Consider the following 142,462-nt stretch of genomic DNA (forward strand, 5'->3'; position numbering starts at 1 on the left):
TACACCTGTGTCTCTTTTGCTGTCTCGCATACAGGGTTATCATTACCATTTTCCAAATTCCATATATATAAGTTAGTATACTGTATTGCTGCAGAAGGCAATGGCACCCCACTCCAGTACTCTTGCCTGGAAAATCCCATGGACGGAGGAGCCTGGTAGGCTGCAATCCATGGGGTCATTAGGAGTCGGACACAACTGAGTGACTTCCCTTTCGCTTTTCACTTTCATGCATTGGAGAAGGAAATGGCAACCCACTCCAGCGTTCTTGCCTGGAGAATCCCAGGGACGGGGGAGCCTGGTGGGCTGCCGTCTCTGGGGTCGCACAGAATTGACACGACTGAAGCGACTTAGCAGCAGCAGCAGCAGCAGACTGTATTGCTGTTTTTCTTTCTGGCTTACTTCACTCTGTATAATAGGGGAAAGTGTATGGTAGAACGTACCTATAGGAAAGTGCATGTAATTCAAAGCCCAGTTTAAGGAATAATTATAAAGCAAAGTCCTGTGTGGCCACCAGCCAGCTCAAGAGGCAGAACCATGCCGGAGCCCGAAGCCAGTGTGGACCATGGCCTCCCAGCAGGAGACCACGCATGTCCATGGTACTTTCTTAGTGTCCCTGTTTTAGGCAGGAGGTTCAGGTAGGTTAACTACCTCCCCCAGGGTCACACAGATCGTAAGCAGGAGAGCCAGAATTCAAACCCATGCGTATCTGACTGCAGAATGGGACTAAGGAGCAGGGCGCCTGCATGGGAATGGGGCAGGCTGAGGCCCAGGCCAAGGTGAGGTGGGCAGGGTGAGGCATGGACCCAGAGCCAGAACTCCCTGAGCAGGGGAGCATGGAGGAGAGGTGAAGGGGGAGCCTGGCCCACAGGCATCTGTCCTCAGGTCCCCCGACTGTGCCTAGCATTCTTGAGTCTTCCTGAAACACAGAGAGCTTGGCAAGCAGGCCTGGCCCTTCCAGATCACCAATGAGAGAGCATCCATGGGAGTGACAGAAAGCCCAGGGGAAGGATGGACCTTCCCCTCAGCGGGAAGGGTCCCAGGGGCTTCAGGGCCCCTTGCTCTCAAGAGATCTGGGCTGCTTCCAGAGGAAAATGCTCTGCTGGTTGGTCTGAGGTTCATGCTGGGTTTCAGGTGAGATAAGACAGATAACAAGGCACTGATCAATGGCAGGTCAAGGTAAACCCCACTAGAAAGAGTTAGCAATCATAGGCAGCCGCATGGCCATTATGCAACCTTCAAATCTGATTCCTGCTTTTCCATAAGCACCTGGGAATTTCCGAGACTTGTTTATATAGAATTAGAACCTCTTACCTGACAGAGGTCACACCCACCTTGCCTTCCATCTGCCTAGTTCCCACCCAAGCCCTGCAAAGTGAAGTTTATTTTTAGTTTCTTAAGCATCTTTTCAGAGCTTTGAAAATGCATATCCATGCAAATAAAATACTGGAGTCTTGTCCCCTCCTCCCTCCATTTAATATGAGTAACCAATTATATGCTTACTGGTTTGCACCTTGCTTTTTTCCCCTAATTAAGAAAAGGTTTTGGCAAAATGCGCATAACATGAAATTTGCCATCCTGGCCATTTTTGTGTGTACAGTTCACTGGCGTTAGGTACACTCACAATGTTGTGCAGCTGTCAGCATCATTCACTGCCCAGCTCTTTTCATCTTGCAAAACTGGAACTAAACTATAACCCTGTTCCCCGCTCCTCCCACCCCTTGCGACCTCCGTTCTACTTTCTGTCTGTATGTATGCATTCAACTCCTCCAGGTACCTCACAGAAGTGGAATCACACAGTATTCGCCCCTTTGTGACTGGCTTATTCTGCTTAGTACAGTGTCTTCAGGGTTCATCCACACTGCAGCCTGTGCTAGAATCTCCATCCTTTTAAAAGGCTGGATAGTATTCCGTTGTGTGAGAGACCACATTTTGATTATCTGTTCCTGCATCAGTGGACACCTGGCTTACTTCACGTGGTAGCTCTTATAAATAATGCTGAGCATACAAACATCTGTTTGAGTCCGTGTTTTAAATTCTTTTAGTTAAACACCCAGAAGTGCAATTGCTGGGCCATCTGGCAGTTCTATTTTCAAATTTTTGAGGAACCTCCATACTGTCTTTCACAGCAGTTGTAACTGCTGTTACATAGAAGGTAACATACTATGTTACATCCCCACTAGTAATGCATGCAGAGAACGCAATGGCACCCCACTCCAGTACTCTCGCCTGGAAAATCCCATGGACGGAGGAGTCTGGTGGGCTGCAGTCCATGCAGTCACTAAGAGTGGGACATGACTGAGCGACTTCACTCTCACTTTTCACTTTCATGCGTTAGAGAAGGAAATGGCAACCTACTCCAGTGTTCTTGCCTAGAGAATCCCAGGGACAGCAGAGCCTGGTGGGCTGCCATCTCTGTGGTTGCACAGAGTCGGACATGACTGAAGCGACTTAGCAGCAGCAGCAGCAGCAGCAGCAGCAGCAGCAGCAGCAGCAGCAGCAGCAGCAGCAGCAGCAGCATCACAGGTATGAGTTTGTGGTTCAATGCAGTTTTGATTTACATTTTTCTAATATTTAGTGATGTTGAGCATCTTTCCATGTGCTTATTGACCACTTGTGTATCTTCTTGCAGAGAAGTTTAAGCCCTATGCGCATATGGTTGTTTCGGGTTTTGTTATTGAGTTTTAGGAGCTCTTTAAATATTCTGGATATTAATCTCTTATCAGATATGTAAGTTGCAAATAGTTTCTCCCATTCTCCTAGTTTCTTTCATCTGTTGATCATGTCCTTTACTTCTGATAAACTTTATCTTTTTTTGTTTGGTCATCTGTGCTTTTGGTGTTGTAGCCAAGAAATCATTGCCAAGTGGAAAGTCATGAATTTTAAAAAAAATCAAAATTAATACAAAAGAGTCCATGTGAAAAAATGATCAAAACCTGACCAAGATGGATATCTCATGACTTAACCTTCACCTCAGTGTGATCTCAATCACTGTGTGTTCAATCCTGTCTTCCCTGAAAATGTTGTTATTTTCTTCATATAGAGCTTGGGGGCATTGATTTTGACCTTTAAAAATATTGCGTTAAAAATACCAGTTGTCTTGATTACTGAGGTTCCTGATGCCCCTAACATTTTGTGCCTGAGCTGAGTTCCTCCCTCCCCTCACCCTAACACAGCCCTGCTCTGGACACAGAAGCTAGCCAGGCTCTCTAGTCATCTTCACGTGGGGCCAGCTCTCCTCTAAGGCTGGACACCCACCTCCGCAGAGAAGCCCTCTGCCCTGTCAGCAGTCAGTAGACAAGCGTTCACTGCACTGGCTCAATCCTGATCTCCACCAGGGGCGTGTTGGCCTGTGTTTAACAGCTGGCTCTCGGCAGAGCAGGGATGGGCAGTGTGAGCAGTTTTCCATGACGTAGTTTCTTCCTCCATATGAAAGTTCAAGCCACAAACAAAAAGATGTTGCTGAAATCAGAGCTGAGAAGAGCTGGCAACGGGCAGATCCAAGCCACGGGAGGTATTGAAGGGAAAGCCTGTGGCCAGCGGGAGAGGGGACAGCGCCTCCCCACAGGATGTTGTCACTGGGCTTTGAAATTGCAACACATCAGCCAAAGGTTAACTGGGACAGCAAAGGAGATTTCATGCAGGAACTCGGTTCCCCAGGGGATGGAGAGGTTCTGAATCACCAGGGACCGTGTAAGTCCAGGAGCAGGCCCTCCATCCTTGGGCTGAGAGAGAGGAGGAGGCGATGGTAGGTACCAGAGCCAGGGGCTTGCGTGGCAGTGCTGGAACTCCAGACGAGATGGAGATGCTGTTGGACATGCTGCCAGAGGGAGGGATGAAACACCCTGGTTTCTCTTCTTCTCCTGAATTTCCATCCCCACCAGCACCTCCCATCGGGCTGAACACAGCTGACAGCCGAGAAGGGGGTTTGCAGGCTGCAGGCTGCCCCTTCGATACACAGCAGAGCAGGGAAAGCATGAGGAACAGGTCTGAGGGCATCCGGGCCCAGAAGAGGCACATCCAGGTGCCGGGTATCTAAGGCTGGTCCTTTCCCATAGTGCCCATTGCAAGAGTCAAGGGTACAGATGGTCTGGCTCTGTGATTCTGAGTATTGAGTGGTAATGAGATTACCTACCGAGGGAAAGGAGTGTGGGGCTTAAACAGCTGAGGACTTTATATTTAAACGTGAAACTTAGATAATTCCTATAGAGCAGGAAACTGAAATGGGAGTGGTTAAATATTTGGGAAAAAAATTTTAATTAGAAACTTGGCTTAAGTATCAATAAATAATATTCTAGCAGACAAATTAAAGACTTGATTCAAGTAAATAATATTCTAACATACCTCAAAACTTTGTCTTGTTTTATAAGAAAGAAATATTTCAGTTCTTAAAGCTGAAAAATTATTTTGATGAATGATAGAGCTGTCACACTTATAAACCTAAATATAGAAAGTAAGAAAGAGAAGCAGAAGATAATGAGAAAAGATGAGATAATGCAAAATATAAAAGTGAGAGTCACTCAGTCTGACTCCTTGCAACCCCATGACTGAATTCTCCAGGCCAGAATCCTGGAGTGGGTAGCTGTTCCCTTCTCCAGGGGATCTTCCCAACCCAGGGATCAAACCCAGATCTCCCTCATTGCAGGTGGATTCTTTACCAGCTGAGCCACCAGGAAAGCCCAAGAATATTGGCATGGGTAGCCTATCTCTTCTCCAGCAGATCTTCCTGACCCAGGAGTTGAAACTGGGTCTTCTACCTTGTAGGAGGGTGCTTTACCAGCTGAGCTACTAGGGAAGTCCAATGAAGATATAGGTCATATATAAATACGTATAAAGAAAAAATAAAGAATATTTAAAGTAATGAAACATCAATTGTAAAAGAAAATTATTCACTTTTAAATAAATTATATATAAATGCACATTTGATGACAAAAGTAAAAACCATCTTGGAAGGTCCATCCACATGGCTGATTGATATCCAAGAAACTTCATGGGTTGCAGGTGAACATAAGTTGATAAAATAATAGGACATTTCAATAAACATTTTTATTACTTAGTTGGTAACAGAAATATTGAATAAATAGAAGTATCAAGCAGTACTATAACGGCTAAGAAATTCTTTAGTGAAATTACTTAGTTCAGTAGAAGATTCAGCATGCAAAATGAAACCATTTATACTGAGATGTTTACTTAGGATGAAAGTCACCTACCAAATATCATGGTTGAGAGTTTGATATGATTCTGTAAGTCAAATTATGGTTTGGGGACCATGGTTGAGAGTTTGATATGATTCTGTAAGTCAAATTATGGTTCAGACAATTACAGTTTCATCTAGCAGGTGACAGCTTGTCAGTCAAAAAAAAAAATGGTGAAAACTTTAAAAGATCAATACTTGGAACTGCTAAAATGATGAAACTGCTAAAATGATTTATTGATTTATTTTCTCAGTCATTTTATATTCTTGATATGTCATTATAGCAGCTCTATTAGTTTATTTTGATATAGATAGAATACATTTTGCTGATTTGATTTGCGTTTGATTTACACGACCATCTGCTGCTAAATAATATTTTCAGAGCACATGGGGAACTCATTTATAGAGGAGAGGCTGCAGCTGAATTTCAATTTGTAAGTTGGGAGGGGGCTTCAGCCCATAAATATGAGCATAAACCATGCCCGTAAATATGAACAGGGACACGTGAAGGAGCCTGTGTGACGTGTGTGCTCAGTCCGTCCGACTCTGCGACCCTATGGACTGTAGCCCACCAGGCTCCTCTGTCCATGGGATTCTCCAGGGAGGAATACTGGAGTGAGTGCCATTTCTTCCTCCAGGGAATCATCCCAACCTAGGGGTCAAACCCACATCTCCTGCATTGGCAGGCAGATTCTTTACCACTAAGCCATCTGGGAAGCTAAAAGAGTTGATACAGGGGCTCATTTGGACAACCAAATGTGGGCAGGGAAAGCTTACTCACTGTCATTCATTCCAGAAATGAACATGCCAAAACTTTAAAAAAGATTGAGATGTGCAAAACCGAGGTGTCCTTCATGAGAATGCTTCTCAGCACGGAAAAGAAGAATAACTATCTTTGCTTTTTTTCCCCTGCCCTCAAAAAGCAGGCCATGTGTGAATGAAAGGTATGTATCACAGAAGTGCCCCAACCTACACCACCTCCTTTCCAGAGAAATGTTTATAATTGGAGGTATATGCGATGATTTATAGGTTATGGTTTTTCCCGTGGTCATGTATGGATGTGAGAGTTGGACTGTGAAGAAAGCTAAGTGTCGAAAAATTGATGCTTTCCAACTGCGGTGTTGGAGAAGACTCTTGAGAGTCCCTTGGACTGCAAGGAGATCCAACCAGTCCATTCTGAAGGAGATCAGCCCTGGGATTTCTTTGGAGGGAATGATGCTGAAGCTGAAACTCCAGTACTTTGGCCACCTGGGAGGGATTGGGGGCAGGAGGAGAAGGGGACGACCGAGGATGAGATGGCTGGATGGCATCACTGACTCGATGGACGTGAGTCTGAGTGAACTTTGGGAGGTCGTGATGGACAGGGAGGCCTGGCGTGCTGCAATTCATGGGGTCGCAAAGAGTCGGACACGACTGAGCGACTGAACTGAACTGATAAAAGAGTTGTTTTAAAACTTGTGAAAAAAGGCAAAAAAGACCTGTGTTTGCTTGACTTATCAGATTTTATAATTATGTTAAAGAGCATGTCAAAACTCTAACATTACCAGTTCTCAAGCAGGCTAGGGCTGTCAGGCTGGAGGCTGACAGCCCTATTAAAAACGGTGCTGTGTGTTCTGGATCCTGCAAGCCAGCTCTGATTTAAATTGCTCTTTCCTACTCTGAGCATCAGCGCCCTTTGGAAAATGCCGTTATACTTCTTGGAAAACAAGACAGTCCAGACATGGTGCCCTAGCTTGTGCCCATCCGGTGAGTCACTAGGAGCTGGTGGGATTTCGGTAGGAAGCAACAGGTGGTGTGAGGACCACACACAGGAGAAAACAGTCCTGAGCTGAACAGGGTTTAACACTGGCTTTTAAGTTCCTGGAAGGCCAGGACTGTGTCTTAGTCCTTTCTGAATGCCGCGTTCCTAACAATGCCTCCCCACCACAGATTATTTGTTGAAATACTCATAAATAAAGCATTGTTAAACACAACAGTCGGTGTTACAGTCATTCTATCCTTCGAAAAACACGTGTGGACTGCTCTGAGCAAGAACATGAATGTCACAGCCTAGTTCTGCTTCTTGGATCTGTTACTGTTATTGATATGCTATTACTCACCGTGATTTCAATTAATTAACATAGTAACTGAGTTACATTTTCTGGGGCACAAGAGGCGACTGAACTCAGAAAACAAAGTTCCTTGGCACTTGAACTTGAATCCCAGGTCTATCATCTTCTACGTGGTCCTAAAAAAAATAAATCACTGATTTCTGAGCCTCAGTCTCCTTTTCTGTAGTGATGAAGGCAACAATAATAACTAAGCCAAGAGTGAATGGGAGTACTGTGAAGACGTCTGGTCACAGACCACACAGTCCCGTGTGGATACGAAAGGCTCTCTGCAAAGATTGTAACCGTGTGTAGGCACGGCCGGCACTCGATTCAGAGAAATAACCAGCTGAACCTCCTGGGGGCAACATATGAGTTTGCTCCACATCATCAACAGTTGGTGTTACTAGTCTTTTTTAGTGTTTCTCACGGGCGTGAAGCGGTACGCATGCGTGCTACGTCGTTTCAGTCGTGTCCGACTCTTTGCGACCCCATGGGCTGTAGCCTGCCAGGCTCCTCCGTCCACGGGGATTCTCCAGGCAGGAATACTGGAGTGGGTTGCCATGCCCTCCTCCAGGGGATCTTCCCAAGCCCGGGACTGAGCCCGCATCTCTTAGGTCTCTTGCATCGGCAGGCAAGTTCTTTACCACTAGCGCCCCCTGGGAAGCCTGGGAGGTGGTGCACCATTGTGGGTTTAGTTTTCATTTCCCTGATGACAGGCGGTGTTGAGCATCTTTTCACGTGCTTGCTGGCCACTTGTTTTCCTGTGAAGGGTGTGTTTGAATTTTTTTGCACATTAAAAAATTAAGTTGTCTTTTTATTACTGAGTTCTAAGAAGCTTTTTTAAAATTTTCTGGCTACGAGTTCTTTGTCAGACATATATATTGAGAATACTTTCTCCCAGTTTGTGGTTCATTTTTCCATAAGCAATCTCTTATCAAAGATCAGAAGGTTTACATTTTGATAAAGTCCAATTTGTTAAAATTTTTTGGTTTGGGTTTTTTTTTTTTTTTTGCGTTTTTATATTAAAAGATCTTTGCTTATCCCGAGGTCATACAGATTTCTAAAATTGACACAAAACATGAATCTCTGTTGAGATGACATGGATAAAACCAGAGAGCCATATAAACCTTCAGCTTCCAGTCACCTTGCTTTCCTAGAATTGGCATATTGCCTGGCACAAATACTAAAAAGTATTGGTAGAATTTAATTTGTGACAGTGTATTCCAACTAGAGATTTCCATTTTTGAGTGATGGAAATAGCATTTGAACTTTGAATTTTCCACCAAATATGTACAGTGATGACGATCATAAATGGAAATATCAAGGTGTAAATTCTTGATGCTACAGTCTTTGGACAACAAACCACGTATTAGTAGATTCCTCTGTCTCTCCAGCAGGGGGCATTTTAGGATTTCCTTAACTCAATAAGTGTTAGTCGCTCAGTCCTGTTTGATTCTTTGCGATTCCATGGACTGTAGCCCACCAGGCTCCTCTGTCCATGGGATTGTCCAGGCAAGAATACTGGAGTGGGTTGCCATTCCCTTCTCCAGGGGATCTTTCCAACCCAGGGATCAAACCTGGGTCTCCCACATTGCAGGTGGATTCTTCACCATCTGAACCACCAAACTCCATATTAAAAATCTGAAAAAAAAAAATTATTTACAGTACCAGGGGAAGAACTTCCCAGATTTGTTTTCTCAGATCTCCTTCTCTGTGTGAGTCCAGAGGCAAGGTTCTTCGGGTAAGAGAGGGTGCTGGGAAGAGCCAAGATGAGTTAGGAGGCCTTGGTGCATTCCCAGTTCTGCATCACCCAGACGGTGACAGGGGTCAGCCACTCCGGCTCTTGGACCTGCTTCTTTGTTCGCAGGACAGGAGAAGAAAAAACTCGTGCTCGGATTGCTAATGCCACCTGACTCTGACAGCATATGGTGTGCCCCACCTGCAGCTTGGGGTTGATATAAAGCCATGCTCTTCTGACGGTATATGACTGACTTCTAGCCCCATTCCACCAGGGCAAGTCTCTCTCCTGTCCCTTCTTCCCTAAGACTCATCACTCCCCAAGGCTGCTTCTTGCTCCCTGCTTTGTCCCTTGAAGCTGTGCGGTCACCTCCTCCTGGGTCCCAGCCCCTGGGGTGCATGCCTCACTGCACATCTGTGTTCCTATGAAGGAGCCAGGCATTCAGCCTTAGAGGTCCTTTTGAAGCTGTAGAGGCGTCAAGGTCATTTTCTTCAGGAGGTTTCTTGTGTGGGTGCAGTTTGCCCACCGCTCCCAGGCAGCCAACAGCACAGGGACTCCTGGCTCTCCTCCCCCAGGGGGATGGTCAGTGAGTCCCTCAGATACACTTTTCTGAAAGGGACCACTCAGGAAGACTCTGTGTCTCCTCTGCTAGAAACAGAAGCGGCTGAAAACATTTAACAGAAACCTGCTTTCAGAGCATCCCTTTTCACTTCCTGGGCACCATACCACGTCTTTAGGATGGTACATTCAGTCTTTCCTTAGAGAGAGGTGTAGACAGCTGAGCTGAGGCTACAATGGTTGGGAGTGGGGGATATAGGGAACAACATTTTGTGTGTGGACAGTGTCAAAATTAAGATGTAGAACACCCAGTTGGTATCTGAAGAATTGATAGGGGTGGGAAACTCACACATCTTCTGTTGGGGGGGGGGGTGGTTTGTGTGAGTAAAAACCCAGTGGTGTCGGCAGGCAGAGAGGCAGACAGAAGACCTCTTGAGAATCACCCACTCCAGTACTGCCGGAGCCCAAAAGTTTGCCTGCTGGAATGCAGAGCAGCTCTGGGAATCACGTCTTAAAACAGCCTGACTCTTCCAAAGGTTCTGTAAGCCCGGACGCCCTGGGTCAAGTCCTCCCCAGCTTGGGATGCTGGGACAATTCCACTTCCCACCCACCCTGACTGGTGCAACAGGATAGGAGAGGAAGAGCCCTTGTTCTGCCTCAGTCTCATTCCACCAGATGGGGCACCCTGACCAGGTGAGGCTCGAGGGCAGTGGGTGGGTGCCTGGGTCCCCCTCGGGAGGGAGTTTCCTTGAGGGAGGCAGAGTCCCTTGGGTCCTTTTTCAGGCTTCAGTTGTCCCCATGTTGGGAGGAAGGGGCTGGAAGAAGCATGACTGAGGGGCTCCCTGTCTGATAAGATGGTCTAGGAAATAAACACACTCCAGTCCTGCAGAGCTGGACCATGCCTTGCCGGATCACTTCCCAGGGAATTTCCATCCACTATAGGCGCCTGTCCCTGCCGGTTGGGAAACATCCCCAAAGGACTTATCTCTTTGCCATGAGTGTGGGTGACTACTGTCCAGAGCACTCCAGTGTTTGAGGTTTCTCTTCCTGAATCAACTTCCCTCGGAGACCGCCTAGCTGTCTCAACCAGTGTTTGCTTTGAGCCTGTGAACGGGGTATTTAAAAATAGCCTCGTCTGAAACCTTCCATGTGTCTGAGTGGTTCCAATCAGATTCCCATCAGATAGGTCCCTGGTTGTACTTGGCCTGTGTGTCCTGCTGGGGCCGCCACTGTGCGCTCCCCCAGCCCCTCTTCCCCAGCCATCACAGTCTCAGACTCGGGACTTTGACAGGGAGTTACAGTGAGCGATGCTCTCCTATTGCAGAGAAGCCAAGGGGAACGCTGTCGACTGAGCACAAAGGCCCCTTTCTAAATAAGCCGGGTGAGGTCTGCACGGGGCTCTGGGTCTTGACCAACATCGCCTATGCATGTAGCACGCACTTAGCCAGAGCCACCAGGCAGCTAACATAGCGTCAGGCTGGGCCTCTGGAAGACGAACCTGCACTGTCCCCACACTCTGATCACTACCTGTCCAGGCTTTCTCCACCAGCCCTGTCACGCAGAGTCCCAGATGGCGCCTGGACCTCCAGCTGTGGTCCCAGCACTCCACTGCTGCATCTCCGTGTTCCCTCTTCCCTCCTTACTCAGTTGGGACTCCTTGATTCAACACTGGTTGCTCTTTTGCAAAACACTTTAACTTGTGCTTCCCCATCCTCCCGTGTACCTGCCTGGCACACCCCCTCGCCACTGTGCCTGCTCTTTGTGTACGCTGCAGCATCTAACCATTGCTGGAGGGAACACACACACACACACAACCTCATTCACAGGATCTGCATCACCCTGAAAGGCCACAAGTTTCAAATGGGGAGCCAACACTGCCGGATGGTTCCACTACTCTTCCTAGTAAATGAACAGGCCCACCTGATGAGATAATTATTTCAAAACTTTCTTCCCAGACTTTCAACATTCCACCAACTCCAACTCACTCTCCTGTTTTACAAGGACAATAGGAAGGATCCAATAGGCCTCTCCTCCTCTTCCAACCAGAGATTCCTTAAGCCACTCATCTTCAATCTTCCCTCTCACGACAGTGAAAGGAGGGTCTTTGCTTCCCTCCCAGCCCGGCTCCCCCACTTACACACTGACATTCCCCTCCTCTCCTCCTTAAGAACTTCACTGTTACAATTACTTTCTTCTCTCTCTTGCACCATCCATTTCTTCTTTCCTAACAGATTGTCAGCACCTTTATTCTATTATATATTATGCCAGCACCTTTATTATACATTTTATTGTGATACAGTTACTGTACAATTAATACTCTATCATGCATTTATTTTGTTATCATGCATTTATTTTGTTATACACTGTTTCAAGGAAACCAAAAATTGTTTCCCTGACTTCATGACTTTGAAGTCATGACGCTCCTATTTCTCAGCTCCCTTTACAGCAAACCAACTTGAAACAATCCATTTCTTCACTTTCCATTTTGTCCTCAACCCACACAACTGGACTTCTGTGTTACCGCTGATCTGAAAGGGCTATTGTTGCTGTAATAAAGGACAAATGGGCTCTGTCTTGCTTGAAAACACTGTTTCTCTCTCTGTGTACCTTTTCTTTAATTTCTCCACAGCAGTCGATATTGACAACACTCTCCTTGACACATTTGCCTCTTTCATCTGTTTTCCCCTGTACTTTACCAGCTGGTCTTTCTAAGTCTCCTTGGACTGTTCCTTCTCTATCAGAACCCTAGATGCTGGAGTCCCTAGGGTGTTGTAATTTAGTCAACACTTTCTTCCTAAACGAGTTTATCTGGGTATGGTGCTTTTCAATATCACCCAAACACCCAAATCCAGGTTCCCCAATTTATGCATCCAACATTGGTCTTTTTCTGAAGTCCAAGTTCTTGCAGCCTGGCACCTACTCACTTCCTGCTTGGACGTTTGATAGACATTTAAATATAACAGAACTGAGATGGAACTGTTAATGTTGCCCGTCTCCTGACTTGGGCGCCCCTCAAATTTTCTCATCTCAGTAAACAGCAACCCCCATCCAGCTGCTGACCAGGGAGCCAGCCTTAGTCTCCAGCCACCGGTGGGCCCTGCTGGTTTCACCTCCGAAGTATCTAAAGGGTGTCCCGCAGCAGGTCCCAAAGTAAATCAAGCATGCCTTCCCTGCCTGCTTTGTTCCTTTGCAGGCTTCTCTAAGTGTCTGTGGACCACCTATGCTGGTCTCACGGGGGTGTTTGTTAGAACAGATTCCTAGGCCCTAAGTCAGAGCTGCACACCAGGACCCTTGAGCAGAGCCCAGGAATTTCCTGGGAATACGCATTTGCATCGGCTGCTCCAGGTGGTGCTTTATGCGGCCTTCATTTTGAGGACCACCGCTTGAGATGTTGAATGAGTTTGACACAAATTCTCCACACGGGACAGTAATGCGAGGCAACGTACTTGGATGATGGAGTTGTGATTTGAAATATACGTCCTGTGGGTCCACTATCCAGCTGTGCTCTGAGTTTGACCCAAGTATTCTGAATCCAGTCACGTTTGAAGTGTTTAATGCAGGAGAGGGAGGGGCTTCCCAGGTGGCGCTAGTGGTAAAGTACCCGCCTGCCTATGCCAGAGATGCAAGAGACTTGGGTTCAAGCCCTGGGTCGGGAAGACCCTCTGGAGGAGGAAATGGCCCTCCACTCCAGTATTCTTACCTGGAGAATCTCAAAGGAGCCTAGAGGGCTACATGTGGTCGCAAAGAGTCAGACAGGACTGAAGCGACTTAGCACACAGCGCAGGACACAGTGGGTTTGCTTCGGCTCCGGCTTTGGTCACAGACAGGAATAATGGCTGGGTATCTTAATTTCACCTCCTGAGCTGGGAAGCTCCCGATGGCATCACCACCAAACAGCCCAGCGCGAGGGAAGGCACCAGGAAGGCAGGACAGCGAATCCTGTAGCTCCTCCTCCCCCCACCCTCCTCCCCACTCCCTCTTTGTTTCTCTTCCTTTCAATTCAGTGCTTGGCCCAGCGAGTGCTGTAACAGGAACAAGGTAAAAGGAAGGACACGTCTCCTCTTTATAAAGATGTCCTTTTGAAATATTTTAATTTCACTTTTGCTAACAGCAATATAGAAACAATCATAAAAAATAAAATTATAAATTGTCCATCGATTACATAATAGCACTTGGTATTGATACAGGGAGGAGGCCTGGGGCAGGGGCAGGTCATCTCAAGCCCGTCCGGGCTCCCCAGGCCTCTGGGATCACTGCTGAGTCCACGAAGGTGTCAGACATTGCCCTGCTTGGCAGTGTCAACAGAGACTTTGCGTTTTAAACCCAGGGGTTCTTGGGGGTGTCGGAGAGATGGGCAGATGATGAGTAAAACTGCAACAGTACTGCATACACATGGTAGAGCTGGAAGGCTGCTCTGAGGTGAGGAAGGTTAGGCTGTGACTGACTCAGACGTCTCTTGACCACACGAGGCAGGGACTTCACAGGGCTGAACTGACCCGGTTAGTTGTTTGCCTTCACCTTGGAAATAAGGCTGCTAACAGATGCTGCACCGTGACTAAGAAAGCACACCTGTCTTTCCCTGGGCTTCTCTTCCTGATCCCCTCCTCCCTTATCCCAAAGGAAGATTCTCTGGGGATGAACTAAGCACAATAGCTCAGACAACTAACCTATTCCAAAAGGTGTGTGTCTTGATCTCAAAGAAAGGAATCATTAGGTTAACTGAGCAACCGAACTGCCCAGTTGACTCATCCACTGACTTGATGCCATTCAGCTAGATCACTCAGCTTTGGTTGATTCCAGCTTTTTCAGTGACTGTAATGACTGGTTTCTAGAAAGAAAAATAACCAGTCTGGCACTTTTCTTCCAGAATATGGAATGGGCTTGCCCGTGTGGGTTGAGTGTGTATATGTTCACGTCTCTGTAGAGTGGGTGTGAGTGTGTGCAGGCCAGCCTGATACCCCACGACCTCAAGGGCTCTTCTGGAGGAAGGCTGGCAGGTGTGCCTCTGTAGGGCTTGGCAGCATCTGTACAGAACCCCGGAGGAAAGGCATTGCTGGGTTGAGGACAGGAGTGGGGCTGCCTGGCCTTCCACTGAGGCCTTCTCCATGGACCTCAAGGCCTCAGACTTCTGCCACTGCTCAGAGTCAGCTTGAAACAGATCTTGGCTAGGTGGTTGTAGCATCTTTGAAGGAAGCATAAACCCTCTGGCTCTTAGAAATCACAAGGAAACACCAAATTATCCTCTGTCTAACCAGGGACCAATCATTTATAAACTCCTACTCCCAGGCCACAAGAGGAAACCAACCTTTCCCCAGCATGGGTCATGGTGTGTGTGTGTGTGTGTGTGTGTGTGCGCGTGCGTGCGTGCGTGCGTGCGTGCGTGTGTGCAAGTATGCATGGGCCTTGATAAAACTACAGGAGGGCGAAGCAGGGAAGACAGAGCAATAGGGCACCCCACTTCGACGACAGAATGCTGACGGCAAGCAGAATTTCAACTTGGGAGGTGACAGGGTTGAGTGAGGCGGAGAGTAGAGAGCTTGGCAGTGGTTTGGCAAAGCCTTAGTACCATCTTTGGAATTCAAGTTCATTGATACATGATCCGTGTAGGCATTATTAATAATGATTATAATTAACACATCCATATTCTACAGCCACTAAAGAGCTGAGGAGCCTCGGGGTTGGGGGGGCCCTCCCCTCCCCTCCACTAGCCTCTTGTATTCCTCAATGAACCAGAGGGCTTGGCTAGAAGGATCAAAGACTTTGGGTCAAACACCCAAAACCCCCAGGCACAGGGCATTCCACTAGGTTAACTTCCTAAACTGTGGAGGTCTCAGTCCTCACCTTGCTGCCTCTCCCACCTGTCCTTAGGGAGAACCTTTTAAAACCAAACTCTGAACCTCTGTCAAACTTGACTTACCCACTGGTTCACCATTTGGGCAAAAATCAAACAGGTATAAACAAGCTGGCCATAGGTTAGTAACAGTCTGATTCAGTTAAAGTTAGGTGTTTAAATCAGGCACAGAATCTCAGAGGAGGCTCAGGGCGAGCTTCTGCAGAGGGCACAAAGGTGACGGAGGTAACAACGTCAGAATCCACCAGGAGGCCTCTGCTGGCCCCCCGGGGAAGCCCTAGGCCCTCCCTATCCCAGGTTGTGGAGTGACAGCAAAGGGGTTATTTGGAGGCTGGGACGGGTGTATGTGGCCAGAGCGGACCTGTTCCACCCTGGCTACACTGGCGGGACCCCACTTACTGGAAACACTTTACCTGGCACCTGTGGGACCAAGGTCTAAGACCTTGCCCAGGGCGCTGGCGGCAGGTGGGGCCTGCTTCCCCGAGAGCCACCTGTTGGTTCCTTTTGATTTTCCTTTGCTGGTGGGTCCCTGCTGAGGTTGCTGAGTCAGCCACTTAGGGTGAAGCGAGCCTCAGAGCACAGTGACATGTCATGGGCGCTGCTGACGTATCTAATCACCTCCCTTCTGGGGTTCGGTGTCCTTGGGGAAGCCTTCTGCAAGAATCACAGCTTTGGCCATCCCCGCCCCCCCACTTTGGGTTCCCAGGTCATAGCACCAGTGATTCCAGGAAACAGGAATCTGGGTTACTGAGTGGGGAGATGAGACGGGTGCGTGGGGTACCGAGGTCTCACTGAACATCGGATGGAGCGGCCGGTCTGCAGGACTCTGGGTACTAAACCAGGGTCAGGCGTGGGGACACTGGGCTCCACAGCTGGGCTCCAAGAGCACTTGTCCCAGGGACACCCTGCCTCCGGAGAGACCCACTGGGGTAGCTGGGCCTCAGCTCCCTTCCTACACCCCCGGTCCACTTCCCAAGCCCTCGTTCTGGCTCCACCGCCCCGTCTAGGGCTTCTCAGCACAGAGAAAACCTGCGGGAGTTGATGTTCATCTTGGTGACCCCGATGAGCTTGAGTGGCGCAGAAAGACTGAAGGAGGAGGCGAGGGGAGCGTCGCAGAAGAGGTCGGACAGCTCGTCGCGCTCCTCGAGCTCGTAGGTGGCGTCGTTGAGCATCCGCCGGTGGAGGTCGCAGGTCTGCTCGACCTTCAGCTGGTGGATGTCACTGCGCAGGCGCATGAGCTGCCGCGCCAGCTGCTGGTCCTGAAGCCGCATCTCCATCTGCCAGGGAAGAGCGAGGAGGGGAGGCGTCAGCGCCAGGCTGGAGGGGGAGCCGGGGTGCTGCAAGTCCCTTACCAGCACAGACCCCGGCTAACAGACCTAACGACCGGCTAGCATCATCTGGGGTCCCTTCCCTGGTGGCTCAGACGGTAAACAATCTGCCCGCAATGCGGGAGGCCTTGGTTCGATCCGTGCATTGGGAAGATCCTCCTGGAGGAGGAAATGGCAGCCCACTCCAGTACTCTTGCCTGGAGAATCCCCATGGACAGAGGAGCCTGGCAGGCTACAGCCCATGGGGTCGCAAAGAGTCCGACACGACTAAGCGACTAAGCAGAGCACAGAGAGGGCAGCCTGTTCTCAGGTCAGGGAGGTGAAATCATAGAGTGAGGCGACAAACGAGGACACGCTTGCCGCACAGCCCTTTGCGCTAAGCTAGATGCTGTGTCCAAATCCTTCTGGAAGGCGTGTGTGTCAGTCCTGGCTTGGAAGCATCTCCAGCTCATTCTCATTGTTTACAAATGGAGTAAGGGTATAAAGAAATGCATGGGAATGATACATACCAAGTTCAGGAGCATGGTTACTCTGGGCAGGAAGGAGAGACTGCAATTGGGGAAGGTATTCCGGGCTTCAACTCTGTTGATGCTGTTTTATATTACATGCTGGCTGGTGGGTATGCTGTCACCTTATTATTTAAACATTTAAGAGTATTTGCAATACTTCTTATTTCAAAAGAGCCAAACATAAATACATGCTAATATTTATTGGATGTTTTCCTGTGAGCTAGGCGCTGTTCTAAGCTTTCTGAGAAGGTATTAGTCAGCCCAGGCCGCCATGCAAAATACCATAAACTGAGTGGCTTAAACAACAGACATTTATTTCTCATGGTTCTGCAGGCTGGGAAGTCCAAGTTCCAGGACTTGGTGTGCTGATTCAGTTCCCAGTGAGGACGCTCTTCCTGACTGACAGGTTCTTCCACCTTCTGTGTCCTCACGTGATGCAGAGAGAGTGCTCTGGTCTCTTTTCCTCTATAAGGACAATAATCCCACCAAAAGGCTCTACTCCCATGACCGGAACATCTAATCATCTCCAAAGGCCCTGCCTTCCAACACTGTCACACTGGGGCCCAGGGCTTCAACGTATGAATTGGGGAGGAGAGGGCGGACATGAACTGGGTATGTTGATATGCGACACCTAATCTTCACTACAACTCTGGAAGTAATATCACCATCCTACTCACAATTTCTGGGCTTCTCAGATGGTGCTAGTGGTAGAGAACCTGCCTGCCAGTGTAGGAGAAATAAGACACTCAGGTTCGATCCCTGGGTCGAGAAGATGCCCTGGAGGAGGGCGTGGCAACCCACTCCAGTAGTCTTGTTGGAGAATCCCATGGACAGAGCAGCCTAGCGGGCTACAGTCCATAGGGTCGCAAAGAGTGGGACATGCCTGAAGTGACTTAACATGCACGCGTGCACTCACAGTTTCTAAATGAAGAGGCAGAGGCTCAGCAAAGCCAGTCCTCATGACAAGTCACAAAGCTCACTGACGGAGCTGGGAGGAGGTGCTCAGCTCTTTAGGTAGAGCTGGAGTGTGGGGCATGGGACTCGTTTTGTGCCCATGACCTAGGAGAAGCTAAGCTAAGTCACTTCAGTCGTGTCCGACTCTGTGTGACCCCATAGACAGCAGCCCACCAGGCGCCCCTGTCCCTGGGATTCTCCAGGCAAGAACACTGGAGTGGGTTCCATTTCCGTCTCCTAGGAGAAGGTTCATGATATATTTAGTGTTTGTTAATTTTTTCCTACTGAGGAAGAAATGGGATAATAACTCCTCACCTGGCCACACATTTACAGTTTCCAAGATTCACTTACAGGTTACGTTTGTTGGACCCATACAGCCAGCCCCAACGTGTCGGGGGTGGCAGTTTGGTTGAATCCAGAAGAGTTTTAATGAGCTATTCCGTGTCCCAGCTTGGCTCCCAGGGTCTCCTCAGGCTCCTAGTGGAGTGTTTTCCATTAATGACACTTGGTCACTGAGGTCACCAGCTGCCCCTACTTGGCACGAGATCTGATTCCTTCTCACTGTTTGCTCTGCTCTGCTTGCAAGTGGTTAATGTTTACGTCCTTCTGTTTCTTCACGCTCAGCTGTGTTGTTCAGCCAGTGCTTGGAGCCCAAACTGATTTAGAAAGACCAACTGTGAGATTCCAGAGGGACTTTCCTGCTGGTTATGCAAATAAACGTTAACACCCTCACTTTTCCCTCTTCAGGCTTAGAATCGAGTGCATTGCAGAAAAATTAGGGACTCCACCAATAAGCATTTCATTGCTCTACTTTCTCCCTTTCATTGCTTGATGTGCTTCTCCAGATCTCTTTTATCCAGACTTCATAGATGAGTAAAATCAGGATAGGAAGTCTTGCTTGGGGATCAGCAAAGTATTTAATGACCATCACCACCAAAGTATTTAACAGCCAGTTCATAGCATCCAGTTCATCTGTTTACTTCTCAGTGCTTGGGCATCACAACCCAGATGCATTGCCAATCAGACTACTCTAGTAGAGCCAAATTAATGATGGCAGGCTCGCCAGAGGGTGACTGTTCATTCATTCACTTATTTGGAAGCTGGGCTAGGTGCTGCCTAAGCCCTTCTGAAGGAGATGGGGGTCCAATTTGTCTGAAAGATAGTGCCAGCTCACATCACTGCTTTATTTAACATGGTCTTCTGGGAGTTTGGCTTGAAGCACTTCTTTTTGGGGTTTCCTGTAATTTGAAGATAGATCTCTTTGAAAGCTAGGAAGCCTATGGCTCAGATGTGAACCCAGAAACTGGCCTCGTTGGATCTTCAATCTGAAAATATCCTTTAAAGTTGGAGAATTTCAGTTTTGACCAGGTGTCTGCAAGTCTCTGCGAGATGTGGTGGGCAGGGATGCCTGATGGGAGAAAGGGGCTATTTTTCTATGGCAAATAGATTTGGTCAAGAGTCTGAGAACAATTTAGGGTTGGAAAATCAGCTGAAAGAGCGGTGATAGTAAGGCACCTGACTAATTTCCTTGGACAAGGCCACCTTGGTGGAGCCACCTGCCACCCTCTGAGCTTGGAGGTGTTCACCTCTGCCTAGAAGGAAGGAAACCGCTTCCGGTGGGGATGGTGTCCTGGTCACTCCCCTTGTTGGAGAGTGGAACACTGGAAGGGGCTGGGAATTCTGTTTCCTCCACTGCCTTGGTCCTGAGGGCACCTGATCATGTGAGCAGCCCATCCTATGTCTCGCCTGCAAGACATATTTTGTTATGACTCCTGAATAGAAATCCACTATTTCACTTAATAGTCAAAGAAATAGTGTTTGTTCCAGGGCTTCAAGGAAAAGCAGCAGTGCTGGCCCTATTCCCACCTCCTCTGCAGACCACACAGGAGTTTTCCAAGGGGACTCCACACCTTAAATCCTAAACTGAGTCCTCAGTGAAGAGGTAACTTCACTGCAATCAAACCGAATCCATATAGAATCAAGTTTTATGAGCCCCTGAAGAAACCTGAGAAAAATGTGCAGAGCTAAGAGGCTCTTTCCCCCACCGCTAGGATTTCTTCAATTGTGTTAAAATACACAAAGGATAAAACCTGAGCGTCTAAACCATTGTGAAGTGTGCAGTTCAGTGGCATTAAAAACTTTTACATTGCTGTGTGACCATCACCACCAACTCTCTTCAGAATTCTTTCCATCTTGCAAACTTGGAGCTCCATCTCCATTAATTAATAACTGCCCATTTCCCCTCCCTTAGCCCCTGGCAACTACCATTCTGTGGATTTGACTATCTGGTCACCTCGAGTTAAGTGGAATCAGTACATTATTTACTGTTTTCTGACTGTCATATTTCATTCATTCGAGATTCACTCACGTTGTAGCACGAGTCAGATTTCCTTTCTAAAGCTGATGTATATTCCACTGCGTGTATAGCTCACATGTGGCGTATCCGCTCATCCATGGATGAATGGGTGTCTGGGCTGCTTCCAGCTCTTGGCTCTTGTGAATACCGCTGCTATGAACACAGGTGCAGCAGGCTCTGAGTCCCTGCTTTTGCTTCTTTTGGGCGGAAACTAAGAAGTGGAATTGCTGGATCATGTAGTCATCGTATGTTTAAGCTTTTGAGGAATCGCCATACTGTTCTCCTCAACGTTTTACTGCAGTGCTTGTTTTTATTCCTGCCAGTCCAGAGGCAGGAGTAGTCAGTTCCTCTTTTAACTCTCCAGGAAATCACTAATGACCCATGAGACTCGGACAAAGAGACCTCACAGCAAACCACTTACGCACGCAGATTCTTCTGTTTCCTGCGTTTCCTTGGCCGCCACCCTCCTCGATTCTCCCTTTCTATCCCCCGACCCTGGAGCCTTACCACTCATCACACCCCCTCATCTCATCAAAGACAACTGGAGAAATCTCCCTCCTCCTCTTGCAGATGTTGTTGTAAAGTTGCTAAGTGGTATCTGACTCTTTGGTGACCCCCATGGACGGTAGCTCACCAGGCTGCTCTGTCCTTTAGATTGTCCAGGCAAGAATACTGGAGTGGGTTGCCATTTCCTCCTTCAGGGGATCTTCCCAACCCCGGGGTCAAACTTGAGTGTCCTGGGTTGGCAATTGGATTCTTTACACTTGAGCCACCTGGGAAGCTCTTCCTCTTGCAAAGCAACTTAATTACCACTTTAGTTAAATCTTCCCTCCCTTGGAGTTTCACCTTTCACCTTAAGAAACAACCAATCTCTCCAAATAAGATCATCTATACCATTTTTCTAAATTCCACAAAACATCCAGATACCAAGGAGGAAGGGAGGCCAGGATGAACTGGGAGATTGGGATCTATACACTACTGATATATGCATAAAATAGATAATAAGGACCTACTGTATTTCACAGGGAACTCTACTCAACACTCTGTAATGACCTATATAGGGAAAGAATTTCTAAAAGAGTGGGTATATGTAAATATACAGCTCGTTCACTTTGCTGTATGCCTGAAACTAACACAACATTGTAAAGCAACTCTACTCCAATAGAAATTAATTTTAAAAAATCCCCTTTCAATCAGTTTGACTTAAGATAGTCAGTGGTAGCTTCTGTTGCCTGAGACCAAGTTCTGTGACTGGTACAATAAGTTTTTCCTGCCCTCAAAAGAAAGAGAGAAAGAAACAGGCTCTCCTAAGAGCCATTCTTATCTGACTCAGAGACTCTAACGTGTGTTGCCTGCAGCCAAGCACTCAGAGCAGCACAACTATTGCAACAGGGCCTGGGCCAGTGGCCACCCAGCCCCCCCTCCCCGCTTTGGTGGGTGTGCTTTCTCACCCCGTGGGAACACACCCTTTCACTATGCCCTAATTATAGGATTTCTGGAGTTACAGGCTGCGCCTCTGAGAATCCTGTAAATATCGTTATCCCACAGAGGCCACAGGCCACCCTGGGAGGGGGAACTACAAATCACATGTCCTACAGCTGAGCCTTTGCCAGGGCAAGCATTAAGCCCGCATGGATGGTGGAGTCACTGGGACCAGGTTTTAGGGCCAGCGTCTCTGTCTTTTTAATAAAGGCTCAAAACTGGAAGGCCCTGTCCAATCTCCATATTCCAAACCTAGAAGGACCTAGATGGTGGAATTCTTGCCTTTATTTGACTAGCATTGCTGGAGAAGGCAATGGCACCCCACTCCAGCACTCTTGCCTGGAAAATCCCATGGACGGAGGAGCCTGGTGGGCTGCAGTCCATGGGGCTGCAAAGAGTCGGACACGACTGAGCGACTTCTTTCACTTTTCATTTTCATGCATTGGAGAAGGAAATGGCAACCCACTCCAGTGAGTCAGTTGCCATTTCCTCCTCCAGGGGATCTTCCCGACCCAGGGACCGAACCCAAGTCTCCTGCATCTTCTGCAATGGCAGGCGGATTCTTGACCACTGAGCCACCTGGGAAGCCCAGCCTAACAGCTACAATTAATCTTTGCTTGATGCTGAAGAGAGACTGGGTATAAAGCTCAAGCCATTCTCTCAGACACATGCTCCCTTCTCTATGGGACTTAATGCTGGAAACTTGGGAACAGTTTTTGTAACCTGTCTCGTGATTTAACTAAAGGTCCAGTACTGTTTTAATCAGCATTGTTCAGACACACACTTAGAAGCCTGGACAAAACATGACTCTGTATTTGATCTTGGCCTCTCAGAAAGAGCCAGAATCATGCTGTGAGGAAAGAAAGCAAGGCTTGTCACTGAAGTGTGCTGCTGGTCGGCAATCTCAGATGCTGGGAAAAATTAAAAAATTTTTTTCAGACACCCCTAGAAACCAAACTGTGTTTGTGAATTGATTTCCAGGAGATGCTGTCAACTCGGGGAGAGGGTGGAACATGTTTCTCAGCCTCCTCTTACCCTGCAGCCCCCCGCCTTGGGGCTGGGGCGGGTACAGGCTGGATGCCAGGTCCCCTGATGTCGCTGGCAGGGGGTGAGGGTGGGGGCAGGTACCACAGCTCCCATCCTGTGTCTGGGGGGGTTCCTCCAAGGTGCTCTCCTGATCCCCCTGGAGCCATTGTCTGCTGGGAGGGGAAGTCAGAGCAGAGCCTCGCAGCTGGGACAGAGAGCAGGAGCTGCTTCAGGCCCTACCAGGGACTCTCCGTCACCAGTGGTGAGTCATACCCTACACACTCTATGATAAGGTCTTTGATTTTCAAACTTGGAAGGTCCCAGGCCAAATTACCAGTTACACAGGTGAGGCTGACCTTTGAGAAGAATGTGGTGATGCATTCTGCTGGCCTCCTGGTCTGTACCCAGAGCCTCTGGCTTCTAGTCTGCTCTGATCTGAATCTTTGTGTCCACCCCTCCCCATATGTTGAAACCCTAATGCCCAACGTGCTGGTGTTAGGAGGTGGGCCTGTGGGAGGGGGTGAGGTCGTGCGGGGTGTGGACCCCTCATGAAGGCTTTGTTGGTCTTTAGTCGCTCGGTTGTGTCTGACTCTTCACGACCCCATGGGCTGTAGCCTACCAGGCTCTTCTGTCCATGAGATTTTCCAGGCAAGAAAACTGGAGTGGGTTGCCATTTCCTTCTCCAGGGGGTCTTCCCGACCCAGGGATCAAACTCACGTCTTTCATTGGCAGGTGGATTCTTTACCACTGAGCCATCAGGGAAGCCCCATGATGGGGCTGTCCTTATCAAAGAACAAAGATTTACTGTTCTTATCAAAGAGACCCTAGAGAGTCCCCTTGCCCCTTCCATCGTGTGAGGACATAGTGAGAAGTCTTTAACTCAGAAAAGGACCCTCTCCTGACCATGCTGGGACCCTGATCCCAGACTTCTAGCCTCTGGAACCGTGATAACTGACTATCTGTGGCTTAGCAATTCCACCTGCAGCGGCCGGAATGGACACAGACAGTTCCTGTCCAGCCCAAAAGGAGATGAGGGGCTCTGGCAGGTGATGTGACCCCCTCTGCTCGTCCCTTTCCCCTACCTCATAAGAATACATCCTGCGCAAGAGGGAGCCCTGGAAACCGTACGCCCAAGAAAGGAATTCTGTTTTCAAAAGTGAGAGGGGAGAGAGGGGCACTGCTGCCAGGCACAGGTGAGCACGCCCACACTCACCTCTCACCTGCACCAGCCGCCTCTCTGCCTCCCTCCCGCTCTCTGCACTCAGCCCTTCAGTCAAGAGGCCAGCGGGCAGGTTTCTCCCCTTCTGCAAACCCTTCAAAGGTACAACCAGCCCTCTTGGCTCCCTCGCTCTCTCCTTGCTCGGGCCCCCATTCTCAGCCCCTGGCCCTTTGAAGCAGCCATGCTGGGCCTGTGTCCCCTCTTTCAGAACCAACCCTTCCCATGCCAACAGCCTCAGGCCCAGCTCAGCCCTTGTCCCCTAACCGTGAAGGGTGAGAGAGACTCCCACGCTGGACTCCTCCTGCCACAGAACCTCTACACGGCACTGGCTACCTCCCCATGCTCAACCCCTCAGTTGTGTCCCACACTTTGTGATCCCCCGGACTGTAGCCGCCAGGGTCCTCTGTCCACGGAATTCTCCAGGCAAGAATAGTGGAGTAGGTAGTCATGCCCTCCTCCAGGGGATCTTCCCAACCCAGGAATCGAACCCTTGTCTCCAGCACTGTAGGTGGATTCTTTACTGCTGAGCCACCAGGGAAACATCTTTATCAATTCTTTCAGTTCAGTTCAGTTCAATTCAGTCGCTCAGTCGTGTCTGACTCTGCGACCCCATGAATCACAGCATGCCAGGCCTCCCTGTCCATCACCAACTCCCGGAGTTCATTCATATTCATGTGCATCAAGTCGGTGATGGCATCCAGCCATCTCATCTTCTGTTGTCCCCTTCTCCTCCTGCCCCCAATCCCTCCCAGCATCAGAGTCTTTTCCAATGAGTCAACTCTTCGCATGAGGTGGCCAAAGCATTGGAGTTTCAGCCTCAACATCAGTCCTTCCAATGAACACCCAGGACTGGTCTCCTTTAGGATGGACTGGTTGGATCTCCTTGCAGTCCAAGGGACTCTCAAGAGTCTCCTCCAACACCACAGTTCAAAAGCATCAGTTCTTCTGCATTTAGCTTTCTTTAGAGTCCAACTCTCACATCCATACATGACCACTGGAAAAACCATAGCCTTGACTAGATGGACCTTTGTTGGCAAAGTAACATCTCTGCTTTTTAATATGCTATCTAGGTTGGTCATAACTTTCCTTCCAAGGAGTAAGCGTCTTTTAATTTCATGGCTGCAGTCACCATCTGCAGTGATTTTGGAGCCCAAAAAAATAAAGTCTGACACTGTTTCCACTGTTTCCCCATCTAGTTCCCATGAAGTGATGGGACCGAATGCCATGATCTTCGTTTTCTGAATGTTGAGCTTTAAGCCAACTTTTTCACTCTCCTCTTTCACTTTCATCAGGAGGCTTTTTAGTTCCTCACTTTCTGCCATAAGAGTGGTGTCATCTGCATATCTGAGGTTATTGATCAATTCTTTATTTGATCAAATCTGGCAGTGTGTGGCCAGATTAACAGGACAGCCTTCCTCCTGCAGGAACAATACGCAGAAAGCCCAGCTACGTGGAGGAGCCGTGAGTAAACGTACACTAGGGCTAGAAACCCTTGTGCATCATACCTCGTCTCAGCCAGCACCCAGCCTGGACGGCTCTGAGCAACTAATTATTCTCACCATGCTCCAGGCATGGCTCCCCCCATCCCTGCTTTAGGGTTGTTACCAGACATTGCTTATAACAGGGGTCCCATTCTGAGATCAGAAGAATTTTAAATGCAGGCTTTTTGACAACTCCTGGCCCCACTGACTTGAACATCTGATGTGAGCACTGGTACCCAGTACCCAGGGAAGAGATCTGGGTCCAAAGCCTGGAGATGCGGGTCTTGGCTTAGTCACACCCCTGTGTAAGACCTTGGAGAAGTTACTTAAACTCTCTGACCCTCAGGCTCATCATCGTTCTGAGCCTCAGTCTTCTCATAAAATGGGAAGAGCGAATACCTCCAATTCTTCTCACTTAGATACTGCATGTAAAAGTGCTTTGGGGACCATAAGATGCTTCCTAGGTGGGCAGGGTTAATGTGGGTATCATCTTCATGCCTCTCACCTCCATCCGCATCAGAAGATGCTCAGTGAGCCTGAATTGTCTTTCGGCCATTATCATTCAGTGGCAATGGATAACACTGGCCTCAGAGGGCAGTGTGTGGACACCCTTGTCACATGCTTGTCAAGCGGGCAGCACAGGCAAGAGAAGGTTAACCTGGAGAAGCTGGACCTGAGCTGTGGGCACAGAACTCCTGACACAGCAGGCCTTACAGTTATTAAAACCTGGCAGGTTTCTTTTCCTTTTTCTAACAACCATAAACACCTTTTTGGCGGGAGGCTTTGTCTGTGGGGATCAAACACCTGCATGAGGCTTAGAGAAAAATATCTGTTGATGCTCAGGGGTTCTTGCCACAAAGACAAGCACTTAGGAAGCTGGGATTTTTTTATTATTATTTTTATTTTTTGGGTTTTAGTTTTGGCTCTGCACAGGCCAAGGAGACGATTTCTCCCTTTCCTTTATCCTTCAAGCTGGCAAGGGGAATGTTTTAGGATTGAAGACAGAAGGCAGAAGGGACCATCTCTTTTCCTCTTGGGCTGTGGACTCTGGGGTCAGAGGTTCGCGATGCTCTGAATTCCAGGCTTAGCTAGAGGGCTGAGTCCCACAGCTTCAGGGCCATGCCCTTTTTAGCTGACCCCTTCCTGAAGCATTGCCCACCCCCTCCCTGCCCCCATCACCAACTCCAGGCTCCTTGGCCACCTAGTGAGGCTACTCTGGAGGTGGGAACCTGGAGGCTGTGACCTCTAGCAGCGGGAGCAACCCGGATCAAGCCGAGTCACAGAGGGTCATTTCACCCGGCTCCAAGTCTGTCTTCCAAGAGAGCGAACCTGGGGAGTCAGGGGGCCGAAGCTGCCCAGTACAGAGCTGGCAGCACTGTCTGCCATGGCTGGGTGGCAACACCTCTCCTGGACACTCGGGGAACCAAAGGTCAGGTCTTGCTGGCTGGAGAGATAGTGCCAGCAGGGTTTTAAGTATTCCCACCATCCTTCCACCCACAGTGAGTGACTCTGAAGGGAAACCCACTGCTTGTAAGTCCCTGGGGCTGTCAGGAGTGCCTGAACTTGCCCTGCAGTCAAAGCTGAGAGGGAGGGCAGACCCTGCTGGCGCTGCTAGGATCCTCTCTGGCCTTGGAAACAAACCAGCATTCAAGCAGTCACTCTACCTTTGAACGGGCCTCCTAGGAGGCAGGAGTGGACCACCCATCCTTACAGACCCAGCTTCACCTGCCTCTAGGAGGGTCAGCAATTGACAACAAGCACCTCACTCATTCCCTGGGTCAGGAAGATCCCCTGGAGGAGGAAATGGCAACCCACTCCAGTATGATTGCCTGGAAAATCCCATGGACAGAGGAACTTGGCAGGCTATAGTCCACGGGGTCCCAAAGAGTCAGACACGCCTGAGCACGCACACACCTCACTCGCTGCATCAACTGTCCCAGGATAAGACAGAGACCTGTTCAGGGCACAAACCCACAACTGAGCCCAAACTCCTAAGCAACTGAGTTTGGCATCGTGGAGGGCAAACAGCCACACGGCTGACTGAATTGCAGATTTTTAATTGGTTTCCTTGGCCACATCAAGAGAAAAGACCTATTTGCAAGTGAGCCTGACAAATTGCCAGAGAGAGTCCACCCAGGTATAGAGAAAACTTGACTCTGGGCTTAAAATAAAACAAAGGTTATTGAAACCAATTTTGAAATGAGTATTTTTTTTAATGGGTAATTTTTAATGACACCTTCAACAAGTTAATAGATGACAAATTAAGAAAACAATGACATGAAGTCTGGTGTTTGAGACTTAAAACTAGAGAATGGGCATGTTGATCAAACGTTCAACTCTGTTTTCAGGCCAAGCAAAGGATTTTATAGGTGGCCTTTGTTAGTGTTTAATCTTAGAAGCAAGCAGAGTTGCATATTTCAGTTGGCCTGCCTGCCCATCTGCATTAGGGCTGCTCTGGCCTCAGGCTCACGGTCTTCTGAACAAACTCAGCTTGTAGACCACTCAGCATGGGATGCTGTGACTTTAACTCGGGAAGCCCAAGCCTGAAAGGTAGATGCGGCGGGGACAGGGCTTTGGGCACAAGCCTGGGGGTCCTGGGACTTCCCTCTGAGGTCCTGTCTTGGTTCTCTGACCCCAGTCTTGCCTGCTTTTCAGTCCTAGATTCTCAAAGTGTGGTCCGTGGACCAGCAGTACAGCACTGTCTTGGAGCTTGTTGGAAATTCAGAATCATGGATTTCCTTCCTGTAGGATCAGAATCTTCATTTTAACAGGATCAGAATCCTCCCATTAGAGTTGGAGAGTCTCTGCTTTGAGAGTTTCTCTACCTGCCACCTGAAGAGGCCTGCCCGATGACAGGGCCCTGTGGGGGGACCCCCCTCACCCACGGCCTCTCTCCCCAAAGCTCTGCTGTCGCTGGTAAAGGCTGAGTTCACCACTTACTAGTCATATAATTCTGGGCAGGTCGTCTGACTCCTATGAGCCTCAGTTTACTCATCTGTATAATGGAGACAATAATAGCGATTGCACAGATCTGCTCTAGGATTCAAAGGGACCACAGTGTAAGGGCTGGACTCTCGCCGATTTTGTTTCTCCCGCTGCCCCACCCTACACGTTCTGTTGACGGCCTGCCGACATCTCTTGGGAACTGACATTTTTAGGAGCCACAGAACAAAACTGCCTTTGGAAGACATCATATAGTGCAGTGGTTAAGAAGAGCCAAACGACACAGTTCTGCCCGCCTTCTCGTGAGCTGAGCACCACACTGATGGAGTCTGCCATGGGCATGGGCAGAAAAAGAGTTGAGCTGCTGGTCCCAGCTCCCAATGCACGCCCAGTGCTCACACTTACTCCACCTGGGTGCCCTCTCATCCCGTGTGTCAGTTGCTCAGTCGTGTCAGACTCTTTGCAACCCTGTGGACTGTAGCCCACCAGGCTCCTCTGTCCATGGGCTTCTCCAGGCAAGAATACTGGAGTGGGTTGCCGTTCCCTTCTCCGGGGGATCTTTCCGACCCAGAGATCTAATCCAGGTCTCCTGCATTGCATGCAGGCGGATTTTTACATTCTGAGCCACCAGAGAAGCCTTGGTTTCTTGGCCATTTCTAGTCTCCGAGGCTCAGCCCAAAGGCTTCAGCCCCACCAGGCCTGATCAGCCATGTCACCCCAGGCATCTCCCTATTCACCCCTCAATGTGCACTGCTGGGCTGAGCCCAAGCTACACAGCCCCACTGCCCAGCACAGCGCCGTGGGGAGAGTGGCTGCCGAATAAAGGATCACAAGGGCGGATGGCAGGATGACAGGGTTTCAGACAGGAGGAGGCACAGTCACAGTCCAGGAAGGAGTACAAGAGACTCTTCTGCCAGACCCGACTTCACCTGGCTCTAGGAGGATCAGCAACTGACAGCAAGCACCTCACTCGCTCCTTGGACCGCTCAGCTCTTGGACCATTCAGTGTGGAATGCTGTGGCTTCGGGGTGGCATCAGGAAGGCTGGGGACACCTTCAGAACACGGGCTCACGCTCTCTGTAAGTACTGTGGTTGGGGGCTGATGGACACACGGACCACATGGACCTACATAATAATGAGGCCCACCCTTGTCTGAATAGGAAGATGTGAAATTAGCAGGGGAAGACAGAGACAGAGAAAGGCTTGGACAGCCACTTACTTACCAGCTCCTTCCTGAGCCAGGCTATAGCTTCGTCGATGCTCTCAAAGCCCTCCAGCTTGCCAGTGGGCGGTGGCCCGTCCGGGTTCGCCCTCCCATTAGGTGGGGGATGCGGCCTGAGTGCCCTCGTTCTCAGGAGCGAGGGTTCCTCCTCCGCAGAGCCCCGCGGCTCGGCCGCCGGCCTTGGGAAGGACCACGTCTGCTCCTCCAGCCTGGCCTGCCACTCCAGGTAGGAAGGCCTGCGGGTCTCCAGCCTCAGTTTCTCCGTGAGGGCCTTCAGGCTCCGGAGGTGGTCATCTGGAGGTGGGGTTGTTCCTGCCGGCCCTTCTTCCCCACCAGCCACTTCTTCTACTTGGATCTGGGGCACAGACATTCTAGAACCTGCCCGGACAGCCAGACATGAGAGGTGGTGGAAGGTGCCGTGGGATTCTTGGTGGGCAGCAAGATCGGGTCCTGCTCTGGAAGGGTCTCATCCAGCGGGGGCCGAGGCTCCCAAGGGCATCGCTAGGAAGGGCACGGCTCCTGGAGTCTAGAGGGGGCAGAGGGGACCCGCACAGTGTCCACTGGAGCAGCTGCCGACGTTCAGGGCTTAAGAGGCTTCCTGGAGTGCTGTGGGCGCCATGCTTTGCAAGAGGCAGGAACAGACAAGCATTAGCAGGAATCTTTGGGGGTTGCTTTGCCAAGAAGATCTATCAGTGCTGGAGGGGCAGGCAGATCAGACTCCAGTGGGGATGCAGGATGGACCCGGTCCCCTTCGCAGGAAGGGCAGGCGGCGGGAGGCTGCTGACTGGTGTGGGACCTGCAGGAAGGATTGGAATGATGTCAGTGCTGACCCCTCCCTTGGACGCAGTCTCAGGAGGGGACGCGGAGGCTCAGAGAGGCTTAGTACCTGAAGTCGATGCAGTAAAGTTGGACTTTGTACAGTGTCTTACCATTTAGGAAATGGTTCCACCCCTATTATCTCATTTAATCCTCCCTGTAAGTCTATAATTACTTATTTTTGTCTCCATGTTATGCATGAGGAGTCAGAGTCTCCAGAGGTTACATGGCTCACCCAAGAGCTCCCAGTGATTAGTAAGGACGCAGGCTCAGGTCTCTTTGAGCTAAGGCTGCCAGCGGGAGGGAAAGGGTAGTCCCCAGGCAGACTCAGGTGAGCCTTGGGTCCAGAGACCCCTGACTCCGCCCCACCCTGCCCACTACAGCCCCTTCCTAGGCTCCGGTTCCTCAGGGCGAGTCCTACTGCACACCCTCAGCTTCTTTCTCCAAGGACAACACCTTACCTCACCTCAGCAGAGCAGGAAGCAAGAAACCTGCAGAGAAAGAGCAGGCTGCACTCAGGTGGATTGTTAAATGGAGCGAGGCCATGACTCACCTTCTGCAAAGATGGTTCTCACGTTCACCTAATATGCCCACACAGCAGCACCTCCCGGGCTGGGGCTGCAGTTCTCTGATCTGACTCGGCCTTCCCACCCCCGTGGAGGAGGTGAGAGCCAGGCCCTTGTCCCATCACAGGCAGGCAGGGAAGTAACTGAGCCAGAATCAGGCCCTGGGCTCCCAGCCTCCGTGTCCCACAGGGTCTAGGCAGGTGGAGGTGGGCCATCAGAGTGGGAGAGCTTTCATTTGGGCAGAGAAGAAGAGTCCTTGGTTTTCAGGGTGAGTTTTGAAAATTTGTGTGAGGGCATGAGGTTGGGCAAAAGACTGAACGGGGAACAACGTCCAAGATAAAGCTTACATGGGGGACAAAAAAACAACAAGAAGACATCTGCAGCCCGGAGGGGACACTCGGTATTGAAAAGGTGGGGAATGAAGAGATTTGTATTGACCTGGATGCGCCTAAGGAGAAAAACTGGAACCAAGAATTGTGATTGTGTGTCTAGGGTGATGGGAACCAGGCAAGGGGCGATGGAGTGAGGGCTGGGCCACTCGGGAGGCCGTGGGCTCATCTCCTGCCTGGGCTTGGAGTTATTCAAGAGCTGAGCCTGCTGCCTCTCTGGACGGTTCCTGCAACCTCTTCCTGAGATCGCATCTGACCAGAGGGATGTACTGCACCTGGCTCCAGGAATGAAAAGAAATCTTCCCCCCGCTGATGGCAGAGAAACCTAGCTCTCAGCTCCAGTCACACAGATGAGAATCCCCTGAGGAACCTCCACAACATGAGTCCCAGGCCTGGCCCAGGGGTACTGACTCAGTTAGTCTGTAGCCAGACTCAGGCATCAGCATATTTTAAAGTTCCCCACGTGATCTGAGAGGACCGGGGCTGAGAACCATTAGGTGTTGGCACAGAGGCATGAGACTTGGAGTCAGATCGCTTAGCTGTAGGTGCTGCCAGGCTTGCTGAGCCTCAGGTTCCTCATCTGCAAAATGGAGAGTGACAAGACCAGCCCCCTAGGTTTGGGACACTGGCAGAACTAAGGCTTGTGTGGACTTTCTGTAGGTGTAGCACACCCTGCAAATGGGGGGTATTCTCATGGGGGCCTTCTATGCAGCCTCCCTGTCATCTAGGCTTCTCAAGAATCTCTCCAAATCTAAAGACCCATTAGCCTCTGTCTGGGGCCCCTCCCTGGAGAAGGCAATGGCACCCCACTCCACTACTCTTGCCTGGAAAATCCCATGGATGGAGGAGCCTAGTAGGTTGCAGTCCATGGGGTTGCTAAGAGTCGAACACGACTGAGCGACTTCACTTTCACTTTTCACTTTCCTGCATTAGAGAAGGAAATGGCAACCCACTCCAGTGTTCTTGCCTGGAGAATCCCAGGGCCGGGGGAGCCTGGTGGGCTGCCGTCTATGAGGCTGCACAGAGTCAGACATGACTGGAGCGACTTAGCAGCAGCAGCAAGGGCCCCTCCCAGGCACCGTCCACCTCTTTGCTGGGGTGCCAGATTCTGGCTGGAGTGTGCCCAGGGTGGTTTTACCCTGCAGGCATCCTCCACTGACAGAGGAGTGCTGGCGATTTACAGCAAAGCCTTTTAAGGAGATGAGCCCTGAGATCTGTGAGCAGAAGAAGCTACCGGGACGTCTGTCTGCCTCCCTTTCTGCCGGCTGCACCCTCCCTGCAGAGGGAGGACCTGATAGGAGGCGTGCTCCTTCTCGGGGGAAACAGCTCTGACCACTCTCGTGTGTAGCTGCCTCCTGGGGGTGGGGAGCTTATTTTAATCAGCAGTTTCTGCATCAGTTCCAAGACGGTGTCAGGACGACTTGGCGGTATCAGCAGGCGCGCCTGTGGGAGTCAGCCCGTGCTGATCCCTGATCCGCTGAGCGTGAGCGCACGAGGCTCCCCTGCTGTGTCTGTCTGCTCCCCCAAACCTCATGGCTGCCCTGAGGAGCAGGTGAAAGAAGCGAAAGTGAAAGCCACTCAGTCATGTCTGGCTCTGCGATCCCAGGGACTATACAGTCCATGGAATTTTCCAGGGAAAATACTGGAGTGGGTAGCCTTTCCCTTCTCCAGGGGATCTTCCCAACTCAGGGATCGAACCCAGGTCTCCCACACTGCAGGCAGATTCTTTACCAGCTGAGCCACAGGGGGAGTGAGGAGCAGGTGGTATCGCCCTATTTCAAGAATGGGAAGATCGAGCTCAGGAAGGCTGAGGGACTTGGGTCAGCCTCCTCCAGGGGGCATAGGCATTGGCGTCAGTCCCCCACGGGCCCAGTTCTGTGATCTTCGGCATGTGGCTTCAGACCACTCCGTGCTTCTGTCTTCTCCTGACAAATGGGGAGAATCAGGACTCCTTATGTAGTTTGCTGGGCTTGGTGCAAAATGTAAAAGGGCACCTTGTTACCACGTACTAACAAGGTTGGGGACTTCCTTGAAGGTCCAGTGGTTAAGAATCCACCTTGCAATGCAGAGAATACGGGTTCAATCCCTGGTAAGGGAACTAAGATCCCACGTGCCGCAGAGCAACTAAACCAGAGCCACTACTACCGAGCCCGCAAGCCACAACTAGAGAGTCCACACACCGCAGTGAAAGGTCCCACATGCTACAACTAAGACCTGAGGGGCAGCCTAAAAAAAAAGTACTAAGATTTTCAAGACAGGAACAGCAGAGCGTGATCCCAAGGACAGGGCCCTGTGGGGCTGCCCAGGTCCCTTGCTCATGAAGCTGGCCCCGAGGGAAATGCTATCAACTTTGTAGGTCATTGTGAAAACTAGGCAAGGTGACAAATATCAAGCCCTTAACAGTGCCTGGTCTACAGTAAGCCTGAGACGAAGTGGCATTCTTTGGGGACTTGGCAAAGAGAGCCCCAGCAGAGAAGCCAGAGAAGGCTGCCAGATCCAGGACCCGGGACGTCCAGAAAAACAAGGCTGGACGGTAATCCCACCAGGCCTGGGCACGCCCCGCCAGGCAGCCACTGAGCTGCAGGAGAACCTGAAGTTCCTGAAGCAGAAGACAAGCCCTGGGGCGATCAGCTCCTGTAGTGGTGACGTGTCAGCACCTGGGACCCACACCACACACAAGCACTGCTGTTCAAACACGCTCCTGGCTCGCTCTGGGCGCCTGGTGGCTGCTACAAAGGACGCCGTGCCAGCCATGAGCTAATGCCCCGGCTGCTGGGGAAGTCAGGTGGGTGCAGCCCAGTCATGCGGTCAACATCTCATCCCAAGATGACCTAATCTATCCTCCTGGACAACTTCCAAACCCGCTTCCTAGATGGGCTCTCAGAGCAGGAAGGATGCTGAAGACCCATTCTCTCTCATCTCTCTCTCTCTCATGGGACACTTGTTCTCTCTCTCTCTTTTTTTTTTTTAATACTTTTTATTTATTTTGCTGTGCTGGGTCTTAGTTGCGGCATGTGGGATCTAGTTCCCTGACCAGGGATTGAACCCAGGCCCCCTACATTGGGAGTGTCCTAACCACTGGACCACCAGGGAAGTATTCCCCCCCACCCCCCATTGCCCCGTGTTTTCCTAAGAAAGTCTCAGTCACTCTCTCCAGCACTCTGGATCCCCAGGCTCCAATCTACTGCTTCTAGTCTGGGGTTCTCCACTAGAAGGGACTCATTTCTTCTCCGTGATACACAAACCTCTCCAACACTGAATCCCAGGCCCCCGCACGGCCATTGTGACTTTGCACAAGCTGTTTCCCTCAGCCCAGAACGCCCTTTGCTCCCTTCCACATCTCAGTTCTCAGGAATGTTCCCCCTTCAAGTCTTCCTCGACTTGCCCATGCTGCACGTGCCCCCGCAATGCCACGAGACCACATCGGGGAAACAATTATGTCATCACAGCAAGATTAGGTCACATCTCCTCGGAGCAGCTCAAGCCAGGCATTGTTCTAAGAGCTTCGCATGCACGAACATGTCCAGTCCTCACAATACCCGCACGAGGCATGCATTATCACCGTCTCCATGACCGAGGTGAGGAGACCAAAGCCCTGAGAGGTAGAGTAGCCAGCCCCAGGTCACAGAACCAACTAAAAAGGCGGGAACTGAACCCCTGTGGTCTGGCTCCAGGTTGGCTCCAAACAGTGGGCTCGGTGTCCCTCTTAGACCACAGCACTTCTACCAGGAACTTTCTCCACGGTCTCTTCCACTGGACTCTGAGCCTCATGAGGGCTGACTCTTGGAAATGAGGAGGACAAACACTTCATTTGGGGAGCCAAGGCATATAACTGAGGGCTAAGCAGTGTCATAAAATAAGATGAAGACCAAAAGACTCTCCCCCCATTTCTACGTGTCCCTTAGATGGGACGGTGCCACCTCCAGTTGAGGCTGGATGACTTCTGTCCACTCAAAGAAGCTTTTACTGAGTCCATTTGCAGGGACTTCCCTGGTGGTCCATTGGCTAGGACTTTGCCCTCCCAACACAGGGGGCCCAGGTTCAAACCCTGGGAGGAACTAGATCCCACATGCCTCAACTAAGAGGGAGTGCAGCCAAATAAATAAACATTTAGGAAGAAAAAAAAAAAGACTCCACCTGCATCCACAGTTGATTGTTTGCTAATTTACAACCTACTATGGGTAATGCTTGATGAGGATGCAATAAGAATTTTCCATACGGGTAAATTTACACTTCTGCTGCTCCTTCTAGCAGAAGTGCCACCCGTGGGTCCCCGTGCCTCAGCTGACAAGCTCTGGTGTTCACTGGGGGGATACCCGCAGCACAGGCTCTCCTGCACACGCGTCTGAGGCTGGCCCTGGCCTCCAGCAGCAGAGAACTGGGAAACATGCAGGGTCCCCTTAAGGCGCCCCATCCTAGCCAGATCTGCCTTGCTGAGGAAAGTCAGATCCTGTGAGGGCCCCAGCCGCAGCGTAGCCGGTTCTTCGCTGTGGAAACGTCCCTGCAGAAGACAGACCCAGCTGCGGGGCCCACTCCCGGGGCCGCACCTCTGGCTCTGGGTCCACTGCTGTGCCTTCCACCGCCTCTGCTCATCCACCTTCTCCTGAGTCAGGCTGGACCCGCCAGTCCCTAAAAGAGAGCCTCCCTGTGGCTGTGTTTTCTGTGTCCTGAGGCCTAAAATACCTATCAGAGGGGCTCAGGCCCAGGGCGGAGGGGCCACCTAAGCAGGAGGAGAGCGGCAGCACCCATTCTGGCCTTAGCCAGGCCAGGCCCGCCGGCCACCTCCCAGCAGGGCTACAGAGCCCCACCTTCCGCCCACAGGTATGCCCCGAGAGCAGGTCAGAGGCTGCCGGGTCTGAAGACAAAGGGACCCCCGCTTCCCGCTGCAGGGCCGTCCTCTGGGAGGGGGCGATCCCTCTCCAGTGGGAGCTGGGAGACTTGGGTCTCGGCCCCTCTTTTGAAAATGAAGTGGCTGCAGTGTCTGTCCTGCAGCCACCCGCAGGGCTGAAAGGACAGAGTCGGGGGAAAGCGCTCTGTAGTCTGCACTTCACAGTATGAACTTCCAAGGTGGCTGAGGCCATGACTCACAGCCGAATCTTTTTCTTTCCTCTTCTAAAGCAGCGAATCCCTCTTTGTTCCAGGTGAGTGACAGGTCAGTAGGTGTGGGGCACAGAGGTGGAGTTGTGATGAGGCTGGCTTTTCAGTATGGGGTTTCGTCATAAAACCCTGATGCTTATTTTAAATGGAGAGCCCAGGGCTGGGCCTCAGGACTGACCTCCGGTGGCCGATGGAGGCTGGGAAACCCCATCTGTGCTCTGTAGACTCGTGGGAGCCCTAACAACCGGGGTGAGAGGCTGGGGGACACAGCCCTGTGCCCCATGGAGCGACCCACAGTCTCCAGGGCACTTCCAGGAGCTGCCAGAGAGCGTGTTTTCTCGCCTCCTCTGAGGTTGCCATGGAGACCGAGGCAGGAGGGGACACTGCTGGTTTGGCCCTGCACAGATCTTCTTTCCCAGCTCATCTCTATTCCTGGTCTTGGTCAAAGCTGGTGTTGGGAGCACCTGAGATGGGGAAGACATGGTGCAGAGACAGGACCCTGGGTACCAACTGTGGGTGCACGGTGGGGGCGCATGAATTGGGACATTGTGTGTGTGTGTGTCTATGCATTTGTGTGTGCACGTGCGCATGTGTGTGGTGGGGTGGGCTTTATTGCGGTTGTGCTCTGGATGTGCACAGTGGGGGAGGCTGGTGAGGACAGTGGGGTGGTACCTGGGTTCCTCCCATCCACCCATGATGTGCTCCTCAGGGGCCGCAAGCTGCCACCAGGAGAACCCTTCACTCACTTCCAGAAAGCCACCCCTTGGCTGCCTAGATCCCTCCTCCTGCCCCAAACCACCGTGAGACTCCAGCCATTTCCTCTAAGACTCTGAGACTGTGCCCCCCGCCCTCATGCCTTGCTCTATCAACTGACTTCTCCCCGATCTCACACCACCACTCAGATGCCACCTCCACAGACACCAGCTCTGACCAGCCCACTGGGATGTCCCTGCTTCCTTGTTCCTTGTAGCTCTTCCCACTCACATAACTAGGATATCACACAGTGATCAATGTGTCACCCATGGGAACGTAAGCTCGAGCGCAGGGACCTCATCTTGTTCACCACTGTGATCCTAGCGCTCAGAACCGTGCCAAGCACACAGTAGGTGCTCAATAAACTCAATGAACAAGTGAAGAAGTGATGATAGGATGAATGAAAGAAGGAAGACTTTCTGACAGTCGGTTTTATCCTTTGTCCATCACTGGCCCTTGAGGGACGCCCTTCTCTTCGCTGGGTCTAGAGCTCTGCTTGGAAGCTCATCTGAGGGCTAGTCTCCTCTCCAAAGTCCTCTAGGAAACCCCACCTTCCAAGCCACCCTCTGAATGCTCCCAGCACTGTCACTCGCGCTGTACCCAAGGCCTGTGTGACCTTGAACCGTGAGAGCGTCTAGGCTCCCTGACCACCGTCTAGCTCCTTGATGGGAAGGACCTTCCTTTCTCTTTTGTGTTCCGAGTTCTGCAAATAGCGGGTGTTCACTAAACGCTGAGGATGGTGGTGCTGTGAACCAGTGAACAAATTCACACCTCCAGATGGTTTCCTGCCCAGTAGAAGACCCCCTGCAAGTTCAAGGTCAGAATGTTTCTAGTGAGTCTGAGTGGGGAGGGCAGAGATGGTTTAGGAAGCTGGTCTCAACTTGATGTTTAAGCCTTTCCATGTAGCCTCATGTTTGAATTTGACAAGTCTCTGCTGCTGCTGCTGCTGCTGCTGCTGCTAGGTCGCTTCAGTCATGTCCGACTCCGTGCGACTCCATAGATGGCAGTGCACCAGGCTCCCCGTCCCTGGGATTCTCCAGGCAAGAGCACTGGAGTGGGCTGCCATTGCCTTCTCCCGACAAGTCTCTGAGCCTAGTTCAGACACCGTCTCACTCTGCTCCGCGGTCCTCTCGCCCAGCGGACGGGTGGAAGGAGGCTGGGGGTGCTACATTCCTCACTCCCTCGCCGCCTGCTCCAGGGGTCCCAGGGCTGCTGCTGGGGGAGGGGAGTGGGTCCCCCACTTTGGTCAGGGCCAGCCTGGGTGGGAGAGAGGCGTCCCTGCCCTGGGAGTCTGCTCCAAGAACCCCATCTCCACCCCCACCAACTCGAGTGACTGTGGTGACTCACTTCCCCTTAGGGTTTCGCTTCTCCCCTCTGAAATGCACGGTCTGGGGGCAATGGCCTTGACCCTTGTTCCCTGCCAATAAGTGCAGAGTCTAGACCACAGCACCCCATGGGGTTGTCACCTTGTCACGAAGTCGCACTCACAGGGGGCAGGGACAGAGGAACCCACTCTCCCGCGCTCTCCCAGGCGTTTCTCCCAGTGAAGCTTGGTTTGCAAGTGCTGTGCTAATGGCTGCACCTCAGGTTATCACTCAGAGCTCCCTTGTCCACACCTGAAATCACAGGGGCCATCACAAGCACTGGGAAATCACACTGCAGTTTACAAACGTCTCCCCATACTCACTCGATGACCTGGGGTGGAAAGACCTTCCTGAGAACATAACAGAGAAGCCACAAACCAGAGATGTTGCAAGACTTGCCTGGGGTCACACAGCTCCGTTCGGGGAGCTGGCTGGGCTTGAACCTACATCTTCTGACTCCAAGTGGAGCTTCCAATGTCTGAAATACGGAGAAAGCTTGCTCTGTCTCGCTGGGACACTGTAAGCAGGCAAGGATCTATAAAAATACTTGTCAGGACTTCTGTGCTTTCAAAGAGCTCGGTCCACACTGAATAATTGATGGGCCTGCTCCCCGCCGCAGAGAGAGGCCACATAAGCCTCCCGCTGAGGCTGGGAATGGAGAGACCTTTCCTATCATTTTCCCCAGTGAAAGAGGTGGCCGAGAAAACCTCCGAAAAAGACTTGTGTCTCCCCCCGGGTTGGGAAGAGGTCCTGGCTCCCGGGAGCCGCAGATGTAATTTACTGCTGGGCTGAAAGGAGAGGAGGGGCCGCCGGGCCACACAGCATCCCCGCCACCGTGTCCCTTCCAAGGCTGCGAGGCCCTGGGAAAGGGCTGCTGGGCTCCGACAGGCGACAGGCGGGAGAAAAGTGCCTGAGAATCTGAGGGTCCCTCGGGGGGAGCGGGGGGATTAGCCATGGGAAACACAGAGTCCGAGGCGGAGGTTCTCCTCCATGAGAACCCTGACGAGGCAGAGATGTGCAGGAGGGGTGAGGCAACCCTTCGTTGCCCGGCCGACCGCTGCATGTGACCGCGGGGTTCTTCTGGCCAAAGGCCATGGCATCGGGGATTAGGGGGCAGAAAGCAGATGCAGAGTGGCCTTTACAGCAATTTGCAGAGATCAAAGTAGAAGGCTGTTTGAGCAGACACTCTAAGAACAGGGAACGTCTCACAGCTGAGGGTGCAGGAGCCGTGCATCCTCTCCCATGGGGTGTATCCACCCCACACCCAAGGGTCCCCTAGTTGGCATTTGTCTCAGCTCCCAGACAAGTCAGAGTTAGGACTATCTGAGTCCACAAGATAACGGGCTTCAACTTCAAATAAGCGGAAGCAACCAGGTCAGGCTCAAATGGGAAACTGTTGGGATGACTGGTTTTCTGTTTCCCTCTGCATCGAAAGTTCCAAAGCCTAATGGTTTGGCAAGGACTTCCTAGGAAGTTTCACTGGCTTCTTGCATAGTCTGTCTGGGCATGCTGACTTCTCAGGGGGGTGCAGGGCCCTCAGAGTTTTCCTGTGTTTGGGCAAGTCCTGTACTAAGGACGTGTGGGAGCTCTGTCTGCAGCTCCCCCAAAGCACAGCCCTGCACTCTCTGGGGCCCCGGGCAGAACAGAAAGTAGGATGTGTGACCTTGCTCCCCTTTGGTGTCAGCATGAGCTGAACACAGCCAGATGCTGAGCTGCCTGAATTCACACATCACAAAGGGCAGGAATCAGGAGTTGGAGAAAGAAATGGAGAAAGAGATGGAACAGGTTAGGGATGAGGCAGGGCTGGCTGTTGGTGGGTGTGGGTTGATGGCTAAGCCCTGACACTAATTCTCTGACCTTGGGATCATGATGGAATCAATTGCAAAGCCTTGCAAGGATCCAAAGTCTATATGTGAATTCTTAATTATGCCTCTAGTAAGACAGTCCCCTCCTACCCATGACAGTGCTTGGCTGAACACTCCTTGGCTACCAAACCACTGAAGTTAGCTCGCTCATTTCTGTGTGCCACAGAATTTGCAGAATATCACTCTACTGTCAGACCAGAACTCTGGGCTGCACAAATGGTCTGTTCTCTTCAGCAACTCTGATCAGACTCTGCACTCCTTGAGAACAGAGCTAGCATCTTACGCTTCCTTGGTGAGATGTCAATGATTGACCTTAAAATCCTTCACAGACATGAGATGTTCCATGTGGTATTGTGAGGCCAGCGGAAACCAGCTGCATTCAACAAGGGACATCCCAACCCCAGGCGGGAGCCTAGTGTAGGATTCCCTACTCCAGAAGGGGCTCTGGCAAATGCTTAAGTGTCTTTCTTACTGCTCAATACCAGACATTTGATAATTAACACAGTAAACATTAGAAATGCATTCTCGTTGGTGAAAACAGAGGTATTCAAGATATGCTGGCCAAATGAATTTTGACTCATGAAAGGGTAGGGAGAAAGAATCGGGCAAGACCTCGAGGGAGGTATGATTGGGCCTTCTAGAGAGATAGATGACTGTGAGTTGAACCAAGCTCACAGAACAGGCTGTCTGACCTCTGCTGGACCCATTTGTAAATAAACAAGTGTTCAAAAAATGCCTAGATGGGTGGCAGAATTCAGTCTGAGGCCTATTTCCATTCAGCCTGATAGTGAGGTTTGCTCTCAACTCATAGTTTTCAGTGGCTGCCGTCAAACAAGTAAACAAACAGCAACACAACAGAGCCTGAGAGTCTGGACCAAACCCGTAGGTCAGTAAAGCAATGTCCCCAGGTCGAGATACATGTAAATGTTCACGGGGGGACAGTGCGGCTGTAACTTGATGATGGACAAGGATGACGAGGGCCCGGTCAAGGACCCTGATCTAGAACCTTCCTATGTACTCCTCACCATGCACCACCCAGCTGGCCTCCCAGGGCTGAGTTGGCCAGCTCACACTCAGGCCCAGCTGGCTTCCTGGAATGAGGAAAGGCTGCTCAGCCTTCAGTGAGCCTGAGCTGCAGCTGCAGCGGAGGTCCCTGTCTGGGCCCATTATGTCCCTGGAAACCAGCTCTGAGTTGGGCCTTCCAGGTCCCCAGGGACAAGCCTGACGACAAAGCCTCTGGGAATGCATAAGCAGCTCCCACCTCTGAATCAGGATACCTGAGGGAATCTCTGGCTGTCCTGGGGAGACGGCTTTGAAGAAGTGGGGCTCAGTTTGTGCCTGGGAGGAGGTGAACCCCACCCCTCCCCAGGGCTGTGTGAAGGCTGCTGCTCAGGGGCCAGGAGTGAGGTGGCCCATGATGGTGGGGAGTTCACTGTCCCCCTACCCTCCTAGACGGTGTGCCCACAGGGAGAATAGCTCCTATGCTCTGCATTCCCTTCTTTAAGGAGCTTTTCATGGGCTAGGTTTTCATGGGGGTGGGGTGGGGTGGCTGTTGGGTGGCGTCAAGAGGACAAAAGATTGGTATGGGGCACTGCACACTGCTAACTTCTCTTGACAATTTCTCTGTTTTCCTCTTTTTTCCTGCCTCTCCAGAGAGAAGTATGGAGGGGTAAGGGAGACGGGCGCAGGGGAGGGGGCAGCGGTGGGCTTTCCTGCACCAGGGCAGCTGTCCTAACCATGCAGAAGCTGACATTTGCAGTCTTCCTAACTCACGTTGGCAACTTGACCCCCTGGGGCAGCTCAGACTCTGCAGGCTGATGACAAAGTTCCTTCTAACCACCTTGCCCACCTCCAGATCCTTCCGGGTCCACTCGCCCACTGCCCTCTGTTTAGTCCATGCGCACCCCCTTGAGCTCTGCTTCAGAATTTGCCTTCCCTTTCTTCTCGCCCAGGTCCAAATCCCAGAGTCCATGTGTGTGCTGAAAGTCATCTTGATTAAGCCTAGAAGATTTCCACTTCGTGTGTGAGAACTCCCTTCCCGCCTAGTCAGGAAACTGAGATCAGACTGCTCCAGCCGTCACTCATCTTCCACCTTTGCAAACAGCTCTGTGTCCCGGGCAAACAAAGAGCGACTTCTGGGGAAGACACAGCTCCCAGAAGGTTCTGGGAATTCCAGACACTCCTGTGGGGCCAAGGGAGTTTTCCATGAGCAAAATGTACCTACAGAGTGCCACCTGCATGCGTGAGGAGACTGATAAGCAGTTTCTTCCTCGCTGGGCTGGGGCTCAGTGGATCTCTCTCAGCGATACTTAGGCACTACCTGAATTTACTTCCCTGCCACAGTCCCTCTTGGAAAAAGGCCAAGCTGGTAGATATGGAGGTGGGACTGTTAATTTAGTGGAATCCCATGCATGTAACTGGGAGGATAAGACAGCAAGTACATGAGAAGTTGGGGGTCTTCGAGTGGGAAAAGAGGAAAAGGGGGTGAGGGAGGACCCTTTCCTCTCTTGGCTTCAGGGGAGTGGGATTGAAGCCAGCTAGGTGGAATGCAGAGCCTGGCTTCTCTCCTGGCTCCACGGGGCCCTTGAGACATTCCCAGGTCACAGGACAAGCCCCTCCACGCAGCCTGCTTTTCATCTGGTTTCTTCCCTCTCTGCTCAGATGTTCAAAGCCTTCCTTTGAGATCACTGTCTTAGGAGTCAGGCATGTGGGGCTGAATCTCTCTGCTCTTTCACCAGTCCCACGCGCTGCACCAAGTTACTGACTCTCTTGGAGACCCATCGGTAAAATGGGGGTATCACGTCTCCTCGAAGGGCGATCATGAGGATAAAATGGGCACTGGGTGTGCAGGGTTCTCAAGCCATGCCCGACTGGCAAATGCACTCAGGGAAGAAGAGCTGTCATCACTGTGCACTCTGAGTACAGCTCCTGGCTGCTTTGCCAAGCCCCTTAGAAACCCGCCAGCAGAAGCTCCCACCCCGCAGACATGGCTAGGCAGAGGCGCCCTGGCCATCTCTGCTCTCCCAGGACTTTGCCCAGCTCAGCATCCCGCCTGGAGGGCGGTGGCACTGTCTCTGGGGATCGGAAAGGAAGCTGCTTTAGAACCACGCCTCCCTTGGGCACTCTAGGGATTGCCCTGTTGGCGGGATCTAGCTCATTCCACCTGGGATTCACTGAGAACTGCTGGGAGCTGGTGGAAACAATCCAGAGAGCATGGCTGTGGGTTTGAGACAGTGGTCTAACAACCTGGAATCAACTCACCTTCCAAATCTTCTCAGGAGAAACAGGGAATGAGAAACAGATACAGGATTTTTTTAAAAAATGGGATTTTTTTAAAAAAAAAAGCAGAACAGTCAACGTGACTTGGTGCACAGACACCTGCCTCCTGGCCACAGGCTGTACAGACCTGCCCGCCTTCTCTCAGTGACCGGAGTCAGCCGCAGGGCTACTCATTCCCCCAGGCCCTCCTGGCTGCGCAGTTCCTGCTGACCGCGCTGACCTCAGCCCTTCAGAGCACTCTCAGGCCCAAGTGCCCTTGGGTCACTTCTCCTGAGTTAGCGATTGCATCCTTGGGACAGGAACACCCACATCACTGAGCCTGAAGTAGACAGAAGGGGCCAGGTGGGTTTGGAGGTGACCAGCGGTGAGGAGACCTGGAGAGACCGACTGGGGCTCTCCCTTTCATATCTCTAAGCTCAAATCTCCACCCAGATCTTATCCCTGGAAGAGGCCAGCTGGGACGTGAGAGATGGCCGTCCCACTTCCGCTGAGGGCAGTGAGCCCCCAGGAGAGGGTGAGGTAGGACCTCATCTCCTGCGGGCGGGTGCGGGGTGTCCACTCCAGGGTGCCCTGAGGTGGGTGCTCCCGCAGTCCCCGCTGCTCCCCTCTACTGCCAGTTCTGCGGACCTGCGGTGCCCCAAGAGCCCCCTCCCCTGGCGGCGCCGAAGGCAACAGACAAACCACCTCTAGACCGGCCCCCAGACCTGGGGTCACCCCCGCACAGCCGCGAACCCACCTTCCCGTGCGCTCCGAGGCCCCCTCCAGGGGTGTCACCAGGTCCTCGCCTTCTCCTTCCGAAGCGGGCTCCCGGCTCCTCCGCAGCCTCTGGCCCCGGCCTCCGGGCTGAGCCGGCTTCTGCCTCCCTTTCTCTCTTGCTACGGTGAATTCTCAGCACTATTCTTTTTTTTTTAAGGGACTTTTTTTTTTTTTTTTTTTTTTGCGTTGCGTCAGGGCGGTTGCCTGGCGACAGCGGAGCTATTCCGCCTCGAGTCCTTTCAGCCAAGATCCCCCTCCAGCTTCTCATTCAAGCCTCTCCTCCCCGGGCTCCGGGGCCCGGGGCGCGCCGGGTCCTAAAGCCCTTCTAGCTGCTCGTTCCCAGCCAGGACCTCAACCCGAGCAAGGGAGAGTAGAAGCAAACCGCACGCAATGGCCCAAACCCTAGACGAAACCAAACCCAAATAGACTTTAAAAAAAAGAAAGAAAGAAACCAAGGCGGTTTTCCTCCAAGCATGGCAACGTGGCTTTGCCACTGTCAGCAGTTTGCCTGCGTGGAGGGGGCAGGAGAACCCCTTTTCCAGCGGTGTCGGCAAACAGGGAGCCTACGCTCCACCCGGCAGCGGCTTGAATTCCAAGCACCAGCAGCAAGGCCTGTATACTGAGTGCCCAGCACATACCACACCAGCTTACAGAGGAGGAAACTGAGGCTCGGAGAGGCTAAGCAGAAGCAGACGTTCTTCCAGATCCGTCTCCCAGACCAGTCCGGGGACTGGGCGGGGGGCGGGGGGCGCTGCCCTAGAGCTTGTGTTTCCCCCACTAACCACAGCTTGCCTCGAGGCACAGAATACTAGGTGCTGTGCCAACCACTGGAACCCTGGAGATGGGTGCCCTTGCTCCACCAGAGCCTAGAGCTCCAGGCATCTGAGACACGTGCACTGCAACCAGGGCTGCCCGACCCAGGCCTGTAGGATCAGTCCTGACTGCAGACCGGGTACCCCAGTCCCAATGACGGGGAGTGGGGAGGGAGGGGCGGGCAGAATTCCTCCTCTCCCTGGGAGTTCCCGCCCCGGGGCTGACTACTGGAAGTTAGCCCTACTCTCAGGGGCAGCTTAGACATGGCCAAGTTCTTTTCCTAGACTCTTGACTCTTCTCTGCGGGCTCCTTCAAAGCTATCTCATCTCCCATGTTCAGGACAGTACTGGAGATGCAGGGCAAGCCTCGTTATTTCCAGGGTAGATGTACACACTGAGGAGTGGGGCTGCAGAGTGGCTTGACCCAAGGTGACCCGCCTTCTTTTCTGTGGGACTTAGCTCTCAAGATGCTTGAGACCCTTGTGCTGCCCTCTGGTGCCCATGACCCTCACTGCGTGCAATTCCCCATCTGAGCCTTGTCTTACTTCCTTTCTTCCTCTTTCACTAGGAGATCCGCTAAGGACTTTGTCAAAGGAGACACCCCACTAACCGGAGCACCTCTTCATGCAAACGGGCTGACGGTGCTAAACCCGCAAGTGTTCTTGAACAGGGGCTTTCTGCAGAGTCCCTGGCGTTGACCCAACCTCTTGACTTTAGCTCTTAAATATGAAAAGTGAAAGTCGATCAGTTGGGTCTGACTCTTTGTGACCCCATGGACTGTAGCCTGCCAGGCTCCTCTGTCCATGGAGTTCTCCAGGCAAGAACACTGGAGTGGGTAGCCATTCCCTCTTGCACGGGATCTTCCTCACCCAGAGATCGAACCTGCGTCTCCTATATTGCAGGCAGATTCTTTACCATCTGAGCCATCAGGGAAGTCCTCGTGTGGATCCAGTCTTTCCATTTCTTTCCAGCCCCTCTGCCACTGCCCTGGCTCATGTCAGCTCAGCTTAGCCATCCAAATAAAATTCTCAAAAAAAACCCTGATGACATAGGAAAACACTAATGATCTCACACTTAGCAAATAACACTGGAACATCAAGTGTCGAAGTAAAGAAGACAGTATGAAACCTTTAATCCTAATATTTAATATGTAATCATTTTATACGTAGAAAAAAGATCTGGAGGAGGTATGCAAATTTCAGCTGTGATTTTTTTCTGGGGTGGTGGAATAACAGAGAATTTTACATTTCTTCTACAGACTTCCATTAAATTTCTACAGTGAATCGTTTTTGTAATTTGCAATGTTGAAAAACACTGCTACAAGGAGAAGAGGGCTCTGAGCTTGGGGTATGAACCTGATGTCTCCTGCTCTGAATGCCTTTTATATGAAGAGCTGTGAGGCTGGGCTGGAGCTCAGAGCAGCAGAGTTCCCTTGGAGCTCTTCCCTTCCAGTGGCTGTTTGGACCATGGGACATTGGGCTGGTCCAGGAAGTGCCTGTCATTCAGAGGCTCTCTGCTGCCCCTATCTCTCAAAAGGGATTGACTCAGGCTGAAGCACAGAAAGGAGACGAGGACCAGCTTTCCATCCTGTAGGGAGCCCAGCAGGTCAATGAGCATTTACGGGTGGCTTGCTCTGTACCACCCAGTGCCAAGGGTCAGGTGTGGAGCCCGACACTTATTGATGTAGGAATTAATGAACAAAGAGCATGCACCTTAGAACTAGAGTTGGGGTGGGGGGGGCGGTGGCAGAGGCCATCTAAGCCCAGATGAGGAGGATGAGGGAGCTGGCTGGGAGAGCGGGTGGGAAGCCTGACAAGACCAGAGAAGGAACTGCATTTGCAAGAGTGTGTGCAGGCCAGAGGGGGCTTGACCGCCGCTGAGAGGAAGAGTGCAAGAGCGCATGATGGGCCAAAGTGAGGTCTTTGAACATGACCCTGAGGGCAGGGGGTTAAGAAGGCCACTTGTCACAGCTTTTGTGTCTTAGAAAACCTGGCTGGGTGAGGGGACAAGGCAGGAGGCAAAGAGACCAATAAAGAGATTGTTTGCACCTTTCCAGTGGCGAGACGTGTTGAGAGTTCAGGCCCCCAGCAGGGAGAGGCTCACTGCGTTCCCAGGTGATGCTGGACGATGGGGAGAGCAGCATGGGGGAGAGGCCCAGCAGGGATCTAGAGGCAGGCAGGCTCAGGTTCAAGTCCTGGCTGTCCTGTGGCTGGTGTGTGCCTGTGTAGAGTCACTCAAGTTTTCTGACTGCAGCTACTTCATCTGTAAAATGGAGATAATTTTAATAACACTAGCCTATACATGGGCAAGAGGGCCTGCCTTAGTTATATGCTTTAGATAGCCCTCATCTGGTTCTCCTCCAGGGAAGAGGGCCATGAGGCCAGAGGAATCACCCACTCCAACTCCATTCCTCCCCTCTCCTGTGCTTTAGGTATCCAGGACCCGGGGAATTTCCTTCCCAGATGGCCTGCGTTCGGGCTTATGCAGGCCTGTTTCCTGGACTTAGAGTGGACTCTCAGGATTGGGCTTTCCCTGCTTAAGCACAAGGGCCCTCGGGTCGAAAATGAAAGAAGGCAGGCCACGGGTGGGGCTGAAACCTCACCTCTCTGCCCTGGGGTTCTAGGTGTCCAAAGATTTGCAATTGAAACCTGCTTTTGAGGTTGTTATAAAGATATGTTTGTCCAGGCAAGAGGCAAGAACAAACATTATCTGACGATTTGTTAGCTTGGTTTACAACTCTCAAATATTTGGACACACGGCGTGTGGGCCTCCATGTATGCCTTGGCTTTAGACCTCTCAGACACTGAGGGTGGGCCTGGTGGTTTGTTTAAGAGCCCAGGACACTACACGTATCTGTGAACTCTTGTCACCCGGTCACTCCCCTCTCCATCATGGCATCTCTGGCAGAGTTTGCACTTTGATCTGACGAACACTCGTGAGAATCACCGTCTGAAAGATGCTGCGGTGTATTTCCAAGTCAGGAGGAGAAGGGGCAGCAGAGGATGAGAGGGTTGGATGGCATCACCGACTCAATGGACATGAGTTTGAGCAGACTCCGGGAGATGGTGAAGGACAGGGAAGCCTGGCGTGCTGCAGTCCATGGGGTCGCAAAGAGTTGGATACTACTGAGCAACTGAACGACAATAACCAGCACATCTTCAGCTGCAGTGAGGTCTCCCTGGCACTCATGGAGGCCCACACACCATGTGTCCAGGCACTCCCAGCTCTGGAAGGAAAGCAGAAATGATGACACTCAATGATGGGCATGAAGCAGCCTGCTGCCAGGAAAGAGCCTTCTAGATCCTTCATCTAGAATATCATCTCACTGCCTTTGAATGCTGAAAAGAGCCCTGGATAGGAACCAGGAAATCCAGGCTCTAGTCCTGTCTGTAACTAATTAGACTTTTGTCACATTCCTGGAATGAAGGGTTCAAGCTCTGGCACGTTTGGACCGAAGCTTCCACCATCTTCCCCACCCACCAAGTAGAATATATCATGCTAGGCAGAAGGCAGGACCAGAAACTGCAAAGTGCGAGGGTCTGACAGAATCTGCCAGTCTGGATCAGCAAGAGGTCAAGGCCAACTAGACAGGTGAAAAAGAATCCTGTGGGTTTGCTGTGAGGCTGGGTGAGACACAGTCAAGGCTGCATTCCCTATATCCTGGGGAGAGCCGGACTGTACTCTGCCCTGCTTTAATCTGGGGTGGAGGTGAGGTGAGGTGCTCCTGACCTGAAGACAGGATGAGAGCATCTAGGGCCTGCGGTAGAACTCTGCACCTTATGGGGACGCTCCACCGGATTCTCAGTTGCTTCATGAACTCAACAGCATTCCTAGTGCCTCTGTTCTTTATTTTCATTTCCACCAGCCGGTCCCTGATGGTATAGAGGCTAAGGATGGGTATCTGGAAGAGAGGTCTTCGTGCATGAGAATAAAATTGAACTTGATCTTTCTTTCTTTTTTAATATAATTCCCCATGCTGTACAATAAATCCCTGTTGCTTATCTATTTTATTTTGTTTATTTATTTATTTATTTATTTATTTATTACTATGGCATGCAGCATGTGAGATCTTAGTTCCCCACCCAGGGATCAAACCTGCGTTCACTCCTGCACTGGATGCATGGAGTTTTAACCACTAGACTGCCAAGGAAGTCCTGAACTTGATCTTTCTATCACTAAGAAAACCGAGATCATAAACACGGGCTTTAGAGGCAGAAACAAGGCCAAGTCAAAAAAGATAATGCTGTGCTTATTACCCATTACTAGGCAGGGGGGGCGTAGTTCTTGGGGAAAAAGTTCTCTGGGTCTTCATATTCATCCCCTTTCCAAGAATTATATACCTCAAGGACAGACCTCTCTAATTTCCCTAGACTAAACTGCTCAACTAAAATCAACACAAACTGATTGTCTCCATGAAAGCTGAAGCAAATGGGATGCACGCTTTCCCTGTCACCCAATCCTGACCACCAAGGTGGGGATGAGGGGTACCGAATGCCCAGTTCTGGTTTTGAGGATCTTGGATCTGGTTCTGGCTTTGCTACTTGTTATTGGGCTGCTTTGGGCAAATAACTAGCCTTTTGAGCTTCCATTTCCCCTTCTACACATCAGGGGTCACGATACCTATGACTATGGGCCGTGGTGAGGATTAGAATGAATGTGAATGCTTGCCTATAGAATGCCTGATGTGACATTTGGCAAAGAGTAGGCACCCAGTAAAGAATGTTTTTTTATCCGTGTCTGTGCACCAGCTGATCTTCGATTGTGCCACATCTGAGAAGGGTCATGCCTGTTGCTCATTCTAGTCTAACCCACAGCACAAGCAAATATTAAACAATCAAGCTGAGAGGGTTCCCGAATGTCTTAGCTGCCTTCTTTGCCTTCCTTGAACATGAGGCAGTCCTGTAAGGAACTCGACACTAGGAAAACAGGATGGGGCACAGAGCAGATCACATACCCCGTGGTTCAGCCACAATCCTCAGGCACAGACTCAGGGCACTTCCTGGCAGGGATGCAGCGAGGACTTAGCATGGGCGGCTGCGACTGCCCTGACCACTGTCTCATGCTTAGGACTGTTTCTGGTCCACAGAGAGAACTGGAAGCAGACAGGGAAAGGGAAATAGATGCAGGCACCCAGAGATGGGCTTCCTGGTGCTCTCAGGGATGAGGGAGACCAAGGGAGGGGGGCCAGGTGGTAAGCACACAGAGCAATAACTTCTGCAGGACACCCTGCAGAAAGCGAGTCACCTTCAGGTTAATGTTTCTTCATCAGATCAAAATGTTCAGCGAACAGAATCAGCCCTCCTTGAAAATGGTTGGTTGCAATGATGCCATAGGCTTATGAGAAGGAGGAGGAAGAAAGCGAGGGTGGGGAGGGAGGGAGAGGAGAAAAGAGGAGGAGAAGGAAAAGGAGGAGGAGGGGATGGAGGGGAGGGGGAGAAACAGAAGAAATGCAGAAAAGAGAAAGAGAATACTCAGAAGAACGCTGCGGCTTGAAACTTGTATGTTGCAACCCTAATTCCCACTGCGATGGCATCAGGAGATGGGGCCCGGGGGAGGTGCCGAGGTCGTGAGGGTGGAGCCCTCGTGAGTGGGAATAGTGCCCTCATAAAGAGACCCTGCGAGCTTCCCTCACTCCTCCTGCCCCACGAGGACACAGCAAGAAGACACTGGCTGCAAACCGGGAAGTGGCCTCACCAAGCACCAATCTGCTTTGATCTTGGACTTCCAGCCTCCAGAATTGTGAGAAATAAAGTTCTATTGTTTATAAACCACCCAATCTGTCATATTTTCTTAGAACCGTGTGAATGGACTGAGATGGTGGGATACATTCTTCCTCAGTGTCCTGGTGTCTCGGAGTCAGGGGCTGTGTGAGTGACCAGGACTCTGCCAGGATGAGCTAACAGCCTGACTCTGCCCCCTGCCCCTGAGGAAGGCAGCCCTTGGTCCATGCAGGCCAGGTGGTCTAGCTGTCCCAGGAAGGGTTGGTCAGCCTGGGGCTGGGCGTCCTGCACCCCACCCCCTGCTGTGGGGCACCCCGACCTCAGGCAAACTCTCCATACCATACCATCTCTCACCGTACCATCTCTCTGTAGGACCTACTCTGTTCTCTTTGGACCTGACCTCAGTTTTCCAAGCCAGTTTCCCCCTGTGGGCATTTCTGCACCCTTGCAAGTTAGGGCTCATACGCTGAAAAGCGTGGATTATATTTGAAGTTTTACAAGGGAGAAAAGTAACCTGTTGGCAGCTGGGAGAGAGGAGCACCTCAGAGGAACTCTGAAATCCTCCCACTGGCCCCGCCTTCCACCCATGCCCGCAAAAGTAGCCTTTCTTACCCTGAAGTCCAGCTATGCAAGCAGTGCAGTCCTATGGGACTCAGAGTCTAAGAGAGATCAGATGTAGCCCAAAAGAAATCAGGCAGAAGCCAAGTTCAAGAAGCAGCTACCAATCCATAGAGAACATTAGAGAAATAGAGAAAAGTATGGGCACCAAGGACGAAGAGGAGGAATGGGATGAACTGGGAGATTGGGATTGACATGTACACACTGCTATGTAAAAATAGATGGCTAATGAGGACCTACTGTGTAGCACAGGGAACTCTGCTCAATGCTCTGAGATGACCTACAAGGGGAGGAAGTCCAAAAAAGGGGACGTATGTATATGTCTGACTTCTCTGGTGGCTCAGGGGTAAAGAATCCGCCTGCACTGCAGGAGATGTAGGAGATGGGGGTTTGGTCCCTGGGTCATGAGGACCCCCTGGACCAAGAAATGGAAACCCAGTCCAGTATTCTTGCCTGGAAAAACCCCATGGACAAAGGAGTCTGGCGGGCTACAGTCCACGGGGTCAGAGAGTCAGATACAACTGAGCACTTGATATGCACAGTAGAAACGAACACAGTATTGTAAAGCAACAATGCTTCAACAAAATTAATGTTAGAAATTAATTAATTTTACAAAGTTAATGACCCAATCTTTTAAAACATCTTAGTCTTTTCTGCATCATGTCTTTACAAAAGACTTCTTGCCTTCAGAAGAACCATCAGCTTTCCACTCACATTCAAACATGCCCATTGAAACACGTCTAGTACCTGCAAAAGCACTAGGCTCTGGACTACAGATAATTACACTTGTATCATCTACTTAAGCGTGGAAAGGAAGCAGAGAAAATGTTTAATAAATCTGGTCGGAGGTACCTGTTTGCAGGTCCTGGAATACATCGATTCTCTAATCTTTCCTTACGTGTATTGATTCTATTCCCTCTTTCCCCAATAATCACCCCTCTGACTCAGATCGGGGCCCCTCATTTATGCTTCCCTATCACCTAAGACGAAATGTTGCTCTGACACTTCACCCTGAGGTCACCTATCCTTGTCTGTCTCTCCTAATCCTAAGAGTCCAAGCCTGTGAGGTCAGGGATGGCGTTTTATCTTACCCTGGAAATGTACCTGGTGCCAGCTCGGGACTGGGACACTAGAGTGCACAATCAGTGATGCGTGTGTAAGTGAACAAACCAATGAGCGAACACATGTTCTAATAAACCCTTGTGCCTAGTCTCCTCTGCCAAAGAAGGCATGGAAGGAAACGGACTAAGCCAGGGGTGCCGGAGTGTCCAGGGCCGCAGGTGATAGGGTGGGTAATTTGAGACCTGGGTCGTCTGTCCTAGGCATGAGCTGATATGGCTCCTTTCGTTAGATCTCCAACATGGTCTGGCCACCACTGGCCTGCCTGACGTTGACTTACAGAAAAATGACAGGGGATCTCTCTCTCCACTATTATTTTGTAATTAATTTTTATTTGAGTACAGTCCATAGGGTGGCAAAGAGTCAGATGCGACTGAAGCAACTTAACGCACAGGTTTGTTTCGGAGTGTTCTGCTGTACAGCAGAGTGAGTCAGCTAAACATAAACATATTTTCCTCTTTTTTGGATTTTCTTCCCATCTGGGTCATCACAGAGCACTGAGCAGAATTCCCTGAGCTCTACGGTCGATTCTATTAGTCACATATTTCATACATGGTAGTAACAGTGTATATATGCCAACCCCAATCTCTCCGTTCATTCCCCCTCCCTGTTATTAATTGGCCTCTGTGATCAGTCCTCTTTCCTCAGAAGCTGAAGAAAGATAGTAGATTATACTGTCTCCTTTCTTAGGAAATCAGCAGAGGCTCAGCTTTGTTCTGTCTTTCTGGCAGGTGGAGAGGTGGAGGTGAGAGCGGGCACTTCCGTCCATGCCCGGCCGCTTGCATGGGAACCTGGCTGCTAGTCAGGACTTGTCTTCCCCTCCAGCCCTGAGTGCGGGAGCGCTGGACATTCAAATGTTTTCCGGGCGGTAGTTATGACTTGGGAAAATTCCACAACCTACCCCTCCTTCCCCCCAGGCCCAGGCAGCTGGGGTGTTTAGATGTGGGTATCTGGAATGTGTGTGAGCCGGTGGGGAGAGGGGAACAGAAAAGGAGGGCCCTGGTACACTTCTGGGCCTGAGGCAGGAGACAGATGGGCCCCAGGTTGAAACTCCATAAAAGCAGGATGATGGAGGAGGCTGAGCCCTGCCCAGATAAGAGATAAAAGATCACATATTCCTACTCTCAAAGTCAAGGAGAACTTCTCAACTACATGTACGCAGAAAGGCTCCTTGGAGGCCAAAAAGGGAGGAGACGTCACTTCACAGTAAGTGATGTCAGCTACCCACGAGCCTCTTGGATAGAATCCCTCTTGGCTGAGAGATGAGCACACACAAGTAGGAGGTTCCTGAGATACACCAAATATGGCCTCAGGACCAGGCAAATCAGAGTGACTGGCCAAAGGAAACCTGAAGAAATGACCAATAAAAGTAATTCAATCTGCCACGAGCGTGCAACTCAGCGACTCTCTCTCTCGGCCTGCCTGTGTGTCTATCCACACGTGCATGCTAAGCCTCTTCAGTTGTGTCCTCTGTCCATGGGGGTCTCCAGGCAAGAATACTGGAGTGGGTTGCCATGCCCTCCTCCATGGGATCTTCCCGACCAGAAATCGAACCTGCGGTGCTTACATCTCCTGCGCTGGCAGGCGGGTTCTTTGCTACTAGCACCACCTGGGAAGCCCCTATTTGCACACACTGTACTCTCTTCGCCCCTAATAAATACTTTACTTGTTTCACTACCTTCTTTCTCTGTGGGAGTTCTTTTCTGCAAAGCCAAGAAGCCAGGGCCTTGTCACTGACCACTGGTCTAGTGGCTAGGATCTGGTGCTCTCACTGCTGGGACCTGACCTCAATCTCTGGCCGGGAACCAATATCCTCCTTCAAGCCACAGTAGGCAGAGGCCACCCGAGGTCAGGCCTGGTGTTCATTCCTCTTGAGGGGTGGTCTCTCCTGATGCTGGAACAGGGCAGTGAGCACTTAACCCATCTGGCTGTAGCCCTCTTGTAGGCTGAAAGCTCCTGTGTGTCCTGTTTGGGAGACGGTTTTAGGCTGGAAGGCTGAGGCAGGACCCGAGTCTGTGGGAAAGAAATGAGCTAAGTCTGGGAAACTGAGGGCAGAGCAGTGGCGACTCCCTCTTGGGAGCCTGAGAAGAGACCTGAGGCTCAAAAGGCAGCTTGAGCCTTTGCCCTTCTCCTCTGGGCCTTCAGGCTGCTGCTCTGGATTCTACTGAGCCACCCAGCTTGGTCTCAGCTTCTGCTACTGCCCTGTGAGTGGTAAGGACCTCTGAAAATAGGGTAAGTGCTAGGTGATCCTTGCAAGGTCAGCCCCTGCAGGGTGAGGAGGTAGAGAGCTGGCTGCTGAGGATCCAGGTTGGACCTGGCTGGTGAGGTGGGCTGATATCTTAAGGGCAGGTGGAAGTACTGAGGGGAAGTATTTTTAGGATAGAGAAGAATAGAACACATCTGAGATTGAGGAAAAGAATCAGGGAAGAAGTCTGTATTGAAGGTGGGAAAAAAAAATTAAGGCAGGGGACAATCAGAAAAGTAGAAAGAAGTGAGCCCAGGTTTGGGTGAAGGAAGAGGAGAAAATGGGATGGGTGTAAGATGGAGAGGAAGAGGGAAAGGAGAGGGAGAAGAAGAAGGGAGGGTAGAGAAGTTCACACCTTTCCTTAACAGAAGAGGAGGAACAGATGGAAGACTGGGATCCAGGTCTCAACTCTCAGCCCCAAAAGAGCTTCCACTGGCTCAGCTGTGTCCCACCAGGGGTGACTCCGGCAGGCCAGGGTGGGCCCTCGGGAGTCTGGGTCTGGGGGCTACACAGAGTTGCCAAGCTGCAGATGTTGCTGGCCTCTTCTTAAGGAGAAAGTCTGACTCGTGGCAGTTCAGCCATCAGAATTCGATGCTCCCAGACCATCTGCTCTCAGCTCAAACAGGTCATTAGTGGGCTCGTGAGAAGGAGGTCTGGGAGGAGCTTGATAAGAGGCTGCACGCTGGGGAAGAGAGAGGACTGGACCACTGGTCAGGAGTGCTGGGATCCAGTCCTGAAGTTCCAGCTCGCCAGCTGGCAGCAAATCTCTTTCCTTCTTTGAACCCTGGAAAACGGAGACAGGAAACAGTGCCGTAAGTGTCCCAGGACTGGTCCCAAACTTCCTCCGCCCTGGGGTTGTCCCCACTTCTCAGCATAAGATCCGTACCTGTTATCTCCTGTACCCATAGCCTGGTTCCCACTCGGCTGGCCAGTAGGAATGCAGCTGCAAAGAGTGACGGCATGTCAGTGACACCAGGTGACCTATTTTCTGGTAGGGCATTCTCCTCCTCTCTTTTTACGGCTGAGGGGCAAAGGAACACTGCCCCAACTCAACGGCATTATTGATGGAGCTGTTGGATGTTTAGATTGAGGTCCGGCAGCCCTCCAATCCAGGAGCCAGCATCCTCTCTTGTCTTCTATGTTTCCCTCAGGAAAGGGGGTTGTCCCCTGCCCTCCACCCTAGAAAGCTCGTCGTGCTGAGACCTAAGCCCTCAGAGGGTTCTGAATTGCTGAAAGCCAGCCCCCAATCTAAACAGCCAATAACTGCATCGATAATGCTGTTGGGTTGGGCAGAGTCAGCTGTCGTTGCCTTCATCGCACAGCAATCCCAGGGAGGCTTCTGGTTGGTTACGCCAGTGTCCCAGTTTCCTCCACGGGCCAGTCTTTATTGTTGGAGAGGTGGGTATTATGGCTTGTCAGGCCCTTCCCTGTGAGTAGGCAGCATGTCTCTCACCCGAGGAGGGAAGGGCAATCTGGGAAAGCAGATGGAAAAAAAATCAGTGAAACAAAAACCAAAGCAGAACTAAAAACAGCTTCCATAATCTTCCACGGACCGCCCCTAACTGTTTGGTCTGCTGACTCACAGGGTCAATAACCTCAATAGCACTTAGCCTGTGGCCATCCAGGGTTGAATGTCCCAGGACTCTGCATGGCTCTGCTCAGCTGCCAAAACAAAGCACAACAGAGTGATGGTTTCAACAATAGACACATATTTCCTCTTCATTCTGGAGGCTGGCAGCCCAGGATTAAGATGTTAGCAAGGTTGCTTCCGAAGGAGGCCTCTCTCCGGGGCCTGCAGACAGCCGCCTCCTCCCTGTGTCCCTGGGGCCTCTCCTCCGTGCAGGTACACGTCCCTTACCCCTTCTGTGTGTTCCCATTTCCACCTCTTGTGAGGACGCTAGTCAGATTAGATTGGGACCCACCCTAAAGGCCTTACCCTGAGTTGATCAACTCTGTAAAGGCCCTATACAAATCCAGACCCACTCTGAGGCCCTGGATATTAAGGCTTCTACATATGAATGTTCAAGGAACATAATTCAGCCAAAACCTAACTCCATCCACAGACGGTAGGATTTCAGAAATCCCCAAGTCCGTTCCCTGGCATTTGCAGTGACGCTCAGGGTCATGGAGCCTTTGCCCGGAGTCACGGAGGAAGTCAGTGCAGGGCAGGGGCCTGAGTCCTGGGGCTGCCCTGCTCAGCGGCATGACCCAGGTGGGCACCATCCTCACCTGTTAAGTGGATGAGGAGTTCTCTCGCCCTGGGCTGTCTGTTGAGAACTCAGAGCACAATTACACTCGTAAACATGCTTTGTAAACCTGAATCCTGCCACTGAACTGTACAGTCAAACGTGGTTAAGATAGTATGCTTTATGTTATGTGACTTTTACCACAATAATAAAAGACATTAAAGATAAAAGAAAATAAATCCACCCAGCTATCCTCAAGAAGTATAAAAGCAATCATGGTCTCCAGCCTGGATACATTACTCTTGGGAATCTTTTTCTAAAAAATAAACCCAGCAGAAAGGAAAAAAGAAATAGAACAGAAAAGAATAAAGTGCACAGAAGAAAGGGGAAGGGAGAGGAATAGAACACAGTAGAACAGCTAACAGGGAAGAACAGGGAAATGGGGGTGAAACCTCGGGCTTAGTTATTCACATGCGTGTCCTGGTTTGTAATGTAGGCTGTGGTTCACAAAGAGCTTTGGAAGCCAGTGCTGTGCTTTCCAGCCCTTTGTCTGCAAGCATCTCTTCTAGGATGCAGGAGTTATGACTTTCAAAACCTAAATGAGAGGTCCTGACCCTGTTCAGTTTTGAATGGAGTTATTTCTGAAAAGTAAATGCTTTTCCTATTGGAGTTCCCAAAGATTAGGGATACGACTGCCAATCTGGTGAGCTTCTGGATGGCAGCTAAAAATCACGTTTCCTTGCTGCCTCAAGAATTTTTTCAGGGCCGTACTCCCAGAATCTCCCGTTGCTTCTGGGCAATACTCCACTCGTGAATACAGAAGCCCCCCTACCCATCGATAACCTGGGTCATCCGACTCCCCCCACCCCAGGACTATTTTTTTAAATCTAGTTTTTAGTGTCTATCTGGGCCATACATGTATGCAGTTTGAAGACTCAGACAGGCTCTCCATGAACAAAGGGCCGCTTCGCCTCTGCCAGATGCCTCCTCTTTTCTGCTCCCCACAGTCCACACTGGAGAATTTTTTATGGATACTTGTGACATTATCTCCACATCAACAAATAGCAAGTTTTGACCCCTGCTTCTTGATTTTTTCAGTTTTAGACATGATCTTTTTATTTCTTATTATGAAGCAAATTTAGCTCTTTCCGGTTTCTCCAACAGGCCCTTCTAATCTCACCGTATCTCCAGTAGAGTTATGTAATTTCTATAAGTATTTAGGGTCTGCAGTATGATTATATAAATTCTACTCACACTATGCGTTTTTCCCCAAACACAATTTTAAGTCTTTCCTAGATAGAAATGACTCGATTTTTCATTTGCTTAATTAACTATATATTTAGCATTAATTCTACCCTTTAAACGGAGGAAGGAATGGCATCCCATTCCAGTACTCTTGCCTGGAAAACCCATGGACGGAGGAGCCTGGTGGGCTGCAGTCCATGGGGTCGCTAAGAGTTGGACACGACTGAGAGAATTTACTTTCACTTTGCACTTTCACGCACTGGAGAAGGAAATGGCAACCCACTCCAGTGTCCTTGCCTGGAGAATCCCAGGGACGGGGGAGCCTGGTGGGCTGCCGTCCATGGGGTCGCACAGAGTCGGACATGACTGAAGCGGCTTAGCAGCAGCAGCAGCTACCCTTTAAACTAGCTGTCCCTAGTTATATAAGTCTCCTCTGAGTACCTTTGAACACACTGGGCAATGCAACACCACCACCTTCTTGAGGAAAGCCCCCGGAGCCCTCCAACCTACTTCAAAATAGGTGGGTTGTTTCCTAGGCCTGCTTCACAGTTTTTTCTTGAGCATTCTCTTCATTATTTTCTTGGGAATCTCTCTCATCTTGGCTGTTTTCTTTCTCAGATTCCAGGTCTTTTTCTTCCTTAATTTCTTTTGTCATTTTTATGATGCAAATCATAGAGTCCCTTTCTGAGAAAGGCAATGTGGAACCAATGTTTTAAGAGCTTGTATACCCCCAAAATGTCTTTATTCTGCTCTTCCCCTTGGCTTAAGACAGAATTCCAACTTGGAAACAACTTTTCCTTAGACTTTTGAAGACACTGTTCTATTATTTTCTGGCTTCCAAGGTTACTTTGAGGAGTCTCAAGCTGTTTTTGCCATTGACCCTCTGCACCTGTTCCTCTGGAAGCTTGTGCATAAATATTCTCTTTTGTTGCTCTGAAATTTTGTGATGATGCGGTGGGACAGCTTTATTTTATCCATCATGATGAAGACTCAGTGGATGTGTATGGAGGTGGTGAGGGTTGTTGGGGATCCTTGTTGGGGAAGGCTGCTGGGGTGCTCCTGTTCTCTTTATTCCCCCCAGGAAGATGCTGTGGTCAGATCCCTCTTGGTGCTGGGTTTGGCCTGAAGGCATGTGCACGACTGAGGTGACACCAGAGTGTGAGGTGTAGTCAGGTTTGGAGTGGTCATAGTGCCAGGCCCGGCACACGAACCTGTAGCCCCCAGATCCAAGGTACGAGCATGCTTGGTGTGACAGAGATTGCTGTTCAGTTGCTCAGTCGTGTCCAGCTCTTTGAGACCCCTTGAACTGCAGCACTCCAGGCTTCCCTGTCCTTCACCGTCTCTTGGAGCTTGCTCAAACTTATGCCCATTGAGTCAATGATGCCATCCGAACATCTCGCCCCCTGTCATCCCCTTCTTCTCCCATCCCCAATCTTTCCCAGCATTGGGATCTTTTCTAATGAACCGGTTTTTCACATCAGGTGGCCAATGTGTTGAAGCTTCAGCTTCAGCATCAGTCCTTCCAGTGAATATTCAGGACTGATTTCCTTTAGGATTTAAGATTGAGATCCAATGGTCTCCTTGCTGCCCAAGAGACTCTCAAGAGTATTCTCCAACACCACAGTTCAAAAACATCAATTCTTGGGTCCTCAGCCTTCTTTAGGTTCACCTCTCACATCCATATATGACTGCTGGAAAAACCATAGCTTTGTCTAGTCGGACCTTTGTCGGCAAAGTAATGACAGTGATGCTGGGGTCTAAGATGCAGGCACACACGGCGTGACCGAGGCTCTGAGGCTCAGGGCACAGGCACACTCGCTGCGGCGGCGGTGGCGCCGACGCCGAGTGCATACAGAGTGGTTTCTGAGCTAGGGGCTGGGGCATGTGCGCAACTGTTTGGTGGGGGGTGGGGGAATGGAGTGGGGGCGTGGAAGCTCTGGCCCTGGGGAATGCAGTGGCAACTGCTCTCAAGGCAGGGAGCGAAGCGACGGCTCCTTTTGGGGGACAAAGTAGCTGCTGCTTCTCCAGGGAGGCACAGCAAGGTGGATTCCAAGCAGCTTGGTTTGCTGGTGTCAGGTCAGTGTCAGCAAATACTGCAGCAGTCCTTGGTGGTGAAAGCTTTGGGTGTCTCTGTGCTGACAAGGGCTGCAGTGGTCTTCTGATCTCTTTCCCCCCGGGTGGGAAGGTCCTGCTGAGGGCATCCGTCTTGGCACTGAGCTGTGCCGGACTGGGAGATGGGGTGATCCCAGGAAGATGCTTCCGATGCTTTTCCATGCAGTCATCCTTGGGTTTTGTGCTCCACTGAGTTGCTGCAAGTTCTTGCATTCAGAGCTCTTCCAGTGCTATGCTATTCCATCTGCTTGCAGTTCTTCGTGTGTGTCTGTGTGTGTGTGTGTGTCTGTGTCTGTGTGTGTGTGTCTGTGTGTGCGTGAAGGACAAACATTGGAACTTCCTGGTGTGCTAACTGCCTGAGATCACTTCTCCTCCTTACTTTTTACCTTTGATTTCTTTCCTCAGTGTTTGCTCTAGTGATTACAATGTTACTGCTGTTCAGCTGCTGCGTGGCATCCAACTCTTAGTGATCCCATGAACCGCAGCATGCCAAGCTCCTCTGTCCTCCTCCATCTCTCAGAGTTCCTCAAATTCATGTCCATTGAGTAAGTGACGCTATGTGACTATCTCATTCCCTGCCATCCTCTTCTCCTTTCACCTTCAATCTTTCCCAGCATCAGTGATTACAATATGCCTCTTCAATGGACCATAATCTACTTTCAATTAATGTAATTTCTGGTGAAAGAAAAAGGAAACTTTGCACACGTATAGCTCCATTTCTCTCTTTCCCCTTCTCTGTGCTATTATTGGCATATATATTTATGTGTGCTACAAACCCACAGTACGATGTTATAATTTCTGCTTGAGCAATCATATGTGTTTTTTTAAGTTAAGAGAAGAAAAGATAATATATTATTATATATTTTTAAATTTACTTACGTGCTTGCCATTTCCAGTGCTTTTCAGTTATTTCTGTCAGCTGGTTAACATCTGGTATCATATTCTTTCAGTCAGAAACAAATTCTCTGTTTTACTTATCTGAAAAAGTGTTTATTTCACCTTCACTTTCTAAAGATATTTTTATCGGATAGTAAATTCTTGTGTTTTTTTTTTTAACTTTAGCACTTTAAATATGCCATTCCAGTGTCTTCTAGCCACCACCGTTTCTGATGAGAATTCAACCACTGATTGCATTGTTGTTGCTATAAATATGATGGATCACTTTTTTCTCTTGCTGCTTGCAGGATAATCTCTTTTCTTTGGTTTTCAGTATATAACCATGATGTCTCAGTGTGGTTCTCTTTGTGTTTATATTATGTTGAGTTCATTCTGTTTTCTGACTGTGCTAGTCTGTTTGGCCTACTATAGCAAAATATCATGAACTGAGTGGTTTATAAACATAAATTTATTTCCCACTAATCTGAAGGCTGGCAAGTCCAAGATCATGGTGCCGGTAGACTTGGGGTCTGGTGAGTGTCTGCTTCACTGATGACCGACCATCTTTTTGCTGTACACTCGCATGGTGAAAGAGAGACAATTCTCTCTATATAAAAAATTTTAAAGGCCTTTTTTATTTTTTAAGTTCACTAATTATTACTGTTTTCCAGGTAAATAAAAGTGAGGGAATTTGCCTTTATCCAGGTTACATGAGGCCATTGGAGAAGGCAATGGCACCCCACTCCAGTACTCTTGCCTGGAAAATCCCATGGACGGAGGAGCCTGGGAGGCTGCAGCCCATGAGGTCGCTAAGTATCGGACACGACTGAGTGACTTAGCATGCTCTCACGGCCTAATCACCTCACAGATGTTCCACTTCATAACTAGGTTGGGCACACTGAGTCCCACATACGAATTTGGGGGGAACACAAGCATTCAGACCATAGCATTGACCCTTTAAGCTAATGTCATTCATTAACACTGAATAATTGTCAACTATTTTTTTTCTTCAAATAGTGTTTCTGTGTCTTTTCTTCTCTCTCCTATTTTGGGGCTCCTGTTACATTTATATTTGAACATTATACTTCATTTGCCAGTCCTCTAAGTCTCGTTCATTTTTCTTAACTCTTTCTGCTTCTCCTTCTCTCTCTTTTTTTTTGATTCAATAAATTTATTGCTCTGTCTTCAGATTCACGTCTTTCTCCTGCTGTCTCGAATCTGCTGTTGAGCCTATCTAGTTAATTTTCAACTTCAGTCTTTGCAGTTTTCAACTCCAGAAATTCCACTTGATTCTTGTTTACAATTTCCACTTTTCTGTTGAGAGTCTCTTATTGTTGACATATTCTCCACATAAATTCCCTTAATTCTTAAACATATATTCTTTTCATTTCTTGAACATAACTATAAAAGCTGCTCTGAAATCTCTGTCTGCTAAATCCAACATCTGGGTCCATGTGGCCTCAGAATATTGACTTTTTTCTGGTCACAGTTTCTTGTTTGTTTGTGTGCCTAGTAATTTCTAGTTGAAAACTGGACATTGCTGTGGATTCTATTTTATTCCTGAATTTTGTTTTATTTTCTGAAAGGTGTTTCCTGTTCTCTTAACTTTTCTGCACCTGAATTGCAAAGCTGGTCTCCAGGACGGTGCGCAGCCCTTGCTATCACCGTGTAGCGATTCCTTTCAGTATTTCACTTTGTTTTCCAGTCTGACTCCCTAAGGGCGCTCCCTGATTGTGCACTGTTTAATGGTCAGGTCATTATTTGGATAGAAGTTCTGCTCAGAAGCCTTGAACACGTGAGCCTTCTACCTGCTGCTGTCTAAGTTGTGTGTGGTTGAAGGAACAAATTCAGCTCTGCAGAGTGTCCTTCAGTCTCCCTTGATGTCCACTTTTTTCTGGACTCTCTCTGGTCTCCCTGACGTGTGCATATTTTAGGAGTTGGTCAGGGACATGTGGGGAGTTTATTATCTCAGCCCTTTTGTGGCTCTCTTACTTCCATTGCATTTCTGGGTGATCTTTAGGCTACTCTGAACAGAAGCTATGCTCTCAAGCCCAGTAAAGCTGCAGTTTTTCGCTTTGATCTGAACTGTTCTGTGACCTTTAACCCATAAACAGCAGATTTTCACCTCCTCACTCCAGATCACATGTCACCTCCACCTGGCTGCTGGTTTTCACTAACAGGCCTCAAACAAGTTCATCATTCGCACGGGTAAAACTGTGGTTCTCGGGACTTCCCTGGTGGTCCGGCGGCTAAGATTACACACTCCCAACACAGGGGGCCGGCTTCGATCCCTGGTCAGGCAGCTAGATCCCACCTGCCGCAACCAAGAGTTCGCTTGCCGCAACTAAAGATCCTGCATGCCACAGGGAAGATCACAGATCCCTCGAGCAGCAACTAAGACCCGGCGCAGCCAATAGGTAAAATTATATTTTAAAAAATAAGCCGTAGTTAAAAAAGAAAAAAGCTGTGTTTCTCATCAGCCAGGCTGAGGTGTGTGGATGAGGCACAGAAAGTCCAAACAGGAAGACCACAAGCCCATGGCTGTTCTGATGCAGGAGCAGTTTCCCAAGATCAAACACTTCTCAATCTGTCTGCCTTTGGCCAGGCTCCAGTGCCTCTGAATGGTGAATTTTGACAACTTGATCTGGCTTTATACTTGTTTTCTTCAGAGGGAATTTGCCCCACTTCTCACACCACCATTCCTAAGTGAATCTTGGACTGGATTATTTTAATGTTTCTTCCCTCCAACTATTCTATTGTCCACAGCTTTCGATTTTTTTTTTCCAGAAATGTTCTGATGTCAGAAGGCGGTTGCAAACACATGGAAGGATAGCTCCAAATTTTGCATATATCACCTCAAATGTGCAAAAATAAATGGGGCAGCCAGTGAGGCTGAACACTGAGCTGAGCAGGGGAGGGCCAGAGCTGGAGTCTCATCTCAGCGCAGCCCTGGGAGCCCTCAGGTGCAGAAAAGTTTCTGCACAGGACACCCCTCGCCTCACTTCGTATGTCCTGCTGCTTCCCATCTTCTCTCCCAGCTCCTCCCCTCCTCCTCCTGCCTTTCTTATGGATGCTATGACTCTGTCAGGGTGAAAATGGCTGAAAGCAACTTTCACTTCTGCTTAGATGACTGAAACCCAAGAGTCAGGTCATTTCCTCCTTCTTTTCTGGGTGGCTGCTGGAATCCATTTTTGGGTTTTTTTCCGATCCCTGTCTGTTGGGGGTGGACAGAAAGGTGAAGTTTTTTTCCCCCAAATCATACAAAAGCCAGCTTCTCTGATCTCCTTTCCCTGCAAACCTCACACATCCCCTCTCAGTCTAACCTTGAATAGATACGTCATTGGAGGAAATGCATTTTCTCTTTAGAAAGATAGACTCCCTGTTTCCCACTGTATTCTCTGTATCCTCGAATTCAAGTATGTAAAAAATTCTTCACAACTCACTTATTTAAGCCCCATAGATTTTTAAAAAATAGACATAATTCAGGCGGTATCACTGGACCCTTGGTAAGCAAAAAGCTCAATACTGGCTCTGCCTCTGAGAGTTTGCAGGATCCTTAGGGACAAACCATGTTCAAAGCTGTCTCCTTGGCAATGTACTCCAGTAGTCCTTGATGGAGTTAGTGTTCCTGCCTCTGTTCTAATATTGTGCCTTGTTGAGGCACCAATGGCTGCACTTACCACACCCAGTCATGGTTGTCTGTCTACCAGACCCCTCCCAGACACCTTAGACTGGCTCCCACAGAGGACAGCCATGCTTCTTTATGTCTGCACCCCCAGCCTCTTGTGTGTTCTTAAAGTAAACAATCAGAAAAGTTTGTGTTAGCCGAATTCAAATAACAAGACTGAATAATCTCTCCTCAATTCAATAACTTTTCTGTATTTAAGATTTTATTTATTTTTTTTTACTTCCAAGTTTTGTTTTATTGTTAATTGGAGGATAATTGCTTTACAGTGTCGTGTTGGTCTCTGCTGTACAACGATGTGAATCAGCCGTAAGTACACATATATATGTCCCCTTCCTCTTGAGCCTCGCTCCCATCGCCTTAATCTCTCTCCTCTAGGTTGTCTCAGAGCAACAGGCTGAGCTCCAGTGTAGTTACTATATGTCAAATCAGTAACTTTTAAATCACAAGTTTAAGTAGTTTGGGAGGCTTCAAACTAGAGTGTAAATGCTTAGGTCCAACTTTCAGGTGTCAGGACGTGACTATAAAAATAACACCTACGATTCACTGAGCACAGCCAGTTCTGGGCATGGTTCTGGGCCCTTTGCTGTCAAGGATGGAAGAAGCCAGAGCAGTTTTTCTAAAAGATCAGATTTGGCACTTGGATTAGGCATACTCACATCAGCTGCCAGTTATTTGGAGTTCTCATGTGCTAAATACTGTAATAGAGGTTTTTTATACATTAATTCGTCTGTTCTCACAAAAAGATCTTTTGGGGAAAATAAAACAGATTGTTTCCAAGGAGTCTTAGAACCCAAGATCTCTATGTTGCTGCTATGGTTGCCACGAACATCTGTCAAAAAAATCTTTCCTGCCAGAGACTCACAGCGAATTACTCTCTTAATCCTAAAATCCAAGGGAAGGGACTCCATGAAGAAGCTGAGATTCTGAACTGTAGTCCCAGGGCAGGAATAGAAGCCGGTGTGTCTAAATTCTCTCCTTGCCCCCTCCCCTCCACCCATATCGAGGTTCCCAGACATAAGGGCAGGAGAGGAGACCCCCATTGGCTCCCTTTGGTCCACAGATCAGAAAGTAGGCCAGTGGCTCCCTACATCCGGCTGAAACAATAAGTTTCCAGAAGGCATCTCAGCAAACGTGTCGGTCCCATTGGTCCCTCAGCTGGTGTGGCAGAGGACAGCACCTCACCACCCTAGATGCTACGGAACGTCCCCATCAACTCCATTGTTCTCTGCGTCTCTGAGTTTTCATAGTGGAGTGACACAGCACAGTTGAAAAGGCTCTGAAATCAGAATCAAGGACCAGCTAGAGTCAAGGGAATTCCCTTACTAGAGACAAGGGAATTAGCCAAATTTTCTGCCATCACTCCGTTCTATCCTGTGTGCTCTTAGCATCCCATGAGCTGGGTATCATCAGGACTACTTGGAAGACAAGACAAAGCCAGCATGGCTGGGAGATGGCCACTTCGCTCACACAGACGGCACAAAGCAGCGGAACCCAAGCTCCTTCTTGCCTTGCAGACAACCCTGCAAGGCAGCGTGAAATACCTTGCAGGGTTAACTTGGAGGTTTACTGACTCTGCCAGGCTCGCTACAGGAAAAACAACTCCATGCTGTTAAACCAAAGCCCCTTGGGAAAACTTTCTGACGGCAGAGGGGCACAGTGACAAACGCGGCCCAGCTCGGGAGAAAGACCAGCTGCTCGTGGTCCTTGCTCATAGGCTTTTCCTGGGCACAGCGAGCCCACGAAAGCTTCCCAAGGGCCAGTGGGAGGGGCGGGGCTCGGTGGAGGCAGCTGTGACCACAGACGGGGGTGGAGGGATAGCCTGCCACCTCGGCGGGGTGCTCGCCATCGTCGGCAGGAAGCCACAAGCTGCTGAAGTGACTGAGACGCCTGGGATGGGCTCCTGCTTCGGGATTGTTTCCGAGCCACTGGTTGTAGCTAGGAGGCCGCTGCCCCACAAGGCGCGGCGATTTGAAGAGCTATGGTGAGCAGCCGCTGAATACCGCCAAGGTAAGACTCATCTTCCGCCTTCCTGACCATCGCATTTCCTCATATCGTGCAGACAGTGCTTAGGGGCCTGTGGAGACCCTGGGAGAGTGGGCAGGAACATTGCTACGGGTGTTACAGGGGAGAGGGAAGACTTTCTTAGGATCTGAGCCCCAGCTGTGGATAGATTGCCCCGTCGTTTGTTCTTTTCTATTTTAGAGGGTTTTTTTTTTTTCATCTGATTTTTAGTTGGAGGATTATTACTTGACAATATTGTGATGGTTTCTGCCATACTTCAGTGTGGAACGGTCACCCAAGAGAGTTTTATTGATTGCTAAAACTTCAGTCCATCCAGGATAGAGACTGCTGCTCGGGCTTTCAGAGCTGGAAGAGGTGGTGAACGTGCCACGGAAGAGAGACAGGAGGAGGCTGTGGGTGGGGTGAGGGTATGGATGGGCACTCAAGGCCGTGTGCTCCAGGCAAGAGCCTCCCTGTAAAGGAGGGTAAAGGTGGTGCCAAGCTGATGCAGGGCAGCAGTGACGTGTGGAGGGTCTGACTCAAGGTCAGTGATTGGTTGTTGCTTTCATTTCATTTTGGTCTTCTTTTTAAAATCAGGTTTTCCATTTTTTCAGACATTTGGAGGTAGGGTGATGGAATAGGCTTGTTGCTGTTTGGTTGCTAAGTCATGTCCAACTCTTTGCAATCCCATGGACTGTAGCCAGCCAGGCTCCTCTGTCCATGGGATTCTCCAGGCAAGAATACTGGAGTGGGTTGCCACGCCCTCTTTCAGGGGCTCTTCCCAGCCCAAGGATTGAACCTGTGTCTCCTGCATTGGCAGGTGGATTCTTTACCACTGAGCCACTAGGGAAGCTCCGGAATAGGTTTAAAGATGGCCTGTTTGGCTAAGAGAGCTCTTTGGCCAACTGTGAAAAGGAGAGAATAGTTGATATCTTGAGAGAATTTTAAAAATTGTAGGATTTTGACAACTTTTCCAGTCGTTTCCCAACTGGCCAGTGTGTTCACTCACCCTCAGTTGCCACGTCACATGATGTATGTCGACACTCTCCCTCCTGGAAGGGAGTTAGAATCCCCTCAGCTTAAGTGAGGACTGGACCTACTAGAGAGTACGGAGAAGGGAAGCTGGTAACCCTGCAGTGGAGAATCCTGGCCCCAAGGTCAAGGTTAACATCTCCAGGGATAAGTCTCCTTGTATTTATTGTGTAACTGGCTGCAAGGAGAAAAGCACTTCCATGATATTCCTTCCTCAAACCCCTAATCCTAGTCTAGTTATGAGAAAACATCAGACAAACCCTAATTGAAGGGCTACAGACTATTTGACCTTCAAGATTCAAGGTCACAAGTAAAGAGAGGGAAATTGTCACTTCAGAGGAGAGTAAGGAGAAATGACAGCTAAATCCAGAATTCACGTATGGGTTGGTTTGGAGCCTGGAACAACAACCTCAAAGTCCAGTGAAGAGTGGGTGAACTCTAAATAAAGTCTGGAGTTTAACAGCTATCACTGATGTGCCTTGCTTGGTTCCGGCAAGTGTACCATAGTTAGGAAAGACACCAACACTCGGGGAAGCTGGGTGCAGGATGCCTGGCAAGTCTCTATCCTATCTTTGTAATTTTTCTGTAAACCTAAAATTATTCCAAAATAAAAAAATAAAAAATAAAAATCTATGCTCATCCTGCCTTGGAGCAGAAATAGTCAACATCTGAACATGCTTGGGAAAACTGGTGTCCATGGCCTGGGGGGCCCACCCTCTGTTTAAACATTCTGGAACCCAGAAAGCCTCTTGCATTTTCTATCAGCCTCTCTCCCAACTCCCCACCTGATTTTCAGAAAGCGCCGTATTTCCCTCTCTTCGTGGTCTTCCTCATCATTCATTTATTTTTTTATTCAACACACATTTCTGAGCCTTCACTCTGTGTCAGGGGGATTTAGGCCTAAGGACTGCACTTCTGTCTCCCAGCGGAGCTCACTGTGCTGGTTCAGGCTCCTGGGCCTCCAGCTCACGCCCAGCTACCCACATCTGATCCATCCCCAGTGAGGAAGCAGGAGGCTGAGCGTGGAGGTCAATAAGGGCCCAGACCCGGCATGGAATACCCGGATGGACTCTGCCATCTGGGCTCACCCATCCCCGCAGGATCTGTGGCCAACCAGGCAGCACTGAACTGTGCCGCAAACACTCTTCCATGAGCAGAGCACCTCCTGAGGAATGCAGAGTCAAACTGGAAGTCTAAGACCCAGCTCCTGCTTGAGTGACGCCTGGGGGGCCTGGTCCCTGCACAGACCCTAGAATCGGCAGCATCCAGACAAGATCACCGGGGGCAGCAGCCCTGCTTTAAGGATCAAGTGTTTAGAGAGGTGCCAGGGAGACAGAGAAACCCAACCCACCACCCTCAACACACATACGCATTCACATACATACACACACGTACGTGTGCGCGCTTGTGCTTCACAGGCCCGGCAGAGCAGGTGTGCCCTTGTTCAAAGGCGATGTCTCAACCAGGTTAGAGAAAGCTTCGGAAGCAGACATGAAAGAGGAAAGAATTATGAAGCTGTGGGGAGATAGCATTTACACGAAAATCACAACACTTAGATGAAGATCTGAGCTGAAGAGCGGTGATTACCACCAGGCCTGCAGTCCCTTTCCTGTCATCTCCTGCTCCGCCACCGCTCCGAGTAAGGCCCCTCCTGCTGGTCGCTCTGGGGTGCACCTCTCCTCTTTCTCATCCAGGCAAGTCCCTCTTGTTCTGGCTTTCAGGATCGGCACCTATGTCTTCTCTCCTGTCGTGTCATGCCATGCCATGCCGTGCCATGCCAAGTCACTTCAGTCATGTCCAACTCTTTGCAACCCTACGGACTGTAGCCCACCAGGCTCCTCTCTCCATGGAATTGAATTCTCCAGGCAAGAATACTGGAGCAGGTTGCCATGCCCTCCTCCAGACGATCTTCCTGACCCAGGGATCGAAACTGTGTCTCTTCTATCTCCGGCATTGGCAGGCAGGCTCTTTACCACCAGCACCACCCAGGAAGCCTACCAGTGCCCAAATCCAGGCCTGAGTCCCCGAGGCCTCTAGCACATGCCTGGGGCACTTTGTTGGCAGGCCTGCTGCCCCTCTGGATCTGGCTCTTCCAAAACAGGGACCAAGTCCTCCCTCCAAACACTATCCAAAACAGGAGAGGGTTTTAGAAACAGCTTGAAGCATGATGAGGGTGTTAAATAAGAATTGTCTTCCTTTCTGTGTACAAAACATAGATCAGTTCTTTATTTTTTTCACCAAGAGGGCCAACTTATGGTGAGATATCCGGCTGTGTTTATTATACTTAGACAAATGACCTATGTTTCAACTGTCCATTTTTACATTTATTCTACCTTGTATTGCTACAGAAATTCTATAAAATTGTTTCACGGTAAGCTTCTTTTTAGTCCTACCATTTCTAAAGTAAATGAGACTTTTAAAAAACAAATTCTTTTTTTTTTTAATATTGCACTTGAAGATAGGATCAAAAGTAATAAACCATGCTATGATTATATTTGGGTGGCTTTATGGGAAAGGCTGAAGTAGCCATTTCCTAATGGAAAGGAGCCATTTCCGTTTTGTGGTGTCTGTCCCTTTGTCTGTCTGGCGGACTCCCTTGGCATGGTCAGGGGTGTCGGGGACATGTCAGGTTAAGACTGAGAACCGGGGTGTGCTGGCAAATGTTTAACCTCCAACTTTCCAGGAAACACACACACACACACACACACACACACACACACACGTAAGTTAATCATCAGTTTTACTGGTATAAATGATGACTAACACTCATTTACTAATATTAATATATATAATACCCATTCTTATAAATACCACATAGCCAACTGATTCTCCATAGAATGATCTTGTGAGCTTTTGCAAACTCTTGGACACAAAGTCAAGCAACTGATGCACATGGGCTTCACTGATGTTCCCATTCATTCCAAGAAGTAAGGTCAGAGTGAGACCACATCATTCCAAGAAGTAAGGTCAGAGTGAGACCACATTATTCCAAGAAGTAAGGTCAGAGTGAGACCACAAAGACGCGTCTGAACTGCAGTTGATAGTCTGCGGGTGACCCAGTTATTTGCTAAATTGGGTAACAGTATTTTATCAGTTGAAAATTTTCTCCATGTTGGGAGGTGCTATCCACAGCTGCAAATCTTTTTAAGCAAAATCAACACTAGTAAGATTTTCTCCATCACCGTCTTAAGTCAGGGAAATTTTAAAAAATGCATCAGCCACACATGCGTTCAGTTCAGTTCAGTCGCTCAGTCATGTCTGACTCTTTGCGACCCCGTGGACTGCAGCACGCCAGGCTTCCTTGTCCTTCACCAACTCCCGGAACTTGCTCAAACTCACGTCCGTCGAGTCGGTGATGCCATCCAACCATCTCATCCTCTGTTGGCCTCTTCTCTTCCTGTCTTCAATCTTTCCCAGCATCAGGGTCTTTTCCAATGAGTTAGTTCTTCACATAGGGTGGCCAAAGTATTGGAGTTTCAGCTTCAGCATCAGTCCTTCCAGTAAATATTCAGGACTGATCTCCTTTAGGATGGGCTGGTTGAATCTCCTTGCAGTCCAAGGGACTCTCAAGAGTCTTCTCCTACACCACAGTTCAAAAGCATCAATTCTTCGGCACTCAACTTTCTTTATAGTCCAACTCTCACATCCATACATGACCACTGGAAAAATTATAGCTTTGACTAGATGGACCTTTGTTGGCAAAGTAATGTCTCTGCTTTTAAATATGTAGCCCTTGCCTATTCCTGTGGTATAAGCACTCCTACCATAGCCAATTTCAAGCTGCCAAAACATCTTCACTGAACAAGAAGCTGGAAAGCCAGAAAGAGAGGGAGGTAGCACATGATTATGTTTCCACCCAACAGATACAACTGAGGTAAACAACTTCAGGATCAGAGACGGCAGTAGAATATCCAGGAAGTTTCCACGCATGTGTGTTAACATATGGTTTTTGCTTTTCTCCTTCTGACTTACTTCACTCTGTATGACAGACTCTGGGTTCATCCACGTCTCTACAAATGACCCAATTTGTTTCCTTTTTGTGGCTGAGTAATATTCCACTGTGCATTTGCATCATAATTTCTTTATCCTGCTGGCAGGGCAGGGAGAGATGCAGATGCAGAGAATGGGTGTGTGGGCGTGGGGGGGGGGTTGGTGGTGGGAGGAGCTGGGAGACTGCGCTGTACCTGCACATAGCATATACATATATACACCCCTCTCTCTGGGGGTCAGCAGAGCCTCGGGGAAGGAGCTGCTGCGTGAGGGCAGGCCTGTGTGTGCTGAGCACTGTGGGAAGGAAATGCCAGGTGCGCAGGATGGTGGCTCTTGCTGTTCATGACACCCCAGCTACAGGGCTGCGGAGATAAAAGGGAGGCGGTTAGGAGCTTGCCTGAGGGACGTGAGCCAAGTCTGAGGTCGGAGCTGTGCTGCCGTGGCGCTCTTACTCAGGAGCCTCCGTGCTCAGGACTGGTGTGCGGACTGACTGTGACCCCAAGAAGGTCAAGTCCCGATTGCTGAAGCTGCTGCCTCCTCACCCCTGGCAGGTTGCCCTGCAAGAAGCTCTTTGGAGATTTTCTCTTAGTGGCTGTTTTGAGAGTAGCTAACCTCCCATGACCCAGGGGAGGGGTCTTTCACCTGAATGGGTCCTTTACTTCTGATTGTTTGTGGTGGGGCAGAATCTAAACAGCAGAAGCTCACGTGGATTTAGATATGAAATTCCTCGTGCTCTTTGCGGGAACCAGTGTCCCCCTCAGCCCAGACTCAGGTGCCAAGGACCCAAGCTGTGTGTGGTCTGCCAGGAGTGAGGAGGTGCTCTCTCTCTGCTCTTTCAGCCACAGGCTCAAGGTTTCGTGCTCAGTGGGGGTCCGTGGGGCTCTGACTGAGTCCTCTTAGGGTCTGTCTTCTTCACCTGCTCACTTAGAAAGCCTTCTAAACAGGGCAACTTAGAAGCAGGAGATCAGCCACAATCCTTTGGGAGAACAGGCTGATTTTGTACAGATGTATCATGTATCTCCTTTCTTTCTAACTATAACAATCATAAAATACCAAAAAAAAAAAAAACTTTTGGAAACAGATATGAGCCATCAGTAATTCCACCTCTGATTTCTACCCAAGACTTGCTCGACTTGGTTTGTAGGACGCAGCTTTTTGTCACTGGAATCATAAAGGACAGAGACCTTTGGAGTCTATGTTTCTTCCTTGCTTTCTTTTTTTCATCTTAACATAAGCATCTTCCCCATGGCGACATGTCTTCACAATGGTCATTCTTTTTCTATTTTTTATTTAAATATTAAAAACATTATTTTTACAATATTGTGTTGGTTTCTGCCACACAACAATGCAAATCAGCCATAATTCTACATATATTCTCTCCTTCCCTAGCCTCCTTCCCATCCCCTTATCCCATCCTTCCGAGTCATCACAGAGTGCCAGACTGGGCTCCCTGTACCACACAGCTACTTCCCACAAGCTATCTATCTTACATACATATAGACAATGGAATATTACTCGGCCATAAAAAAGAAGGAATCTGAATCCGTTCTAGTGAGGTAGATGAACCTAGAGCCTGTTGTACAGAGTGCAGTGACTCAGGAAGAGAAAAACAAATATAGTATATTAACACATACATATGGAATCTAGGAAAATGATATTGATGAACCTATTTGCAAGGAAAGAATGGCGACAAAGATGTAGAGAATGGCTTGTGGACACAGTGGGGGATGGAGAAAGTGGGACGAATGGAGAAAGTAGTATCACAATGATCATTTTTGAAGCTGCATAATATTTCCTTATCTTAACTCTATTTCAAACTGGACATTTAGTCTCCTTTTTTTTTTTTTTAACATCATAGAGGGTTATGATTGGGAACAAAATAGCATGTAACTTGTAAAGTCCTTCTGAACTACATCGCACAGCCAAAGAGTATTCTTCCCATCTTCCAAGGAACAACAATTATATAGAGAGACGAAAGACTTATTTGGGGGTGGAGTGGGGTGGTCTTGGGTTTGCATTTGAAGTCATGGTGTTCGTGGCCTGAGTTCTCGTCTTCTCATCTAGCTCCCTTGTTTTCAACAGCTATATTCGTTGGCTAGGGTTACTGATGTGGTCTTTGGCAGGAGAACAGACTTTCCTCTCTGTGAGACGAAATGACTCAGAAGGAAACAAAACCCAAGGATTTGGCCTCATTTGTCCCATAGTCTAAACCAAGATTCCTAATCAGAGGTCCATGAATTGTGTGGGTTTGGGGGGAGAGGGGTCCTGAAACTGAACACAAAATTGGATGTGTCTGCACATAAGCGTACTTGGGAGTGACGGAAGTGTCTGTAGTTTCACCAGGTTCTCAAAGGAGATTGTGGTCCCTGAAAATATTTTTAAAAACAACTGATCTTTCTTTCTTTCTTCTTCCCTCCCATTCCCTTTGGCGAGTCCAGTGTTGAAATGAGAGAATTCTAAAGATCTGTGCCTACATACAGAAGTCCAGATGTGGAATGGGGGCCATATTATTCCCATCTGAGGAGCCTTTGGATTAGAACCCAAGTCTGTCTCACTGCCTGATCTGTGTGTGTGTACCCATCATGTGAGGCTTCCCAGACGGCACCAGTGGTAAAGAATCCGCTGTCAAAGCAGGAGACGTAAGAGACGCAGTTTCGATCCCTGGATCAGGAAGATCCCCTGCAGGAGGGAATGAATGGCTATCCACTCCAGGATTCTTGCCTGGAGAATCCCACGGACCAAGGAGCTTGGCAGGCTATAGTCCGTAGGGTTGCAAAGAGTTGGACACAACTGAAGCAACTCAGCACATAAGCACGTTTGCACCCATTATGCTAAAGTGCCTTATGGTTAAGAGAGTTGCTTCTCTTTTTACTTTAACCAAAGCTAATTGCTAATGTGTTCAAGGCTCTGCCATAATTATGGCTATCTTTGGTTCCTCAATAAACTTCCCTAAATGTTTTGATTTTTTTTTTAAGCCTTGCATTTCTCTCCAGGGAGTCAGACTGACACAGAAATATTTGTGGTGGTTAATTGTTCTTTCCTCCTACAAGCATTAACCATAAGAGATGAGCTGTGTTTATCAAATGGAAATGTTGTCACTCAAGGCTTAAAGAGCCAAGGAAAAAAGTCCAAGAGATTGAACCCAACAGTCCAACCCAATGGGTGGGAGACTTGAGCTCATGATTTACTGAATACAAATGGACCTTTCCTCTTCAGATGTTTTTAGTAACAACAACCTACTTGGCACCTGTTGGTGACTTTGACTTCCTAAATGTGTTTGATTTCCTTCCTCTCTTAGTAATCCTGTCCTGAATCTCCTTAAACTCAAGTGTTCATGCTGCTGCTGCTGCTAAGCCACTTCAGTCGTGTCCAACTCTGTGCGACCCCGTACATGGCCTCCCACCAGGCTCCCCTATCCCTGGGATTCTCCAGGCAAGAACACTGGAGTGGGTTGCCATTTCCTTCTCCAATGCATGAAACTGAAAAGTGAAAGTGAAGTCGATCAGTTGTGTCTGACTCTTTGCGACCGCATGGACTGTAGCCTACCAGGCTCCTCCGTCCATGGGATTTTCCAGGCAATAGTACCGGAGTGGGATGCCATTGCCTTCTCCGCAAGCGTTCATACCTGGAGGCAAAAAGATGGGGCAAAAGTTAATCTCAAGTCTCCTTGCTTCCTCTGAGAATCTCCGCTAAGTTAACCACTTATTATTATTACTGAAAGCTGGCAGCCTTGAAAGGGGAAAGACTTCCTGCAATTTGGGAAATAATCACGCAGTAGAAACAGAGTAAATTATAATTTCATCTTGGGCATCCCATATGTAATACAACATTAAACGTTAGATCAGTGTGCCTTATTGGCCCTCTAGTTTTGGCCAGTGATCCATAATCAGTACATGGAATAACACTGGCTTTTGATATAAATGGCATCTTTTTACCATTGCCCTAGAAAATTAAACTGTTTACTGTTTATGACAGTGGAGTATTAGGGGGAAGTGGGTGAGAAGGCATTTTCTTATATTTGTGTTTTCTCTTCAAAGCAGAAGACCCAGGTTCGGTCCCTGAGTCAGGAAGATCCCCTGGAGAAGGGAATGGCTACCCACTCCAGTATTCTTGCCTGGAAAATCTCATGGACAGAGGAGCCTGGTGGGCTGCAGGCCAAGCAACTAACACTTAATAATAATATATGATCGTGCCATGGTTTAACAGTAATAACTCACATTTATTGAGTCCTTACTATGTGTTGAGGCACTCTTATAAGTGTGTTATATATTTCATCTTATTTAACACAAAATCATTCAGTAACTTGCTTTCATAAGAGCATTTTTGGCTTTTTTTGCCTTTGCCTCAACTTTTAGATGAGTCTAAATTATTCACTTGCAAGGTTTTCTGGGCAACAAAGCATGACTGCCTATCCAAAAACCGGAATTAATTATTCAAGATAGGCTGAAGCAAAGTCCTCACAAAATTTATTGTACCTTTGATAGAATGTTTTCATACTCTATCACAATTTGCCAGAACATTAGACTCCACTGCCAGCTCTGGACTGAACCCAGGCAGAGTGTGCCTGGGTCCTGAGGCGCATCCACACGTTGCGCCCCAAGGAGGCTGCTGCTAACACGGTGTGCTTGGCTCCAGAACTGGGGCCCCCAGACCTTAACGGAAGTGCCAGCAGTTTGGGAGATGGGGATGGCAAAGTCAGAGGAACGAGGCTGAGGGCACAGAGGTGAAGACAGCTGATCTGTGGGCCGTGATAAAGGCAGAGAGGGAGCTGAGAGGGGAAGAGAAAGCAGTCTCAAAGAGATATTTGCGTACCGTACTTGTTTCCACAGTGGCAGTATTCGCAATAGCCGCATGGTTGAGTGGATAAATAAATTGCTGCATGGTCATGCCATGGAATATTATCCAGCCTTAAAAAAAAAAAAGGAAATTCGAACACATGCCACGACATGGATGAACCGTGAGGGCATTATGTTAAATGAAATGTCAGTCCCAGAAGGACAAGTACAGAATGGTGTCACTTCTATGAGGTCCCTGGAGTAGTCAATTTATAGAAACTGAAAGTAGAAAAGTGGTTGCCAGGCACTGGCAGAGGGGGAAATGCGGAGTTTTTCTTTAATGGAGATGAAGTTTCAATTTTGCAGGATGAAAATGTTCTGGAGATTGGGTGCCCAGCAATGTGAATATTTGTTCCATTACCTAAGTGTACATTTAAAAATTAAGATGGTAAATTTTGTGTTATGTGTATTTACCTAATTAAAAAAAATTTTTTTTTTGAGAAATAGAATAGGATAGAAAATACTCAAATGCATTGCCTGAGTAAGGACAAATAACACTGCCAGACAAGCCTTTGTGTCAAGGCGTGGGGGATGTGTGTGCACACGGGCACCTTGGCAGGTTCTGTCTTGCAGGTGTACACTGGGTTCTTACGAGGGTCATACTAACCGAGGAAAAAACCTTCTGATAAACACCTCAGTGGACAACCTCAGACCACACAGCCCAGTAAGGCTTCTCGTAACCTGTGTGGTTGAGCCATCCCTCCCCTGGGGCACAGCAGAGGGGTGGTTTCTGCTCGATGGTTCTCACCTCCCAAGGCATCTTTTCCACTCAGAAAATGCTCATTAATTGACAAGCAGATCCCCTAGGAGATCTTGCATTGATACTTCTCCATCTTCTCCCATTTCCCCAAGAACTAAACTCAGAAAACCGCATGGATGTGGGAGAGAAAAGAAATCCACGTGTGCTGAGTCGCTCGGTCATGTCCTGCTCTGTCCTGCTCTTTGCGACCCCATGGACTGTAGCCCGCCAGGCTCCTCTGTCCGTGGGATTTCCCAGGCAAGAACACTGCGGTGGGTTGCCATTTCCTCCTCCAGAGGATCTTCTCCATCCAGGGATCCATCCTGTCTCCTGAGGCTCCTGCATTGGCAGGCAAATTCTTTGCCACTGAGCCACCTAGGAAGCCCTGAGAAAGGAAATGACAAATACTTAATTTATTCCAAAACTGCCAAGGGAGGGAGGGATAGAAGGGGAGAAGAGAAGAAGGAAGCAAGGACGATGGCTGTGGTTTTGATTTCTGAGACTTGCAGAGTTTAGATAAACCCTCTGTAACCTCAGGAAGCTCAGAGGCTCAAAGGAAGCCTTTCTAGCGCTTGGACAGGGGTCTGGGAATCAGTCCAATTCCAGGGAAATGGCAGGAAGAAACACTCCATCCTTCTGGGCCTTCAGGAGGGACATGGGGTCTCTGGGGGAGAAGGAACAACAAGCTGCCCCACAGGGTCACCCAGAGGGAGACATTCGTTCTCTAGGATAGTTCTGGAGGGGAGCCTGTGGAAGGCGGAAGAGTGGAGTGTGTGTTTAATATAGTGGCTGCCATTAGCACCTGGCTTGTAGCATCTATAAACCACTGTTCACGTAAGCAGCTGTGAGCTCCGCATGGCAGCTCCTAGAGGAGGAGAGGGGCATTCAGCTAACAAGAGGCAGAGCCTTGACTGAAATGCGTCCCTTGTGATTTAAAATCCCTCCTCTTCTGCTCCCCGGGAAAGGTGGTGCTGTAGTCCTGGGCCAGGACGGGAAGTGAACAAGGCAGTGAACCCAAAGGAGGAGGAGGTTTTCATCCTGGCGTATCATGTGATAACCCTGCAGCCCCGAGGGCTGTGGCAGGGATGGAATTTCAGGATGCGATCAACTGCCTCTGTCGATGGTAGGATGGACACCATGTGAGAAGAGGAGCTGTCTGTTCGCTCACTCAGACATAACTGTGAGCTTTTCCTGAGGCACTGAGTCACATCAGTGGACAAAACAAAGGCCTCTTCTCGTGCAAGACGACAGACACCAAACAAATTTGGAAATACACGTTGCGTCAGGTGGTAATCGGGGGAGAAGTGACACGGCCTGACCTGCATCTTCCAGCATCAGGCTGGTAGGAGGGCAGAAAGAGGAACAGAACAGCCGGGAGGCCGCTGCAAGGTCCTGGCTTTGGCTGGAACAGCAACAGTGGTCCAGTCCTGGCTGCATGTTGAGCCCACAGAACTTGGTGATGGTTTGTCTGTGGGAAGCAGGAGAAAGAGCGTGAGAAACTCCAAGATGGAGTCATGGTTGAACGAGATGGGAAAGCTTTGAGGCCTCGGGTTTTGGGGAAAAAAACAAGGGGCTCCTTTTGGCCATTTCAAGTCTGAGCTGTTTTCTAGAAATCCAAGTGGCAGTATGATTGGTGATGTAGTCAACTGCTTCTCTGAGCTCTACCAACCCCTCCTCTGGCTCTGTTCCGCCGTGAGCATCACGGACCTCCTAGCCTCCCAGCACACTGGAACCTCTCAGATGCCGCCAGGCTTCCCACAGCCTTCTGCAGTTGCAGCTTAGGCCTGGCTCCTCTGTGCCCCGCCTACTTGCTGAGTCAGATTTGATAGGGAGCTTTTCCTGGGCATAAGCAGCACCTTGTGGGGCAGGAGGCAGCTGCCCAGCTCTTGAAGACCGCGCTCCATTGGTGCTGAGCCCACTGTGTGAGACCCTGCCTACTGCTGGTGCAGCCGCAGCTCTGTGGTCAGAGTTCTTGGCCCATTACACGGTTGGGTGCTATTCCCCAAGGTCCCACAGTTGGATCCTGAGTCCAGGGCCCTCCCCCTCAGCTGAGAGTGACTTCTGGGAAGCCAAAGAGGTACCTTTCTCCTGTAGCAGCCTCTAGAGCAGCCCAGCGCTGAGCCCATGGTTCAGGAGGGTAACCTCCAAGAGGAGGAAGCTGAGCACCCTCAGATGCTGATAACAGTGAGAGCGATGCATGCTGGCTGCTCAAAACTCACTTAAGGGGGTGGGGGAGCTGAGGTAGGGAGCAGATGGGGGAAGACACAGTGCTCACAGCAAGTTGATGGTTGAATCCCAGTTCTCCCAGTTGCCCAGGAGCTGGCAGCAACCCCCCCCCACACACACACACACACCACTGAGCAGCCCTCTGGCTTCACACAGGCACAAGGATCGCTTTATGCTAAACAAGGCACAGACAATCTTTCAGATCCAGGCTCCAGCCAAGGCTGTAGAGAGCAGCTACTCCTGGCAGAACTTGGCTTCAGACACCAAACAGCCACTTCCATGTGTGTTTACTTAGCACATTCGGTTTTTGAAGACTGATCTGTGGAATCCCTGCTGGGAACTGGGTTCCAGTTCTGAAGACAGACATCCCCAGGTGGGGGAGGGTGAGAGGTTCTGATCCGTAGGAGGAGCATGGGGCGGCTCTTTCCCCTCCATGCACAGCCCCTCCCGCAGCTAAAGGTCATCGCCACCTTGCTTGGCATCTCCTCATCTCCCTCAGCATCCCCCTTCTCCGATCTCTCGTCCACCACCTTTCACGGAGGCCCCCTGCAGCTGCCGTGATCTTTCGATCGGGTAAGTGGGTCCACTTGAAGCCATCTAGAGGTTTATGTGGCTTCTTGAAAGGAAGCCCAGCTCCTTCACCTGCCCTCCTCTCTGCCCTCACCTCCTCCATCCTCCCCACTGACTCTGCTCCAGGCTGAGCCCTCCTCTCAGCCCCGCAACCCAGGATCTTCCATCCTGCCATCCCCCTGCCCTCCAACCTCAGGCAGCTGCCTCTGGTCACTCAGACCCGGGAGGGCTTTCCTCCCCTGAATAACCTCGTGCCTCTGTTTCAATTCCATCACACGGGCTCTGCTCTCTGCACAAACTCACCTTTCTCAGAAGTGACTAGCCGTTTTCTCTGCTCATACGCCGTCTGGTCTCCCTTTGGCTCACCTCTCTGCCCCCAGCACGCAAGCTCCAGAGCGCATCCCTGGTCTCTGCTCCCCACAGCATGCCCAGGACCCGTGCTCACGGGCCTCTGTCAGGGAGAACAGGCTCTTCACAGGAAAGGAGGGAGGCAGGAGCTCGTCAGGGGCCACGCTGCCCCAGGTGGGCCTGCTCCCACACAGCTGCTGGCAAACCGGGTTGTCACGGGAAAGCAGTTTGACAGTTTGGATCAGGAGTGTTGAAATAGTTCCTTGGTGTTGAAGCAGAGTAATCTTCCTTCTGAAGGCCTAAACAGAAGGGGGAAATCTGAAAAATAGGCAATCCAAATACTATTGATTATAGTAATGAGCTTTACATTGCATCACGATGACATTCATTTTTTAACTGGAAGTTTATACCTCTTAGAAATGCTTTTTTTTTTTTTTTCCTGGTTAGGACGTATCTTTTTTTTTATTTACACAGCACTGAGGGAAAAAAATAACACTGAGAGTTAGACCATGACAAGTTGCTTTCATGATAGTGTTGATCAGTACAGTAATCTGTTCCATGAGCTTCTCTTGCCTTTTAAATTTCTCTTATCCAGTCTAAGGAGTTTGGCAGTTGTCTTCATATGCATTGCTTCAAATGTGATAGCAAACCCTTTTGCACATATCTTGGTTACAGACCATAGCAAAGTTTCATCGATTTGTAAATAGTTTCCATGGTAGAAAAAAAAATCAATAATAACTGAAAATAAATGAGTTCTTTTTTTAAAAAGAAAACTGTAATTTTTCAAAATGGTCAAAGGATATGAATGGGCCATCCACAGAAGGAAAAACCCTCATAAATCAATAAACATCTTAAAAGTAATCAAGAAAAAACAAATAACAAAAAGATTCCATTTATTACCCATCATATTAGTAAAAAGCAATGTCTCATAATGCCGGTTTTGGCAAGCATGTGGGGAAATGAGAATTCTTGGGTATTGCTGGGAGGAGAACAACTTGGTACCCTGGAGACTGTTTTGGGACTCCACAGCCAAACCGAAGGGTCTCACTCTATAGCCCTGCGGGTCCTCACAGTATCCTGGAGGGTACCACACTGTTCAGAGACAGTCTCACATGTGTGCAGGGGGACATGGGCTCCTCACCGTGGAGTTTGTCATCATGGAAAAGGGGAGACAACTCAGTTGCTCCTTAGCAAACAATGATTAAAGGGACAAATAAGATGTGGTTTATTCACTTAATGGAATAAGGCTTTTTAAAAATAGAATTAGGGATCTGTATAGCAAATAAATAAACCTCAAGAATAAATTTGGGTAAAAAAAAGCAAGTTTCAAAAACATTACTTGCATTATGAGGCCATTTTTGGCAAAACATACAAAAGTATATATTGCTTGTGGCTGTTTATTTGTATGTCATAAATGTACAAAATCATATGTGGTAATAACACCCAGTTACTTCAATGTAATGATGACTTTGGAGACAAAGAAAGGAGAAAATTGTGATCAAGCTTTAGTAATATTGGTGACATAAAAAGAGAGAGAGGAAGAAAAAGAGAACTGAAGTATATATGACAAAATATTAATACATGTTTGATGTTAGTGCTGCTACATTTGTTTCTGAGTTTTTTATGCATATAAAATATTGTGAAAAAAACTAATAGTGAAAATTAATAAATATATACATAGGTGTAATATCTATAATCTTAGGTTGGGGAAGATATTTCTAAGAGGGAACACCAAAAGCAAAGATTGGTAAGAAAGATTAGTAAACTGACAAGATAAAGATGATAACAAATTAAAAAGTGAATGATAAAATGAGAAAAGTATTTAGACTGTATTTGACAAATTAATGTATAAATTAAATATATCTGTGATATAAAGAGTTCCTATATGTAATTAGGAACAATGATAAACACCTCAGTGTAAAAATAAGCAGAGAAGTGGACAACCGGTTCATCACAGGAGAAACACAAGTGGTTGATAAATACACGATAAATATTCATAGAAAAATAAATTAAAGCCGTGTCGCTTTTCACTTAGAGGGCTGGCAAAGGTTTGCAACTTGATAAAAGCTCTTGACAAAGATCAAGGGAAATGAGCTTTCTTCATTGCTGTGAGAATATAAATTAATATCATCTTTGCAGAAATTAATTTGGTATCAGAGTTCAAGATCCTTAAAAATATGCATCTTCTTTGACTTCATAATTCCACTTATAGACATTTAGCTTTAAAAATATTGGACAAACAACTAAACATTTATTCTATAAGGATGTTTACTACAGGTTTATTTATAGCCATCAAAGGTTGAAAATAACTTATTTGAGCAATAGTGATTAAATAATGTTGTCTGTAGATGGCATGCAATTAATAATATTGGTTCCCAAATTACCCTTATGTATATGTAGTTTACACTGTACTGTTTGCTGAATTAACCACATTATTATACTGCATAAACAGTCTGGTTCCATCTTCTTAAGGGTATATGCAAATATGAAAGCTCTGCAAATTCATCACCAAAGTTTCATAGTGTTTTTTCATATGTGGTGAGATTTTGAGTCTTTCTAATTTTTTTCTTTATATAGATCTTAATTTTCTGATTTTCAGCATGTGTATATTACTTACTTAGTCCAGGGAGTTGCAAAGAGTCAGACACGACTGAGTGACTGAATGACAGCAATGAAACAAAAAAATTAGATTGAAAAGAAAAAGATAACTTTTTAAATAAATTAACTTAGTAAGTATAAAAAGAACAATAACGTTTCCTAGAGAAAGTACAGGGAAATACATATATCCAGTTGTGTGAAAATCCTTGAAGGGCAATTTGGCAAAATATGTATCAGAAGACTTAAACATATTATGCTCCTGAGCCCAGAAATCCCACTTCTAGGATTTTTAACCTCAGCAAAGATTAACGGGGGACTTGAACAAGGGCAGGGTATATGAGCAAAGGACATCTTTGCAGCATTATTTCTGACACTGAAAATATGGAAGCAGAAGAATGGGTGAATTAGGTATGGTACCACCTTCCAATAAGAAACCCCACAGCCCTGCGTGTGATACAACAGGCGAAGGGGGTAAATGACAGGAAAAGGTAGCCACGATACAGCCTTAAAAACAGGTCACAGAACCGGATGTAGATAATGATCCCAGTTTTGCGTTTTTTAAAAAATGCCAGTGGAAAATGGCATACCAGAATGTTAACTAACAGTGAAGTAGCTCAGTCGTGTGCGACTCTTTGTGACCCTGTGGACTGTAGCCTGCCAGGCTCCTCCCTCCATGGGATTCTCCAGGCAAGAATACTGGAGTGGATTGCCATTTCCTTCTCCAGGGGATCTTCCCGAATCAGAGATCAAACCCAGGTCTCCCGCATTGCAGGCAGATGCTTTAACCTCGGAGCCACCAGGGCAGCCCTAACTAACCGTGATTATCTCTAAATAATGGCGCTGTCAGTAAATCTTATCTTCTCTCTACTTTCTGAATTTCCTATAACTGCAAGCCAATTACGTGCAGAAAGAGGAAAGTCTATTAATGTGATCCATCAGAGGAGGCCAGGTCCTCCAAGCATGGCCTGAACCCATAAAGGATAGAATTCCACCGTCACCTCTTTCATCCTCTAGAATGTTGCTCAGGGGCGCATGTCCCTTTTTTTTTTTTTTTTAGGGTAATTGCCAATTCATTGTTTTTAACTTCACATTTAAAAAACAATATTTAATGGTCTTGGGAGAAGGAAATGGCAACCCACTCCAGTATTCTTGCCTGGAGAATCCCATGGACAGAGGAGCCTGGCGGGCTACAGTCCATGGGGTCACAGGAGTCGGACACGACTTAAGGGACTAAACCACCACCTCCACCACCACCATTTAATAGTATTACGCATTTAAGCGTATCGTTCTGTGTTTAATACAAACCGCACCGAAGTGTGTAAAGTGAAATGTAAAGTCTTTTTTGGTCATGAATTTCACTCCCCAGAAACAGCCCTGTTAGCAGTTTTATTTATACCAAAGGGCTTTCAGACATTTCTTTTCATTTGCAAATATATTTATATACTCCCCTTTTTTTCTTTTCTACGATTATTTTAGACAAAGTACTCTTCAATAAACTCTTTCACCTAACCATAGTGTATTCCAGGCATTTTTGGTCAGTTAGATCTTTTATTCTTTTCCTAATTTATTTGTCTACCCACTCATTTGCTGAGTTAGGTTTTATCACTACATAAGTTATCCATAAACATGATTTCTTAAAATGTGGAAAGCTCCAAAGGGTCTAAACTGAAAAATAAAAATTCGTCCCACCCCTCCCTCTATCACCCCAGAAATAAGGGAGGCTAGCAGTTTTTGTTTTTAAATCTCCTTTTCGTCACCTTTGTAACTTTAAAGAATACCAGTACTTTGACTTTAAATTTATCTCTGGGCTAATTATATCGATTCCCACTATGAAAGATGCAGAAGCCCTTCCTCACCTGCCTCCCACCTGTACCCTCTCTTCTTTATTGAAATTTTCATTTGTGGTTGATTCAGTCTGTAAATACAAAAACTGTAAATATGAAGAGCAGACTGTGCCCTTGAGAACAAGGAGGTATTTTGGCAAATGTGGGGACTCCTGGAATCAAATCCCGGTGGATATGAGAGGGCTGTATATGGAATCAGAAAGTACATATTCTTTGTGTTTCATTTCTTTCTCTTAGCATGGTGCTCTGGAAGTTCACCACGTTAGTATAGCTAGAGTGATCAATTACAACTGCGTGTTTGAAATCCATTTACCAGTTAACGGACCTTTGTGCTATTTCCAGCGGGAGCTAATGAGTAAAGCTGCTAGGAGCGTATGCCCACAAGTCTTTGTGTTAGATGTGTCCACTGCTGTTTGATAAATAACCGGAAATGAAATCTCTGGATCATAGAATAGAAGCTCCCAAACTGGTTTCCCAAGTTGCTGTTCCATTTCACTTTGCCGTCGGCTTTCAAGGTTGTGTGAGAGCTGCAGGTTCCCCAAAGCCTGCCCCGCATTTGCTTTGGTCTTTCAGCAGTAGCCATTCTGGCGGGTCTGTAGGGGTATCTCTTGGTGATTTTAATCACCGTTTTCTCTAACGATTGATAATGTTGAGCCCCTTGTCTTGTGCTTGTTTGCCAATCATATAATATCTCCTTTGTTCAACTATTTAAGTTGAATTTTTGTCTTCTTTTACTGAGTTGAAAAAGTTATTTATACATTCTCACATCAGATACATGGTTTTCAGATGTTTTCCCCAGTCTGTGGTTTACCTCTTCATTTCCTTAATGGTGTCTTTTAAGGTGTAGACATTCTTAATTTCGAAAAACTCTAATATATCAAATTTTCCTTTCATGGTTCATGCTTTTACGTTCTCAAAGATTTTTTGCCTATCAAAGTCACAAAGATTTTCTCCTGCGATGTTTTGCTAAACATATAATGTATCTTCTCTAGAAGTTTTTAGGATTTTTTCATTATCGCCAGTTTTCAGCGATTTGGTCATGATATAACTTGATGTAAGTTTCTTCATCTATGAGGTTGAGTGACTTTCTCGAATCCTTGAGTTTATAGTTTTCATCAAATTTGGAATTTCCATCTTTCACTTCTTCCAATTTTTTTTCTCTTCTATCCCTTTTCTGATAATCCAATGACATGTTTTTTGACCACATAATACTGTCTCACAGGTCACTGTGCCTGTTCTTTTTCCACTTTTCTTTCTTTTTTTATTTAAAGTGCTTCATTTAGTTTCTTTTCCTATTGCTATGTCTACAATTTCCAAGGTCCTCATCTTGTTCTAAAATCCTATCGTAATCTACTTTTCCTTGTTTATCACTTATTACTTAATTTTCTAATCAGTTTTATGCTTTTCACAGATGTCATCTCAGTGTCTTATTTTCATTACTTCACATACTTTGGAACAGAGTAGAATCAGCTAACTTTCGAAGCAATAGGATTGATTTTTAAACGTCAGTCTGTGACTCACTATATGGTCTTAAGCCTTTAGACGTGGGTGAGCCTCAGTTTCTTCATCTATGAAATGGAAAGGAGCGTGCCTACTTTCAGTACTAGACGCAGTACATGTGAAGCCCTTGGCAGTGTGACTGGCTTTGAGCAGGAAGGAACACAGGCCCTCTGCGTTAGTATTCATGCTCCCATTTGATGGGCAAACCCTACGACAGAGCTTTCATAAGCTAATCTTAGATCTCCGTGCCTGTCAATCCATGTCTGTCAATTACTACAGATAATTACAATCACTATAACATTATTACAGTTAACCCCTAAAATGTCAGGGACCTAAGACCTTTTTTTCCCCTTTCTTCTTTGCTGTCTTTACCTTTCCCAAATTCCTGTTTGCAAGCATAAAATAGAGCCAACTTTTTCAGTCCAAATGTCCCCACCACCCCCTGAAACCTGTGGAGGTGCTTCTCTGCACAAGTCTCCTTTCTGTTTACCAATTCCACTTCTGAGCTGAGCTTAGAACATTGGAGAGGAGGCTCTCAAGGACCGATGATGGATAATGAGAAAGAAATTCAGGCTGTGAACAGATGTGCATTTGGGAGCACAGCTGCAAGCCTCCGTGTGAGAGAACACGGCTTCACGTCAGAGAGGACACTCAGATGCCTGCTCAGTTTCTTCCGCTTCTTCCCCTCTGTCTTCAGCCTCCGGAGGACGACGGTGAGGATTCTGCTCACAGGGTTGTTCTGAGGCTCCTGAGATACACATGTGAAAATGCTTTGCCAGCTGGCAAATATCAGAGTCATGCTGGCTGTTGTAGAAAGGGAAGTTATTTCCCCATGTCCAAAACCTATATAGAAATATATTAACATATAATATGTGTATGGAGGACAAAACATGTTTCCTTTCAAGATAAGAGGATCAGTGGCAGGAAAACTAACAGCGTTATTTATGAAAGACTCTTTTTTATTTTATTTATGTTTTAGAACTTTTGTGTTGGGGTGTAGCCGATTAACAAACTATGTCATAGTTTCAGGTGAACAGTGAAGGGACTCAGCCACACACATGTATCCATTCTCCCTAAACTCCTCTCATCCCGACTGTCACATAACACTGAGCAGAGCTCCCTGCGCTACACAGTAGGTTCCTGTAGGTTATCCATTTTAAATACAGCAGTGTGTATATGTCCGTCCCAAACTCCCTAATTATCCCTTCCCCCGCATCCTTTCCTCCAGAAAACATGTGTTCATTCTCTCTAAGTCTGTGAGTCTCTTTCTGTTTTGCATGTCAAGTTATGAGGGACTCCAATGAAGGTCTGCCTGCAATCTGGGAGACCTGGGCTTGATCCTTGGGTTGGGAAGATCCCCTGGAGAAGGAAATGGCAACCCACTCCACTATTCTTGCCTGGAAAATCCTATGGACAGAGGAGCCTGGCAGGCTGCAGTCCGTGGGGTCACAAAGAGTTGGACACGACTGAGCGACTTCACTATGAAGGCCTGCAAGACTGTCTTTTAATCCCTTTTGCAAGTGATGCTCTGGAAGTGCAGCCAAATAAAAGAAAGAATCCTAATGAAGTGGGGTAGGTGAACTGGTCTGCATCAGCATGGTCGGGGAGCTAATTAAAAGTGCAGACACTTGGCCCCAGGCTGGACTTCCATGTCAGAACTGCTGGGGCTGGAACTCAGGAATCTGCAAACTCCCAGCTGTGATAATGCAAGTTAAGCAACTACTATGCTAAGAAATCATAGCTGACTCCGTTAGGAAGTAGTGAATTCATGATTTAATTTTGTAATAAAAACAATGCAAAAAAAGAGAAAGAAACGAAAGTAGATTAAAGTCCGCAGTCCCATCAGTACCAAATATACCAGTAGTTGTTTGCATTTCAACATATGGGCAGCGTGTTTTACTTATCACCACTGTGGTTTTTTAAATAAACATGTATATGGTGTCTCCAAATAAAAAAATTTTATTCGCAAGCTAGTAATTATCACAAGAATTTAAATATTATCCTGGTGCCACTTTTACACATAATTTGCCTAACAAATTTCAAGCTTCGCTATGTCAGCAGAATCAAATGTAGGTGACGCAGTAAGCATGCATCTGTATTTTAACACATTTTCACAGACATGCTGTCTTCCTTCCTGAAGTTTTGCTCAGCACCCTCAGACGTTTCACCACCTGAAAACAGTTTCCATTGAATTTATCATTGTGGGGAGTGAATTTCCACTGTGGAAACATTTTCAGTTTGCAGAATTGAAATAGCCACATGTGTGTTTACTTATCACTGAGCCTAAGTTGGCAGCCACTTTGGCCCCGGGGACACACAAGTCCAAGTCCACTGCCAGCTCGCCCAGCAGCCCTGATATACCCAGGCGGGCGTTACAGCTCTAACAGTGGGTCCTGTGATAGCATTGGGCAGATATTCTGCTAGTATTGAAAATACCGCACAAGGCATTCACTCTGGTTTCTTGACTAATTCCATCACATGCTCTACAATCTAGCCAATGGAAAAAAACTGTTTTCTGAACAAAGTTTCTGTCTCCATGTCTTTGGGAAAGCACTGTTTCTCTATATGTGGATACTACTTAATCCTGGTGGAATTACGCATGGCATTTTTTCTCTGACGTTCTCTCATTCTCATCCTTTACTCTCTCAACTCCCAACAAGCGTGAAAGGAATGCTGGAATTAAAGCATCAGTACTCAGTGACCTCTTGCGGAACCAGGAGCTGAAAATGTTGACAAGGAGCTTTTCAATGAAAGGATCAGGCTGGCATCACCTGAACCAGATCTATCGTAGCATCTCCGAAGTGGTACAGCTGGATATTTGAGCCTCCTGACAGATGAGCCTCCGCATGACGTGAAGCACACGTCACTCCTTTTAGGCATCTGAACTGATCAGAAAAGGCGAACCTGCGTGTAGTGAATCCTGAGAGTTAGTTCTATGTGTGAGAAACACCAACAACCTCAGACACGTGGATGATACCATTCTAATGGCAGAAGATGAAGAGGAATGAAAGAGCCTCTTGATGCGTAAAGGAGGGTAAAGGAGGAGAGTGAGAGAGCTGGCTTAAGATCAACTATTGAAAAAATTAAGATCACGGCATCCGGCCCCATTAACTCACGGCAAATAGAGGGGGAGAAGGTGAAAGTAGTGACAGATTTTCTCTTCTTGGCTCCAAAATCACTGTGGATGGTGGCTGCAGCCATGAAATCGGAAGACGTTTGTTTCTTGACAGGGGAGGTATGACAAACCTAGACAGAGCGTTGAAAAGCAGAGATATTACTCTGCCATCAAAGGTCCATATGGCCGAGGCCATGGTCTTCCCGGGAGAAGGCAATGGCACCCCACGCCAGTACTCTTGCCTGGAGAATCCCAGGGACGGCAGAGCCTGGTGGGCTGCAGTCCATGGGGTCGCACAGAGTCGGACACGACTGAGCGACTTAGCAGCAGCAGCAGCATGGTCTTCCCAGTGGTCAGGTACAGTTGTGAGAGCTGGACCATAAAGAAGGCGGAGAGCCGAAGAATTGATGCTTTTGAACTGTGGTGCTGGAGGAGACAGGAGAGTCCCTTGGACAGCAGGGAGATTAAACTGGTCAATCTTAAGGGAAGTCAACCCCGAATACTCATTGGAAGGACTGATGCTGAAGCTGAAACACCAGTATTTTGGTCTTCTGATGCGAACAGCTGACTCATTGCTGTGAAAGACTGAGGGCTGAAGGAGAAGAGGATGAGATGGCTGGATGGCATCATCGACAATGGACATGAACTTGGGCAAGCTTCTGGAGATGATGAGAGACAGGAAGGCCTAATGTGCCACAGTCCGTGGGGTCGCAAAGAGTTGGACACGACTGGGTGACTCAACAACAACAGTGAGACATAGGGGAGCCCGTCATGCGCCATCGTGAGGAAGCAAACTCCAGAAAGCAGAACATTCCGCAGGACCACTCATCTCGGTCTGACAAATCAATGGCATGAAACAAACCCAAGCAGGGGCTAGGGTGGGTGGGGGTGGGAGGCCACTCCAGTAAAGGTGACCCAAGAGACTCAACCATCCCGCACGGTGTGTGAAGCTTGACTGAATCCTGAATAGGACAAACCAGCATCAGGAGGCCATTTTTGAGACAATTGGGGGAAACCGATTATGGATTGGATATTAGATAAAACCACAGAATTACTGCTCCTTTTGTTATGTCTGATAACAGCATTGTGATTCTGTGAGAAAAATGTCTCCATGTCTTAGAGATGCGTACAGAGTATGGCGGGGACACAGCATGTTTCAAGCCATGAGTTTCATTTCACTTTAAAGTTTAAATCCTTTATAAAATGATTTGTCTTAAAATACTTAAAGTATTTCCATCAAGAAGATAATTTCTAACCCTTCCCTGGCGGCCCCGTGGTTAATGCTCCATGCTTCCAGAGCAAGGGATGTGATTGACTCTTGGCTTGGAAACTAAGATCCCACATGCTGGGCAGTGTGCCCCAAAAAAGGAAAGAATAAAATAAGTAATAATCATAGTATGTAAAGATAATTGGTGAATCTGGGAGATGTGCATAGAGGTGTCCATTATACTCGTGTTTTACATTTTGAATTTTTTTGTTCAAAACAGTTTAGATCTAAAAAATGATATCTGAACCATCCTTTAAGGATTACCTAGTGTTTTCTCGAAGGTGGAAGTGATTTATTCTTGCTCAGCTCACAAGGCCTCTCTTTTGAACGTCATCTGCGTACCCTGCTTGTTGTGACTTGCGTGTACGTCTCTCGTCTTACCGTCCCTCAAGAACAGACATCTTCCTTGTTTCATCTCTGTGTCTTTGCTGCGCCTGACACAGAATGCAGTTTCTGTGACTATGTGAACACAAGAATATGGTTTCTAAGAGCCAGCACTGTTAAGTGGAGGGGATGATATACACAAGATGAACTACATTCAGGTTGAGCTTTCCTGAACAGGAGACTCGAAAATTTTCAGTTCACGTTCTTTGGCCTCTTTTTAGATCAGAGTCATGCATTGGAGAAGGAAATGGCAACCCACTCCAGTACTCTTCCTGGGAGAATCCCAGGGTTGGCGGAGCCTGGTGGGCTGCCGTCTATGGGATCGCACAGAGTCCGACACGACTGAAGCGACTTAGCAGCAGCAGCAGCAGCAGCAGCATAAGCCCATCGTTGTATTCTTCTCATCTAGGAAACGGGCGTTGCACTAGAGGATTCATGGAGGGGAGCAGGACTTGGAATGCTTAGAAGCTGGCAAATACTCCGTAAGGATGCAAGGAACTCACCCAAAATGAGCCCTGGCTCTGCTCATAGGCTCACCTGTCCCACCTTGAAGTGGCCCCTCACGTCTGTCAGGTGAAGTCACAGAGTTGAGATTTTGGCCAAGAACATGGCAAAACTTCCAGATACCAGACTTAGGAACCAGTCAGAGGTAGGTGGAAGGCTGTCCCCACAGCGCACTAGCTCAGCTGGGCTTTAAGTCATCTGTAGAAAGAGGGCGGCGCTGCCCGTTTCACAGTTACTAAAGAAACCGTGATTGGTAGTTATTCGTATACGTGGAATAATAGTGAAGTATTTATAAACACCTACTTTATGTGCCACGCACTGTTCTAAGATGTGCCAGTAGCATGGAATAACTCATCTAATCCTTACAGCAATGTTAAGCAACTTTCGCAAGGACACAGAGGTTGAGCAGAGCAAGACTGGGGTTCAGACCTCTGCATTCTTGTCTTCGGTGCGCTGTGGTCTCTCTCAAACACAACAGTATTCCTGGGGTGTCTGGCTCAGTATCTGCCACAGGAAGGCCACTTAACACATGAGAGTACCTGCTATTTAAAAGATCTTTTTATTGCAAGGCATGCGGGATCTTAGTTCCCCAACTAGGGATCGAACCCAGGCCCCCTGCCTTGGAAGCAGAGTCTTACCCACTGGGCCGCCAGGGAAGTCCCTGTACCTGCTCTTTAAAAGAGTAAACCAGAGCCACAACGTTGTACTTTTTGTACCTCAACTTTTTATTTATTTTTTTTTTAATTTTTACTTTATTTTACTTTACAATACTATATTGGTTTTGCCATACATTGACATGAATCCACCACGGGTGTACATGCATTCCCAAACATGAACCCCCCTCCCACCTCCCTCCCCATAACATCTCTCTGGGTCATCACTGTGCACCAGCCCCAAGCATGCTGTATCCTGCGTCGGACATAGACTGGCGATTCGATTCTTACATGATAGTATACATGTTACAATACCATTCTCCCAAATCATCCCACCCTCTCCCTCTCCCTCTGAGTCCAAAAGTCCGTTATACCCATCTGTGTCTTTTTTGCTGTCTTGCATACAGGGTCATCATTGCCATCTTTCTAAATTCCATATATGTGTGTTAGTATACTGTATTGGTGTTTTTCTTTCTGGCTTACTTCACTCTGTATAATCGGCTCCAGTTTCATCCATCTCATCAGAACTGATTCAAATGTATTCTTTTTAACGGCTGAGTAATACTCCATTGTGTATATGTACCACAGGTTTCTGATCCATTCATCTGCTGATGGACATCTAGGTTGTTTCCATGTCCTGGCTATTATAAACAGTGCTGCGATGAACATTGGGGTACATGTGTCTCTTTCAATTCTGGTTTCCTCGGTGTGTATGCCCAGCAGTGGGATTGCTGGGTCATATGGCAGTTCTATTTGCAATATTTTAAGGAATCTCCACACTGTTCTCCATAGTGGCTGTACTAGTTTGCATTCCCACCAACAGTGTAGGAGGGCTCCCTTTTCTCCACACCCCTTCCAGCATTTATTGCTTGCAGACTTTTGGATCGCAGCCATTCTGACTGGTGTGAAATGGTACCTCATTGTGGTTTTGATTTGCATTTCTCTAATAATGAGTGATGTTGAGCATCTTTTCATGTGTTTGTTAGCCATCTGTATGTCTTCTTTGGAGAAATGTCTATTTAGTTCTTTGGCCCATTTTTTGATTGGGTCATTTATTTTTCTGGAATTGAGCTGCATAAGTTGCTTGTATATTTTTGAGATTAGTTGTTTGTCAGTTGCTTCATTTGCTATTATTTTCTCCCATTCAGAAGGCTGTCTTTTCACCTTGCTTATATTTTCCTTTGTTGTGCAGAAGCTTTTAATTTTAATTAGATCCCATTTGTTTATTTTTGCTTTTATTTCCAGTATTCTGGGAGGGGGGTCATAGAGGATCCTGCTGTGATTTATGTTGGAGAGTGTTTTGCCTATGTTCTCCTCTAGGAGTTTTATAGTTTCTGGTCTTATGTTTAGATCTTTAACCCATTTTGAGTTTATTTTTGTGTGCGGTGTTAGAAAGGGATCTAGTTTCATTCTTAAAAATATGGAACGCTTCACGAATTTGCGTGTCATCCTTGCGCAGGGGCCACGCTAATCTTCTCTGTATCGTTCCAATTTTAGTATATGTGCTGCCGAAGCGAGCACTGTACCTCAACTTTTTAAAATTAAAAAAGTAAACCAGTGTCAAACTGAGTTTTCTGTCTTACCACCACGTGCATTCCAGGGTTGACTTCGTATAATAGAAGGTATTTTCCCACTACGTCCACCTCCTGCCTCTCAGATAACCTGCTTCTGGAGCAGCCAGTGCAGTGGAGGGACTCAGAGCGATCAGCACTTCTGGGGCCACGCGGTGACCTGCCATGCACATTGGCCTCTGACCACCCAGGCCCTCAACCCTAGGAAAGGTCAGGGACCTCAGGGGGCCCCAGGCCAGCTCAGAGCACCGCGAGGCTCTCCTCTGTCACCCAGTTCATCCTCCAGTCACGATTTAGTTAGTACCCTGTCTGCTCCGGTTCTTTCATCTGCTTTGGTCTGCATAACAACCGTATGACTTACGTACAGGCCCTGGGCCCTTGACCTTTATAAAACATAGGTAGCTGCACCCTGTGTCCACATTACCAAACACTTTCCCTGTGTTGGATTTGGACTTGAGCACGCCAGCTGATGAATGAACTGCCACCTGCATGCCAACAGCTCCGTCTTGTCCAGATTAGCACTTTCATAGTGTTTGCACAACTGTGTCCATGTTTTGGTGCCTTTTCCCCTAATTTTACACAAATGGACAAATAGTCATTGAAATTACACCTGTAATTGTGGGTGAGTGCATCATTAAAAGACATCTGTGAAAGGCTAAAAATAGACCAAGTTTTTCCAAATAGGCAAGACATAATTGACAGGTTATCAGTATTTATTTTAAAACATGCTAAAAAAAATGGTGTTCCCTCATGCCAGGTCTGGGATGAAGGAAGCCCACAGACAGGGTAGTGCAAGCAGAAAAGTGCACTGAAACCCGGTTTAATTCTGCAGAAACGAACTGCCTCCTCAGCCCCAAAGTCTATTGTTTGGCTTTTTCGGCATTCACCTTTGAGTATGTTTTTTTAAAAAGTCTTTATATGTGAAAATGAGGAATGGTTTCATACTTCCCCATTTTATAGGTGAGGAGACTGAGTCTAGAAGATGAGATGATTTGCCCAGGTTCACCCAGCCAATTGGTCACTTGCTTGGACCACCCACTTCCCCTGGACCCGGGAGGAGGGAGACTGCTACGCCAGGCTCTCCCTGGAATTCCACACCTCCCCTCTCCATCAGCACTCAGACGGCTTTTCCTCTGGGCTGGAGGGCTTGAGAGGCGGGTTCAGTCCCCACAGAGATGAAGATGAGGTGTCAGAACTCGAACTGTGAGCCCTGGTGATAGAGCCCCAGGCAGGGCACCCATGCACCCTTTCTGGGCAGGGAGGTCGGGGGCAGAACAGGCTGAGAGCCCCTCCAGCCCCTGACTCTGCCACCTTCAGTGTGATCTTAGCAAGTCACCTGGCCACTCCATCCTCAGCAGTGAAATGAGAATGACTGTAGCCACCCTACGGATGCTCTGTGCTATGCCGAGTCACTTCAGTCGTGTCAGACTCTGTGCCACCCTATGGACTGTAGTCTCCCAGGTTCCTCTGTCCACAGGATTCACCAGGCAAGAATACTGGAGTGGGTTGCCATGCCCTTCTCTAGGGGATCTTCCCAACCCAGGGATGGAGCCTGCGTCTCTTGTGTCTCCTGCATTGGCAGGCGGGTTCTTTACCACTAGCGCCACCTGGGAAACAAACATGAATATCCAGTAAATCATATCTGTCAAGTCCTTTCAACCTGTGAAATGCTGGCAACTGTAAATAAAAGGTTTTAAGGTTGAGGCTGTGTTTCAGGCTACAAGCATCTCCCCTGGGGCCCACATTGACCTCCCTGCTCCGGTAAAGGTCTGCACGGGGGTCTAACCTAGTCCAAATAAACAAGCATGAGCCCCCTCCCCAGCCTTCCCCTTCTCTTGCTACTCCCCCACCCTCTCTGCACTACACACACACACATAGCAAACACACGGTTGCTCTGTCATGAACACACACAGGGGCACGTGTGCGCACTCTCACACTTACACGTATACCCTTCTCCTATCAATCAGTCCTTCACTGCTGGAAGGAGGCCAGTATCCCCTGAGTGCAGCAAAGCCCCCTGAAGCTCCTGGGACCTACACACGTTGCCTAGGGCTTCTGCATGGACCCTGCGTTCCCTGGCTCCACCCAGCCTGAAACTGCTAAAATATCACAGCAGGGTGGCAACCTGAGCACCGGATGGGTCGCTGCTCGTCACATGCCCTCCTGATTGACTTGGGCTCCCGTCAGAGCCCCTGGGGTGGAGGGACCCTAGAGAACCTATGTGTTTACAAAACCCATGGAAAACCATCTTCATACACACTGCTAAGGAACTGAAGGACAAGGAAGCGTAAGTAGTGGTGATTTAATCTGAGGAATTGTATTGATACTTCTTGTCAACTTATGTGGATGTTCAGTTCTGTTGTTTAAGTGGAGAGAAAGGTTTGCACAGAAAGTTTAAAACTGGTGGCAATAGGGTTGACCAGACAGGGTTGGTCATTGCGCAGGCGCAGAACCTGATGTCCATGTAGGGAAAATTCTAGAAGCTGCTGCCCGCCGACCCTTCGTTGAGCCAGGAGGCTGGAAGAAGGAGGAAAAGCCTGAGACCCAGGGAGTTGTTCCCCAGTGCTGGGGCTCACCCTGGTGCAGGTCTCACACCCTCTCTGGTGCTGAGCAAGGCATTCCCATCTTTTTTCATTTTTCTGCTTGTAGCAATAAGATATGCTTGCTGTTAAAGAATTCAAGGAACATATAAAATCATAAGAAAGCAGTTAAAAAGTCACATGAGGCTCTGTTATTTGAGATAAACTATATTAACATTTTAGGAAATATCTTTTTGGAGCCCTACTTTGCATCAACACTCCCACACACACAGTTTTTTAAATTTGCTTTTTCTTTCTGTTGGAGGTTGGGGATGGGGGTGTTCTACCTCCTTTTCTGTCTCTACCTCCCCCGCCAATAACCAAAGTAAACATCTTGCTGTTTATCCTCCCAAACCCAACCCTAACCCTAACCCTATACAGCGGTTTCTTGTCTCATTCTTTTGCTTTTCCGAATATGGGTAAACCTCACCCGCTTCGTTGTATCCTGCCTTTCTCACCTAGCAATATGTTGTAGAAGTTCCTCTTAGCCTCACTGTAAAGATCTAGCACATTCTTTTTAATAGATGTATCACATTTTAGAGACTTTTAAAGTCCAGCTTTACAGTTGGTGAGCAGTTACGAAGTTTTTATGTTCTGTTTTTTGTTGCTCCAACTATTGCTGCAATAAAGCACATATATCTTATACATTCATATATAATGATGTCTTATTACACCGTGAGATTCTTGTAAATCGAAAAAATGTATATTTTTTCGTGTTAATAGAACTTGAAAGATTGCTTTCTAAAAGTTTGGTAATATCAGCTCTGGGATTTCTTTGGAAGGAATGATGCTAAAGCTGAAACTCCAGTCCTTTGGCCACCTCATGCGAAGAATTGACTCATTGGAAAAGACTTTGATGCTGGGAGGGATTGGGGGCAGGAGAAGGGGACGACAGAGGATGAGATGGCTGGATGGCATCACTGACTTGATGGACGTGAATCTGAGTGAACTCCGGGAGTTGGTGATGGACAGGGAAGCCTGGCGTGCTGCGATTCATGGGGTCGCAAAGAGTCAGACACAACTGAGCGACTGAACTGAACTGAATATTTTATTTGTTCAATAAATGTTTATTAAACACTTATTCCATGCCAGGCACTGTTTTGGTAATTTAGATTTAACAATGTATAATACAAAAATCCAAGTCTTCATAAAGTGTTCAACCTAGAAATGGAGTGAGAAAGAACAATGAAATAACAATAATAAATATTTTTGTACCAGAAATGTAAGAAACACAATTTTCCCTTTATCATCAACAATTGGTATTACCATTCCTTGTATTTATTTCCCAGTCTTATTGACGTAATATAGTCTTTCCTTGATACTCTGATTTGCATTTTCCAATTGGGAAGTAATTTTAGCATTTTCACATGCCTATTTAGTGATTCACATTTCTGTTGGACGGATTGCCTATTTGTAATTTTACTAATTTTTCTATTGAGTAGATTATATGCTAATCCCATACTCCTTGTCAATTTTCATGAGCTCTGTGCACGTTATAAATAGACATTTGTCTGCCGTGCGCTTTGCACGTCTTTTCCCCGATCTATCGCTCATCTGCTGGCTTCATGACGGTTTCCTCCAGCGTATAGTGCCTTTAGCATCTATGAGTTTGCCTTTTGGTTGTGAGTGTGCCCTTCATTCTCTCTCAGCTTCCCGCTCTCCTATCTTGGTTCATCGTCATCTCCAGCTCTGAATCACATGTTGCTGTGGCTGTTATTTTTGTTGTTGTTCAGTCACTAAGTCACATCTAATTCTTTTGCAACCTCATGGACTGCAGCCTTCCAGGTTCCTCTGTCCATTGGAGTCCCCAGGCAAGAATCCTGGACTGGGTCTCCATCTCCTTCCTCAGGGGATCTTCCCGGCCCAGGGATCCAGCCTGCATCTCCTCTGGCTCCTGCACTGGCAGGTGGACTCTTTACCACTGAGCCACCAGGGAAGTCTGGGTCATACGTATCAGATTCCTAATTTTTCTTCCAAATCTTTAATTTAAAGAATTTTTAATATATTTTTTCAGTACGCCTGGAACTTATTTTTAACGTGGTGTGAGATTGGGGTCCAGTTGCACTTTCTTCTAAGTAGATAGATGTCTTCTCAATACCTTTTATTAAAATAAACCCTCAGCTCTCCGCTGAATTAAAATGCCACTGTTTCCGTATGTACAGGAATCTGTTTGCGTGCTAATTGTTATGTTTCACTGGTGAGACAGCTATTCCTATACCACTTTCATGCTATTTTGATTATACTCTCCTTTTTCATAATTTTAAAGCTGGTATAAAACTTTATTTGGTCTTAGAAACTTTCAGATAATTTTATCCAATTAAAAAATCATACTTATTATTGAAAGTACTTTTAATGTCTGTTGGGAACAAGAAATAAGCCATAATCAAGCAAGAAAAGAAATGAAAATAATTACAAAACAGTATAATGTAAACCTTAATTGCAATGAATTTGAAAAGTAAGGGAAATCAAAGATCTCTTATAAATCATACAAATTATCAAAATGGTGTAAGAAGGAGGAAAAATAGCAAGAGGCAAATTCCTGTAGAAAAAATTGAAAATTTATTTAAAGATCTATTATTTAAAATCCTAGGAACAGAGGACTTACCAGCTGAGTTCCGTTTAGCCTTTAAAGAACAGATAGCCCCAATGTTATTAAATCACTCAAGATTATAGGAAAAAAGATGTAGAGCTCCCTGGTATGTTAGGAAGCCAGCATCATCTTAATGTTAATTCCTCATAGACTAATCACGCTTGGGAATATAGATTTTCATTCAAAATATAATATTAACAAATAGGGTCTAACCGTGAATCAAAAATCAAAAAGACTAAAGTCCTGTAACCTAATAGCTTTTACTCCAGAGTGCAAGGGTGTTTCAGCAGAAAAAAAATTATCAACATAAGTCATTACATCAACAAATTAAAGAAGAAAAACTACTATATTAATAGATATTAAATAGGTACCTGGTGAAATTCAGCAGCCCTTACAAGTACAAACCTACTATCCCTTATCCACTATGTGGATACTGAAACATCTCTGAAAACTGAAATGTTGACCTGTCACTTTGCCACTATATTTCATTTAATGTTAAAGGTGATCTAAACTAACAAAAGAGACTACTTAAATACAAGTAAATACAAAAAGGGGGCTTTGCTGGTGGCTCGGCGGTGTATAATCCGCCTGTAATGCGGGAGACCCAGGTTCAATCCCTGGGTCAGGAAGATCCCCTGAAGGAGGGCATGGCAACCCACTCCAGTATTCCTGCCTGGAGAATCCCATGGACAGAGGAGCCTGGCGGGCTACTGTCCACGGGGTCACAGAGAGTGAGACACGACTGAAGCAACTGAGCAGGCACGCACACAGACGCAAGGAGAAAAGTGTTATTCTTTAACAATGTGAAGTTTCAGAACTGTTTACATTATTAGTAACTAAAACCAATTAGTAATTAGTTTCCATTATTATTACTACTAATAACTAGTAATTATTATAGTACTAATAAAATTAGTACTATATTACTAATGTAGTTTACAAATGTTCTTTATGAGAAATATACTGAAAAACAATACTTGGGGGTTATTTGTTACTATAGTTCTCCATCCATCATTCACAATTATTATAGTCTTTTCTTTTTTCAAGATGATTTTGAAGAGAAATAATACGAGGTGCGTGCTTTTGACTCTGAAAGAAATGCTTTACGGTGTTTCTTTGAGTCTAAGACACCGCTGCTCGGAGGGGTAGCGTTTATGTTTCACTAAGAGAGGGGGGAAATGCTGCTAATCACCTGTGAATCACCATTAACTGTAAGACACTGAGACGCGGGAAAAGGGGTGCGCCTTGGCACACGGTGTATATTTCCAGGGGCAGTCAGGAACCCCGTCACCCACACACCCTTCAGACAAGAGCCCTTTCCTCCATAAGCACCTGCCTGGTGGGGGCGGGCCGGCTGTGAGCTGGAGCGTGATGGTCTAGGGTCAGCCCAGGCTCCAAAACTGGCTCTCTGTGTCTGACCAGGGACCAGCTATTTACCATCTCAGACCTCCCACTTGCACTCATTCTGGAGATCTGAAGGATGATATGAGATAGGTGAAGTTCTTGGGCAACAGTAAGCTCTCCCCGCACAGCTGCCCCTGGAGTGAGGGTGTTGGTGACGTGGTGGGGAGGCTGGGGCCTTCCCCACATCTGTCGCTGAAGTCTCTTTATTCAAGAAAAATCTCGATCACATTTCGTTCGCCTCCAGAGAACTTTCCCCGATATTACTGAGAAGAGGACCTTGGGTGCCTACGGGGCTCACTGTGCTGTAAACTACAGCATCTCCTCTGAAAACCTGAGCTGGAAAGAACCTCAGAAGGTTCTCAGGGTCCACGAGAGGGGATGTGATCTTCCCAAGTGAAGACTGAAACCCAGACCATCAGATGCGCTGGTCACCTCTTTCTAGATAGCAAGGCTCCTGCCCCCAGGGCCTGGGATCTACCCCAGCAGGTTTCTGGCACTTTCCTCAGACCAGAGCATCTCTGAGTCCTAAACCCAGGCGTCCCTCCTCTCTGGGCCACCTCTTCCGGCTCTTGGAAAAAGATGCAAACAAGCTTAGCCCGCCCAAACCCCTTCTGAACCCATGTTCTGACTTTGACCTCCACGCTCCCCACTACTGCCTCTCTACCTTTGAAATCGGCCCCCGGAAAGGGTTTGGGGGTTCTCTTGTGCACAGAGGTTCTGAAAACTTACACCGCTGATCTGCTGCGTGCTGTCTGACAGGATGGGAGTGGTGAGCAGCAAAAGACAGGTCAAGGAGAAGGGTAGGAGTGGATGGAGTCCTGTGAAGACCAGCACCCAGAGCAAAGAGCCCCCACCACTGCCGCCCCTGGTGAGTGACCTGGGTGCCCAGCTGGAGAGGGCGGGCGACGGGAGCACAGAGCCTACCTGTGCGGCTCCAGGGCTGCTGCCTGTCTCCAGCCAGGGCCAGCACCATCTCTAGATAACTCAGGGCTCCGACACACAGGCCCCCTCCCACGGCCACCCTGGCTCAAGTCGTGGTGGTGATGTAGTATAAAATTAAACAGCCAGGTTGTTGAGTCAAAATTTATTAGCTGTGTGCTTCAAAGCAGGTTGCTTACCTCCCCTAAGCCTCAGTGTCTGCATCTGTAAAATGGGTACAGTCAGAATGCCTTTCTGATGGGGCTGTGACCATATGCAGTATACATACGGGTATAGAAGGCGCACTGCCTTTAGCGCAGGACCAGGCCTGATGGGCCCACCTGTTAATTCTTAGCCAGTTTTCAGTGGGCAAGGGCAGCCTTAAGAGAAAAGGAAATTAAAAAATGTCAGCTTGAAAAGAGGCAATCGAGGGAGTCTGGAGCATTCAGCACCATCTGCTGTCCCCATCCCATGGGTGGAGGAGGCCGGTGGGCTGCAGTCCACAGGGTCGCTAAGAGTCGGACACGACTGAGCGACTTCACTTTCACTTTTCACTTTCATGCACTGGAGAAGGAAGTGGCACCCCACTCCAGTGTTCTTGCCTGGAGAATCCCAGGGACGGGGGAGCCTGGTGGGCTGCCGTCTGTGGGGTCGCACAGAGTAGGACACGACTGAAGTCACTTAGCAGCAGCAGCAGCTGCCCCATCCCTGCCCAGAAGTTGCTGGAGATCATTGTCCCCTCCTGGTCTGCTCACGAAGCACCATTTGATGGTACCATCCCCAAAGATGCACTTTTAGACAACTATTCCTGCCTCCTCCTGCCTGGCCACCTACTCCCTTTTTATTTGGGGCAGCTGGGAGTCATGCCTGGATCCCCCACTCCAGATCTCTCTACCGCCATCAGCATATCCGTCTGGCCATTGCTTTACTCTGATAGTGACCTGAAGCAGTTGGGAGAGAGGGGATTGCTAATCCCATTTTCTAGAGAAATCTTCTCCATCTATGTCCCAATTTAGTGCAGGGCTTGGCAAATAACGAAATGTTTGTTGAATGAACGAATGATTCACTGGGCAAACTCTGACTTAAATTGAATTTGTTACTTGCTGATAAGTATTAGAGTTTGGGATGTTTTTAACTTTTTAAAAGAAGTCACATAATGTATATTAATTATGGGAAAAAATTATAAATACTCATTTGTCCCACTGCCCAATGATATCGGGATTTTCACTTCAGAGCTCCTGCCTCCAGACCCCTTTCCTGTGTGTTATTTATGTGTTTATATTTTCAGTGGAACCACGCAATACATGCCGTTTTGCAAAATGCTACTTCAAAATTGTGTTCAATAAACATAGAATACAAAAGGAATGTTTGTAACACATACATCAAGTTGAAAATAAGAACAAAATGAACACCCAGCACAGCACCCCCTCAGCCTCAGAAGCAGAAAGTGGCCAGTGAGACTGTCTGCTGCCCCCGTCCTTCCTGTAACCTCGGGTCTCACTGACCTGAGTGTTTATCATTTCTTAGCTTCACTTTTTCGGGATCACATATGTATGCATTTCTGTACACTATTCAGTTTGATTTTGCCCTTTGAATCAGATGGCACATATTCGTCTGAGATGTGGGAACTTTTTTTTTTTAATGTTAATTTATTGGTTTATTTTTGGCTGTGCTGGGTCTTTGTTGCTGCTCAGGCTCTTCCCTAGTTGTCTTGCACAAGCTTCTCACGGTGGTGACCGCTCTTATTTCAGAGCACAGGTCCTAGGGCACGTGGGCTCGGTGGTTGTGGCACACGGGCTTAGTTGCTCCTCGGCACGTGCGATCTTCCCAGATCAGGGATCGAACCCACGTCTCCTGCACTGGCAGATGAATTCTTTACCACTGAGCCACCAGGGAAGCCCGGAGACCTGGGTTTCTGACCTCTGTTACATATGTGGGTTTTATCCACGTGAATGTGCGGGACTATAGCCGCAAACTCCCAGAGTTGTCCAGAATTTCACTGCATGACTTTCCAACCAGTCTGTCTATTTGTCTGTCTTTGGTCAAAGAGTGATTTCCACACTTCAGCAATTTTTATTTAATTTTTTGGGGGCTAGGAGCATTCCTGTATAAAACTTTCTCTACAGGGTATATATCTGGGAATACATCCGTCGAGTTTTAGCGAAATATGCTTTTAAAATAATTTTCCTTGAGAACAAATACTGTTTTGCAACTTCATCTTTTAAAGCAGAGCCAGGCTTTTAACCTGGCTGAGGATCCAGTTCCCCGCCCCCAATTCCACAGCTGCTTCTTACGAAGTTGGGGCATCCCCATGTACCCCTCCTCCAACCCTGTGTGTGGTCTGGCAGATGGTGGGGGGGCGGTAATGGGGGTTGGTGCTGGCACCTGGGGAGTTTCAGCCGCTCATGTAGAGTTTAACTGTGCAGCTCGGGCTCCCCCAGGCCCTCCAGCTGGCAGCCTCACCCCACAGGGCCCCACCCAGACCTCAGGGTGTGAACTAATATAGAGCGCCTGCATTTCCGCTCTAGGTTGTGTTTAACCACCTGGCTCCCCCACCTCCTGACACCACGCACCCAGATCAAGGTAAGAAGGGGCTGCAGCCGAGCGCCCCCTGGCCACGTCCTCTGGGCCCCCGCTTCGTGAGGCTGGAACAGGGGCTAAGGTGGGAGCAGCTGCCTGGAGAAGAGAAGCCCTCGAGGGTTGGAGAGAAGTCTGGAGGGAGGCTGAGTGAGGTGCCCCAGGTTTCACCTGTCAAAGGGGATCTCTCCAGGAGTCTAACCACCAGCTCCCTCAGTATCTGAGCCTCAGTCTTTGTAAAAGACTTTATAAACGAATACCAAAAGAGTTACCGCAAATACAGACAGCATCATCAAACTCAGGCTTTCAAAGATTCCAGCACCCAGCTTCCAAGGGTGAGGGCCGATGTTCTGCATCCCAGCCCCTGCTCTGTCCCACACCTGGAAGCCCCATCGTGTTTCCCAGCCCACTTTTAAAGGCCCCCCGCCAACCTTCTAACCACCCCCAGCCTCCACTTCAGTCTGATGGGAGGGACTGAGGAGACGACATAATGAATTATGTCCTCGGCGGTCCTGCGTCAGCTCAGACTCGGGCAGGGGGCTCACAGGGTGGGGCTTCCAGGAGCAATCCACCCCAGCATCCTCATCACCCACCTGCACCCAGCACCTGGGGTCCTCAGGCTTCCTGCAGTCACACGACTGCACCAAGCAAGCAGCCCAGAGCCCAGCTCTGCCCCAGGACTGCGGAGGACGCCAAACTAATTACGACATGGCTCTTCCCCTGAGGGAGCTCAGAGTCTGCCTACTCTAAAGGGCTGGAGCCCAGTTAGGGGCCTCGCCTGGTGCCTGGTGTTTCTTATCCTGCTGAGGACACAATGAATAACCTTGTGGGGTGGGGGGTGTGGGTCCTTCACTTCCTGCTGGGGAGTTTGCACCTCCAGGAAGAAAGCTCAGGGGAAAGAAATAAAGCAACAGCCTTCGGCACACGTATTCCAGCCCCTCCTTCCCGGCAGAGTGGGGTGAATAGCCAGGCTTTGGTGACAAAGCTGAGTCATCTACTCCCAGGGAAGATAAGTGGTCTCCAGGTGACCTTTTCCTGGAGGGGTCTTGGCTTCCCACAGCTGTGCAGAGTAGTGGTCACTGGAAAAATCCTAAGCCAAGCTCCGGAGCCCCCTCCCCACCTCTGCTGTGGGACCACCAACTTGTCTGGGTACTGTCAGGCTGAGCGCTGTGACCAAGCCCCGGGCACAGTCACAGGTCAAAGTTACAGCTGCCATGTCCTGAGACCACCACTGCCCTTGGAACAGAGGTGGCGAGGGCAGGAGGGGAGGCTCACGGCCTATAAGGGCTGAGAGATCCGCCCACGCTGGTCCCAGACTTGGGTCTGCAGCCCTCAGGTCCACGAAGCTCATCTCCCTAGACCCTCGGGACTCTCCCAGCCCCTACCGCGGCTCTCGCGGCCACGTCTAACCTGTTCCCTTTAGAGAATCACTTCGTGGTGGCCCTGTATGACTATAAGGCCACGAACGACCGGGACCTGCAGATGCTGAGGGGGGAGAAGCTGCAGATCCTGAAGGAGTAAGTGTCCAGGACCCCGTCCCTGCCGCTGCAGGACCCCCTCCCCTCTGCCCACCCTGACACCCCACAGCTGCCTCCTGAATAACTTCTCCGGTGCCCTGCCCCCTCACCCAGCCCAGTCACCCAGCACTTTCTTAAACTTGACCCAATCACCTTTCCTCCATGCACTTTTTAAAAGTCTTCCTGGTGAGGTGGTTCCTATTCACTACCTCCTGCTCTGCTGTCAAAATCCTATCCTTCCTTCAAAACCCTCCTCTAATGTCACCTCCTCCATGCAGCCCGCCTGACACCCACAGTGCCTGCCTGACTGCCCCATCACAGCTCTGGGTTGGAGTCAGTTGTGTCCAGATTTATCCCGGATTTCTGCTCAGAAACTCCTCCAAAGTCGATACTCTGCTTCAAACACCGTGCTTGTCCTGTGCAGCCTGGGAGCTGCTTTTGTTCTCGAAGTCCTATGAGGGCCTCCAGCCAAGAGCAGAATGGCTCTTGGTTCGTCCTTTCTTAGCCGCCCTTCTTTTTTCTGTCTTTCCCATCCAGTGCAAACTTACTCCCTAAACTCTAAAAGTGTCCCGTTAATTGAGAGGAGGCTGCTCACTAGAAGACTGGGCGCCTCTTGGGTGAACCAGGCTGTGTAGATACACCTCCCCTGGAGGCCGCATTGTCCCCTTCTTCCCTGGAAGGAAGCTTGCAAGTTGGAAATGACCTGGACACCTCAGGGACTGAGCCACTGGCCCCCGTCCCTTCTCTCCACTCGACTGTCTGCCTCTCGAGTTTTCTGCCTGAGATGCTGCTGTGGGCTGTGAGCTACCCAGGGAGAGGCCCGCGAGAGTCACTGCCCGTTCTGTTTCTCCTTCCTTCCTAGAACTGGAGACTGGTGGTTGGCCAAGTCTCTCATCACGGGAAGAGAAGGCTACGTGCCCAGCAACTTTGTGGCCCGGGTAGAGACGCTGGAAGTGGAAAAGTAGGTGGACAGACAGCCCCGCAGGTGTGCTGGCTGCTCTGTTCCAGGCAGGACGGAGCCAGAAAGCAGCTAAAAAGCAGAGCAGGGTGTGAACCCAGCGTGGAGGGCACAGGACGGGGGTGGGGACTTGGAGTCGCTGGGAAAGGCTTGTCTAAAATCCCAGACAGCGTTTAAACGTCACCAGGGAGCCTACGCACGCCTCCCATCTGTGAAGTGAGAGCTGCCCATTTCCTGGCTAACCTGATAGGGACGCCCTTAACCAGCCAGCCTCCTCCCCTGCCTCCAGGGGGCAGGACTCAGGGCTCACACCTCAGGGGACTCACAGGATGGGGGCCTTACAGGAGAGCCTGGGCACAATATCCTCATCACTCACAAGCACACGGCACCAGCCACGGCCTCAGGCATTAGAGCCCCGAGCAACCAGGGCCAGAGCCCGGCTCTGCCCAGGACTGGGGAGGATGCCAAACCGACTACGACACGGCCCCTCCCCTGAAGGAGCTCAGAGTCTGTCACATTCCTGAGCTGGAACAGGCTAGCAGCCTCGCCCGGTGTGCCCGTCCAGTGATGCTCACCCTCGGGAGGGCTCCTTGCCCAGCACGCCCAGTCCTTTCCTTGGACCAGGGTGAGGCTAGGGCAGGTCCACCTCAACCAGCCACGCTCAAGGAGCACTGGAGACCGACCGCAGGGAGGGTGGGCTGTAGGGGAAGGTATCGGGTGCATTTACCCAGAGCAAAATTAACGAAGGGCACCAAACTCCATTCTCATTACTTGTCAAGGAAACACCATGTCCATTGCTGACAGGAGGGAAAGGGACTGAGGGGATTTCATGTATCAAGATACGGGGGTTTCAGCTCAGGGTCAGGTTCGCAACAGGAACACACTGTATCTCAAGGGGGAAGGGGCTTGGGTGACAAGATCCCCAGGAACATGGCCACACTCAGCTCTGCCTGCCTTTGTGCTTTTCCTTTCCAGGTGGTTCTTTAGATCCATTTGCCGGAGAGATGCCGAGAGGCAGCTTCTGGCTCCAGTCAATAAGGCTGGCGCCTTTCTTATTAGAGAGAGTGAAACCAGCAAAGGTAACCCTGGGGCCCTGCTGCCCTCGCCATGCAGCCGGGGACCCCCACCTATGGCCTTCCTTTTGGGAGTTGGGTGGGGGGCAGGAGAGGTGCCAGCCAGGAGAATCTGATAGCTTCCACCTGGGAGTCCCCGCCACATCAGGCCAGCCAGGACAGCCCATGAGTATCCAGTATTTGACCTTGAGGCTGTGCACACGGACAGCTCTCCCAAGACCCGGGAGAAATGCAGGCAACACAGGTGGGGGATCGGGGAGGGAGTCAGAGAGCTGCTCCAGCCACTGAGGGCCGGTCTCACACCGCCTTGGCCAGGGGGAGCGCTGAGGCTGGGGGTGGGGGGGGGGGCGGAAAGGCGGGTGACCCATCCGGAATCAAAGGATTCGAAAGAATCTTTAGAGATCATCTCAGTCAGAGGCTGTGACTCAGACACTTGCAAGAGCCTGGGAGGCATCGGAAGTTTGGGGCACAGCCTGTGATACAAAAGAAGCGGGTAGTGATCATGAGAACTGGGGGGACTCCCAGATTTAAACCCAATGACCGAGGGGAGTGTTTCTGCCCCCACTCTTGGTCACCGGGCTTTCTCTTTCTGTCGTTAGTTTTCTGTCTTTCCTTCTTAAAGTGCTTTTGGCTATCAAGTATAAAACACATCTAAAAATTGCATAAATTATGAACAAGAGCAGAATTATAAATAATAAGTATAATAATTATAAATATAAATAATTATAGTATTAAAGTATTATAGTATTATAAATATAAATGAGTATAATAATTATAAATAATAAGTAAACATCTGTGTAACCACAAGAGCAAGAATATTCCAGATGCCCAGAGCCCCTCTCACTGCCCCACTGGTTCCCCTTCCTGATTCACCTTCCCACCCGCAGAGAAGCCACCGCTATCCTGACTTTGATGGAAGCCCTTCCTTGCCTTTCGTTATAGTTTTACCACCTGTGTTTCATCTGTTTTTCACCTTTATTATACAAATGAGATCAAGCCATTTTAGTTTTTGTGTCTTATTCCTTTCACTCAACATTGTAAAATTCTGTATTTGTTTGCTAGGCCTTCTGTAGTAAAGTACTGGGAACTGAGAGGCTTAAACAGCAGACCTGTGCTTTCCCACAGGTCCAGAGGCCAGGAATCTAAGGTCGAGCTGTCAGCAGGGTTGGTTCCCCCTGAGGCCTCTCTCCCTGGCTTGTAGGTGGCCATCTTCTCCCTGTATCCTCATGTGGTCATCCCCCGGCATATGTCTGCGTCCTCATCCCCTCTCATAAGCACGCCAGTTGCGTGGATCAGGACCCACCTCAATAATGTAACCTCCTCTTTAGAGGCCCTATTTCCAAAGATAGTCACATCACTGAGGTATAGGACTTGAACATAGGAATTAACAGGGATGGGGGACACAATTCCATCCATCACAGATGCATTTGTGTGGTTGAGGCAACAGCAATAATCTGCTCACTTTGACAGCTAAACAGAATCCAGGATATGAATATTCCACAAGCTCTTTCTCCACACTGGTGGAATTGGGGTTGTTTCCAGTTTGGGGCTGTTATAAAGGTGCTGCTGTGAACCTTGAGGGATATGCTTCCTAGTGGGTTTGCCTCTAGCCTTCCATCTTTGAGATACTGGGCCAATATCCCCATTTGAAAGATGGGGAAACTGAGGGAAGAAGTGACTCACTCTAGACCAACAGTGAACAAGCATCAGAGCCCAATCATCTGAGAGGCTCTGAAAATTTTCACGAGCTCTAAAATGTGCCAAACAGACCTAACACTGGGCAGATGGAGGAGAACTTCCCAAACAGGGTGAAGAGGACTAGATGTTTTGTCTGCTGTAGAATATTTCAAGCACACACACAAGTAAAGCAAATAGTAAATGGAACCCCTGTACTCAACACTCGGCTTCAACAATAATCAACCCAGCTAATCTGATTTCACGTACATCCCCAGCCCCATTACTTTGAAGCAAATGCCAGACATCACGTCATTTCACCAGGAAATGATGTTTCAATGGCTGCCTGTTGCTAAGGGGCCCTCTGGAGGGAAAGCCACCCCAACCTCAGTGTGAAGGAGGAAAGGATCTCTAAAGGTGGGGTGTCTCCTCCTGTCCTTGCCCCCCACCCCACAGCTAGTCCAGGCTGGGGTTGGCCAGTTGGAGCAGGGGCTAGAAGACCCTTCGCAAGACCCCTCGCAAGACCCCTCTATACACATGCGCACACGCTCCGCGGAAATCCAAAGCCTCTTCAGGTGGGAAGGAACACTGCTCCCGGAAGGCGGGCAGTGAGTTCTAACCTAAGAGGTCTCCAGAACATCCCTTAGCTTCTCGAGACTAACTTTATTGGTATGTATGTTGGAACTGACTAGTTTCCCACTTCAAGGACAGGTGGCCTTTACGAAAATCTGTCTCTGGGAGCCCAGCCCCGCGTCCCAGCGCATTCCAGCCGCAGGGTGGAGGCAGGACAGGGGATCCAGATCTTGTGAACAGGAAGGGCTGAGGCCCGCTTTAAGAAGAAGGAATGCCAAATTGTAAAAAAGACATTAGGGACGGGCCCTGAGAGGAGCCCACACAGCAGAGAGGCTGCCGCGGCACTGGAGGAAGAGACTTGGGCCTCCTTGGCTGATCTGGAGGCATCACAAGCTGGGAACAGCAGCCGGGAACGGAGAAGATCGCTCTTTTCCTCGCCAGGGTGGTGCGTGGATGAACGTACACACTAGCGCCTCTCTCTGGTTCCTGCGATACCCGAGCTTGCTGCACTCACCAGGGGGGAAGTCGGGAAGACACTGCAGCGTGCAGGTTGGGCTGGGGTAGGATACGAGGGGCGGGCTGTGTCAGCGGCAGGGCACGCCACAGGACGCGCGGTCTCTCCACATCCTTTTGCAGGTGGGCGGTGAGAGAGGCGCAATGGCCAAGGAAGGGGAGAAGGGATTTGAGATGGGGTGATAGTCTGATACGGGAGGAAAGACGCCTGAAGACAAACAGCGCAGGGCAAAAATCAAGCGCCCACGCCCAGGACAAGACGTGTCCGAGTCTGACACCTGGTGGCGGAGGCTAGTACTGCCGGCGCGCCTTTAGTACGGTCACGGGAGCCCCCAGGCTAACCACGGATCAGCCAAGGGCCCTGGGGCAAGCGAATCCCCGTTCTGGGCCTCAGGTTTCTCGTTTAGCAAATCAAAGTGGAAGTATGTGGCACCCAGAGAACTGAACAGAGGCGCCTTATAAAGATATCAAGTTCATGGAAAATTTCTCAGCTGGAAACTCTTGCCTCCTAAATTGCTCTTAACCCTTGGCATCTGCAACCGCCGACTGAAGAAAACAGGATAAGTAGACGTACGTATGGATTTGAACAGAAGCCCTGGGTTGTGTCTTATTATGCTCTTCCCCATGGACAGGAGTGCTTCGGGTTGTAATTTGCTATTGCATGTGGGGCAGAGTCGATCTTTCCACGGAATGAAGGAAGGAATGAGTCAATCTCCTAGTCCTTCCAAAAACTCTGTATCTAAATATTCCGGGGCAAAGGGTCCTCAGGTGCCCAAGAAGGGGAACAGCCTGATGGCTAAGAGAGCATTCTGCATGCTCCAGAGTTCCGGAGCAGTTTCAGGAGATTTGAGGAGGAATGCCAAGGACAGAGTTAGGATGAGCTGACAGGAAAGGCTTCCAGGAGGGTGGAGGGTGAGATGAAGAAAAAGGTAACTGATGATGGTCAAAATGGAAAGCAGAACTGGGGGAACTTGCCTGCAATGTGGGAGACTTGGGTTTGATCTCTGGGTCAGGAAGATCCCCCGGAGAAGGGAACGGCTACCTACTCCAGTATTCTTGCCTGAAAAATTTCCTGGACAGGGGAGCCTGGAGGGCTACAATCCATGGGGGTCTCAAAAGAGTTGGCACAACTGAGCAACTAACAGCACTTTTCCAAGGCCTTGAAGTGAAACCCCAAATCCCAATCCTGGTTTTCCCTTTGTGTCTTCTCACGCGTGTGCCTTTGTTAACCCTCTAGGTGCCTTTTCGCTGTCTGTGAAGGATGTGACCACGCACGGGGAGGTGATCAAACACTATAAGATCCGCTCCCTGGATGAAGGCGGCTATTACATCTCCCCCCGGAACGCCTTCCCCACGCTGCAGGCTCTGGTGCAGCACTATTCCAGTAAGAGGGGGGGCATCTGACAGAGGCCTGGGCTGTGCCAGAGGAGCCCTCGTGTCTCTCCATCACTGAGCTCTCAAGATCGCATGAACCATTGGTGCTGTTTGGGCAGAGGGGTGGAGGATTATCCCAAGGCTGGACCTAAGGTGTTGATAACTGTCAACATAATGATTCCCTGTCTGTGTCCCTGACCCTCTATGTTGGCTGTGACCACATGGAGAATAGCAAGTATTTTCAGTCTTAGAGACAGCAGGACAATGACAGCGTGCTTATTTTACATAAAACAAATGCAGAGAGCTGAGTGTGTGTGTGTGTGTGTGTGTGCACTTGTGCACATTGAACTTGGGGTGGATGGGGGGCTGTCGAGAAGGAGCGGGGACACAGCCGGGAATGATACAGCTCTCATGTTCTGTATGGTATCCACAGATCTGTCTATGCTTGTGACCTCCAGCTCATCTCTTCTTTCCTAATGCAGAGAAAGGGGACGGGTTGTGCCAAAGGCTCACCCACCCCTGTGTGAGCCTGGCCCCCCAGAACCCCTGGGCCCAGGATGAATGGGAAATCCCCCGGCAGTCTCTCAAGCTGGTCAGGAAGCTTGGGTCCGGGCAGTTTGGTGAAGTCTGGATGGGTGAGTATGTGGTACTCGGGAGTCGCTCACCCACTGCCCTACATCCTAGAACGCAGGAGGCTCGGGACCTGCACGGGGCATCATACTTCCCATAGAGGCTTGCGAAGGGGAAGGGACTGGGGCCTATACTCATTTTACAGACGAGGTAATGGAAGTACAGAACGCTGAAGTCACCTGCCCTCAGCTGTTCTGATATGGTGATGAAGCAGGAGCAGAATCCAGCTCTCCCCCTGCCCCCACCCCAGCCCGTGCCCACCTTCCTTCTTCACTGCCCAGAGCTGCCTTTGCCATTGACTCCTGTGTGACCTGGAAGAGGAGCCTGGCTAGCTCCTCTTGGCTTGTCTCACTGGGTGGAAACACTGTGTTAACCAGGGTGAGAGGTGAACTAGGGGCTCCAGGACCCTGATAACAAAGTCACCACCTGCAGCTCTGAGACTAGCCCGTCCCTTAACTTCCTGGCCCCTGTGGCCTCCCCTTCAATTACAGTGAATGGCCGATCCTCTGCTTACCAATGTGCGATCGGAATATAAAAGATGCTTTATTTTATCCCTGGAAAGGTCCGTGTCTCTGGGGCATGATTTCAAGGTGGGACCCTGCTGCCTCCCTGATTCCTCCGGCATCCAGGACTGATGCCTGGGGCACCCCTGGCAGGAGCTCCCCCTGGCTCCTTGCAAGTCTGAGTCCTGACTTATCTTTTCACGTCAGTGCAGACGGGGACCTAATGGGCTGGGCAGGGGGTGGGGGTGTGTGCAGGAGCCATAAGGATCTAGAGGTGAACGTTGCAGGGTGCAGAGAGGGGCACGGAGGCCTCCTCTATGATCCTGCTGTGATGCTTACTGCCATACTGACGCTATTAAGTGGTTGAAGAGATTCATTAGGCAGGGATAGGAGGACAAAAGGGACACACCCCGGACCTGGCTGTAGGGATCGGGAGGTGAAACAGCCCCCCTCCCAGGCTGGGTAATTTCCTTAACTGCCCGGGGTTCCTGTCTAGCAGAGGAGGCCGGGACAGGCTTAATCCTTCTAGGTAAGCGAGCGCATCCGTCACCATCAGGAGCTGTAATTCCAGCCCAGGACCACTTCCAGGGGGCAGGGCTCTGGCCACAGTGCCCCATCTATATAGAACAGGGATGGCTCCTGGAAGCTTACGTAGATTTTGGATAAGGGATCACCTCCCCCCACCTCCAAGTCTTCTGAACATCCTCTTCATCTTCTGTCCCCGGGCCTCAGGTTATTATAAAAACAACATCAAGGTGGCCATCAAGACCTTGAAGGAGGGAACCATGTCTCCGGAGGCCTTCTTGGGCGAGGCCAACCTGATGAAAACTCTCCAGCATGAGAGGCTGGTCCGTCTCTACGCGGTGGTCACCAAGGAACCCATCTACATCGTGACGGAATACATGGCCAGAGGTGGGGCCCTGCCCGGGGCTGTGCCCCTCACACAGCCAGGAAGGCTTGAGGGTGGGGGTCCAGGCTTGGGGGCACCGAGGAGGATAAGGCTGACCTGCTGCTGTGAGTTTGCCTGGCCGGGGGACCTCTGCAGGGGACCACTGAGGCATGAGCTGGGTCAAGCAGCCAACATCCTGCAGATCTAGGGTGTTCCACATGCATGGGTGGGGGCAGAGTGAAGGGTGATGAGAACAAGACAGCTAAGTGGTCTTACAGAGGAGTTTCCATAGCTCAGGAGACCCTGCACCAGCATCTTTGCAGGGAGCTTCCCGTGCTTGGCACCCCCTGGGGCGGACAGAGGGCAGCAAAGTCTAAAGAATAGTAGGCTGGGCATCCAGAGACGGTTCTAGTCCAGGAGACCTTGTACAACCCTATCAGCATTTTCAACACGGATGATGAGAGGTTGGGTGAGATGGCCACTGAGGTCTAGAGTATGGCCATTCTCTACTGGGGCCTGGGGAATCCTTCTCACCCCTCCTAGGACCCTGACTGCACCCCGACTCCTGTCGGATCCTAAAATGCTGTGTTGATGCTGACTGTTCTTTAAAGGGTGTCATGAAGGGGTCCTACATTGAGCTGGAGGCATGTGGCTCCCTTGCTCACCTCTTAGCCACCCCTCAGGTGAGCAGTCCCCCGCTCTTAGATACCAGAGAGGAGCAGCTTCTGTCCCTGTACCAGCTCCAGGAGATGAGTCTCCGTAATGCTGGTGATTTCCTGCATCCTCGGAGGCAGAATGTCTGCCAACAAAGGGTGAAGTGGGCAGAAGATGCTTTGTAATGTCATGCAGGGCATGAGCAGTTTCTGACCCGGTTCCTTGACTGTGTGACCTTGAACCTGACTGAGACCTCACGTCCTCCGAGCAGCTGGCAGCAGACCAGCGCCTCTTGGGAGCTGTGAAGGCTGAGGTGGGAGTTTCTGTAGAGCAGTGGCACCTGCAGCCGTGGGGGCACAAGAGACCTGAAAGAGTGCCACCCACTTCCCGCCCAGGTGGGCAGCAGCCCACACCCTGAGAAGCCGGCCCGGCCAGGGTCGGGTCACCCTGCAGAAGATCAGCTGCAATTTCTCTTTCCCCAGGCTGCCTGCTGGACTTCCTGAAGACGGATGAAGGTAGCCGATTGTCCCTCTCAAGGCTGATTGACATGTCGGCCCAGGTTCGTGAGCTCCAAGTGCAGGGATCCAGGCCCCTGGGCCCTGTCCTCTGCCCTTGCAGCTCAGCGAGATCAACTCTTTGGAGGCTGTGTCCATTAGATTTAGGCTGGGCTGTGAGAGAGAGAAAACCCAAGCCATCATAGCTTCAGTGTGTAAGCACCAGAGGCGGGCAGTCTGGGGTGGGCAGTGGAGCTGCCTCTCAGAGTCACAGGGACCCAGGTTTCTTCCACCCACTGGGTCTTAACAGATCATCTTCCCACCCAGGGAGCCTGCTCACGCTTTAGCATCTTGTCCTCCTCAGCCAGGAGGAAGAAGCGGGATGGAGGGGGCAAACCACACCCACTCCCTTTAGAGCCAAGTGCTGGAAGTCACTCCCTACACTTGCTCTCCCAGCCCTCTGGCCACCTTTCACCTGCCTGTACCCAGCTGCAAGGGAGCTTGGGAAATGTAGTCCTTCTCCTGGGCAGCCATGAAGGTTCTGTTGGTGAGAACCAGAGGAAGAAAGGATGGTGTGGGGAACCCAGAAAGTCCCCACGAATTCCACGTCCTATGGCGGGTCAGCACTTTGTGGTGACCTCCTCCATCCTCAGATGGTGGCCATCAATGCCTTCTGTAGACTCAGACATCATGAAGTGAAGAGCAAAATGAAGAGGAGGGAAGCGTTCCTCCCGGGGGATTTTAGCTGATGATTCTAACTGGCAGCAAAGCACATCCGGTGGCCCTGGGTGTGTGTCTGTTGAAACTGGAACTCTCGGAAGAAAAGCTCCGGCCTGTGGTCAGCCCGCGAGACTCAGAAACACACACACACATCCTGTTGGAGGGAGGCACCCTCCCCTCTCCCACGCCACCCCCACCCCCTCCAAGTCGTTATCTGCTGTGAGTATCAGGGCAGGAACTGAGGTCACCGTGCCTTTTTTCCACCGCCTTTTTTCCACTGAGGTGCACACAGGCTGGGCTGAACAGGATGGTGAGGTGGTCTCGGAAAACTAAGCCTGGTAACTGGTTTCAAACCACAGCTCATGATAAGCCTGCTCACTCCCTTTTTTCCCTTTCTTTTCCTTTTCTCACTCGTTGTCAGTGCTCTCTGTCAAGCCTTTGGGAAATCTTGGGTTGCCAAGAAGCAAAGGATATGAAAAGTCACCTGAGTTTCTAAGTTCAGTTCAGTTCAGTAGCTCAGTCGTGTCTGACTCTTTGTGACCCCATGGACTGCAGCACGCCAAGCTTCCTTGTTCGTCACCAACTCACGGAGTTTACTCAGACTCATGTCCATCAAGTCGGTGATGCCACCCAACCATCTCATCCTCTGTTGTCCCCTTCTCCTCCTGCCTCCAATCTTTCCCAGCATCAGGGTCTTTCCCAATGAGTTAGTTCTTCCCATCAGGTGGCCAAAGTATTGGAGTTTCAGCTTCAGCATCAGTCCTTCCAATGAATATTCAGGACTGATTTCCTTTAGGATGGACTGGTTGAATCTCCTTGCAGTCCAAGGGACTCTCAAGAGTCTTTGCCAACACCCAGCTCAAAAGCATCCATTCTTCGGTGCTCAGCTTTCTTTAAAGTCCAACTCTCACATCCATACATGACCACTGGAAAAACCATAGCTTTGACTAGACGGACCTTTGTTGGCAAAATAATGTCTCTGCTTTTGAATATGCTATCTAGGTGGGTCATAGCTTTTCTTCCAAGGAATAAGCGTCTTTTAATTTCATGGCTATGGTCACCATCTGTAGTGATTTGGAGCTCAAAAAAATAAAGTCTGACACTGTTTCCACTGTTTCCCCATCTATTTCCCAGAAGTGATGGGACCAGATGCCATGATCTTAGTTTTCTGAATGTTGAGCTTTAAGCCAACTTTTTCACTCTCCTCTTTCACTTTCATCAAGAGGCTCTTTAGTTCTTTGCTTTCTGCTATAAAGGGTGGTGTCATCTGCCTATCTGAGGTTATTGATATTTCTCCCGGCAATCTTGATTCCAGCTTGTGCTTCATCCAGCCCAGTGTTTCTCATGATGTACTCTACAAATAAATAAGTTTCTAAGTAGATGTGGCCAAGAATCTGAAGGTTAAGAAAGCAGAAAATCAGAACCTTCCAGGTGCACAGCTTCTAAAACACATTGTGATCATGCTAGCGCCTTGCTCTGTGTACAGGCACACACACGCTTGCACACTCTGCCTTCCGGGTGCTCCTCATCTCACTTTATAGCATGAAGTGCAAAGCTCCCCTCCAAACGCAGCCCGTGTGCCCCACTTTGCAGCCACACGGCAGCTCCCCCCGTCCTGTCACACCTTGGAGCCTTCACGCCGCCTGTCTCTGATGTCTGGCTCTGATGCAGAGGGTGGCCTAAAGTCCTTTCTTGCCCTGAGAGGGGCTGGCCTTCACTGTGGGGCCCCTCCCTCAGATTGCAGAAGGAATGGCGTACATCGAGCAGATGAATTCAATCCACCGGGACCTGAGAGCGGCCAACATCCTGGTGTCTGAGGCCTTGTGCTGCAAAATCGGGGACTTTGGCTTGGCCCGGATCATCGACAACGAATACACCGCCCAGGAGGGTGAGCAGCACCCCAACTCCCCAGTCCCCCTTGGACTTCTTATCGTACAAGTCTGACCTTGCTCCCAACTGGTTCAGCATTTCCCTGATGTGCTCTGGAGACCACAGGTGCCTCAGGAGGAATGACTAGGTGAGAGTAGGTTTAGAGATACCACCCCTTCCATGAGCCCTCCCTTGGAGATCCCCAGCCCGTAGCAGCATGATAAAGGCACTGAGAGGGCACGCAGCTTAGGAGCGGTGCACACACGGTTCATGTTGCGTCTCCCGAAGTCATTGGAACCCCAGAAACTTTTTCCACATAGGTTCTGTGAACCTCTCATAGAACCAGGGGTTCACAGAGCACACTTTAGAAAACACTGCCCTAAACGCCTGCCTGCTCAGTCCCTTCAGTCATGTCCAACTCTTTTAGACCCTATGGACTTGTAGCCCACCAGGCTCCTCTGTCCATGGGATTCTCCAGGCAAGAATACTGGAATGGGTTGCCATTTCCTCCTCCAGGGGATCTTCCCGACCCAGGGATGGAACAGGTATCTCTTACATCTCCTGCATTGGCAGGCGGGTTCTTTACCACTAATGCCACCTGGAAAGCCCAACGTATGAGCAGCAAAAACTTAATACCTGAATTGGGGTCACTACAGGTGCTTTGCTTTACTTTGTAAAAACTAGGCAAAATCCTCTTTACAAGAGGATTTGAGGCACTCAAAGTACATTTCATTAAGCAAGTTAGTGAGTGATACTAGTGAACATATTAATCAGTTGACACGGGAAATGGATTATCTGTCCCATTCATTGAGGGAACTTCAGGCGAGAAAGCTAGAGAAGGTGCGGGTGATCGAGGGATGGGCCGTGCAGCTGCTGTGGACGTCATCCAGGGCTGTAGGATTTGAACTCTTTCCTCACTGTGACCCTAGCAGGTACATGAGTCACGTGTCACCACTTCCCTTTTGCAGGAAAGGATTATTTAAGGCAGTAAAGTGAAAGTGTTAGTCAGTTGCATATGACTCTTTGCAACCCCATGGACTGTAGCCCACCAGGCTCCTCTGTCCATGGGATTTCCCAGGCAAGAATACTGGAGTGGGTAGCTATTCCCTTCTTCAAGGGATCTTCCTGACCCATGGATTGAACCCAGGTCTCCTGCATTGGAGGCAGATTCTTTACTGTCTGAGCCACCAGGGAAGCCCAGCTAAGGCAAGGACAAGTTAAATGACTTGCCCCAGTCATGGGTTCCTGTTAGCAAACAAGGCTAATGGGAGATGGAAACGACCTCTTCAGTCCCAGGTGGAAACACATGCTGGTCGCCCAGTGAAGCCAGTTTAGGCAAAGACACAAAGCAGGCGATGGGGGTGGTATTTGTCCTTTGGTGCTGTGGACCCCCAGGGTCTTCACACTCCTGGTCATGCGTCCTGTGGGTCTGAATGACTCCCTGGGCGCATTTCTGTCTGATATAGTGACCCAGGCTTCACCAGGAAGGGCAGGGGCTGGGGGAGAAAGAGCAAGGAGTTGGGGGGTGTGGAGGAAGTCAGTCATGGCCTCATGAAGCTGCTCATGGTTTTTCTCGCAGGGGCCAAGTTCCCCATCAAGTGGACTGCCCCAGAGGCCATCCATTTTGGGGTGTTCACCATCAAAGCGGACGTGTGGTCATTTGGAATCCTCCTGATGGAAATCGTCACTTATGGGCGTGTGCCCTACCCAGGTAGGCAGCTGTGTCCTACAGCGACCCTCCCGGCTCAGGGCCGTCCTGAGACAGCTGTGATGGCAGATGTCCCATCCTCAGGGCCTGGGGCTGCCCACCTGCATGTCAGAATGGAGCCCCATGGTTGAAACTGAAGCCCAGGTGTGCCACTCTGGGGGCGGGGCGGGGCGGGGCGCGGCGGGGTGGGGAGGGGCGGGGCTTCCCTCCGCCCGTCAGCATTGCTCTTGGAAACAGGACTGTGTCCCCTGCATCCAGCAGAGGTCAGTGAGCCCGCAAACCTGGAATTCAGTTAAGGTCAGGGTCTGAATTCAAGTCTCTTCCAGTTAGTTTCCCTCAGTTGAGTGGCCAAGTGGTCCCTCCCTTGGCCTTACACCCTGGGTACAGCCCCCAAACCTCCATCCCGAGAGTCAACCCCCAGGTGGATCTGAAGGGCTTGGGCCCTTAGCCTGTGGGAGGGGCTGGGGCCTGTTCACCAAGCACCTGCTTGGTGAGTGATGCTCACCTGTGTGCCTGACAGTCCCGGGTAAGCAGGTAGCACCCCATCCAGGAGGAACTGCCCCGCAATGAGACCATCTACCCTGTTCTCAAAGCAATGAAAAATAAATAGAGGCGTAAAAAATAATAAAAAATGCGTAAAGGTGGCACCAACCGGGCTGAGGGCAGAGACAGCGGTGGATGCCTCGCGGGCCCCCGCCGGTCCTCAGCCATGTCTCTTCCACCTCCAGGGATGACCAACCCCGAGGTCATCCGCAACCTGGAGCGCGGCTACCGCATGCCCCGCCCAGACTCGTGCCCGCCTGAGCTGTACAACGGCATCATCGCCGAGTGCTGGCGCAGCCGGCCGGAGGAGCGGCCCACCTTTGAGTTCCTGCAGTCGGTGCTCGAGGACTTCCACACGGCCACCGAGGGCCAGTACGAGCTGCAGCCCTAGGCCCGCGTGCAAAACTGTCTGGCCTCAGCCCCAGATGCACCTGAAAGGCGGGGAGATGTCCGCACGCCCATTTCTCAGATGAGGAAACTAGAGGCAGCTGGGTCACGGCCTGGACTTTGGAGCAGGATCCAATCGCAGCGCCACGCCGCTCTGGCTGTGCGGCCCTAGGCGACTTAGCCTCTTAGCGCCTTCACCTTCACCCTGGCAGAAAGGGGATGAACCTACCTCGCATGTTCCGCACGAGGATGACCTGGTGAAATGTTCAGAGTAGTGCCCGGCACACTCCTCGGTGTCCGTCATCGCGTCACAGAGGGCTCCCTGTATTGGCACCAGAAACAAGGAGTCGGCCCCCGGCGACCTGAGTCCAGCGACTCTCGCCAGACCCAGACTGCGCTCCGCACTTTGGGACTTTTCGGAAATAAAGTCGCGAGACCTGACGTTTCCCCTGTCGTTCTTGGCGACAAGCCTGGACAACGCATGCATGCCATTCGTGGTTGTATGAGTGCTGCGTCTAGGGACTCGCAGATGGCACTGGGTTTCAAGAGAAAATCGAGGACCCCAGCCCCAAGACAAGGGCGCCATCACTGCCTTGTAGGGCGGCTAGAGTAGCGCCAGCAGGTGGCGCCCTCACCCCAGACATCCTCAACCTCCAGGTCTGAGTTGGGTGATGGGGAGAAACCGGGTTTGCTCAGCAGGGGCGCAGGCAAGGGAGGCGAACAAGCCCTGGGCTCTGGGTCCCTGGACCGGGAGCATAAACAGGTGACTTGGGAATGGTAACACCGAGGAACGTTTCAGGCTCCGCACTATTCATTGAAGCTCCCATTTGTCACGTTTTTGTTTTGTTTATGCTCGATTTTACTTCTTTGAGCTGTTAGGTTTACAGAAAACTAAATGAAAAATATAAAGAATCCCTATTTAACCCCTCATCCAGCCCCACCCCAAACTTCCCCTATTGTTAACATCTTGCAGTGGTAGCTATACATTTGTAAGGACTGATGAGCCAATACTGACGCGTTATTATTAGTCGAAATCCATAGTTTCCCTGTGTGGCTTCTCAGGTGGCGCAGTGGTAAAGAACCCGTCTGCCAGTACAGGAGACGTAAGAGACATGAGTACGATCCCTGGGTTGGGAAGATGCCCTGGAGGAGGGCATGGCAACCCACTCCAGTATTCTTGGACAGCAGAGCCTGGTGGGCTACTACAGTCCACAAGGTCGCAGAGTCGGCCGCACCTAAAGCAACTTGGCATACAGTTTACCTTAGGACCCACTGTTTGCCTTGTGTTCTGTGGGTGTGGACCTATGTATAATCCCATGCCACCGTACAGTGTTACAGAATAGCTTCATTGTCATTCCCTGGGCCCCACCTGTTCTTCCCTCCCACACTCCCCCAAACCTCTGCCCAACAACTCGCCATGTTTCGACTCCTCTGATCCTGTGACAGTCTGAACCGAACAGAGCTTCATAATCAGTCAGTATTTATTGGGTATAAAGAGAGAGGCAGAGCCTGTGATCCTTGTTTTAGAGATGAGGAGACCTGGGGCACAGAGAGGGTAAGTAACCAACCCAAGGCCACACAGCTTTAATAGTGGAGTGAGGACTCACCACTGTTAGCCATTCTTCCAGGAAGATTCTGTCCCGATGTCTCAGACCGTGCCCCCTCGAAGCCTTGGGCCTCCATGCTGGGCTCTCAGGAGAAGGAGGCTCACAGTAGGCTGAGCGGCTGGGAGAAAGCCCACCCACCTCAAGCAGAGCAGACCCTCTTGCTTCTGGCTCACAAGCTCAGAGGCCTCACAAGGGTTATTTGAACAGAGTGTGACTTTAAATTGTTTTGAAAATCAATCATTTAGCCCAACCCTTACTCCATTCTCAGCCTCTCATGAGTGGAAACGGAGGCCTAGATAAGGTCTGGGTCAGACCAGGTCCATAGACCAGGGCCAGGGCCCGGTCCTGCCTCTGCCCACCCCAGCTCACCTGCTTTCCTGGAGGGCAGATTTTAGCTTATTGCAGGCTTTTTTTTTTTTTTTTTTAAACAGACATCTTTGTATTTGTGTGTGTATGAAGTTGCCCAGTCGTATCCGACTCTTTGCAACCCCATGGACTGTAGCCCACCAGGCTCTTCTGTCCATGGGATTTTCCAGACAAGATTACTGAAGTGGGTTGCCTTTTCTCCTCCAGGGGATATTCCCAACCCAGGGATCAAACCCATGTCTCCTGAGGTGTCTGCATTGGCAGATGTGTTCTTTACCACTGAGCCACCTGGGAAGCCCTTCTTGTATTTGCGAATTCTCCAAATCAGATTAATTAGCTCCCTGGAAAAGCCGCATTTCTTAACCATGGCAAAAGAGCTATTCACTTGATGGAACAGAGTCCAGAGCCTTGAAAACATTACTCACAGTACCTCCCTGGTGGTCCAGTGGTTAAGACTCCATGCTTCCACTGCATGGGGCGAGGGTTCAATCCCTGGTCCAGGAACTAAAATCCCACTTGCCCTGGGGCACAGCCAAAAGAACAGTAATCCAGTATATTTTTTTAAGTTACTAATGAGAATGGGGCCCCCAGAGCAGAGCACTTGACAGTTTACAAAGGGGTCCCTGGCTCTACGAGGCCTCTCAGATGTGCGGCCGTCTGAGTGGCCGCTGGGTTCCTCCTAGTCCTGAGCAGGGGGAGGCGGCAAGGCTGACGGTGCCACTCACCATCACATCACTGCAGTGGAGGGGCTGGAACGCTGACCCTGGCTTCACGCCCAGCACTTGGGGGATCCAGCAATAGCACTGAGGTGAAAGCGAGGACTGGGGTGGACCCAGCTCTTGCAGAGCAGGCTAAGTGGCCGTGCGGGGCTCTCCTCTTAATAAGGTTAAGCAAACCGCTCCGAGAGGATGACAGGAAGGTTTTGTGAGCGCCTGGTGGAAAAGCAAGGAGGAGAAACATCTGGTGTTGGTGGGGCCGCAGGCTGGATGAAGTCTCATCCTTGAGACAGTAACTGTGGTCCCCGGAGAGGTGAGGTGGCCAGAGTCCTCGCCCATGAGATGGGGATTCTGTTGATAACTCACGGGGTGACGACTCCACCTGGCAGCAGCCAGGAACATAAAAATAGCCATCAGGGAGTGTCCAGCAGATACTGGGAAAATTAAAATTTCTGGGCAGAATGGTGGGTGTGTGGAAAGGTCTGGCTGGCACCCGCAGGGACTGTTTGACCTTCCAGTTCCTCCTTGGCTGTGAAGGGCACCAGCGATGAGGCAGACAAGAATCTGTTCCCAAAGGGCTCTTAAACACACCTCACTCGTGGGAGTGTGCATCTCACACCCATTGCTGTGATCACAAGCAAGGACGCTGGAGCAGCGCTTCACACCTCTGTGCCCAGCGCCACGCTCCTACTTCAGTTTATGCCACATGCCACATGACAACCTCAGAACCCATTCTGTTACTAGGCCCCTTTGTAGATGAGAAAACCTTGTCTGTGAGAGGTGAGGTCACCTGACAAGCTCGGGCACCAGGGACGCAAGCCCAGGTGAGCCTCAATGCGGAGCCCACTCCAGTGGGGAGTTCCTGCGAGAACGAGGAGGTTAGGCTTTGCTGGAGGCGGAGCTGGCACTGCCCCAGACCCATCCACAGGCTGTGCCCAGACCCCTGTGGCCTCGTTTCTGGGCCATTTGTCCATTGTGCTGTGGAAGAACAGGCTTTGGAGGAACCAGGAAGTGTTCACTCCACCTCTTGGCTCTGCCTCTTACTGGCTGCCAAATCCCTGGCCAGTTACTTGGCCTCTCCTGGCTTCAGTTGCACTGTCTTTAAAATGGACACAAACATACCAGCTCACAGGGAAGCCAAGGGTAAGCTGAGATAATGTCCATGAAGCTTCAGGTATGGGCTGTGCATGCGGTAGGAGGTCAGCACACAATCAATACCCACCCTGCTGGGGGCCCAGTCCAGACAGCATCTTCCTGGGGTCACATGAGGGTCAGTGTGGGAGCCCAGCCTCCTCACCGCCAGCCCAGCCTGCTCACCCCCAGCCCCTCTGACATGGGGGTCAGTGTGGGAGCCCAGCCTGCTCACCCCCAGCCCCTCTGACGTGGGGGTCAGTGTGGGAGCCCAGCCTGCTCACCCCTAGCCCCTCCGACGTGGGGGTCAGTGTAGGAGCCCAGCCTGCTCACCCCCAGCCATTCCGACGTGGGGGTCAGTGTGGGAGCCCAGCCTGCTCACCCCCAGCCCCTCCGCCTCTGTTTCAAATCAGTTTGGCCCCTGGGCCACCAGGTTCCCGTGGGTAGCAGAGGCTGACAGGGCTGATGGGAGCCAGTCCCAAGGGGTCTGAAGGCAGATTACTGAGGACTGATGAGGTGAAGGGGACACCTGCCCATGAGCTGACAGCATCGCTGTGAGCAAGGAGGGCAGGAGGGCAGGGGGTCCCTAATCTCGGCCTGATGTCTCCTGGAAGGAGGAGGGTCCCCTCTGGGGGTGCCTCCGCTGGAGCATTTCCTTCCAGGCCAAGGTCACTCTGCGGGCTCTTGGTTAAAATTAACCTCTTGCTCATCGCTCTGGACTGAATGGCCTTTTCCATGAGCCACCAGGACTTGGCCTTTCATGGATGAGCTGGGCTGTGTGCCCTCCGCTCTCCAGAGAGAAGTGGAATCTGTGGCCTCTGTTCTGGAAGCTGGACAAGATGGGTGATGCTGCGCATATGTACACACGCGCTGGCCTGCACGCGTGGGCAACTAACCGGGCCAGGCCACCTGGTGTGTGCTAAGCTGCTTCATTAGCGTCCAGCTGTGTGCGACCCTAGGGGCCATAGCCCACCAGGCTCCTCTGTCCATGGGATTCTCCAGGCCAGAATACTGGAGTGGGTGGCCGTGCCCTCCTCCAGGGGCTCTTCCTGACCCAGGGGCTGACCCTGTCTGTGTCTCTTAAGTCTCCTACTTGGCAGCCAGGTTCTTTAGCACTAGTGCCACTTGGGAAGCAGGGCACCTGGGGAAGAGACTTAAGTTCAGAATCGTACAAGCTTCTTGCCATTGGCATTATTTCTTGATTGTGTTGTTTCTTTCTTACTCATTTTTAGCCCCTAGATTTGAACAGTTGACCCACTGCATCCCCATGCACCACACACGAGCTTAAGAAAAATACGCAGTGCCTCTTGACTCCCAGATAACCCACGGATACTCATGAAGTGAGTGAGCAAATGATAAAGCGAAATGCAGAAAGCTTTGGCCAGACGGTCCCTTCTGTTGAGCTGGGCTGTGTCTTTTTCCCACTGTGTCCACAGCCCTTGGCACAAAGCTAGAAGCATAGAAAGTCCTCAGTGGATATTTGTCAAATACATGAGTGAATGGGGACAAGTTGCTATTTTGCTCTTTGCCCATATCCCAGAGATAGTCGCATGTTAAAGTCAAAATGATGCACCCGACTGGGGCTCAGGCAAGGATGGTTTGAGCCACATCAGAAAGGGGCTGAGGCTGGGAAGGAAAGAGCCAGTGGCTGCGGCTCTGGAGGCTGGAGCCCTGCTCAGCCAGGAGGCCTTTGCAAGTCAACTGACACCTTGAGCCTGAGTCCTCTCTCATCAGGTGCACCCGCTAACTGGTTCCTTGCCTGGAGCAGATGAGATAGTCAGTACCTCTCCTGTCCCTCACAGAAAGCCTGGTACATGGCAGGCATTCACTAGAACAGTAACTGTTAATACTAGTGCCAGATATCTACAAAAGAAAGGTGGGCTACACTTCCAGAAGCAAAGGATGGGGTGGGTTGCTGCTAATCCTGCAAAGGGGACTTCCCTAGTAGCACAGTGGGTAAGCATCCACCTGCCAGCGCAGGGAACGGAGGTTTGACCCCTGGTCTGAGAAGATTCAATATGCTGAGGAGGACCTACGCCCACGTGTCACAATTACTGAGCCCTCAAGACTAGCCCCCACTCGCCACAACTAGGAAAAGCCCGTGCGGAGCAATGAAGACCCAGTGCAGCAGAAATAAATAAAAATAAATAATTTTTTAAAATTCTGCAAAGGAAAGCCTCAGGAGGGACATGAATGAGCTAAGAGTGTCAGACAAGGGGACATTTTTGCAGCAGCTGTATAACAAAGGGCAGAAAACGTGAGCCGTTCCTATTTCTGGGGCTTCCCTGGGGGCTTGGATGGTAAAGAATCTGCCTTCAGTGCAGGAGGCGTGGGTTCAATCCCTGGGTCGGGAAGATCCCCTGAAGAAGGAAATGGCTAGTCACTCCAATATGCTTGCCTAAAAAATTCCATGGACAGAGGAGCCTGGTGGGCTACAGCCCACAGGGTCGTAAGGAGTTAGATACACTAACTAGTGTGAGCGACTAACCCTTTCCTGTTTCTAAACAACCAAAAGACGAGTGGACAAATAGTGGACAAGAGTACTGGACAGAAAGCGAGTGAAGTCACTCAGTCATGTCCAGCTCTTTGTGACCCCATGGACTGGGGCCCACCAGGCTCCTCCATCCATGGAATTTTCTAAGCAAGAGTACTGGAGTGGGTTGCCATTTTCCTCTCCAGGGGATCTTCCCAACCCAGGGATCGAACCCAGGTCTCCTGCATTGCAGGCAGATGCTTTACCATCTGAGCCACCAGGGAAGCTAATAACATAGGCAAGGTTGCCTGGTCACAACAATAAGTGGAAAAGTGAAAATTAAATAGGTATGCAATATTTTTGCCATCAGAACGGCAAAAATGACAATATTGCTCATTTCTGATGATGATGTAGGAAAGTAGTTACCCTCATCTAGTGTTGACAAGAGTGTTATTTGATTAAAAAAAAAGATATTCTGGGGAGCATTTTTGGCACCATGCAAAATCTGGGATATACTTATACTCAGCGATGGAGTGATTGCACTTCTAGAAAATGATGGTACACTAAGACACACCCTCCTTCTCAAAGATATGTGAAAGTTACCACTCACGGCCACATTCTGTCATCGCAACAGCAAACATCGAAGACAACTTGAGGGGTTTCCCTAGTTGTCCAGTGGTTAGGACTCTGAGCTTCCAATGCAGGGGAGGCAGATTCGATCCCTGGTTAGGGAACTAAGATCCCACAGGCCTCAGGACAATTAGCCAGCGGGCCACAAGCAGAGAAACTCACATGCTGCAACTAAGACTCAAGGCAACCAAATAAATATTTTAAAAATTAAAAGAAAGAAAAGAAAGCAACTTAAAGGTACAGCAAGGAGGAAGATATAGGTAAATTAAGGAACAGGTATTTTGTGGACTAGAATTCTGTCGTTAAAATGAATGGGGCACTTTCTTGTGATGTGAAACATGTCCAAGACATATCAAGGGTTCAGGATGCGGAAGGTGCAGAAAAACATGTATGGCATGAATTTACACACACAGTTTCGGTATTTATCACACCCACTCTTACATGTATGTAAATGTGCAGTAAAGGGACCAGAGAGGGCCCAGCCTGACCTGGGCTGGCGGTGGGGACACAGGGGACAAAGGCAGATAAGGGAGGGGCTCATAGTTGACTCGTCCTTGGCTGGAATCTTTTAGAATGAGAATGCAGTAATGCGCTTGAAGGAAAAAAGCCAGGCAGCGTCAGTGATGGATTGCACGATGCAATTGTGCCTGGTGGCAGAGAAGGGATGACGTGACCCCGGGGTTGGGTCCCGCCCTGGGGCTCCAATCAGCCTCCTGATGCGGGGCCTCATTTGCCGCCCCCCATTTCAGCCCATTTCCTCTCCAGATAGCGCCCCCCCACCAGGTTATCAGCGGCTGCCTCGCGGGGAGGCCAGCCCTGCACCACACCTTTAAAGTGCCGTCAGCAGGCTTATCATCCCTGCAGGGAGGGAGGCCAGCGGGAGGTCCAGGGACCAGACGGGGCTGGTGGATCGCGACCAAGCCCCTCCCCTGGCGCAGGCCGGCATCCTAATGGGCTGGGGGTTGGGAGCCGAGCTTCCCACCACCAGCGTCTCCTCCCTCCACATCCCCATGACAGTCTTCAAGCCTCAGGAGCCCTCTTTTTTTTTTTTTTTTTTTTTGATGTGGACCATTTTTTTTAAGTCTTTATTGAATTTGTTACAATATTGTTTCTGTTTTGTTTTGGTTTTTTGGTCTCAAGGCATGTGGGATCTTAGCTCCCCCACCAGGGATCGAACCCACACCCCTGCACTGGAAGGCCAAGTCTTAACCACGGGACCACCAGGGAAGTCCTCACCTCTTTCTACAGTAACAGTAACGTCACCAGAACGGCGTGCGCGCCCTCCATGGGCCTGCTGGGTGGTGGGTCTGCTTTTTTGCTTCTTAATCTTTCTACCCAACAGGGAGGAAGCTCTCCAGATGTTAAGTGACCAAGGTCTCCAACAAATACAAGGCAGAACCAGGATCTGCCGCAGGCCACTGCATGGGCGTCAGCCGGGAAAGCAGGGGGTTGCAGGGAGTCTCATCAGCGCAGCCCTGGGTCTCCCCCAGGTGCCTGGAACCCTAGCGGTGGCTCCGCTTAGCTTTGTCAGTGGGAGAGGGACCCTCTCCACGGGGGTGACTTATGTGAATGCTGTTACACTTGAGCCCTGCTAACTGAGACCTGCGTCTCCTGGCTTTCTGAGGGACTGAGTGAGGTGGAAGGTGCACTTCATGGGATCAGATCCCCGCCTGGCAGGCCTCTCTGAACCCCTGAGACTCCAGGCAAAACAGCACCCAGGTGGACTGCGAGAAGAGGCAGAGCAGGCGGGGGAGGTGGATGCAGAGAGCCTGATGGGGACTCAAGTGGCAGCTGCTGACGGCTGGAGGCCCCTGCAGAGCGTTTCCACAGTGGAGTTGGGCTGGGGGTGGTCGATGGCCAGGTGGGGCTTCATCTCTGTGGGGACTCTTTCTGAGCTGGACACTGATCTTGCTGATCAGATTCACCCAGCACACACAGCATGAGCACTGACCGGGTGCCTGGAGCTAGGTACTCGGCACCCATCGTTCTAATGGTGAAAACACCGTAAGAAGACCCAGGTGAGGAAACCGAGGCCCGAGGGAGTGGGTGACTTGCTCAGAGTTACATGGCTTAGACGTCCAGCCCAGTCCCCTTCCACTGCTCCTCAGCTGGCGACGTTTGCAGGACGGCAGACCCAGCTGCTTGCAGCAGGACTGGCTCTGGATAAACTGTGCCGAAAACAGGCAGCCGAATGAGAAGGGACTTGAGCACGGAAGGTACCAGAATACCAGTCTGGGTTTTCCCAGCAAATTTTCTTGAGTCAGTGTGATCTTCTCAATATTAGACTAGACCATATGAAACTGCCATTTTTGTTGGTCAAAGTAATTGAATGTTAGCCATTTTGTGTGGTTTATCCTACGAGTATTTGAGGGAAAAAATCTTAAAAAAAATCTGGAGACGGGGACTGGAGGAAATGACCTTTGTCTGGCTCAGGAGTCTATGATTTGTCCCTTGAGTTTAACTGCAAGTATGATTGGCCTTGCTGGGACAATGGCTGTGAGCCGATATTTCCTACACTCACAAGAGGTGACAAACACATGGTCTTGGACAAGTTCCTTCCCCCTGTGGCTGGTGAGTCCTAACGTGGATGTGCTGTGGGTGGATGTCCTCGTTCCCTGGGAGTGGGGTTGGGGTGGGACCGGTGGTGGGCAATCTACCCACTGACACAGAAACCCTCAACCCTCTCTTCCATCTTCTCTCTGAGTTCCTGAAGCCCCACAAGGATTCTGCACCCAGGCTCATGTAAAGGCTTGGTGGGAATTCCGGTGGGTTTCAGTCTAGGACTGTGGAGCGAGGCGGGGCTCTGGAGCGGACTCACCTGGATTAACATCCCTGTGCTGTCACTTCCCAGGTGGGGAGTGCCCCAGGTATGGCATTTGCCCCTCTCTGCTCCATGCCTGGGTTTCCCCAGCCACATAATCTGGACAATGCCCGTGCCTACCTCCAGAGCTGGGGGAGGGCGAGGGAGGTAGTGTCTGTAACACGCCTGGGAGATGCTAGCAGTACTTGCATTATTGTCCCTGCAGGCAGGGCATTCATTACACACCCTGTGAGGAGCCAGAACTGGTCCAGAGGCCTGTGGCAGCCTCCCTTAGCTTTTCCTGTTCACTCCACCCCCGCCCTTGTCCTGGCTGCATCGTTGGTGGTCCTGGGCCCACCGCAGCACTGAATCCCTGCGATAACTCTGGGGTCACAGGGGTCAGCCTGCGGCCAGCAGCTGCTCAGGCCTCCGGATCTCTCCACGCTCCTTGCTGATTGGGGGCTGAACTGGAGGCTCGAGAATCTCTGAGAAATTGGTGTAAACACTGAGATGGACACGGCAGCATCCGTAGCAAATCTGGGTGAGCTGGGAAGCATCCTTCTCTCTGCTGGGGGAGCCACAGGCCTTGGGGACGGGAATGCTTCCACAGGCCTGGAAGGCAGCATCTGAGCCTACGAGGACCTGACCTAGGGACCCAGTGCTGCAGGTACCGTGTTCAGATGGCTCTGAGGCCCCCTCTCCTGAAACCCTGCCCCTCTGGCTCACTTACTCCTGATAATCCCCATATAGGTCTTCGCAATCATGGGACCACTGTGAACTTCGGTCTCCTCTGCAAATGGAGGATAAAGCCTCCTCTTGCTTGGCCTGGAATGGTTGTGAACACTGGACTGTGCAGTGCCCAGCGCAGGGCCTAGACACAGAAAAGTACTCAAGACCAGTTAGCACCTTCCCACTTTGAGTTCTCCCCTCTCCAGAAGCCCTTTCCTAAGATGCTAAGATCCCTGGGATAGAGGCAGGCTGGTCTATGACATCTATCGGTGGAGGAACATGAAGACAGAATTACAGAACTCTGAAGCCAAAAGGCCTCTACCGATCTAGGCAAGCCCAGTCACAATTCCCTCAAAAAGGCTGCAGGACTTGTGGTCAGCAGGGTCAGTCAGGACCTCCATTCACCAAGTGTGCGCGCTTAGAGCAGGCTCTCAACCTCCTGAACCTCAGCATCCAGGTCTTAACGTGCAGGTAATAAGGACATCTGCTCCACTGACCCCACATTCATAAGGTAAGATACAAGGGACTTCCCTGGCAGTCCAGGGGTTAAGACGTTGCCTTCCAAAGCAGGGAGTGAGGCTTCAGGCCCTGATCAGACAGCTAAGATCCCATATGCCTCAGGGCCAAAAAGCCAAAACATAAAACTGAAACAATGTAACAAATTCAATAAAGACATTTAAAAAGATCTTTAAAAAAATGTCATTTTAAAAAAAGTGAGGTACAAGAAAATTTATCACTAATTATTTGCAGTGCTTTCAGAAGCTCAAGTAGCTAAGTGTTTCCCCAAGTTAGCTGGGGACCAGACTCACCTAGCCTGACCCCCACGCCTCCTCCCTTCCCTGGTCTAGCGAGGCAGCCAGTCCCGGGTCTAGACCTAGCAACCCACGGCTGAAGCCAGGCCCCAGCACTGCAAGTCTTAATTCAATACTCGGAGCTGTTTTGTGGGAACTGCTCACTGGGCCACACCCTCCACTTTCATCCCCAGAGTGTAGAGGCCCAGAGCAGAGAGGCCCCAACTTACCTTTCAGTCTTCCCATGGGCAGCACGTGCCACGCACGATGCAAGCTCAAGGGATACACACAGCCAGTCATGGCCCCTGCCTATGATGGGAATATGACTAAATTATAATTCAAAACCTCAGAGTAATGGGGACTGTGGTCTATTAAGTGTCTCCTATGTCCAAGTACTTACTACACCTTTGGAATTTGATTCTATTCCTTAAGTCTGTCCTTATGAAGTGGGTCCTATTCTTGTGCCCATTTTATGGATGAGAAAACTGAGGACAAATCACCAGCTGAGACTGGATCACAGCTTGGGTCCTTCTGACACCAAAATCCTTGCTCTTGTTCTTACCATTCTTCCTAATTATCCTCCCCATTAGTCTTGTGGATTAAATCCCCACTCCAAGCACACCTTCCAGCCTCTTGTAACTCTAAACACTGGAGCTGGTCCATTTGGTCCCTGTGAAATACTGCCTTGTTTCCTACATGTAAGCCTTTCACCGCCAGTGCTGGACAGTTCTCCAGGGCAGGGCTGCCTCGATTTCCCTCTGAACAGTCCTGCCAGCTTCTGACTCAGGAGTCAGCCAGGCCCCAGGTGACCCAGATCTGAGTCACAATGGTGACATAGAAGGTCAACTTGCAGTGAGCATCCTTCCCCTGAGGGCTGCACCTCTTCCATTTCTGCCCTCTCCCTCCAATTCCCACTCGAAATCCATGACACCAAGTGGGGAATCCATATCTACAGCATTGCCCTGCCCTAACCAGGTAGCAACCCCATAATTAATCAGTTGATTGATTAATTAATACATGAAAGAAAAGAAAGAGAGGGAGGAAGGAGGAGGAAGATTCTGACCCATTAAGCCTGAGGGAACCCATCCTGACTGGTAGAAGTTGCCAGGAGGTGTCTGGAACATCTGCAAACCACAGGGGTGAGTGTAAGCTCCCTGGGAGCAGGCAGTGTGTTCCCTGCTGTGTCCCTGGCCTAGAACAGGGCTTGGCATACAGTTAGTGCTCAGCGTCTTAAGTGATTGTCGCCCTTCCCGTTTGCTCTGGTCCCTCTGGCTCCTCCTCCCTCCCCATCACCCCACCTGGCTTCCCAGGGTCCCTCACACAGCCTCGTTCTCCCCACCGCCCCCACCTCTAACCTCCCCTGTACCAGACTCAGGATCCCGGCCCCATTGCCCCAGCCTCCACCTGCCTGAGAGGGTTGGAGAGTCAGGAAGTAATTGCCTAGTGAGTGATCAGTACACTGGCATCTTCAGATACTTAAACCTTTGGAGTTTTTTAAAGTTTTTATTTTATACTGGAGTATAGCCTATTAACAATGTTGTGACAGTTTCAGGTGGACAGCGAAGAGACTCAGCCACACATACACATGGATCCATTCTCTCTCAAGCTCCCCTCCCATCCAGGCTGTCACATAACATTGAGCAGAGTTCCCTGCACGGTAGGTCCTTGTTGGTTATCCATTTAAAACACAGCGGTGTGTACATGTCAGTCTCAAACTCCCTGACTATCCCTCCTCCCCCAACCCGATCCTTCCCCCCTAACAACCATAAATGTGTTCTCTAATCTGAAAAAATTTTGATCAGTTTAATTTTGATCTCTGTTGCTCAGGACTGTTCATAAGCATCTGTTTAAAGGGCTACATTTACTTTTCGCTCTTTTTCTCCACACATGCCTTAAAGGAAGCCCCAAACTACTTCAGACCCGCTTCCCCCAGCAGACTCTCGCCTTCACCCTGTAAAATTAGGCTTCCTTTCCTTCTCTCTAGATTTGCCCATGGGCCTCCGTAGTTCATGCTTCCAAACTGCAATTCCTCTGCATATTCTTAAATCAACTCACTTTCACTGTGTGTGTTTTAAGTAAGTTGCAAATAAGAGGTGGCAAGACATGCCAGGAGGGGAAAACAAAGGGACTGGAAATTTTCCAGCTAAAAATCAGGACTGAATTTCCAGTACCTGCCTTAGGCAGGCTAGAGGGTGGGTGGAGACTGCAGGGTGTAAGAATTCTGGAGCCAGTGAGACCCCCACATTTCTGATTCATCAACTGTCTGTCCACTCACAGCATGGTCTCTTTAGGAAGTCTGGCACCTGCCCACTAGCTCCCATTCTTGATTCTGTGAAGAATCAAGAGGAATCCTCCTTGAGAAGAGGCAGACAGCCCCAAGGTCATCTTGATTCTTCCCCTTGAACTTGCAAGATCCACCCCAGATGAGTTCAGATCTGCCTTGGACACTTACCTTCTATTTCCTGCCTCTTGGATCTGTTGGAATGAGGTTACAGCCACAAAACCCTTTGCAGTCGAGTACCTTAGATTCCTGACATCCGAACTCACGTGGTGCAATTAAGGGGTTTCCCCACATCCCCTTTCTCCTCCCAGAAATAATGCTGGCCTACACCACTGAAGTAAAATGAAAGCTGGCTGTCCGTCCAAGTTCTCACTGTTTTGTCACTACAGCATGTTTGACACTTTTGCCACCCCGAGGACTGAAGCCCACCGTTTCCTTCTCTAGGGGATCTTCCCAACCCAGGGATTGAACCCAAGTCTCCTGCACTGGCAGGCGGATGCTTTACCACTCAATCACCAGGGAAGCCCCCCCATCCGAGTTCATAGCAGCCTTATTCACGACAGCCAAAAGGCGGAAATCACCCTGATGTTCACCAACAGAGGAACAGATAAACAAAATGCAGTGTGTACACTGGGATATTATTCAGCATTAAAAAGAAGGAAATTCTGAGAGACGGATGAAATGAGGACATTCTGCCAAGTGAAATCAGCCAATCGCATAAGGACAGACACTGTATGATTCCACCAGAGTAGTCACGTTCACAGAGACAGGAAGCAGGATGATGGTCCCCAGGCACTGGAGTCAGTGTTTAATGGGTACAGGGTCTGAGTTTAGGAAGATGACAAGTTCTGGAGATGGATGGTGGTGGTGGTGTTTGCACACCACCGTGAAGGAACTTGATGCCGCTGGTGGAACCGCATGCTCAAAAATGGCTTGTTGTTGTTCAGTTGCTCAGTCGTGCCCAACATTTTGAGCCCCATGGACTGCAGCACGCCAGGCTTCCCTGTCCTTCACCATCTCCTGGAGTTTGTTCAAACTCACGTTCATTGAGTCGGTGATGCCATCCAACCATCTCATCCTCTGTCGTCCCCTTCTCCTCCTGCCTTCAATCTTTCTCAGCATCAGGGTCTATTCTAATGAGTCAGCTCTTCACATCAAGTGGCCAAAGTATTGGAGCTTCAGCTTCAGCATCAGTTCTTTCAATGAATATTCAGGGTTGATTTCTTTTAGGATTGGCTGGCTTGAGCTCCTTGCTGTTCAAGGGACTCTCAAGAGTCTTTTCCAGCACCACAGTTCACAAGCATTAGCGCTTCGACACTCAACCTTCTTGATGGTCCAACTCTCACATCCATATATGACTACTGGAAAAATCATAGCTTTAACTGTATGGACATTTGCTGGCAAAGTAATGTTTCTGCTCTTTTATATGCTGTCTAGAAAAGCAGAGACATTACTTTGCTAACAAAAGTCTGTATTCTCAAAGTCTGTATAGTCAACAGTGGTTAAGATGGTACATTTAATGTTGTGGATATTTTGCCACAATAGGAAAATGAAAAGAAACATAAAGTTGGCAGCTGACTTGGCACTGAGTGGACCTAAAAACTGTTTGTTGAACAAGTCTTTGTGTCAGAGTTTGGGACAGTTCTGCAGATACTTGGGGAGTGTCAGCCCCATTGCTCACTGTTGTGAGCCTTGGCAAGGAGCCTTTGGGCCTTGAGCAATGCCTGGCACATGGCAGGCCAGCAGCAAATAGCTGACGAAGGCATGAATTGAGAAGGCCACAGAGGAAATCCTTCTTGCCCTTCTTACCTCTCACGCCACCCACCACCTTCCCTTCTCCATCCTCATCAGAGAGCAGCAGTCAGATGACTTGGTTCTGATGCCCTGATGTAGGGACCTTTGAGAATCGTTTCCTTCAAACTCTTTCCCCCAGGGATCAATGTTCCAGGCAATTGATGTCTAAGTTCTTAAAGGGGTCCTGCTAATCCCGCCTGGGTCATGTATTAAACGCTCTGTGATTGATGGGACATTCTTCTCTCTTTTCTGCCCTGATTTAAACCTCCCACACCCACCCACCCAATTCTTTTCCCCTGAGAAGTGTGAGGGGGGCCCTGAAGACAGGTGGGAGGGTGCCTCGCTGGACTGAAGGAGGGGGCATGAGGGTAAGAATAAGACTCAGCCCCCTCTGAAATACTATCAGCCCAGACAAAACGTTATGAGAACTGATGAGGCCTTTCCTGGAGCTGGAGATGGAGGATATGCCCCAAGGAGTCCCTTTACCAAGTCTCGGAATTCTCAGAGTCTGTGAAGCCAAGGGCAGGAGGCTCTAAGGAGCCCAGGCTGAGGGGCTGCCATCTTTGAACCTCTCTCTGACCAGTGCGTTTCTAAGAGGCCAACAGTGGTCTCGCAATTGCTGGGCCCCACGGAAAGCCGGGGAAGTAATTGTGCAGCAAAAGGGCACAAGTAGTGTCAAAACTCACAAATTAGGCAAATGAATTCCATCTAGTAAGGAGAAGGAAGAGGGTCCCTGACTAAAGGAACGGGTGGGTTGAGAATATTAAGAAATGATGAAATGGCCTTACTTCCCAAGATCCCTGGGATGAAATGGCGAAGTTCACTCAGTTTTCTGTAGATCTTGAGGATTATGAAACACTAGTCATAGCAATGGCACCCACTCCAGTACCCTTGCCTGGAAAATCCCATGGACGGAGGGGCCTGGAAGGCTGCAGTCCATGGGGTCGCTAAGAGTCGGACACGACTGAGCGACTTCCCTTTCACTTTTCACTTTCATGCATTGGAGAAGGAAATGGCAACCCACTCCAGTGTTCTTGCCTGGAGAATCCCAGGGACGGGGGAGCCTCGTGGGCTGCTGTCTCTGGGGTGGCACAGAGTTGGACACGACTGGAGCGACTCAGCAGCAGCGTTACTAGTGTGAGAAGACAGTAAACATGATGCACGGGCTTCCCTGGTGGCTCAGCGGTAAAGAATCCACCTGCCAATACAGGGGACATGAGTCTGATCCCTGGGTTGGGAAAATCCGCTGGAGAAAGAGATGGCAACCCACTCCAGTATTGTTGCCTGGGAAATCCCACAGACAGAGGAGGCTGGCAGGCTACACAGTCCACGGGGTTGAAAAGTGTTGGACACAACAGTGACTAAACAACATCAGATGTAGTTAAACATACCGTCAAGAGGTGTGTCCCCGGGGCCACAGCGGCCTTATTCCCACAGAAGCAGCCACACTTCTCTCTCCCCCTGTGTTTCACGTGAGAGTCGATATAGGAATTACAACAGAGTTTCCCAAAGGATGTGCCAGACAGCCCAACAAAATCAGAGGCTCCTTAAGACAGTAATACATGCTGCATACTTGAAACTGTGGAAAACACTTCAAAAAAGACATCTGTTTTACTTTGTTTAATCTAGCATTTCTCCAAATTGATTTTCTATGAAAACCTTAGTCTACTAATATCTACCATTCAGTGGAAATAGAATTTCTTGGAACGTACTGAGGAAAATGCTTAAGTATATCATTCAGATACCCTTGACTCATGATTCATTGAACAGTCAGTGTTCATGCACAAAGACAGGCTGTGTTGTCCAGGCACTAGGAACACAGAAGGCATGAGTCACAGTCCCTGTCCAGCAGACACACACTGTGGGGGGAACCCCAGCTTCAGGCGGCTTTGTAGGGGCTGTGTAATTCAGCAAAGCACTGAATCAGAGTTGCAACAGTGGGCAGAACAGGATACGGAGATGCCCAGGAGACGACTCCTACCCCAAGTCAGGCATCAGGGAGGGCTTCCCCTTGGACACACAGCTTGAGCTGAGCCTTAAATCAAGCAGAGGAGTAAGCCAGGCTCATGTAGGAGAAGGTTGTTCTAGAAAGAAGAAAAAGCTTATGAGGGACTTCAAAACACCAGCAAAAAGAACCCATGTAGGAATGACAGGCTTCCTCAGTGCCTCGGCAGTAAAGGATCAGTCTGCCAGTGCAGGAGGTGCAGGTTCAACCCCTGGGTCAGGAAGATCCCCTGGAGAAGGACATGGCAACCCACTCCAGTATTATTGCCTGAAGAATCCCGTGGACAGAGGAGCCTGGCGGCTATAGTCCCTGGGGTCTCAAAGAGTCAGACTGAGCACACAGGCAAGCAAGGGGATGACTAGGGCAAAGGGTGTGCCCAAAGGGACGGGGAGAGGGGAGGTAGGAGAAGAAGCCTGGAGAAGAGCCAGGCACCTCTCACCTTAAGGCTTGTGGGCTCCATCCTAAACCATGCTGCACCACGGAAGGGCTACAGGTGCGGCTGCCTTTCCTCCTGATATTGCTGGTCAAGAGGCTTAACTGCAGAAGTCGGGGGAGGGGCAGTTTAGGAGGGGCAGGAACTGAAGAGACAGCCCCAGCACATGGGCCAGGACAGACTTCAGACAGGACCTACCACTGTGGGCAAAGGCAGCATCTTTATCAGAGACGTCAGCAGCGGATGCCAGTCTCTGCATAGTCAGGAAATTCTGTCCCCAGGGTGTGAGGCAGGGGGACGCAAGGAAGAGAGGAGACTGAGATCTAGAGACCCAGGAAGGGTTTTTTCTTTTCTTTTCTTTAAGTAAGTAGCAGTTAGGAGGTACAAGGGGATGGTGAGAATTGGGGTACAAGTGAAAACCTGGGGCCAAGGACAAAAGGCAAAAGCTTCAGTGATGAAAACCACATTTGTCAAGATTCGTCTCAGAACTTGGAATGAGAGTGGGGATTGAGCGGCCTGAGCTGTGAGGTGGGGGAGCTCCAGGAAAGCTGAGAACCAGGCAGGTCCTGGCCGGAGAGCTGCCTGGGTGGGTCTCACCCCCTCAGACTCTCCGCCCAAAGCAACCAAACTGTTCTGGGCTAGTGCTGCCCTCTAGTGGCTGGAAATAAAAACCAAGAGACGTCTGCAGGCGGGCCAACTGCCATTTCTCTTTGAAGGAATTACGTACCCTCCGCGCTCACCTCTGTAGAACGCGCTGTAGTTCTCCTTCCAAAATTTAGCTCCCTTCGGATCAGACACTTGCTCACATGTACACACGTCCCCTCTTAGCTCCTGCATCTCTGCCTTAGCTCATGCCCAGTTTTCTCAGGGTAAAATTCTCTCCTTTCCCATCTTGCTTTTTCTTGAATTCCGTTTGAAGAAATTTCTTTAAATGAAGGATAGCAAAGGGTCTCTATGAGTGGAAGGAACACATATTAGATTTGAAGCTAAGTGCAATTTTTTTTAATTTTAATTTTACTTTATTTTACAATACTGTATTGGTTTTGCCATACATTGACATGAATCCACCACGAGTGTACATGCGTTCCCAAACTTGAACCCCCCTCCCACCTCCCTCCCCATAACATCTCTCTGGGTCATCCCCATGCACCAGCCCCAAGCATGCTGTATCCTGCGTCGGACATAGACTGGCGATTCGATTCTTACATGATAGTTTACTGTTACAATGCCATTCTCCCAAATCATCCCACCCTCTCCCTCTCCCTCTGAGTCCAAAAGTCCGTTATACACATCTGTGTCTCCTTTGCTGTCCTGTATACAGGGTCATCATTGCCATCTTTCTAAATTCCATATATATGTGTTAAATAATGTGCACTGCAGAGAAGATCCTGAATGCCACAACCAAGATCTGATGAAGCGGAAAAAATAAACAAATATCTTTTAAAAGACTTGCAATCTTCTATTTTAAAAAAAGAAGAACAATGTCATCAATCTCTACAAAACAGCACTCATAGGTACTCAGGAGTCCCCTCAGCTGGATAAATCGCCATCTATTTCTCCACCTTCTTCTGATTAAAAATCTATGTCTCCCGAGATGTCCCTGGTGGTCCAGTGGTGAGGACTCCGTGCTGCGAGTACAGGGAACAAGAGGTCGAACCCTGGTCAAGGAACTAAGATCCCACATGCCTTGAGGCCCAATAATTGAGAAAATAAATAAATAAAAGACTGATAAGAATTACCAACAATAAAAACCAAATCTGTGTCTCCTCGAGAACTAGCATTTAGGAGGGGAAAATTCTTTATCAAATCTGTTGCTTTGTCCAGAGGATGGGAACTATTGCATTGTATCCATAGGAAACTATGTTACTATTTCTGAAAGAGCCCATTGGTGACTACGGCTGCCTGGAGGATCACTTCCTCAGCCTTGACGTTGAGACAAGGTCTGCGGATGGAGGTGTAATGGGGATAGCAGATCCTAGCGTGAGGAAGAAGACTCACCGATTGCACTTCTTATTCTCGATCTGCTTCCACGAGCCTAGCACTGGACCAAGATACCCAGAGAAGCAAAGCCAGGACAGCTGTGAGAACCAGTTCATCCCCTAGCACCATGCTGTCTTCACACCCCGAGCACAGCATCTCTCAAAACTAAAGACAAGGCTTCCCTGGCAGTTCCTCGGGCGGCTCCCACCAGCTGCAGCTTTGAAGGGAGACTTCCTGTGTAAAGCCAGCCCAGGCTGTGCAGTTATTATGAGGCTCCCCTGGAAGGCATACTAACTTGTATGATATTTGCAGGTACCAGAATAGTTCAGCACCTCGAACTGTAGGTTCGTGCAACAGCCAGAGCTCCTGATCCAGCTCTCAGCTCCTCTGTCTCTCTCTCTCTGCCTCCTGTCTTTCTCATACACACAGAGAGAGATCCAAGCACATTCTGACCTAAGACCTCTCCTTATTTGGGGAAAAACAGCAGCCTGTGTTCTCCCACAGGCCAGGAGAGCATCAGGCCCCCTCCGGGACACTTTGTTTGCAGAGTGACTCCCCTGAAAGCGGAGGGAAACTGATGATGTCACTCGAGCAGGAACTCTCAGAAGGACTTTCTCCTCCGTGGACCCTGGAGAGCACACGCCTACCTGAACCAGAGAGCTGGAGGATATGATGGCAAATGCGGAGGGCATCTTGAACCCGCTTTTCTGCACTGTCCTGAGAAAACGTCGACTGTCCTCACGGGAGGCTGGGTGCTGCTGGAGCTGGGGCCTGGTGCCACGGCCACCCTGCACGCCCCACTCCGGCTCCATGCTCGGCCCTGCCTCTCCAGCCTTCAGCCCAGTGCAGGTCTGCCCCCCTCTGCTTGGCTCCTCGCAGCCCTCTTGTCCCCCAGAGTGGCTATCTGGCCACCCGTCGGCTGGACAAAGCGTTTGTCAGCTTTAATGGATGAATGACTCCCAGCCCTGACATGTTTTATGCATCCCTGGGGGCTTTGATCTCCTTGTCTGCGTACATAAATGAGAGGATTACTGGGCCATCCAGAACAGGGCACCAAAGATGTCTTTCACTGAGGTGCTTTTGCCTCCAGCAGATAAGAGTCATAAGCCGAAATCCCGGGAACCATTAGGGCCTTGAGCTTGAGGGTAACTCAGCTCAGGAGAAATGGATCAGGGGGACTGGTCTAGGAGGCACTCCCTGTCACGGTTCCCCGATATTGTTTATATCTGGGTGATGTGGATAAAGAAACCGGTCGCTTCTGGCACCGCCCTTCCTCCCTGAAGATTACAAGCAACTGTGGCTGACATTTGCCAAGGCGGCCTGGACTGACTCGTTGGTGGCATATGGTTACTGTCAGGGATTTCTGGATGTGGGGGCTGGGATCGGACACGGGGGTGGGGACTTGTATTTTTAGGACACTTGGAGTTCTCCACTGGATTCAGGCCAACTCTCCAGATGGTTACGGAGCAGCAGTGCCACTTCTGCCCGGCTCCACCTCCTGAGAGAGACAGAGAAGAAATGGAAGTGATTACTGCCCTCATTAGGGGCTTCCCAGGCGGTGCCAGAGGTACAGAACCTGCCCGCCAATGCAGAAGACGCAGGATCAATCCCTGGGTCAGAAGATCCCCTGGAGGAGGGCATGGCAATCCACTCTAGCATTGTTGCCTGAAGAATTCCACGGACAGAGGAGCCTGGCGGGCTACAGTCCACGGGGTCACAAACAGCCAGACACGACTGTGCGACTTAGCGTGCGTGCACATTGTCCTCACCATCTTATGTCCAGTGAATGCTCAGGGCTGGTGTTTGGAGGTGGGGCTCCTTGAAAGCTCACCTGAGGTTTCAAAATGGCAGCACAGACATGGGAGCCAGCTGAGAGATTGGGGGTGGGGTGGGTAGGCTGGCAGAGGCCATCATGGAAGTGAGAAGGGTTTTTGTTAACCATCAGCCACTG

At 49.5% G+C, this 142,462-nt stretch overlaps 2 protein-coding genes and 1 non-coding gene across 7 annotated transcripts; 1 reads left to right on the top strand and 2 right to left on the bottom strand.

The window, feature by feature from the left end:
- Positions 1-13,649: 13,649 nt before the first annotated feature.
- FAM167A (family with sequence similarity 167 member A) lies at positions 13,650-45,099 on the bottom strand. Of its 2 annotated transcripts, none has more exons than XM_069574184.1 (3): positions 44,814-45,099; positions 29,950-30,744; positions 13,650-16,705 (listed from the first exon to the last, which is right to left on the bottom strand). In XM_069574184.1, the coding sequence occupies exons 2-3, from the start codon at positions 30,316-30,318 to the stop codon at positions 16,442-16,444; spliced, it is 633 nt and encodes a 210-aa protein (XP_069430285.1). In that variant the 5' UTR covers positions 30,319-30,744; positions 44,814-45,099; the 3' UTR covers positions 13,650-16,441. The 2 variants fall into 2 exon arrangements, with proteins under 2 accessions (XP_069430285.1, XP_069430286.1); XM_069574185.1 differs by lacking the exon at positions 44,814-45,099 and adding an exon at positions 31,226-31,319.
- Positions 45,100-67,099: 22,000 nt separating this feature from the next.
- BLK (BLK proto-oncogene, Src family tyrosine kinase) lies at positions 67,100-121,216 on the top strand. 4 transcript variants are annotated; one of them, XM_069574187.1, is made up of 13 exons: positions 67,100-67,461; positions 101,961-102,069; positions 104,648-104,702; positions 106,120-106,213; positions 107,076-107,174; positions 108,147-108,250; positions 112,242-112,388; positions 112,861-113,013; positions 114,244-114,423; positions 115,537-115,613; positions 118,006-118,156; positions 119,717-119,848; positions 120,574-121,216. In XM_069574187.1, exons 2-13 carry the CDS (start codon positions 101,962-101,964, stop codon positions 120,777-120,779), a joined length of 1,506 nt encoding a protein of 501 aa, XP_069430288.1. In that variant the 5' UTR covers positions 67,100-67,461; position 101,961; the 3' UTR covers positions 120,780-121,216. The 4 variants fall into 4 exon arrangements, with proteins under 4 accessions (XP_069430288.1, XP_069430290.1, XP_069430289.1 ...); XM_069574188.1 differs by lacking the exon at positions 67,100-67,461 and adding an exon at positions 80,727-80,850; XM_069574186.1 differs by lacking the exon at positions 67,100-67,461 and adding an exon at positions 96,537-96,918.
- Positions 94,475-94,581, bottom strand: LOC138434778 (U6 spliceosomal RNA). Its single transcript, XR_011254857.1, has one exon. It is a non-coding gene; the product is annotated as a U6 spliceosomal RNA (small nuclear RNA).
- Positions 121,217-142,462: the final 21,246 nt, after the last annotated feature.

Source organism: Ovis canadensis, chromosome 2, assembly GCF_042477335.2.
Source record: "Ovis canadensis isolate MfBH-ARS-UI-01 breed Bighorn chromosome 2, ARS-UI_OviCan_v2, whole genome shotgun sequence".
Lineage (NCBI taxonomy): Eukaryota > Metazoa > Chordata > Mammalia > Artiodactyla > Bovidae > Ovis > Ovis canadensis.

Coding starts and splice junctions, on each gene's coding strand:
- BLK (XM_069574186.1), top strand. CDS start 96,851: ATGTGTTTACAAAACCCATGGAAAACCATCTTCATACACACTGCTAAG. Junction 114,424..115,536: donor GACGGAATACATGGCCAGAG/GTGGGGCCCTGC, acceptor CTCTTTCCCCAG/GCTGCCTGCTGGACTTCCTG. Junction 118,157..119,716: donor CGAATACACCGCCCAGGAGG/GTGAGCAGCACC, acceptor TTTTTCTCGCAG/GGGCCAAGTTCCCCATCAAG.
- FAM167A (XM_069574184.1), bottom strand. CDS start 30,318: ATGTCTGTGCCCCAGATCCAAGTAGAAGAAGTGGCTGGTGGGGAAGAA. Junction 16,706..29,949: donor CCTGGCTCAGGAAGGAGCTG/GTAAGTAAGTGG, acceptor CTTCCCTGGCAG/ATGGAGATGCGGCTTCAGGA.